Source organism: Lampetra planeri, chromosome 9 (genome assembly GCF_965212315.1).
Source record: "Lampetra planeri chromosome 9, kcLamPlan1.2.h2, whole genome shotgun sequence".
NCBI lineage: Eukaryota > Metazoa > Chordata > Hyperoartia > Petromyzontiformes > Petromyzontidae > Lampetra > Lampetra planeri.
The window spans coordinates 7,286,055-7,398,105 of record NC_136115.1 but is presented as its reverse complement, the minus strand read 5'-3'; the positions used below and the strand labels follow the sequence as shown (position 1 = coordinate 7,398,105).

The following is a 112,051-nucleotide window of genomic DNA, read 5'->3' as shown; positions in this document are numbered from 1 at the left end:
ACTGCAACTATCAAGGTGTCGTTTATTTGCTGTCTTATCTATGCTGACTAATTAGCTATGCCATTTGTACTGTCTTGTTCGTTTTGATAATTATCCCAAAGCAAAACATTATAGCAATCCCTTTGAATGAACTGAAAATATCTATTATTCAATCGTAACAATGGAATCGGGGTGAGGATGAGGTTGTGGACTGTTACGTGCAGTTATAGGTTACGTATTTACATGCAGTTAACTTTGCGAAACGTTCTGTCATTTGATTACATGAGCAACTTCAACCAGAAGCTTACACCTAGGCGACTTGCGGGGGAAGTGGAGGGGCTTTCATCCAGCAGTGGATTGACCACGGCTGAACACGATGCAGCTCGCATTCCTGGGATGCCGACACAGTCCTTGACAAGTCACGCCGTCAATCGGTGTCCAGTCATTCGCAATCCACTGCTGGATGACTGCTATGCCTTTACACATTGCCTCAGACGTGACACATTGAATATTAATTCCACCCCTGAGCTATGATGCCTCACTCGTAAACACGTTCTGATGTAATCGCATAGCTCGAGTTTTCGAGGATGTTCCGTTTTGAACTTAAGAAGCTTCTGGGCAGCGTTCTTGAGCTGCAATGTTTGCAGTTGTAATGATGGTTCAAGTTCATTTATTAGGTATAGCCCTGTGAGCCATTCGGCTCTTGAATAGGGTGCAACCGCAACAAACAAAAACATGAACAAGAAAACATCTTAAAGTGACTTATGTGACTAAGTGCAAACAGAAAATCCAAGAAAAGACAGCAAAATATTGCAGAAAAAGCACCGTAAACCAACACTGTGCAAAAATCCCAGTGGGATGCAAGTCAAACAACAACAACCACAAGACAACTTAGATTAAGGCCATCAGTCTAACTTTGTACTACAACAAACATGGCCAGACCAAAAAACGTATCGAAATTCACCTAAATAAAGCCATAAAAGCAAGCCACGGTAGCAGAGTGGAGCTGTTGTGCACTGGTTAGCGCACTGCGATCTAAACTCCGCGACCGGAGTAGGATTCTTGGCCATGGATGATGTAATTGAAGAGAATTGTCTGAGCTATTCCTACACAACCCCATTCACTAACCAGCACTGACCAGCATGGTGAAGTATGGTCACTCGTGTCCCATGACCGACATGGCGTGGAGAGGGCCTTCATCCAGCAGTGAATTGTAGATTAGGATTACAACTTTATATCTAAACTGTGCAGTAATCTAATAACCATTTACAGTATGCAAAACAGCACAAATGTGAATTACAAAATCGATGTCTCAAGCCATTGTTTGGCACTTCCCCACTACCATGCAAAAGACGATGATGACATAGTAACTAGTGTTTGTAAAAGCTCATGACATTCGAGAAGGGCTAGAGAACCTATATTTAGCACATGTCCGTGTTTACGCTTTTTGCGAGAAACATCTCCGAACAAAAACATACAGGAACTCCTCTTCTTACGAACGAGTTAGATTCCAGAGATAAGCCACTTGTAGATTCCAAACATGCTGTAGGGCATGGAGACTAACCACGGGGAATGGCTTCAAAAGTTGTATAATCTGTAGATGCCACTGGTTCTTCGTGTTCTGTAGATGTAGATGCCATCACCGCCATCTATTGTGCGGTGGTTGAACGTATGACTGTCTGAACAGGCAACTGGACATTCCGGGTTTGTTCGTATTTCTGTAAGTTTGTAAGTGGAATGTTCGGAAGTAGAGGAGTCCCTGTATATCCTTAAGAGGTCCGGTGATGTAGCCCGGTGACTGATAGAGAATATAGTATTGTCATCCGTAGGACAAATATACCAAGTTTGCAGTCGATACCACATTGGGAAGTGGGTTAAAATTGAGTTACAAGATTTGAGGATACAACAACAGAGTTAAAAGAAGGCGTGTAAATAAATAAAGTTTACAGCGGCCACTGCTCCCCCATTCACCAGCGCGTTCGAGAACATGCGGGGGGGGGCGATGGGGGGGGGTAGAGGGGGGTGCGATGGGGGGGGTAGAGGGGGGGGTGCGATGGGGGGGGTAGAGGGGGGGGGGCGATGGGGGGGGTAGAGGGGGGGGGGCGATGGGGGGGGGTAGAGGGGGGGGGGCGATGGGGGGGGGTAGAGGGGGGGGGGCGATGGGGGGGGGTAGAGGGGGGGGGCGATGGGGGGGGTAGAGGGGGGTGCGATGGGGGGGGGGTAGAGGGGGGGCGATGGGGGGGTAGAGGGGGGGGCGATGGGGGGGTAGAGGGGGGGGCGATGCGGGGGGGTAGAGGGGGGGAGCGATGGGGGGGGGTAGAGGGGGGGAGCGATGGGGGGGGGTAGAGGGGGGGCGATGGGGGGGGTAGAGGGGGGGCGATGGGGGGCGGTAGAGGGGGGGCGGTAGAGGGGGGGCGATGGGGGGGGGTAGAGGGGGGGCGATGGGGGGGGTAGAGGGGGGGCGATGGGGGCGGTAGAGGGGGGGCGATGGGGGGGGTAGAGGGGGGGCGATGGGGGGGGTAGAGGGGGGGCGATGGGGGGGGGTAGAGGGGGGGCGATGGGGGGGGGTAGAGGGCGGGCGATGGGGGGGGGGTAGAGGGCGGGCGATGGGGGGGGGTAGAGGGGGGGCGATGGGGGGGGGTAGAGGGGGGGCGATGGGGGGGGGGGGTAGAGGGGGGGCGATGGGGGGGTGTAGAGGGGGGGCGATGGGGTGGGTAGAGGGGGGGCGATGGGGGGGTAGAGGGGGGGCGATGGGGGGGTAGGGGGGGGCGATGGGGGGGGGTAGAGGGGGGGCGATGGGGGGGGTAGAGGGGGGGCGATGGGGGGGGTAGAGGGGGGGCGATGGGGGGGGTAGAGGGGGGGCGATGGGGGGGGTAGAGGGGGGGCGATGGGGGGCGGTAGAGGGGGGGCGATGGGGGGCGGTAGAGGGGGGGCGATGGGGGGCGGTAGAGGGGGGGCGATGGGGGGCGGTAGAGGGGGGGCGATGGGGGGCGGTAGAGGGGGGGCGATGGGGGGCGGTAGAGGGGGGGCGATGGGGGGCGGTAGAGGGGGGGCGATGGGGGGCGGTAGAGGGGGGGCGATGGGGGGCGGTAGAGGGGGGGCGATGGGGGGCGGTAGAGGGGGGGCGATGGGGGGCGGTAGAGGGGGGGCGATGGGGGGCGGTAGAGGGGGGGCGATGGGGGGCGGTAGAGGGGGGGCGATGGGGGGCGGTAGAGGGGGGGCGATGGGGGGCGGTAGAGGGGGGGCGATGGGGGGCGGTAGAGGGGGGGCGATGGGGGGCGGTAGAGGGGGGGCGATGGGGGGCGGTAGAGGGGGGGCGATGGGGGGCGGTAGAGGGGGGGCGATGGGGGGCGGTAGAGGGGGGGCGATGGGGGGCGGTAGAGGGGGGGCGATGGGGGGCGGTAGAGGGGGGGCGATGGGGGGCGGTAGAGGGGGGGCGATGGGGGGCGGTAGAGGGGGGGCGATGGGGGGCGGTAGAGGGGGGGGCGATGGGGGGCGGTAGAGGGGGGGCGATGGGGGGCGGTAGAGGGGGGGCGATGGGGGGCGGTAGAGGGGGGGCGATGGGGGGCGGTAGAGGGGGGGCGATGGGGGGCGGTAGAGGGGGGGCGATGGGGGGCGGTAGAGGGGGGGCGATGGGGGGCGGTAGAGGGGGGGCGATGGGGGGCGGTAGAGGGGGGGCGATGGGGGGCGGTAGAGGGGGGGCGATGGGGGGCGGTAGAGGGGGGGCGATGGGGGGCGGTAGAGGGGGGGCGATGGGGGGCGGTAGAGGGGGGGCGATGGGGGGCGGTAGAGGGGGGGCGATGGGGGGCGGTAGAGGGGGGGCGATGGGGGGCGGTAGAGGGGGGGCGATGGGGGGCGGTAGAGGGGGGGCGATGGGGGGCGGTAGAGGGGGGGCGATGGGGGGCGGTAGAGGGGGGGCGATGGGGGGCGGTAGAGGGGGGGCGATGGGGGGCGGTAGAGGGGGGGCGATGGGGGGCGGTAGAGGGGGGGCGATGGGGGGCGGTAGAGGGGGGGCGATGGGGGGCGGTAGAGGGGGGGCGATGGGGGGCGGTAGAGGGGGGGCGATGGGGGGCGGTAGAGGGGGGGCGATGGGGGGCGGTAGAGGGGGGGCGATGGGGGGCGGTAGAGGGGGGGCGATGGGGGGCGGTAGAGGGGGGGCGATGGGGGGCGGTAGAGGGGGGGCGATGGGGGGCGGTAGAGGGGGGGCGATGGGGGGCGGTAGAGGGGGGGCGATGGGGGGCGGTAGAGGGGGGGCGATGGGGGGCGGTAGAGGGGGGGCGATGGGGGGCGGTAGAGGGGGGGCGATGGGGGGCGGTAGAGGGGGGGCGATGGGGGGCGGTAGAGGGGGGGCGATGGGGGGCGGTAGAGGGGGGGCGATGGGGGGCGGGAGTAGGGCGGGGGCGATGGGGGGCGGGAGTAGGGCGGGGGCGATGGGGGGCGGGAGTAGGGCGGGGGCGATGGGGGGCGGTAGAGGGGGGGCGATGGGGGGCGGTAGAGGGGGGGCGATGGGGGGCGGTAGAGGGGGGGCGATGGGGGGCGGTAGAGGGGGGGCGATGGGGGGCGGTAGAGGGGGGGCGATGGGGGGCGGTAGAGGGGGGGCGATGGGGGGGAGGCGATGGGGGGAGGCGATGGGGGGGGGGGCGATGGAGAGGGGGGTAGAGGGGGAGACGAGCGGGGGGAGGGTAACTCCGCCCACCCCTCCAACACCGGACATTCACTACTGACGATGGTTTAACATCACCACGGCGCCTGTGCCAGGCCAGGTGCACTCCAAGCCTCTCACTCTCACACAACACAGCGACGCGTGACGTCACGCCGCCGCTTTCCCGTAACGCCACAAAACAAAAAACACACATGACGTCATCGCGCCGCTCGTGACGTCATCGCCCTCTTCCTCACCGCCCCTAACCCCGCCCCCTAGCCAATCGCGGCGTGAAACGTCTAAAGCGTGCGCGCGTCCCCGCGTCTCAGCCGCTGCTTCTCGAAGGAGGAGGAGACGGAGACGGCGGTGATAGCGGAGATAGCGGAGCGAGCGGCGACAGCATCTTCAGTGGCTACGGGGGGAGGTGGTGGTGGTGGCTACCGCGCTCGGTCACTCGCTCTGCTCTGCCCCGACCGACTTGGCCAACACCGCCGCTAAGCTGCTGCATGCGGCTGCTGAGAGAGCGGCACAGAGCACCGACGGACGGACGGGTAAGTGGCATTGGGGGTGGGGTGGTGGTGGTGGGAACGCCTCGACACGGCAGAGCTGAGCCGGACAACCGAGCCCGCAGCTGGTTACATCCCGACACGGACCAGACACCACCTGCACCACCTCCTCGTGATGGTGGAGAGTGGCGCTTTTCTGGGTATTCGGGGCGAAACGGACTCGCTGCTGGTCTCGCTGATGATGATGATGGAGCTCTCGGTTATTGTTTCACTTCTTGCTCTCGGTGTTTGCCCGTGGTCTTACGGCTTGGTCTTCTTACCTCGTAGTTCTTGTGATCTTGAGACTGACCTCTTGACCTCACATCTGGGTCTTCTCTCCATGGTCTTTGTGGCTTATCCCTCTGGAGGCCAAGTTGTATTGAACACCGTTTAAACAAATAATGATACTCTGTTAGTTTGTTATGTTAAAGAAGTCGAAATAAAATAAGGAAAGTCCTCTAAAAATATATATATTGCTGTGGTTTTCCCACCTGATGATGATTGCTTGTGTTGCAATCGAAACGTCGTGATTTATTAGAATTTCTACCTACGTGACTTTACCGAAAGATCCAGAGAGTATGGATTCCTGCAGTCACGAAAGCTTCAAATCAAGATTAAAGTCCTCTCGGTTTATTTTATTCCACACGGCCAATCGGTCCTCTTCCTGATCCCCGTCACCACTTTAGCTCCCTTGCCCTACCTGGTGTCACTGGATGTCACTTCTGGTCTCTTGGTGCCAGTCCTGGGCCCCCTCAATCCCTCTTCTGATCTCTTCTCGCTGTGACCTGCTTGAAGCTTCCCCCTCCTATTTCTTCCCACGCCGACTTCGTGTGCTGTAAGCTGACGGGTGAATGGTGTTGTGTTGGTACTGTGTATCCCTGGCTGCAGTATTATGCATAGCAGTTGTATTGTTGTTATCATTGTACTGCAGTGTGTGTATGTGGGGTTAGAAGTGTCTTTTTATTATGGAGAGACTGGTCCGTAGCAATGGGAAAGTCCAACACCCCAGGTTATAGTGTGTGTGTTCCCTACACAGTTACAATGGAGAATAAAACACTGCTTTTTGTATTATTCTAGACTTGAAGTTTTCGTGACTGCAAGGATCCATACTCTTGGTTCTTTCGGTAAAGTCACGCTTGTGTTGCGCCCGAAACGTCGTGTTTTGTTTTATTTTATTTGTATTTTCCCTGCCTACATGACTTTACCGAAAGAACTAAGAGTATGCTTTTTGTATTGTTACTACAGTATAATTACTGTATCTTGTTTGGGAAAGTGTGGAGCACCGGTCCACACTTTACCCAACAACTCCAAGCCAGTTAACTTGCGCCAGAGGCAATGTTGGTGTTTCTTGCCTGTTTGTTTTAAAACTGCCCTGTTTTGAAATTGAGTTCATGCATTCTAACTTTTGATTATTTTTTTACTTGGAATCAAATTTGGCATTTAGATTTCGAGGTTTGTTTTGGTCTAATTCTAATAGCAAAGTAATAATCAGTTTTTTTTATTTAAAAAATTATATATTCGCCAAATAAACACATTTAATACTTCTTTGTGGGTGTCTTTATACGGCGACATCCTATATCCTCATGGTACATCAGTCAAACGCATCCATCTGTTCCTCTATTTACTTGGTAAAATGGACAAATTACACTTCAACCATTTCTTGATTTGTAGCAATGGGGAGATGGGGTGGTGTGACTCAGGAGATGTATGTGGCATCGGGGCAGCTGCAGCGCTCTGTTTTTTTCGAAAGTTGATTGGTAATTTACGTGGTGGATTTACAAAAGATCACTCCTGTAAATTGGATGTTAAAGACCATTCATTTGACTGTCATTGTGCTCCAGAGTCATGGTTCAGTTGGCAAAATTGGATTTGACTCCTAAATAATTATGCCTATGAAGTAAATGTTTCCCAGTTCTTCCCTATTAAAGAGGTTATGGCATCCAACAGGTTCTCTCCTGCTTTAATACAGAAAATTTAATGAATCAGGACTGCAAAGCCCATTACTGGATATATTTGATGATGGACCATAATAACTACTCTGTGAAAATGAAGCTTCTATTTAAAAAAAATGGTACTTTGCTGTGGAATTTCATCATCGTGAAGAGAAAAAACGGTTTACAAAAATAGAACGGCTACATTGAAATTATGCTAAATAAATAGCAACATTCAAAGCCGAGTTGAACAATGAGACGTCGTTTTACCAAGTTATTCACAGTGACATTGGAAGATGTTTATTTCATTGGGTTTAAAAAATGACGGCGTAAACTGTTATTAAACGGCTACAAGGAATTGTTGAAAAAAAATATAAGCCTACAAAGTGTGTCTCATGATGAATGCAAGAAAAATGTATTCTTTGTTTTCTAAACGAGTGTTTGTTGGATCGGGGCCAAGGGGATGAAATGAAGAGGCAGGAGAAAGAAGGTTTGCCTGCTTTTGGAATACTGAAGTTAATAATGAAAAGCAAAAAACTAAGTTTGTACACCAACAAAGAAAATGCAGCAAAGGTTGAACGTGTATATATGGGGTTGCTGGCTTGGAATCACACTTGAGACGAAAGTAAGAACATGGATAAGACAACATATATTGGTTAGAGACATTGACATTTACTGTTATTAAAAATGGACTGGAGCAGGATAATCCACGATAAGATTTTATGACTCCTGGTTGAGGCTAATGGCAGTGGTTGTGAAGGGAACATACCCGTGAGGCCGTCCACCGAGGAGATGGACCAGGATCTTGATGGATTATTGCATGAGAGGTGGTGGTGGCTTGTGGAGGCCTTTTTCCAGCAGTGGATAGATTATGGCTGATGATGATAAATGAGAGTGACTAGAGCCTGAAAGCTTGGTGTTGAATGCTTACGTGTGCCTCGTGGTTAATTTATACTGTTTTTAATGTACAGTTCTCATACATTGCTTCACGTTTATTTTATAGATATTAGCTGTCTGTTTATAGTATATACTATGGTAGTGATTAAATGTACTCTCAAATTAGCATACATTTTTTTATTCTGGAAATAAACTTGGGTATAGATTTGCTCTCACACTTTAATTAGCCACAACATTATGGTTGTAGAATTATCAAGTTAAACAGCTTTGTTATGTACGCAGTATATTTCCAACATTTTTATGTATTTATCATAACACATGTTATTGCCCAGCATAATCATACTGTGCGTGTATTTCATTAAAGTCTGATGTCTTCATTTTTGTTGGCTACGTACAGTGCAAAAGAAGTTTAACATACATACAATATCTATCTGTTAGGATTTATTTCCATGACTTTGATCTTTAGCCACCTTAATTGAATCAGAAGCATCCTGTACCTTCCACCATTTATTGAAAGTACCCTTTCAATGGAATCGTATTGGTAAGGAAAGTTCTGGAAAGATGAGCTGACATCACTGCCTTGGCCAGTCATCACATACTTTACTGCGAAAGCTGCACTTTTATCCGGTGCTGCTTACATTATAAAAGCTTTGTATAAGTATGTTAACTCCAATACAGAGGTGTACCTCAAAGCCTTTCATTTTAAGAACGTTGGTGTGCATTATATTTGTGTGTGTAGATATCACCATTATTTTGGGGAGTGGCGGCATAGTGGTTAGCGCACTGCTTTGAAACTGGCCACCCGAGTTCAATTTCTGCTCACGGTCAACACTACTGACGATTATTTGTACCAGTCCTGGGCCTCGCTTAGGTTGACTGCGCCGCTAACATCAATTGTCCCAAAAGTCTGTTAAGGTTATACAGGGATCTTTGTCTCTTTTATTATTGCTATAAGGTTTCTATACAACTGTGCAATGTCAGCTGATAACACCGCGGAATCTTTTTCCCTCTGCTGTCATTCCACCTGATGGCTCATGTCACTTGGTGACATTTCCTTTGCAGGATGGAACACGCTGTCTGTTGGTTTTTAATGCTTTAAGCGACTCACTGTAATATTGCCGAGGACAAAAAGAGCTCTATTCCCTATGTATTGAAAGCTGCCATGAGAATGTGAATAGGTGCTGGTCATAGTTTGAACCATTCTAATATATGTGTTGGTATGAGTGAAAGCATATATTTTTTCTCCACCTTATAAATTAATTGTTACTGTTAGATTTTAAGCTTCATTGTCTTTTTTCTATCCAAATTATGCTATAATCTATTTTCATGAAAACCTGTGTGTGGTACAGCATACCCATTTCAGTGAAACCACAACCCGCTGGGCTATAAGGCTTCTAGGAGATGGCACGGCTGTAAGTGGGTTGTGATACCATCTGTACGGAATTGTCTGTTATCTGCCTCATGTGCGATTTATTTCTGATTATTCAATTCACCTTACACGGGAAAACCATTTCATACAATTTAAATTTTCATTCTTTTCAATGCAGGATCCTCCTGAATTAGAATCTTGAGGCTAAGGGAGGCTTTCTTGAATAGAAATTGTCATTGTTATTCATACTCTTCTTTACACATTTGTATTTATGAAGTATCTAAATACACCTGCATCTTGCGTTGGATGAGTAATTTTTTATTGTGCTTACATAGCCATGTGATAAATAAGCTGCTGCAAACATAGAAAACCGTATATACCATCTCATTGCAGTGGTCCAGTGTTCAATACTTATTTTCATACATATTCTATTCACACTTATCTACATTTCTTTCATAACTTTCTGAACTTCATGGATTTCTTTGTCCTGTAATATATCTCACTTCTGATCTGAAGCAAAACTTTTGGTATGACGAATACAGATAGGTGCTTTCTTCGGAGTTGTTCACTGCTAGACATTCAAATTGGAGAAAATAAGTTGTATGTGCTTTTCCCAAATGTGGAGGCTCTTGTCTTTCATGCAACTGGTCACGTGAAACATGTATGGTAGCATTTTCTTGACAACTAAAAGCACTGGACTGTATCTCACATTCTGGTCGAGCTGTGAACTCGATGCCTGCAGGATTTATATGCATCCACTTCACCCTAATTACCACGTTGCAAGCCAAGAGCTATATGAAACGAGGCAACGCAACAAGTTCTTCACTTCTCAGTCGAGTATTTTATTTATAACCAGGTAAGAGCCCCCATGTCAGGTAGATGTATTCACCAACCCACACTGACCAGGAGGGTGAGGTGAGGTCACATGTCTATCTGCCAATGGTAATGCAGCCTGAAACACGACCCTCGGTCACTCGCAACGAATTTCATCAAACGTGGTGATGGTGGCACAGCAGGTAGACGTAGGAGTACAGGATATTAATAAACACAATACGAACAGAGTGACTTGATTTGACCATTGCATACAAGGCACACACATGATGTCTACGGAATTAAACCGTGTCGAACTGGAGACAGAATAAAATTAAGATTTGGGGAATAGTTTTACAAAGTTAATAATCGTGACACTATGTTAAATCGCTTATGACGGTACAATCACCCTGACTAGCCAACATCAGACACATGGCTGGGTTGAAAGCTTGATGCAAAACACTTGGTCTTCCTTGATTCTTCTTCTGAAATAACCTGTGTAACAAAAAAAGAATTTGTTCTTGGGTAGTAAGTGTTATTTCCTAATTGCTTATGCCTCAAAAGTACAGAAAATGGCTATTATTCCCCACAAACTTTGCTTTTGTGACAGGACAGTGATATTTTGAAATTTATCTATTTTCAATGAGAAAATGTGTGCATTTGTGTCTTTCGTTCACATTAAGTCATGGTCACAAAAGCAAAGTTTGTGGGGAATAATAGCTTTTTTCTATACGTTTTAGGCATAAGCAATTGAAACATAACACTTGGTACCCAGGAACAAAAATTGTGTTACATAGTGTTATTTATACATTCGGTGTTAGGCTAATGGGAAGTTGTCAGCAGTTCTGCTGAGGGCTGCATTGAGGCACACATTTGGCGATTAAAATGTAATTGTTCACAATGTCTGCACTTAAATGCAAGTATAGGGGAGCAAGATGAGTGTCCTCAAAGGAGACCGAACATGCCCAAGAGGTTGAATGATGAGATCGGTTCATGTGCAGGAGTGAGATGTGGAATGTGGCATCCCAGGATGTCCACATCATGCCTTTCAGGCAGCAGTGGATAGATCATGACCAATGATGGTGATGACGAAGAAACATTGTGAAAATGTCATCACGCTTCCTTAACTACTCCAGTCTTTCTGATGGCAGATCGAACAGCTGCACTTAAGACATGTGGGCAGTGCAATGTATTGACAGCACTTAGTCTCCTGCATTACATGGGACATGTCAAGATGCTGTCACCACCAGTGGTGGCTATTGCACGTCATGTCCCAGCCCCCCATTGGTCTTATTGTCTCTGTCTTTACAAGCTATGCTTTTGGAGTTACAACTTGGCATGAGCTGTGGACGCTGTACAAGCACCGATTATGTTCTGAAGCGGAATTTTGTTCTTGGATACGTTTCCAATCTCATCAGTCTGCAGCTGACACCATTACATTGTATTACGATGCATGCAGTTGCACCATCAATATGCCAGTGACCATAACCTTGTATATTAACATATTTTCCAGCCTGGAATTGTAAGTAAATTCTTAGAATGGAATACGATTCTTAATAGGCTAGTGGGTACAGGTGGAATCCTGGCCAACTGGGCTGTGTGGAACCTGACATGCTCTTCAGGCAAGGAAGGGCGAAATATTAACTACCTCGCCTGCTATATAGGAGGCCGTGGTTTCGATCCCAACCCTGACACCTGTTATATTTGGAGTTTGCATGTTCTCCCTGTGGTCACGTGTATTTTTCTTCAGGTTCATCGGTTTTTCTCTGCACTTTGAGAAATGTGTGAATAGTATTTGGCTTCTATACAGTTGCAAATGATAAGCCACTTCTTTGAGCTATCATGTGTGTTCAGGTCACTTCTGAAAAAGAGCTATATAGCTCAGTGGGCGTTACCTGGTAAAATAACAAAATACATTTAAATCGTTTACTTTAAGAGGGACTCCTGGAGCTTGACCACCAGCTTGGTGGAATCACCATTGAAGCAGATGGGCTGACGCCTATGTCATACATTTCAATAGCAATTCTGGTCAATAGAGGGTAGCTGGTATCGACCCAGATTCTAGCAATTCGGCACGTGTATATACAATTCAGTACTAGACAATTCCTGTAATATTTTATTTTGGTGATGGCCATGTTCAAATATTAAATCTGTTTAATTTAATTGGGGTTTTGACAAGGATTCTTCTTTGGTGGATGTGTCCATTGGAATCGGATTCTTTTGTAATTCTGTTCAAATAGTTAAGCTACGGCTGTACTTAGCTGGTTGATACTGGCTTGAATTATTATTATTCCATTCTTAGATATAAATCCAGTTTAGGAATGGTGAGAATTACCCAGCTGTAATGTGCATAATAAAATGTGATTGTTATACAAAGTGAATAATTGATGTTTATAAACTTTCATTCATCCAATGACATCCACAAACATCGGGAGGGAAGTATCTCATTAAACCCAAATAACCGCAATGTTATAGACATTTGTGGTGGGATTATTAACATTGGCTGTGATGATGCCTTCATGTACAATTATGATAATGATGGTAATAACGATTTATCTTGATATAGCGCCCTATGTTCTGGGGCATCTTTGTGCGCGTCACATCATCTCACCAATCTTGAACTTTATCGTAAAAAAAAATCTGTCCACGCACTTTATATTTAAATAGCATATTTACAGAAATAATATATTAAAACAGCATAATTTTTAAAGAAACATGTATAGCAGTGTAATGTCATATAAAAAAAACAATAAAATTACAGGCTGGAACAGCACTCCCACCCTTACCATTATTTCTTATGGCAGAATTACTCCTGCTTAACACGAATTTGCTTAATGTGGCAATTTTCAGGCACGCAACCCCCGCATTGAGCGGGGACTTGCTTACAAGACCTCATCTAAACACATTTGAAAGGGCACCTCTAGAGGCAGCTGTCCCTATGGGCACAATCTGACTCGGTTTCCTGGCCTGCAAAACGGCATTAGTCTGCCAGTAGGGGGTAGGGGGTGATGATCTGTTTGTATGATTCCAATTGAGTAATTTGTGGGTCATATTTGAATCTGGAAAATGTTGGACTCTGACGTGACACACAATGGCCTACTTTTGCGGATTACGTCGGGGAATCTTTAACGTCCACTGTAAAGCAGACGGTGCGTTTTAATATCGTGGCTATTAAATCCGCATTAATACTCAGGCCTGTCACTTGATTTGAACCGTAAACCTCTGCACGGAGCAACAAACACGCGACTGCTAGGCCAGGTCCGTGCACCTAAATGCATAATGTCAGAAAAAAGGAGAAAAACCCTATTATTATATTTTGGTACTGGCAAAGGAGGTCTAATGATATAAATGTATTGTGTTTTTAAAGGTTTTATTTTCATCGCATAATAATGCTGCCATGGTTCTGATACCCATTCACATTGAGTGCAGCTGTGCAGCTGTGCATATCAATATCAGGGTAATGCATGCAAAAGGTGCAGCGTGACTTCCGTTAACTCCTGCCTCCTTGACGTTGACTGGAGAAAAACAATCACTTTCCTTGGCTATTTGCTCAAAATTGTATTGCGAGGTATTCGGACCATGTCCTTGTAATGGAAAGCGGGGAGTTTTTATGCCATCGTTAATGCACCTTGCTAATGTGAAGCTTCTTTGTGAGAATAAACACGTAGGCTTAGAAAAACTAAGCCTACGTGTTTTAAAAAAAAAACGATTTGCAATTATTTTTCGAAGGATGAGAAGAGAAGCACATTAATCGTTTGCACACCTGGAAAGTTCAAAAGCTATATACTTGTAGAATTTGACTTATGTCTACTGACATTTTTGGATAATGACTAATGGGCTGGATTACCCAAAGAAGTGCCATTGCCAGAAACACAAGTACCCTATTCGGTTTACTGAGATATATTTTGACAGTTTAACTTACAATTGCCTTCATTCATGAGTTCGTGTATAGGCTTGATCTGCCAGTGCAGCCGAAATCATTTTCGTATCGACTCTGTAATAACTTGGTGTCCTGAAATGCTGGGGCTTTCTCCTCTCTGGCCAGCTGGATCGATTGGTGTCCCTGTGTGATGGAGTGGGATGGGAGTTAGGCTTCCTAGCCTGGGGCCAGGCACTGCTCGGGCACATTTTTTGCTCACCGAATGCGCTGTCAGCAAACGGGATCAAAATGTACAAGGGTTTCATTTTCATTCATTCACGATCCTACATAGAACCATCCCCAGTGTTTGCAGAGTGGAGTTGTGTGTGGTTCATGCGTGCTGGTATTTATTTAAGCTTTAACATCAAACATGGCACTGACAACCGTAGTAATTCTTACCAAAACAATAAGACCTACTGTAACGCTACACTGTTAATGCCAACAGAAAGACTAAACATGACCTTGGCAGTGGGGATAACTCAAATACAACGCCAAGCATTTAATGTAATTCCTAACGTGTGTTTATGTATTGAGTACATAAACGATACTTTGTTCAATTACTTTATAGCATTATTGGGTGTAAGGAATCCATAAGTACTGAAACTCAATAGTTTTATAAGTATGTTTCACAAATATTAATAGAGCTTTGTGGGTTGTGACCTGCTATTTTTTCAACTAAAAACCGATTGTATGCAAAGGGAAGCCGCACGAGGTTACAGCTTAATCATTCCGCTTACAGCTGCATTTATAATAAGCACATCCACATGATTTTACAGGGGGGAGGTCATCGTAATGTAATTATTATACTGTGAAATCACATTTGTCACATAGATCATTACTCAATTTAATTAGATCATAACACTCCCAAGATACCTAGAAAGTCTCCATTCTATAGTATGTCTAACACTACAGCAAGAGGAATATTTGAGTTTGTGAAATTTTTGGTATTACACGTTGCAATCATTGCCCCCTACTGGCAGACTAATGCCCACTTGCAGGCCAGTGCTAAGTCACCTCGCGCCACACGGGACAGCTGTCACTGGGAGTGCCATTCGCATGTTTGAGATGAGATGCAATGTCAGGCGCTTTTAGTTGCTGAAGCATTTAAGTAACCATATAATGTAAACGTTTTTTTAAATGATGAAGACAAACAATCTGGCTAGTTTACACACGCGGCCATTTTAACGCATGCAAGGTTTGGTGATAACAATGGGTTAAACTTATGTTTTTGCATGGATGCCAACCGTGTAAAGATTTCCTTTTACACGCGGTTTGTTTAAGTGAGGTCATATACCCTCATTTCCAGGAATTGGTTGTTATTAAAAAAACTATACTTGGAATTTATTTTATATTAGTGTTGCACTATTCCATTCAAGCATCGTTTTTTGTTTGCCAGCGTTTTTATTTTATTGTAAAACTGTTTCGTGCTTATTAAACATGGTGCTTAAACTGTCCACAAACCTCATAGGTGTATCTCAACATTAAATCCCCTGTACATGTTTTAAGGGGCTTTTGGTAAAGCCACATAGATAGAAAAATAATAAAAATATCACGACGTTTCGACCGCAACACAAGCAATAGACACAGAGGAACATGGACTTAACTGCACATGAAAAGACGAATGCTTGTGTTGCGATCGAAACGTCGTGATGTTTTTATTATTTTTTTATCTACGTGGCTTTACCGAAAGACCCATAGAATATGTATTCCTGCAGTCACGAAAGCTTTGAGTCAAGATTTCTCCTGTATATGCTTCGGAAGAATGTGACTATGCTATGCATACGACAGTGAATGCTTCAGCTCTATCAAAACAGCTTTAAAATCGATTTATCTTGATAAAAGCAGTGTTATGTAAGTGCAGGGAGATTTTCCTGCCCATCACAGTGACTATTTTACAAAACACTAAAATATATACTTAACCTGCAACCAAGTTGAAAGATAATAGTTAACACCTGGCTTGCACAGGGGAACCCTAGGGGTTGGTGCCAGTGGGTAGATGCCGATACGCGTTGCCATGGTGTGCATTCGCCCACTTGACTCGGGCAATGGCGACAGCCATGAGGTTTGTTTTCTTTAACCCACTGGCGCTGTTGCGCGTTCCCCAACAGGCGCAGGCGAGAGACCGCGGAGCGCGATGCTGTGTTGGGGGAACACGTCGTTCGGGCAGCTGGGCCTCGGCGGCATCGACGAGGAGATCGTCAAAGAGCCGCGCCGCTGCACCTTCTTCGCGGGCAGCAGCGGCGGCCGTGCCGCAGGTCTCCGGGCGGTCGCCTGCGGCCGGAGGCACACGCTCTTCCTCATGGAGGACGCCACCGTCTACAGCTGCGGCTGCAACGACCTGGGCCAGCTGGGGCACGACAAGACTCGCAAGAAGCTCGGTGAGCCCCAAGGGGCTTTTGAGAGCTCTTTGTTGAAGCCACCAGTTGGTTGGCGTATGTGCCATTGGTGTCAGGGTTTTACAAGTTCCGCTTTCACGAGTCTTTGTCTTTGATGCCAATAGCACATTTTTTTACGTGACCATAATTGCGTGAGCAAAACAACAACAAAACTTAAAATGTTTTGGGCAGTAGAGGCAGTGGTGATGCAGTGGTTGGCATCCTCTGCTCTAAACCCGGCGACCTCGGTTTGATACGCGGTCACGGCTAACATCAGTGGCGACTGATATGCGATCCTGACCTTACCCCCCCCCCCACTTTACCAACTGACCAGCTGGGTGAAATATGGTAATACGGTTTCTCATAATCATCCATCCGTGGACTATAAATTTGTATTATTATAGATCTACATTGCTACTCAAGAATCGGCAAATTTTGTCTATGATATGAGAGAGTTTGTTAGATTCAATATGATAATGTGTTTTAATGTCATAAGTGCAAGTTGGGGAATTACTTAAAACCGCTGAACTATAACAATGCTCCCCAATGCTAACCTCCCTCCGGGAAATGGATGCCGTTTCGTTGGTAATGATATGTTTTTTTATTATAAAGCATTGTAAGCACCCTGGTGTTCCAAACTGGTCTATGGAACCGTGAACACATTTTCTCACAGTTTATTTTTCTAAGTCAAACCTCTCATGAAGGGGGGTATATCATTGTTATTGTTTTATTTGGCATTAGTATAATCTATTTACATTTTCCATCCACTCCTCGCGAGTTATTTATTCATCCGGCAATATTTAATCCGTCATGTGGCGTTCATCCTTCTATCTTCATTGTTCATAATCATCAGTGGTCCTTGAATAAATGTGGATTTAAACAACACAGTCCCATATTTATCATTAGAAACCCATTGGTTTGGTTTAAACTGCTGAGTATTTCTAGACATGTTTCCGAAATATGTCTGGATCCATAATTTTTCCTGTCTGCTTTGAATATATATATATTTACGACACAACAAATCTGACAACAGTACAATTCGCATAATTTTGGTAACCAAATTTACGTGGAATATATCTACAGCGTGTGAAGCACTGGCTCCGTAAGTGAACTTTAAATAGCGTGTGAGCAGTGCAAATGACACACTCTGTTCAATGTGCAATGTAAGCAGACTAAGTCTTCCCTGCGTGTGAGCACGTGAGGTACAGCCAATACATGAATGTGTGTTGTACCGAGCCACAAATCATTGGGTTAACCGATATTGACATGGCCGTTGTGCACACTCTTTGAGCATGAAAATGCACGCCAGCACTCTCTGCATCATGTTGCAACGATTAAAATGTGGCTCGTCGTATTTGTATCTCGCAGTAGTTGTGCCTGAATATGCTTATGTGAACTTAATAAGGCGCAACTATAATGACACTGCTGCAAAATACCTATTTAGGGCATGTAGTCTTTTTAATTCCATGTTTATTGAAAAAAATGCATTCTAATCTTGGTTGAATTCCAGGAAATTGGAAAATAGAGAATCTGAGTTCTCTGAATATTAATGGTGGTTGCTTTTCATCATCAGCTCGTGCCGAATACAAATCAGCAAACCAGTGTCTCCAAAGGCTGTGAAATGCATGTTGTTTATTTACAAACTATGTCATACTCACTGTATATTGACCTATTTTTAGGTTTTATGCGTGGCTCTCCAACACACCGGCGTGCTGTACTAGTGACGAATTGGCATGTTCTGTTTACGTGACAACCCTTACGAGTTGGCTGTGTCGGGAAGTGGCGGGTTTAACGACACATTTATATATTTACGCGATCAAAACCAAAAAACCTCTTATGGATGATATTGGTTGCGAAAGTCTACATGTTAAACTATAAACAGTGTTTAAAAGTATGCAGTATCCAGTATAAGTTACCATAACTTAGCATTAGGTTTGCTCAGTCCACAGCATTACAACAAAGGGTATGCACAGTATCACTTCGGCAAGTCTGTTCTGTCAGCAGGAGCGATAGTGAAACCCCTTTTGTCTAAAAAATGTTAATTCTCTTGCTCATCGTCCAAATATTACACTGCTGCTGCACATCCCATGTCTGTCTGTTGTCACTGACAAATCAGATTTCCAGTGACGATCCGTCATTGCTAAAGGTTATCTTCCTGGCCTCCGCTCGCCTCCCCCCACCACGATTGGTTGAATTCGAAATTTTCACCGAATGCTGGACCAATCGACCCACTCGGTTTTGGCCACCGGGGCAAGTGGCGCGAACAACTCAAACGTGAAGTGGTTCATGTAATGAAGTGGTGCATGTAAGTGGAAAATGTAAACGTTTGAATTGAGGCTTCCGAATTTTTGTCCGCCGTCATCAAGTGTGCGGTTCACGATGAGTGTTTGTGTGTAGTGTGTGTCTCTTGAGTGGTTGAGTGTCTGGTGGGTGTCATCTGGTGAGTGAGTTTGCGAGCATTTGGTTAGTGTCAGGTGATTTTTTGACTTCTTTTATTTAGTTACATAGGTAAGGAACTGGGTGAAACAAAGGAAGTTGCGCACTACTTTGCGCTGCACACAACTTGACGTGTGGGTTTCTTGTATAATGGTGAGAAAAATTGCCCTCCACGTACGGCTGACTCCACGTGTAGGTGCAGCCGTAGTAGGTCTGTGTGTCTGCAGGTTTGTGCATGCAAGCACTCACAAGTTACCTAATGCAATAAACTTTCAGTGCTTCATAATCACTCGGACAATGGCTTGTCTCCGTAACAGCCAAAACACATTTGTCATAAGTGTTACGCATGCATGAATTAATTCACGGGTGAAAAAAACAAACCCAAAACGCAAACTCGGGATGCTTTTTGTTTTTGCTTGGGTTGCCTGTTTATTTCTAGCTAGTAATCTATTGTGTGTTTCTATACCCACGTCGTTGAATGCCAAAAAGTGATTAATTGAGGTAATGATTTTAGAAAAGGTACTCTGTAACATTAAAAAGCACGAGATTACTTTAGTTTGTGTTAGGCTCCTGAGGTCATGTTTCATAAGATGCGTAGCACAATAATTTCCTTAAATTTGATTTTGTTTTCATAATTTGGGAAGATTAATCAATACATTGTCATAATGCAACAATTTATTAACTAAAAACATGACCACTAAAAGAAGGAAATGTACGTTTCTGTAAATTTTAGCTCCATCCACTTTTGGCAAAATAAGTAGTGCGTAGTCCGTTATTGTACAAATAAGCAATACGATCCCAATAGATTTATTGTCTGAAGTGAAACTGCAGTGTAATTTAGTATCGTAAGAGTCGAGTGAATTTCAATAACACTCCATCTAGAGCAGATCCACATCGCAGCATTACAACAGATACCTATTTTCAATACAAGTTGTACGAAATAAATACGTACTGTAGTCTGAGCTCCTTCAACAGAGGAATCGCAAAACTACACAAATCCTCTCTCTCATGGCTATCAGACGTCGACATTGGCGTTTATCTCCTGAGCGTATTTGCCATGCGCAATAATCGTTAGACTCGCTCCTGTTTTTATTACAAGTTTAATTGGTTTTTGATTGTTGGATTCCAGTGTGGGGAAGAAAGAAAATTACCGCGGGTTTTGCCCTTGTACCTTTTTAACCGAGCAACGCGTTCCCATTCTATTATCTAAACTTCTCATGTCCATGCATGTATCTCCTTTTCTCCAGCTCTTATCTTTTTTACAATGTACTGTACATATCTTCTTATTCGTATTTGTAAGGTGGCTTCATTAATGAATTTTTTTTAGATACTTGGAATTGGCAGAGCAGTAATTGATAAAATTATTGTCTTGTTCGTATTTATTTATGGGTTTTTTTACATCTTGGCACAAAACAAATTTGTTATCAAGATTGTAGAACATCCCCACCCACTGTCGTATATAGAACAATTATTTTACAACTGCATTCCTTTATATTCTTGGTTCTTTCGGTAAAGTCACGTAGAAGGGAAATAATAAAATAATAAAAATAAAACATAATAAAATGACGCTGTCTTTCCGACAGCTCTGTTTCTTCACCTGAGGACGGCTGCTTGCGTTGTGGCCAAAACGTCGTGAGAATTTCATTTTATTATGTTTTATTTTTATTATTTCCCTTCTACGTGACGTTACCGAAAGAACCAAGAATATGAATCCCTGCAGTCACGAAAGCTTTAAATCGACAATTGCATTCCTTTAATTGTGTGGTCCTGTGTACAGTCTGCACTGTTCAGGAATTGACTTTTCCAGGAAACTCATCAAAATTCGGGAGTCAAAAGGCCATGGTTGGGAGCCTTTTCTAGTGTTAATGCCAGGGTCAAGGCTGGTGCCTCTAACCCAAGCCCTGGGACCGAGGCCACACCCCCGAGGCGGAGGTCAGGCACGGGAGCTGAGAACATGTCCAAGCTGGTCTCAAGGCCCAGGACTGAGCTCGAGGACCGAAGACTGCTTACCAGTTTATTTATTTATTAACCAAGTGCACGCCGGGCTGTGTTTCCCTGAAGCTGACAGTAGCGCGCTCTAACACGTACGTCTGTGTCTGCGCGTGTGCGACTACAGAACAGGTGAGTTCCTTGGACACTCAGACCATTGTGGCGGTGGCGTGCGGAGACTCTCACACGCTCGCCCTCAACGACAAGGGACAGCTCTTTGCCTGGGGCCAGGCATCCGAGGGCCAGCTCGGTCTGCCAGGAACGGACGAGATAGTGCGTGTGCCCAGGTGGGTACGAGCCTCCTGCCTTGCGCTTACAAGTGAGAGCTGGGAACTGATGTTGGTACTTTCATGAGGACACTCGCTTGTAAGGACATTGAGTGATGAAAAGCAATTTGTCCATTTGGCTCGTCAATGGATAGGATTGTTCAGACTAGTCTGTTTGCTTAAGAAGATCTCATCATCTTCCAATTACCAAGATGTTTTTAATAAACTACGTTTTATCATACGTAAAGTGCCGTGAGATGCCTTGGTATGAAAGTCGCTTTATGAAAAATAAACTATTATTATCAACAATGACTTTATTTTTTGCTCTTTCCTTTAAATTCATGATCATACATTTTTCACTGGCAAGGTAGGTTGTTTATGCATCAAGCATAGCAAGCTTACGCCATGACACGGTGCACATGTGAAGAATACCTCTACGGGCTCTGAGACGTCCACTTTACATCGGATAGCTCCACTTGAAGATGTGCTTCAGCTTTATTTTGCAATCTTTGTTTAAATTAAGGCCTCTCTGTGTGCCAGTATAATCTCTGCTGGCCACCAGTCACCTTTGTGTTCCTCAATTACTGTACTTGAAACTGTAGAACATTATATTGTGGATTAGATTCAGTCGTTATTCTCATTTACTGTGTTGCAGGCATGTGAAGACATTAGCAGAGGTACCAATTGTGCAGGTAGCCTGCGGACACCATCACTCGCTGGCGCTCGCAAAAGGTACATTTGCAAAGGCACCTAATCTTTACACTTCAAGGTTTACTTACGCTTAGGTTAAGTTACCAATTAGATCATAACTGTGACATGCTGGGAAGTATAAGCAGGAATAACCCTGGGCTTAATCCCCACACAGTTTTTTCAAAGCGCCGTGATGCCAGCACTAAACTCCTAAAATGCATGTCAAGTTGGGCATGGTCAAAATACAGTGGAATTTCTTTCATCTGCAGGTTACAAAACCACATATAAACAGTAGGAAAAACTTACACAAAAAAATCTCAGGGATGAAATTAAGAATAATATTTTACATGGGACCTTTATCAACACAGCATGCAGAGGAAGGTGTGCTGGCTTTACTGAGAATGTTAAGCTGGTAGAGATTCGATTTTTAGCAACGCCAATCTGACCACTTTAGAATGCACTTTGTCAATGTAGATTCCAGAGCGTGACTCCTCTCTCTGAGCTTTAGCAATGCTGTGGAGAAAGAAAAAAAACCCACATTCTTTTGGATAAATCGTGATTCATAAATAATCATGCAATTTTTTGTTATTCATCAGAATTGTTATCATACATATATACTGTTTTTTTAAAGTCTTACATTGATTTAATAATATTGTTTACTGGCCTATGTGAAATAGTAAGCTTTCAGCTCGGGTAAGTAGAGTCATTATTTTCAGGTAGACTGTTTCTTAAGTGAATCTGGGATGCTACTTGCAAGCAAAATGTACAACCTGAATTCATGTGAACCTCTGTTTCTGACATGCCCAGATGTTCCAACTGTTTTCTTTGTTAATGTGTTCAGAAAAACAAAACATTAGGGGGCCACCTTTGCTGCCCTGGAGCTTCAAACGCTTGGCTTACACAAATACGTTTACAGAGACTCGGACATGTATCTGAGGTCTATTCACGAATGCACTTGCATGATACGAGGGCACAGAATAGTTGTTTAAATCGGTGCTGTGGAATAAATGCATTTTAATGAGACAGCATACAGCATGATTTCACATTTTAAATGCCATATTGCTGTTCTGTTCATGTACATGCTGTTCCTATGTAGCCTTAACATGTCTGTAATTGATCTGTTGTACCAAATATTCACTCCAAGGTCTTGGCTTTTGTCATTTTTATTATTATCCATGCAAATGTGACATCACAACACATGCTATTTGCAATAATAGGGCTCGTTAAATGATTATAAAGGAGATGAGTTGCTCATCACACAAAGCTATCATATTAATGTTTGCCAGCATAATGGCTGCATTCTCTGTATTTATATAAGCAACATCCACTGAGTATTATACATTTGCATACACTGGAACACAGTGAGTCATTCGTACAGATAATACCATAGGTGCTTTACTTTACCCCCCAACCCACAAATTAATAGACTGAACGTTCTATTCACAAGACACTAGCACTCTCTTAAGAATGTTCCAGCACTACATTATACACACGTGGTTGGTAAATTGGGGGCTCATTCCAGTTAAAGAACAGCTGACCTTGGACTCGAGAGTGAGCTACAGGATGTCCCTTTGCCACGCAGACATTTCTGTATTAGCCGCCACGACATTAACTGAGCTTCCAAAGTCAGAGATAATTCAGCCTATTTATGTGCACGGCCGAATCGTATACTTTTATATATTTTTCATTCTTCGACTACCAGACTCGTGTTAATAACACTGTGTAACACGTTTTTTTGTTACTGGGTAGTAAGTGTTCATTTCTAATTGCTTATGCCTCAAAAGTACAGAAAATGGCTATTATTCCCCACAAACTTTGCTTTTGTGACCAGGACAGTGATATTTTGAAATTGACCTATTTTCAATGAGAAAACACGCAAATTTGTGTCTTTTCGGTAACATAAAGTCAGAAATAAACAACAAGAATTTAAATTTACATGTATTTATACTAAACTAATACAAAAATGACGACAAAAGATTTAGACAACAAGGCGCACTACCACAGGCGGGACTGGCCACAGCAGGACCGAGTTCTCTATGGGGAGGAACAACTTCAAGTGGGAGCCACTGGTGGACCCCCGGAAGGTGCTGATGCCCCCACTGCACATCAAATTGGGCCTTGTGAAACAATTTGTCAGAGCTGTAGATTAGGAGTCAGCAGCCTTCAAGTACCTTCAAGACTTCTTCTCTAAGCTGTCTGAGGCAAAGGTCAAAGCCGGTGTCTTCGTCGGACCACAGATAAAGAAGATCCTGGAGTGCAATGAATTCCCCAAGAAGCTCACGAGTAAGGAGAAAGCGGCTTGGAACGGCTTTTGTCGCAGTGGTCCGTGGCTTCCTGGGCAATTACAAGGGCAAAAACTATGTGGAGCTGGTTGAGACTGGTGAAGAACTACGGCACAATGGGCTATAGGATGTCCCTCGATATCCATATCCTTGATGCTCATCTTGATACATTCAAGGAGAACATGGGAGCGTACTCGTACAAGCAAGGCGAGCGCTTCTACTAAGATATACTGGACTTTGAATGCCGTTACCAAGGACAGTATAACGAGAACATGATGGGAGACTACATTTGGGGGCTGATTCGTGAAATTTATTTACAGTATAATTGTAAATCTCGAAAAACTACTCGCTTATAAATATTTTGTAGTAATTTTTGTATTACTTTAGTATAAATGCATGTTAATTTTGATTCATATGGTTTTTTTTCTGACTCTGAACTAAAAGACACACATTTGCCCGTGTTCTCATTGAAGATAGATACATTTCAAAATATCACTGTCCTGGTTATAAAAGCAAAGTTTGTGGGGAATAATAGCCATTTTCTGTACTTTTGAGGCATAAGCAATTACAAGATAACACTTACTACCCAGTAACAAAAATTGTGTTACATAGTGTAATCAAGAGAGAATTTAAACCCGTTGACCAGATTACAAATCGACATGTCGACTTGTAGGTTCAACCTGTTGGCCTGGAAAAAAAACCACAATTGCTTTTTGAAATTGTTAGGAAAATAATTCACAATTCTGTTGATTGTGTGTGGCCATGCTTAACCTTGGTCTCAGCTTGGGCTTCGTTATTAGGATGAATAACCTCCTCTGCTTGGGAAATGTAAATGAACACGACTCCTGTACTTGCGCATTACAGCAGTGATGTACGCTGTACCACTGGGGTGTTACATTTGATATAAGTGGCACTCTGTAAATGTGAATTAAAATGACAACTGTGTTAAAACAACAAAACTCAAATTTGATGTGAAATTTTGCTATAACACTTTGCAACGATGTAGAGATTATAGACCATATCTGGGAAGATTTTGTTTTTAAACATTCTTTTGTTTAACTTCCTGTGTCAGGTGAAACTCTAGGGCCCTACTACAAGCAACGTTTTTGGTGTTCCCTTTTTTAGCGGCTGCACGTTTTGTTATTCTGCAGCTGACTTGCCTGGTAATACGGCTCATTACTCCAAATGGAAACAAATGAGCATATATGTAGACTGATTTATTCTAATATGTGTATTGTGCTGACGTGGCTGTGCAGTACATGTGGCCAAAACACATGCGTGGTTTGATATAAAGCCGCCGTATTTAACCATCAGTGGCCATTAGTGGCCATTCAAAAAGGCAACAATTTATCGACTTAAGGAATGCCACATGTATTGCATTGTTGACACTTGGGCCATCCGTTCTTATTATAATGTATGTAGAACACTGTCTTGTGTTGCCCCGAATGTGTCAAAATACTCTGACAAGGGTGGCTGGCTGACAAGGAGAGTTACCTCCCTTCACATTGAGTTCAGTTTAATTGTAGACAGATGCCAAGTGAAACGGCACAAATTGCCTGCGCCTCTTATGTTATTCGGGGCGAAAAAAATACATCAAAGCAAAGGTGACTTTAAAGTAATATGTTTCATTTTTACAGACTTGCCATAATGAGCCCGATTCCCATATGTTAGGGTACTTGATAGGCATTGTTATAATGAGGCCGTATGTTATCCTGACAACACTTTATCTTTACCTCTTAATTTACAAGGCTAAACTATTTTTATTTTACCAGGTAAGGCCCACTGAGCTGTATAGCTCTTTTTCAGAAGCGACCTGGCCACAAATGATAACTCAACGAAGTGGCGTATCACATGGAAATTTATAGCAGTCAAATACTCTTAAATGCATGATTCAAAATGTGGAGGGAAAAACCGGAGGACCCGGAGAAAAATCCACACGACCACAGGGAGAACATGCAAATTCCAAATATGCCAGTGTCAAGGTCACGATCGAACTCACGACCTCCTGTATACCAGGCAAGGTAGTTAACATCTCCCCACCGTGGCGAGTTATCTACATAATTGCATTTTATTGGTAGCCAGTACTCCAATGGTATTTGTTTTTACTCTTTAACTCCGACGGTTACAGGTCTATTTTTTTATCGCCGGTCACCTTATGCGAAATCGATTTTTTGACCATTGCCTGCCATCAGTGAACTCGGTCTGAAATGAGCAGTCATTTGACATTTTGCTTTTATAGCTTGTAAACTTCAAGAAGCCTATAATAAGCACACTTGACAATGGTAGGCCATTATGTATCATCATTAACATATCATTAGCAATAAGGCCCTTTTAAATGTATGATACACTTGAAGAGATAAGTCTATAAATTGATAAAATTTCGTAATAAATTTAGCAATAACATTTCTTGTCAGATGCTTGTTTGCTTCATCATCCTTACTTCCCCTTTAATTAAGGGGTGAGCAATCTCGCAGCTAAATATGCACATCTCCTAAGACTGACACATTGTGCTGTAAAATCTAGACATCTGACTAGGCTTATACTGTGCAAGTGAATTTAATCACGTCTTATCTTTTTTATCGCACTAAATCTCTTTTAAATTAACTCGACTAAGGAACATCGCCACATGATTGTGGTTCATTGTGACATTGAAACAGTGAAAACAATACAGTAACCTGCCCTTTGCAGGCGCACCTGTGTGTCGGAGCGGACGTGGTGGCAATGTGTGATATCGCTCGGCATCGTTTAAGACTTGACGTCTGCTTGGTTGTGTGGTGGGGGGTGGGGTACAGATGGTCGCCTCTTCACGTGGGGCAGCAACCGCTATGGGCAGCTCGGCGTGGGCAGCTTCGGGGGCAGCCAGCGGACTGCGCAGCTCGTGCACACCCTACAGGGTGTGCCGCTGGCGCGCCTGGCCGCCGGCAAGGCCCACAGCCTGGCGCTCACTTGCTCCGGCGCCGTCTTCGCCTGGGGACGAAACAACTTCGGGCAGCTGGGTCTCAGCGATGAGATCGGTGGGTGGCAGCGCTTGTCGCGGGTTCTGCTTCGTGGGGTTGGCTAAAGGGAAATCGGTTCGTGTGCGGCTGCTAGGCGGATTGTTATTACTTGGCGGAATCAGCGGAGGTGGTGGCGGTGGCTTTGGGGATGTCTTCATTCAGCAGTCGGTTTACCATGGATAATTATGGTGGTGACACATTCATATGTCTATGAAACTATGTAAAACCTCACCGGTTAATTCAGAATGTCAACAGTTTGTCACTGACAGAGAGGGAAGAACAATCTTGAAATTTCAGCCAACTGGCCTTTAAAATGTTACGGTGTAAAATATGACACAAAATGTAAAAGTATAGCCCCTCAGTGACTATTAGGAGCCCGTTTTTCTAATCTGTTATACACTGTGCATTATCTGAAAGCAATATTACACTTATACAGGATACCTACAGACTGAAAGCAGCAGAACACTTATTTATATAGGATAACTACAGACTATTGTTTTCCATTTAATAATTGTGGTAATGTAGCTTCACTGAGCTGAGTTAAAAAAATTAAAGTACAATCTATTTTTTCTTATTGTGTTCAATGCAGTGAAGTCACATATAATCAGTGACTGCTTGACACTAATTGTGTTGATATTTTTTGTGACACTAGCGTAGTACAATATATGGCTATTTGGGAAATTTTAAGACATTTTTTATTATTTTTCTTATGCGGCAAAGGAAAGTGGCACAGCACTTCAGCATTGGTTTTTGACCAAACCAACCCATTGTATGCACCATTTTGGCTGTAATAGGCGCTTGCTAAAAACAGTTGCACCAGTCTGTGAATTCTTATGGGGATGTGTCTGTCTGTATGTGCACATTGCAGACAAGTGCTACCCTGCTCTACTGAAGTCCCTCCGCACACAGAAAGTTGTTTATATCTGCTGTGGAGAGGACCATACCGCTATTCTTACTAAGGTATGCTAAGCGTATATAGCCCAATGGCATAAGTGTTGACAATCACAGACGAGCCCTGATTTCTCCATCTGAGTGGAGACAACCGCACTCCTCAAGGCCATGATTAAAGTTGTTGTTTGAAGAAGGGTGTAGCGACCTACCCTTTTTGCCAGGAATCCAGGCTGTCTACTGAGACGATGCTTCCATCGAGAGATTGATTTTCCAGAAGATGCATCCGAAATATTCAAAATGCCGAGCCGAGCTTGTAGAAGATGTCTTTTGAGGGCATCTGTGAAGGCTGGCACCATGTGATAGGAAAGATTTTCAGAAGACTGGAGAATCTCCTGCCATCTGTGAGGGTCGGTGTGTTGGTGGACCACCGACCGTATTTATATATCGTGAATTCTTTCACGTGTAACTTTCACAGCGTTAGAGCAGCAGATGCACAAGAAAACATTTACTTGGCAATGTTCTGTGAGTGGACGTCAGCCCACATAGCCATCTGTGTCACAAGGTGAATATATCACCAGTTTTGCACCCCATTAAGAAGTATGCTGGTGATGGGTTATGGTGCAATTGGGTAGTCAGTATAGATGTCTATTTGTGGAATGAATATTGTCAGCATAAAGTCATGCAAGGGAAATGGCCTTGCAAGTTGACACTAAAGAATCGTAGTCAATGTAATTTCAAAAGGGCTCTCAATCATTGCATTGGTCTTCTTCATTCTGTTGAAGGGAAATCTGATTCGGACAATATATTTAAACTTTAACTCGGATATCCGTTTAAAGTTAAATGATTTGTAAATAACTCCTTAATGCTATGATAGCGGGTTAGCTCAGGTAATGGTGATCTGGCTGAAACCATCAAACTTGCTCCACTGAATATCCTGGTTTTGATCCGACTGCATAGGTTTTGTGGTTGTGCGATGCAGCTCCCTAGGTGAATCACATTGCAGAACCACCGGGTTTTAATCTTGGGAAACATCTTGATGGTGCTGGTTAAATAATATAAAAAAAACATTCACTGTGGGATCCACTTAGTCTCCAATCAAGTCGCAGATTTCCACATTTTGGTATCTTGTGTTGTTGGTGCTTATGCATATCAAGTGGCCCTGTAGAAATCTGTTAAAACCCAGGCAGCATGCTCTGCATTCTGCACGGAAGAACAGTGTTGCGTGTTTAATAACTAACTTTTATTTGATACGATTTGAATTGATGGAGTCTTTATTAACATTGGCACATGGCCAAGGCTTTTTATACGGACGTTCTCGTGGATTTTTTAAATGTTAGGTTGGAGTGTTTTTTGAGTGGGTTTTAAGATTGACTGTTTTGTAAGTGTGTGGGCATGAAAAAGTAATCTACTGATGTTTACTGTGTTGAGCCTGTGTCTGCCTATAAGCAATGAATGTATTGAGTCAAGGAAGAGCAGCTAGCAGCAGACCATTGCATGTGGATCTGGGACACTTGTCTAAATATCCATTTTAAAATTGATTAGTAGACGTTAAGCAGGTAGCCACAGCATTGCATAGTGACCTGATTTTGAACTGGGTAAATATTACACCAAAACTGTCTAAGATACTTATTCTTGGTTCTTTCGGTAAAGTCACGTAGAAGGGAAATAATAAAATAATATAAATATAAAACAATAAAAATTCTCACGACGTTTCGACTGCAACACAAGGAATCATCATCAGGTGTGAAATCCACAGCAAGAAAATTTTCTTGCTGTGGATTCCACACCTGATGATGATTGCAATCATGATGATGATTGCTTCTGTTGCAGTCGAAACGTCGTGAGAATTTTTATTGTTTTATATTTATATTATTTTATTATTTCCCTTCTACGTGACTTTACCGAAAGAACCAAGAATATGAATCCCTGCAGTCACGAAAGCTTTAAATAAAAATTTGTCTAAGATCCTCCCTATGTTATTGCTTTTCCGACACTAATCGCAGTGTTAAGGATTCATATTCATGAATCCCTTCAGTCATGAAAGCTTTAAGTTGAAGTGTTAATGATGTTTATATTCATCTGCAACCATGCACAATTTGATGTAATTTTCCTTCGTCATTGTGTTCAAGCCCAATACATTTTCAGAAGCCATAAGACAGAAGCAGCACGAGGTGCATGATCACATCGGATCACAGCGGAGTTTAGTCAAACCTCAATCTCAACGCTGGTTCAGTGAGCATTAATAGTAACTGAAATCATCACCTGTCATGAGTTGAATGGGTAAACGTCTGCTCTGCACCTGTATTTAATTATCGTTGTCCCTTGCATGCAAGGACGTTTTTTAAAAATATAAATTGTGGGGCTAAAATGCATGAAGACAAAAAAATTATTTCACGAATTCATAATGAATAGATAGAGAGAAAAAATGTCCACATGCAAGCACAAACTTGATAATAATACAAACATGAATGCCAGTATCTTCCAACATAAATTGGCAGCAGCCTCTATCTTTATGATTGACACCTCGTGACCTTCCATGTAGAACGATTTCAAATCAAAACGTCAACAAGTAGCACTTAATGTTGTGCTTTCTATCGTCTCTGTTCACGTGCCTGGAGTCGCACGCGTGTGAATGCATGCACAGGTGAATTTAATTGGCGTGTATTCACGTACGATTGATTGCACGCGTTAACAATACATGCGCGCTGTGCCGCGGGCAGGAGGGCGGGGTGTTCACGTTTGGCGCGGGCGGCTATGGGCAGCTGGGCCACAACTCCACCAACCACGAGGTCAACCCACGCAAGGTGTTTGAGCTCATGGGCAGCATCGTCACGCAGATTGCGTGCGGCAGGTACGGGGCGGCTGCTGTGCTCTCTCTCCACTCTCGTTATATGATGGCTGCTCGACTCCCTGCTGCTGTTGAGTGTAGAGTAAAAGGGGGATGAGGGAGTGAGAGAGCTGGTGTAAGTTCTGCTTCACACTTGATCTCATTCCTGACGGTGCTGGTAAAGGGTTTTTGACAACTTCTGCAGAGCAGATGGTGTCCCTTTGTGGAAGTCCCACAGGATCACTGAACTGTTGACCCCATGGAACATGGCCTGATTGTGTGTGCGTTACCAACTGAGATATCAGCTGTTCAGTAAATTAGTATAACATTAATCACCGAGGGATTAATCAGAGGGCAGTGCTGTATTAAAAGTACACCGTCTACTGCCTCCCAAGTAAAACTAAATTATAGGATATTAATGAAAATATCAGTCGTATATTAAATGTGTGTGTGCTTGCATTAAAAATATAGACCATCTTTGCTAACTTATGTACATTTATCAATGTCCCAGTAAACATGCAAAGTTGGACCAACATTGGTCCAATGTTCCATGTTTACTGGGGTTGTAGGAGGGCTGTAAAGCGACAAAATATTGTATTCAAGCTTAAGTGGAGTATAGCAGTCCAATATTGCCACCAGCCTTAAAATAACAATTACATTTCTACTATTGTTAGTTTTTGAAATTAAATTTTGTAGTGGGTAATTTTCATTTATTTGATTTGGTTAAGACACCATCATGGGATGGCATATTTTTTTGTGAATGACCGTCTTTGGTCTTTTATCATACATTTATGAGACATTGACACAGCTGTCCGCAGGAACGAAAGGACAGCTGCTGGAATCACGCATTCAGTGCTGCACAGGCTACATTGCCGCATTGTTTTTTTGTTGTCATCGTCTGACGTCTGACTTGTGTGACACACGAGAGAGGCAACGATAACACCCGGCAAAGTGACGTAACGAGCTGGGCACTGTGCTGGCAGGCAGCACACGCTGGCGTTCGTGCCATCCTCGGGGAGGATCTACTCCTTCGGCCTGGGAGGGAATGGTCAGCTGGGAACAGGCTCCACCAGCAATCGCAAGAGCCCGTTCACGGTGCAGGGCGCCTGGATGCCACACAACGGGCCTTGCCCCTCCAACGTTGGTATGGGCTCGCAGGGCACGCACAAGTCCGCATTTCACTTCATCCCAGAGCTTCCGGTTTTGTGTGCTGAACTCTCAAACTCGGGGCCAGATCCCTTTTCAGCTTGTCAGGATTGTCTCAAAGTGAGAATTGCTTAGCGGTTTCTAACGACAGGATCTGTAAGGGTAGCATGTGGCCTGTGCGTAAAAGCACCTTGAGGGGATAAGTGATGTGTTTTTATTATTCAATTGAAAAAGGATAAGCATGCCATTACCACCAATGTCTTGTTCATCTGTTTGTATTTGTTCAATGGCTGCTGTAGAGGTGAGTATGAACTCGCAGTCCAGAGTCTGAGTTCATATCTTGGAAAGGGTCAATTTTTTTTACCTAAAGCAAATAGTCCGTTTATTTCCACGCACCCATATCACCCACCTATTGATTTAGTGAATTGCCGTTATTCCAAGTCACAACTGTTCAACAACGAGTTACATTTCTAACACTGCAGTCAGTAACGGCCTCGAGTAGCTACACAGATGACAATAAGCCCTTTATGTGCAACAAGTACTAATCATAAAGGATCAATTTCTACAAATGACATCCGTTGCATGTATTGTATGTGAGATTCAGCATCAAAGTTAATCGATGAATTGATGCATTCTTTCACCCATATACAGCAGTGAGGTTGTTTTCAGTGCTTCTTTTGGGGAAAAGTGTGGGTATGTGTAATCCAAATAACATATCTGATCAGCATGGAAGATTAGGCTGACTCTCCCTGGGGATTGGGATACCACGTGTCCTGCGATGACATGACATGTATGTGCGGGATGCTGTAATGGGCACTTCATTGCTTTGCGAAAATTTTATTTTGTCTTATTTCAATTCTTAACGGCAAACATTTTTTGGACCAAAGGATACCGTTATGAATGTTTGATTTTAATAAGTTTTGATCTCCCGTGAAGTCTTGTATTAGAAGGTACTGAAACAGCAGGAGGATAATTGGCTTGTTTACCATGTTTTATTTGTTGCTTTTCGAACGAGCATTCATTATACCTTCTGCCCAGATGTCTGCCAGCTTGTTGGCATGTCATGAAATCTTTATTGTCCTCTTCTTGAAGAGTAAAAGCTCTCATCGGGAGCATTCCACATTTTTGAAAGACTTGCGTATTTTTGTTTTCAGAAAAAGAAGAGTGCTGCATTGTAAAGAGAATATTTGCCGGAGGAGATCAAAGTTTCGCGCATTACTTTCCTCCAGAGGTAACGGTAGAGCTTGTTCATGTAAATTTCAGTTCCTGAAGGGGAAACGTACAAAAGGCGATGAGAGAGTGACATAAGACGGTGTAAACATTTGCTTCATAATGAAAAACTTCATCAAAACAACAGTATTACCCATGTATTGTATTACAACTTCAACCATCATGGTTTCAGAGGTTGTTACAATGCACGGAAAGGAGAACGAAATGGAGAATGGAACGATTGAACGTTCTGTAATGACTTAAATTCAATAAACGGAAGAGTAAATCAAACACCATCCTACAAAATGGTTGGAATAAAAAACTAAATGGCGCATAAATGTCAACGTCCTTTTGCTCTATAAGGCTCTTTGGAATGTTCCCAAATCAATTTGTGAAAGTTCCATTAAATAATTGGTTAATATAGTTCCTGTGCTTAGAATTATGATTTGTTTTATTTCGTGTTTGACATCAGAAAATATCAGTTCTCTTTGGAATGAACTTGACACGTGCTCCTGTGTGGACCACTTTTGGGCCTTGTCTAAGCTAAGAACAAGGAAATAATTTGGTTTGTTTGTGATTAATTATTTGTGTACACCAGTGTATATATTGGTTTACACAAATGTACACATTGGTGTAGCTCTATTGGTATATACAAGTATGTTTATGTAATGGAGTTTGTGAGTGTGTATATACTTGCGAGTTTGTGTCTGTTGGTGTGTATGCGTTTTGTGGTATGAAGCTAATGTGGAGTGGTGTGAGAAGCTATATGTTTCGTGGTGTGAATCTATAGAATCTCAAGTAGTGTAGATTTACAGCTATTTCGGTGAATGCAATTGATTAACATTCAAGCGCTGTAACGCTTTGTTTTGCATTGGATTGCATTGAGGGGAATTCCAATCAGGCTCACTAAATCAACATGGCACGCACACGCCTTTCATGTTACAAGAGATTTCAGTGGGGGCAAACGCCATTGCTTGTGTTTTAGTTTTACACTTTCGTTTGTTCATCCAGGGAGGAAGCGTTAAGTTTCATCTTTTAAAGGAGGGTCTTGTATCATTTTTTTTGTTGTTCAGATTTTCAGCCATGTTGTGTCCCACCGATTTGTTATGTGACACCACAGTCGCATTTGAGCGGCGTTTCACTTTTTTTTCCAAACCTCGGATACTAAACTTATTATTTCGAGAATCTGGCTAAACACGCGAGCATGTTGCTTATTCAGCTCCCCCGGTGGCACGCTGCTGGTGTTGTGTGCAGGACTCTGTGGAGCCAGATGACTTCCGGCAAGCGGAGCCCCATATGCAGGTGTGTGTGCTGTCTGGCCCTCTGCTGGAGAAGTGGGCCTCTCTGCCCAGCGGACGGCTGCCATCCGACGTTGTCAAGTAAGGCCCTCTCGCGCAGTGTACGTGGAGCTGCTCGGGTTCAAATGAAATGTTTTACACAATTGTTAAAATGTACATTTGTGTTAAAGTCTGTAAGAAGTTGTTTTGTGTGAGAAAGAGAAACACGTCAACACAAATTTTAAAATGTTTTTTTTTATCATCATTGAATAGAACAGCACTACCTCTGATTTTTTTTTTACATTGGTGAACTCCATTCACACGAATTGTAATTTATTTTTATGACTAATTAGCATGTGCCAATTGCAGAGCATATTCTGTGTGGGTTTCATATGTCCGTACGTGATGTGGTGTGTAGATGAATTAATGTGGCCATGTCATCTGCAACTACAAAATCAGCAAATTTGTTTTAATCTATGTTCTACCTCTTATATATTCAAAGCAGTGTCCAAATGGCTCTCTAAGGATGAGAGGGTGGCTGTACACCTTTTGGCGTCCTCTGGTCTAACACCGTTTGAGACGAGGCTCAAAAGAAATATGTCTCTGGTGTGGACCAATCAGTTTCAAAGACATGCATGTATTATCAGTGTTTTTTGTTTGCATTCTGGCCACAAGTATTGTGGTTAATGCAGACATGATTCCTTATAAAAGGTTTCAGTTTGGTGTTTTAACATCTTAACACCTGTTTTGTTGCCAGATAAAAGGGGAAAACCTATTCTCATACGATGAGAGGGTATTTAATAGTTAATAGATTTGATTTTATGTATTTACCAATTCCTATGTGCAGAATTTCATGGTCTGTGTGCACATAAAGCAGATGTACACTTACATGTGTCTCAAGGTGCCCCTCTTGCCTTTGATTAATTGGTTTCTAGCTTTGTAGATGTCAAATATACATATTTTTTCCATGCTTATGCGACTGTATTGAGGTAATGGATGAGTTGATCGTGGGTAACAAATGACAAGACACTTTTTAAAATGCCATGCGTGGCTGTGTTCAGCACTGGGTTCAGCACTCTGGTGTGAGCGTGAGAATTGCAAGAACGTGAAGGTTTCTTTATTTAGCCCACTCACTTAGCACATTGGTGAGAGTGACACAGTCTAAATTTGTTTTTTCAAAAATATAAAATAATGAAGTGGTCGTTTATATGATGTGAACTAAATATCTTTAAAAAATTCTTGCAAGGTTTTTGCCGTGTGGGACACAAAACACTGCTTTTGTCTCATGGTGGTGATATCGCAACAGATTTAAAATTGATTCAAGCAATCTCATTTGAATGTTGACAATGTAGCCGCAGTGGCATGTACAGTCAATTGCTTGCATTGCTTCACACCAAACTGAAAGCTTGAATTTGACTGTACTGTATGCATTTACAATTCCTTGTGATTTGTCACTTACTTTCCTAAATGTAGAAATGAATACGGTGGAGGCTAAGCTGCAATCTGTCTGTTTTGTCTTGTTCTTTGATGGCCTAAAATATGAGCTGTGCACCAAACAACTGATGAATAGCTGATATATTTTTTGTGACATGACTAACCATCCCATTTGCATTCAATGTCTTGTTTTGTGCAGTGAGATAGACATGATATTCTCCTCTCCAAGCTGTATCAACGGAAGCTTCTTGGCCTATGGGTAATGTACAACAATTTTTTTAAACAGCAACAGTGTGCAAATTAAATATTGGTTGATTGGCTAGCTTAAACATGCCAGGACTCGCTGAGTAAAACATGGCTTGCCAACATATCCAGCTCAGACTCCCTCATTTGTGTTTTGGTATAGCTCATGAATGCTCAGTGTTTTAATTTGCCAATGCATAAAATTAAACTGAGCCCACCTTTAATCCCCATGATTCTCTAGAGATAACAAAGCAGCTCCAAAGGGCATTTTCACATATATGTGTGTCAGAAGTCAATTGAATTGGATAGATAATTTGCACAAAAGCTATTAAAGCTAATGCCTGTTTTAAAACTGCATCTTGTATTGAAAATTGAAAGCGTGATAGTTTCTATATATAGCGCTATATTTTTGCTGGCTATTTTCAAAGAATGTTTTCCTTGCATTGCAATTTTGCATGCGAATACATAATTAATGTAATTTATTATTAGGGTAATGTGTTTAACGTCACACCTTGTAATTCATCATTGTGCCTTTTATTTATTTACATTTTTTATATTATTGTTTTACTGTAACAGCACGTAATTAGTATCCTAATATTTACATGCACGCTGTCATCACATCGTCTGTTACATCAGCCTTTGGTTTTCGTCGGCATCTCCTGTAAAATGGTAATGTTTTCTTAATCGCCTGTCTCCTGCTTGAAAGGGATGTTGATTGATCGATCTCTGTGTGTTGGATCTTTGTTCTTGTTAAGCCGAGTAGGCGGTGATGTTCTTTTAAATTTGGCTGTGTGCATTTACACTTACGTGCGTGCGTACGTACGTGTGTGTGTGTGTGTGCTGTGGGGAGCGGTGGCCTAGCGGTTAGCGCGCTGCTTTACGAACTTAGCACCCTGGGTTCGATTCCCGCTCATGGTCGACACCAGTGACGATTATCCTAACCGGTCCTGGGCCTCCCCTAAGTCGACTCGGCCTCAAATTATTACCTGGTGTCATGTGTAAACATCGCCACTGGGGAGACAAAGGTGGTCCGGCGTGGTGTTGGCCACCCATCCCCTCATCTCGTTTGCCGTGCCGGCCTTCATAGGTGCTCGCGAACTGCACTTGCCCCAGCAGCCTGTCAAGGCTATATGAGGGAAATCTTTGTCTTGTGCTGCAGATCAGACGAGCACTACAGAACGAGTGGGAAGGTGGCGGGTTTGGACATGAATGCCATGCGCCGTGCCTTCAACAAGCTCCTGCAGAGCCCATGCACGCAGGTTCTGCAGCAGGTGAGACGCCTTCTCCCTGGTGCCATCTGCTGCGGTTACATCTTCATTGTCGCCGTACATTTATTGAAATATGTGTGACCATTAATGAATCCACGTTTTGTTTTTAGTAGTTGAGCACTTTATATCGGGGATGGCCGCCGTGGCTGCACTGGTGAGCACACCAGACTTTTGATCCAGAGGTCGCCAGTTCGATTTCCCGGGGCGGCAGTTGAAATAATGGGCAACTATTCTTAGATCCATTCTGCCTCTGTCCAACCAGCAGTATGAATGGGTCCACCGCGGTTAGTTGACTAGCAGGTCACGTGTGGTGGGGTACAGTGTGGGTACTCACACCTCTTCCAAGATGGCTGAGCAGCATGGAAGAGTAGGCCAAACTCTTTCGAGCTGAGGCCCTTCTGCCAGACTGGTATGAAAGGCAAATGGCAGGGCTGCACCTTTATCTTTTCTTATTCTATATTAAGCACCTCGTAAAGTTTTGTCAGCATAGCCGTGTGGAATAAATCCATGTTGGCTTTAAACAGCCATTCATGCAAGTAGCAATATATTTCTCATTATTAAATAGTGGGTATTCTTTGAAATAGAGAATTGCTTCCCTCCATTAACATTTAATGAATTGAAAGTTAATGTGAGTAATATATTACCAACGGAACACAATGCTGGTATTAATATATAAATTCAACATGTGAAATAAGGTAATGAAGCAGCACATATTCATTTGGCTTGCGTATTCATGAAAAGCAGTTAAGAGACCGAGCTTAATTGCAATAGAATGTCATACGTTTGTTACATCTATCTTGGAAGTAGTGATACTCATGCATTTAAAACAACTTGCGCACACACGAGCTTAGAGACAGCGGTGAATGGGAGTGTAACCTTTGCAGGAAATGTTGAATGTGTTTTTGCGCTGCTTGTGTCGTAGACACCTCTTAACAGGTAGCAGCCGCATGTTGCAAAAACCTGGTAGGAGCTTCATCACCTATGCACGCATTTCTTTTGAAACCACATCAGGCCTCCCTACTGGATGAATATTTTATTAATCACAGCGTGGGAGTTGGGTAGGATACCCATGGAGAGACGTTGCATGTTCACCACTCAAAACAGATCGTCAGGTTTGCTTGGCAGGTGCTGATGTTTTTGTTTTATTCTTGTGCTTATTAATAGAAACATTCTGCCAAAAACATGTATTTGTAAACAGCTTTGAATCAGATTTGTAGCTCGAAACTATAATCAACATTATACGGTTCTCATCAAAATCAGCAGTACAGAGCCAGTGGAGGAAATTCCACATTTCTTTGGCAGTGTTCAGTTTATACATTGACCATCAACAAATGTTGATGCCAGCACAGAGTGGTACGAAGTAATCGTTCTTCCAGATTAAATTAATGTTTATGTGCCAAGAGTCAGGATAGTTGATGGGTTATTGTGCCCTCGGTATAAATTCCCTGACTCTACTATAAGAGGCTCCCTGACTCGTATTATATTCTAAATGGTTGCTTTGTCAGCAAGGCTCAAGTGAAATTCGGACCAAGAAGTGTCTAATTGTGAATAAAGCTCGGCATGTCACTTAGGAACAACGACTGCAAATGGTAATGATGTTTATTTATGAGTAGCCTATAGCCCGTCCAAGGATGGGTGTATTGCAGTTAATCTGAAATATGAAATCGAAAATAATGACCGGCTCATGATTATTAATGAGGGGGGGAGTGACGTCACCCGCTAATGATTATTAATGACGGGGGGGGGGGGTGCCTCACGTCGTCATCCGCTCATGATTATTAATGACGGGGGGGGGCTCATGTGGAGTGACGTCACGTGCGGGACACACACACATTCTTGGCTTATATTAGTATAATGATGATAAATGCTTGTTTGGGCAGTGTACTTATAATCATTAACATTAAGATGCGCTACAATGTCACCATTTAGAGAGATTTTCTTATTTACCACATAGCTACTTGCAGACAACGGATCATGAAACCATATTGGATAATATTCCCACACGAGACGAGAAAACAACTTATGCTATCCTTTCAGAAGAGCTCTTACAACAACGACAGGGATAAACTCCCTCCAGCTGGAAAAAAATGAGTGGCTTACTCTTTGTCCACTCGTGGTCTAATGATTCATCCACCCCAGCAATTTGTGGTTCCCGAATGTGATTTGTTTCAAAACAGATTCCTTTGTTAACATCATGGTTAATATAGCAACCATGAGTAGCTGAGTGGATGCAAGGGGTCATGTGAGCCCAATGCATACAATGTTTAGTAATAATAATACTATGTATTTTTACACAGCCAATTTTATGCATGGATACATGAACTTAGGAATTGATCTTGAGGTGTGCCGAGCTGGCACTATTGAGAAGCTCTGTTCGAATCCCTGGTTAAGGCATCAATGTTTAAAGGGGGTTCACGTATCCAGAGAGTTGGTAGTCTTGGCCGGTCACCATTAACTGCACGCAAAAAAAAACGTAATTTAAAATGAGATTTTTCACTTAATTTAGCTAAATTACAGCCCTGAGAATAAACATATTGGTTTGACATCTCGTAGAAGAGTGTGTGTGTTAATGCTCCTACTTTATCAAGAACTGAAGGCCACGTTGCGGACTTTTCAGACACCCTCTGAAACTCTCTTCTGTAACATGGTGTTCATGCCCTGCAAGATTTCTGAATGCTTTCTTAATTTCAAGAAATGAAACATTGCACAATAAAAAAACATTTTGGGAAATCAAAACCAAATATATTGTTGAATTGTGCAATTTGTGCCGTTATACTCCTAATGTCCACACTCTTGGCCTTTAACTGTGTTACAGTTGGATCAGAGGTGGATGGAAAACAAATAAACTAGAACAGAGGATTGTGTGTTTACTCTACAGGTGTATGTGGGAGATACTGAGCATTTCATAGACGGAAAGGATGAACAACTCAAAAGTTTCGAAAATAACATGGCAACATTGTTAGAAGTAATCAGAAAAAGAAAACTGATTGGTTGGAGACATGTGCAGGATGGAGGAGAGCAGATGAGCAGAGGTCAGCGACCATGGGAAGGCATATAAAGCCAGATGGTGCTGATGATACTGTAAGTGAACCGTTCTTCAAGTGTCAGCCCTAGAATAATTAATGCAACAACTGTAGAATTTAGCGGAAGGAAGGAAAATGTGATGGTAAGGTGTGGTGACAGCAGCGCCGTTTACCGCCATGACCCCTGGCATAGTATGGAGAAGCGCAAATATTTTATGCGTATGAATGTTTTTTTTGTACTGTCATTGGAGACTGGGCTGAATCTGTGAAGATCTCGACATAATACAACCGTGATTTGACATCCGGCAGCCTTTGGGCCTTAAATCCAGAATCTCAGCGGTGCTTGCTCACCGTCTAACTCGGGAATTGGCCTCCTGAGCCACTCGGCAATCCGAGCAAAGGTTGATTCTCTTTGATGTAACATGGAGCAATGCTAATGCCTGCAGATGGCAGCCAGCCTGGAGAAGAACCTGATCCCCCAGCTGAGCACGGCCCCTCCGGACGTGGAGGCCATGCGGCTCTACCTGGTGCTGCCCGAGTTCCCGCTGATGCATGACGAGCGTAACTTCTCCACGCTCGCCATCTCCTTCGCCATGGCCATTACCAAGCTGGGCCCCACGCCCGCCAAGGTGCTCGGTGAGTCTGCCTCGCCTCACCTCGCCGGCCTTGCCTGCCCTTCCACCTGGATGGGGGGGGCCCTCTCCATAAAACGTGTAGGGTCTGTGGGGATTATTTTACTGTACTTGAACATGCTGGTTCATCTGGGTTGGTAAATGCGGGGAGTATATACACGAAAGCATAGACGTACAGTACGACTATGTATATGATTCAAGAGCCGAATGGCTCACAGGGCTATACCAAATAAATGAAACTGAAACTGATATTATCTGCACTGCCCATAACGTAGCTTTTGACTAAAGTACTTGGAATGCAGCCGATCTCGTAAAATCTCGGAAGCTAAGCAAAGTTGGGCCTACATATGTCTTAGATGGGTGACCACATTGCCTAACCGTTGTTTCAGGTGCGATGTATAGTGATGAGCCTTTTAAACCATGAGCAAGTCTTGCATGGCTTTGGATATTCTGCTTTGTGGTTTCACATAGCCATGAAGCCCATATTTCATCAGATGTCAGCAGTCCCGGGCCTATGTGCATTGCCACCTTATCCTCCTGTCCTTCAATGTTGTGGGATATTACATGAATGTGTGTGATTTTATTTCTCCTCATTGTGTTTGGTCATTTGCTTTAAGCATGCTTTGTGGGCTCCTGTTAATTGTAATATAATCTGACACCCATTATTTTCAATTTGACCAAGTTAATAAACATTTATATATGACCAAATTCTGCAAAGTAGTGCTCATTATTTGCAATTTCAAGGTAATAACCAACTTAAAAGCACCACTATGCCACAGTCACTAGACAATCAAAGAAAACAGTATAGCTATTATTGTTAGAAACAATTATCTACAGCACGTCTGGCATAACGGCGCCGCTATTTAAATTCCTACAAGCACCGCCAATCGTGACATGGATAATGGATGGTAGCAGCCGGTAAGACCCCCACGAACGCGAGGGCAGGACTCACTCATGTGTCTGGACATCTGTGAAAGAGAACTCTGTAGCTCATGGGATTCCTCCAGAATAAATAAACATTCCAATTCCGATTGTGTCTGCGTGCGCTGCCGATGCAGAGAACTGGTGGAGCATGCTGACGCCACCCTTCTTCCTCAAGCTGGTGGAGCTCTACAAGGCCGTGGTGGTGTTCCTCCTCAAGCTGCACAAGATGGGCGTTCCTCCTGCCGAAGAGCCAATCTTCCAGGCCTCGCTGCGCTCCGCCCTCGTCGTTCTGCAGATCCTGCACCGGGTGAGGAACGCCTGCCCTGTGGGCAGCGCGAGAGAGGCCGGGGCGGCCATTCTTTGGCAGTTGGTGTCAGCTGAAGCAGCTTCTCTCCATTTCCGAGTTCGCTGACCGACAAATGAACCTTATGGCGGGACCCCGGGGTCCCATAAGCCTCCGGCTATCGCATAAACTGCGTTGCGACATCATTTTATGTCTGAAGGCGAATGATACAGCAATCTATTTCTCTCGATGAGCTCTAGACGGTGCGCTAATCAAAGTTTTAAAGTTTTGTTTCTGTTGCGCATTCGTCCTCGCTGTGCTTGGATGACATGACAACAGAATTATCCGCGCCAGGTGGGTCGCGGCGTTTATGTGCGCGGTGGGACGGAGTCGCCAAAAATAAATTAATTAATTGCGATTTTGACTTCCGTTTATTCGGGACCCCGGGGTCCCGCCGTAAGGTTCAAATGCTCAAAGCAGCTTTAGCGAAACGTCGTCGTATATATGTTGATGTTTAATTCAGTCATGAGAAGTCTTTTAGCCACCGGTGAGGAGGAGCTTCATTGGTCAGAATTTCCTCAACACATCGGAACTTATAATGGTATCTTTATGAACGTCACAATCTTGTTTGGGGGGTGGAGGGTTAATTACAATAAATTTGGCCTAACTGTAACACAAATATGGATCCTAGTATTTCGCTATGAAAAGCTACGATTTCAGTTTGCATTTATCTAGTACTTTACGAAGCATCTATATTTTCTGTTGCGAGGTTGCCCGACATGCATTTAAGCATCCTTAAATAAAAAACAAGAATTCCGGGGAGAGAATGCACCCAGAGTGTACATGCATTGAGGGGATGGAGTGATGAAATCCGCTCATGTGCAGATGCAATGTGAATGATTAGATCCAGGGAGTATGAGAGATGGCGATGGCTTGGGGAGACCTTCATCCAGCATGATTTACTACATCCTCGTTGTCGAGTATATGCAGATTATGAGCGTCTTTGCAGCAATCCAGTTACCTCACTTATACGTACAGTGCCTTGATGACACCCTTTCTTCCTCAAGCTGGCCGTCGCTCTACAAGGCTCTGCCATATGGGAGTGACTTTAATATCTAAAAGTGGTGCACTCCTGAGTTCCAATTTATGAGTTTGTTATGAACAAAAATTATCTGTATGCAATATTATATTGGTATAAATAGCATCACAGTTTACGTCAGGCTTGCAAGAGAATACAATTAAGAATGTCATCATGTGGCTTGTTTAAACCACGTGACTTAATACTTACACCGATTACTCGCGCTAATAACCTCCGTCTATTTAACATGGTAAGAGGACGTAGGCGCAAATGCATGGCGTTCACTGTGGCAGGCCAACACACGGACGTCGGTGATCCAGTACGACAAGTTTTACATCGGGGAGATCTGCGATCTGGTGGACATCAGGAGAGACTACATCGCGTGGATACAGCAGCAGGCCTACAGAGTGGTAAGGTTGCTACAGGACACCGCCGCTCGCATCCCTCACAGCGGGGGGCCCATTTCACTCCATTGTTTCAGCTGTTACGTTCAACTTGACCCTCACGGTGTACTTGATCGGCATGTGGTCATTCACCTGTCACTGCAGTTCTATGAATTTTTCGGTCACAATTTCATAAAATAATTAACTTTGTCTAGTGTGTATAACTCCATTTTGTATTGTTTCTCATTAGTTTTATTTTGCTTGTACAGTTTTTGTTTATCACGTTATCCTCAAGTAGCATTGTATATAGTTTTAATGAATCCTAAATAATCGCTTCTTGTTCACATGAAACAATGCTTGCCTCATGAACGAAAGCATCAGTTTTAATTGATGCATTGCTACATGCCTAGTACTTGACCTAATAAATATGTTCACTGTTTACCATAACTGCTTATGACAAATATTGACTTAATCTACGAATTGTCAGCATCATCATCAACTAATGATACTCAAAAGTGTGCAATTCAGGTTAATAAAATACATGCTAAGAAATGTGGAAAGGATGAGGGTACGGAAAAGGAAGTGGGATGGCATTCACGTGGGACAAGGAACAGTGCGTGAAATGGAGGTGGCACTCGAGTGCAGAGCTCAGCAGCGAGCGGGTGGTGGCAGCAGTTTCAGTGCGGCTCACAGCAGCAGACAGCGGGAATGAAGTGGCAGGCAAGTGCAGGGCACGGTGCAGAGAAGGTGGATACAGGAGGACAATGCCGGGCTGCAGCTCTGCATGGGCAGCAGGTGAATTCAGATGGTAGCAGGTAGAAGTTGAGCCAAAGCCCGCAGCAATAGTTGCACTGGTGGGAAAAAAAACCCGTTATGCATTCTTAGGCTATTTGGTTTTACTCAGTTTTTCTGTGCCTGTTGAGAATATATTTTTTTTCATCACGATGGAAATTTTCCAATATTTAACTCACGTATGTAAGTTTGTAATATAACCTTAGCAGCTCTTGAAAGTATTTATTGGCCAACATAATAGGTTTTATTTTCCTCCACATACAGTACTGTGTTTTTTGACTCGTCAAATCCTTTGTACGCTTTCTCTTTCGAGCTTCAGATAACCGATTTGTTGTCTTGGGAAGCCGGCTTGGTGCGTGGCACGCCGAGGTTAAAACTCCACACTGGATTAACCCATCAGCCTAGCCCAGGAATTCCGAGATTTCTGCAAAAAAACATCTCTCAACTGGTGCAATGCAAAAAAAAGTCTTTAAATAATGTAAACCACATTGCAAACAATGGATTTGTATAAGAAGACGTCAGTCTGCACAATGATTGACCGCTTCCTTATGCCATGTCCTTCAATTTCTTAATAAAAAAATGTGATGTAGGTTGTTGGTTCTGAAGGACTTCAGCGCACTTGAAATGTTTTTCATAAGTGTATATCCATTCATGTTGCTATCGACAACTGGTTAAAATGTCCAATTAAAATATCTGGTGCTAGCTATTATTTACGATCAACACTGACATTCTTCTCAACTAAACCATGTAATTATTGTGTCATTTTTAATTGAGATCAAGAGAAAAGATATATTAATCCAAAAACATCACTTTGCTGGCTATACCTCAGATCAACAATCTTGTTTTCACCGTGGCTCTGATTGGTTTGTCGATTCTTGACTGCTCCTGCTGGTGACTGCTGTTGAATGTTAACCACTAAACAGCTGCATGTGAATCGGGTTGCTGAAATGCTGCTTGCAGTAATCTATAAAACGTGCTGTCTACCTAATTGTTGATCTAACTGTTTGTTTCCCCTTCCACGTGACGGTGTCTTGCTTGCACTGTTTCTAACAGGATGTTAACTCTGCGATGGCAGAGGTAAGTCCTTCCTAGTTTAACGTCCTGGTTGTTGCTCACCAGTTCAGCAAAACCCCCTTATCTTATGAGCCCAATATTAAATAGCTCCGAACCCATTGGTACATATTAAGGCCCTTACCGCTTTCTCTTGTTTAAATAATAGGTGTGGTCCAATGGTGTTCCAGACTATAATTTCCCAGGTGTACTGTTGTTAATTGACTGCTGTAGCTGAGGTAAGCAATGGCCAGGCCTTTCTGTAAGGCCTTACGAACATGAGTGGAACACGAGATGACATCCTAATGCTCATTACCTACGAGGTTGCGCGCGCACGTACAGTCTTGTGAATGCCTGCCGATTAATGTGGCTGGAAGCATGTTGGCTCATGAACGTATTGGTTGGTTAGATTTTTTTTGTTCTGTTCATTTAAAAAGCATTTAAGTTTTTGTTTTCTTCTGATGGGGGAAATGGTCAAGGGATGAATTGTAGTTTGCACCCAAGGAATAACCAGCACTTATTTGGTCTCGACAGCAGTGAAACCATGAAAAGTGAGTTGGTAGCTGCAAGGATTAAATAACTTTTCTTGTTTTATGACCTTTGACTTGGATTGTGCAAACATACCAATTGGATATCATGTTTTCTTCTCCCAGATAATGGACAATTTATGCTTCTTAGGATATGTGCTGGTTTACAGTGGCCACACAATAATAATAAAATAGATCATTGTTTGCTACTCAATAATTAAAACAACTCTACTTGTAGCTTGGGCGTACTGCCATCCGTTGCCTCTGTCCTATGCCCTCCTATCTGTACGTAAGGTTCAGCTACATCGTTCTTAAATGCTGCACTCTTAATTTGCAAGAAGTGGCTGGCTCGCCTACTCGTCTTTTTGACTTTTCGCTGACTTTTAGAACCAATCCTCGCACAAGCTCTGCTTAGAGTAGAACATGGTGCACGAAATGTGTGGTAAGGATTATTGAGACAGAAGCCATGTGGGTAATTAAATTCTGCAATCCATCCACATTGGATTCCCCTGCCTGAATCCAACACAATAATTAGTTTGTCGTATTTTTAGTCATCATCATCATCATCAGCAGCCATGGTCATTCCACTGATGGATGTCGGCGCCCACACTATGCAAATCTCACACGGTCCCATGATGCCACAATCCTATCTCCCCTACTGCACATGAGCTTCTTGCTATGCTCATTGCTACATCTCTGTGGTGGTCCTCTTTGGCCATGTTATTCTGATCCATACGTGATTTATCCTCGCGTGCATTTCATCATTTGTTTCACACGGGATGCTAAGCTATTGTTTATAATCAGTCTAAATTCCAGCTTCCATACGATAATTTTCACATCAACTCTTTCTTTTGCCTGTAATTAAGTTTCTCCCCTTGTTGGTGATGGTCAAGTGTAACTTGTATCACATCACACTTCCCTGACTGGGATTTTCCTGAGAGAATTAAGTCAATTTAATGTCTTCATTTCGACTCCCCATCCATTTTGTAGACTTTTCTTTTTTAAAAGGGCATATCATCTTAATGTCTTTGCTGGCTGCAAACTCTTCTCTCTCATTGCTCAGTCATATGCCATGTGCACTCACCAGTCATCCTCTTATCTCTGTGCCTTGTACAGACCTTTGTGTTGAAGTGTCCCGTTATGATGGTGTATTTTTGGCCTCATTTGAAACTTGGTTATAGTTTTCATGCAATTGGTCTTTTGCTATTTCCTCATGGTTTTAGGTTGGGTGCATATATACTTTTCGCTTGTAGTGTTTCAAGAGCCCTTCATGTTAGCTGGACAGCTGCATTTCAAGCACCCTTTCATCTCAAAAACTCTACTCTTTTTAAATATCTCACCTGTAAATGTATTCAGAAGTTTGTAAAAAAAAGAAATTATCACTTTCCAGCTAAAGCTAAAGAGTTCATGCAGTACCTCTGTCTCTATGTTCGTCCATTTTTTTTTCCTCATTAAGGCGGGGAGAGCATGATGGCAACTGTCGAAAAGATGATCCAATATGAACACGGCCAACATGTTCATTTGTGTTGCGATGCGGGACTTACCCGATTTGAAAAGCGGATCAAATAATGAAAGGTGGGGGGGGGGGTCTAAAATTTTGAAAAAAACAGCACGAAAAGATGTAACGTCAGTACTGTGACTGCTGGCCAATGAATGCCCTCCTGGGTTGACCACTATACAAGCCATGAACATACTGCTTCCTGCACGCCTGATGCGTGTGCTCCCGTTCTCATTGCGAATGTATTACTTCCAAGGACAAAGCATCTTGAAAGTGTTATGGTATCCTTATGTATGCATGACGTTTTGTACTTTGTTTACTTGGTCATTTAAAATGTTTATTGCTTTTTTTGTAAAGGCCAGTTGGTAAGCAATGTTAATCAAACTCCCTAGGAGAGGCAAGAGACAGTCACTGAATGAATCGTGAGGCATCTTGGGTTCAGGGTGATCCCTGCCAGCGTGATACCCTTCTTCTACTCAAGTGATTTTCAAAAAGGGATACTGTTCTTTGACGAGGGTGACGTGTGTAGTACTGCGGCAAAAGGGATAGAAGCCAAAGACAAAAGCAGATGTTTATATATGACGGGGTTATAGGTTAGCATCTCTCCAGCTGCTTGTGCCCACCAGGTTAGGTTTGAGGTGTTTTGTCTGCTGCATAGCACATTGAATTACACCATGCCTGGCTGTCGCACTGACCACTGCACAGCATTGCTGTAGTATCACGAGTCCATAAAATACCAATCTATGAATGATCTACATTGCCCTGATGTGAAGCTCCTGCTGGTCTGCTCCAGAGGATGCTGTACCTGGCTGTGTGACTGCAGTGGTGCTGACCAGCTAGCTGAATGGCATTGCTGTAGCACACACGTGTTCATCTCAAGTTTTGCAGTGCGTGGCTGTTGAGTTGTGCTGCCCTGCAACTTGTAACGCCCGTGTTGATGTCGGCCCACGTGCAGGAGGTGCCGGTGACGCTGTGCAGCTTCCCGTTTGTGTTCGACGCACAGGCCAAGACCACGCTTCTGCAGACAGATGCCATCCTGCAGATGCAGGTTTGTCTACGCCCTGAGAACTCGCACTGCACGCTTTACACGTGTGCTCCACTCCAGCCTGGCTTGCGTGTATGTATGTTGAACCTCTTGTGCACCGTACGTAGCCAACCGTGTTAATTGGAGGTCGTGTACACAGCATGGCGCTACTTGTAAATGTTACCGGCCCTTTTGTCGGTCCACTGCTGGGTGAGGGCTTCCCCACGCTGTGTGGGTCGTCGGGGTTATTTGGCCATACTGTACTTCCATACGCTGGCCCGTGTGGGCTGGTGAAGGTGGGGAGCATAAAAGTACAGTGCACCTATTGAGTTTTTTTTTATGCACTGCCCTCTGTTGGCGGTTGCCTGTCTATGCACTATCCAGCCTCAAGCTTACGACATCTGATGAGATCGGGCACATTCTGGGTGATTTGAACGTAGGCACAGACATGTTGCTATATGCCTGGAGTCTTTGGGATTCGTGAGATGGAACCACCATGTTGCGAGGCACCCGTCTGTAAGGTAACGAGGATTAGGAGGCAGCGCAGTGACGTAGATTTCACTCCTCTCTTGGCATTTGCCTGGAGATGTGGATTCACATCCATAGAAAAATACGTTCATAAATACCCAAGGATGTAGCCTAATATTTTTTGCAAGGTTCTCCCAAAACAGACTTGAGATTTGGTTATTTGTGTAAATAATTATTTGTTTACTTTATTCTGTATCACTCTGTCGGCATTCACATTGGTAGATGCCATATATATAGAGCACTTGACACTTATTGTGTCCGCACAGTAATTGAGAACGCTCCATGTTCTTGTCTATGTTTGTGCAGCCATCTGTAAAATGGATATGCACACTTCAGTTATTTAATATGGTGATGTTCTTTACCACTCGTTTGATATCTGTATTGGAGTGGTCAGTAAGGTCATCACAGATATGTGAAGCTTTTAACATGCATGCAGCATATAGCTGTTTCCCGACAGGAGTGAGAGATATATTGGTATTTATGGGGAAATTTAAACCAATCTTGTCACAGTTACTCATGGCAGGTACCTTTTGATTAGTTGCTCACGATCATGATTTCATTCTTCATATGTTTATGACATAAAAATTATAGGAATTGGACATTTATTGAATAAATGGTTTAAGTTTTGTTTTTATAAAGTTCCACAGTTTCTCATGTTTGTCTTGAAGAAACATCAGTTAATTTAACAAATCCTTACACACATTAAACAAGTAACTTGCGAATCGGCCTACTCTTTTTGTGGGTCACTGGTTTGTCATTAGGGATACACAATAATGTCGAAGCTCTTTCAGTAGGGGCCCCTGTTCTAGCCTTTCTCATCTACGTCTACCTGTGCCTTAGCTTGTGCACGCTTCTTCACCGGCTTGACTGCGAAATTACCTGCCTCACTTTCCAACCAATCACATTGCAGGGTGGTGTGGCTCCCTTTTACGTTGACGTATAGCTGCCACAGTCACTAGCCCACTTATTAATATCTTTCAACTTAAACTACCAGGTATGGCGCACTGAATTATGTAGCTCTTTTTCAGAAGTGACCCAGCCATAAATGATAGCTCCATGAAGCAGCTTACCATGTAGAAATTTATAGCAGCCAAATACTCAAAACGCATGTTTCTAAATGTGGAGGAGAAAAAAACAGAGAACCCAAGGAAAAATCTACGTGACCACAGGGAGAACACGCAGACTCTAAATATACAGGCATCAAGGTCAGGATCGAGCCCACGACCTCCTGTATACCGAGCGAGGTAGCTAACATCCCTCCAACTGTGGCGCCTTCCCACCCCCCCCCCCCGTTTGCGCCTGCTTCTCACCAATGCACACCTACGTTGTGATTTTTTTTCTCACTCTCATCTACTCCCCCCCCCCCATCTCCGTGCTTGCAGGTCGCCGTGGATGAGGCGACACGCCGCAACTTCTCCAGCATGTTCATGCCCATCGACCCCGAGAACCCCTGCCTGGTGCTCATGGTGCGCAGGGACAACATCGTGGGCGACACGCTGGAGATGCTTCGCAAGCAGGCGAAGAACCTTGACTTCAAGAAGCCTCTGAAGGTTAGCGGCACATTCCTTGGGTGACCACTCAGAGCGCGGTCTGTCCGCGTCTTCATCATTATCGTTGTTGTCATCACCATCGTAATGATGTTCACCTTCCTCCCCCCCCCCTCCCTCCAGGTGATCTTCTATGGGGAGGATGCCGTGGATGCGGGAGGAGTGAGGAAGGAGTTCTTCCTACTCATCATGAAGGACCTCCTGGACCCCAAGTATGGGCTCTTCAAGTACTATGAGGAGTCGCGACTCATCTGGTTCTCACAGCAGGTGCGCTCGCAACTACGGCACCGGGCAGAAATGTTTCCCAATTCTCTTCGCATCCAAATCTTGCTATCCCCATCGTGTCAGAGGTCATGCCCTCCTGTCAGGTTATAAAACAACATGCCATTTTTAAATACTTTATATTAAGTTTGCTTGCTTGCTTAGGACCGTGCAAATCTTTCGGTCGTTTTTTAACCCATTTCCCGTGATCCAATCGAGCTGACATGTTCCACACAGACTCGTTGTGCGTGACAATATATGTTCGTGAAAATTTTTTCCTAAATTTTACACTTTTTAGGACAAAAATATATTTAATTACCAATTGCAGCCATCTCAAGCCAGAGGACGAGAGGACTCTAGCCGCCACGCATATAAAGGATTTATAGTGAAAAACTTTGTTTTTACGGGTTATACCTGTTTACAATACTGTATGGTTAAGGCTTCCCCTAGCTTGCAAAATTTAATCACGTGCTTCCGCTTGCGATCTCATACCCCCACATGTGACGTTTTCCTCTGCATGTCCAGTCTTTTTTTTAGCTCGCTATTTTTTTACACGATTAAAACTTGCATCCTGCGTGGCTTTCTGTTGAGAAATAATCCAGTTGAACGGCCAGCAGAGCAAGGGAAGATCGGTCAGCAGCGACTCCAATAAGCAATGCAGAGCTCACTGTCTTTGCTGGTTCCTTGGTTCTGCTGTATTTTCATATCCCCCCCCCGAGCAATCATGACCTTCACTTGAGTGTGGCCCCAACTGCTGCCGATTTTGGCTGTTTCTAAATTGGCTGCCTTGCCCCATACTTACCTCCCCTGATGGGTACTGAGGCTGCTACAAGTACTGTCGGGTGCCATTCACCCATGTGATGCCCATTTTACCAACAAAATGACTATCCATGGCCGAGCCCAGCTCGCTCGCTCGCTCGTCGTTCGCGTCACGGTAGTCAGGATATTCTTCTGTGTTTTCTCACGCGTCTCTCGCCGCTCTTCAGGTCGTCACACGTACGCGCGCACGCATCTGTCAATACTTAATCGCACAACCCGCCGCCTCGTTTGTCCGTCCTCTGTGGTGCAGACGTTTGAGGACAGCAACCTGTTCAACTTAATTGGCCTTATCTGTGGCCTGGCCATCTACAACTCCACCATTGTGGACCTCAACTTTCCACTGGCACTCTACAAAAAGCTGCTCAAGGTGGAGCCCACGCTGGAAGACCTCAAGGAGCTCATGCCCGACGTGGGCAGGTGGGGCTGCCCCAACCCCCCAGGGCACATTGACGTGGCACAATTTGTATCAGGCCGGCATGTGACAGCATCATTCATATCACCTGGCTGGCACATTCGCATGGTAGTATTCACATCACCGGGCTGGTACATTGGAACTAATATTGAGCACATGCATCTTTTATGGTTTCACCATACTTTTTTTATTAAAGATAACACGAATAATTTCTTATCAGATCTTTTTTTTTATGCCCAAATTGAATTTGACCAACATCCCAAACATGATCCTCCTTTAAAAAGTTTTGAAACGTTAAGACTTTCCATGGTAAAGGACTTTACGGCATTACATATTTTCAGTTACATAAATGTGAAACTAAGAGCAATTTTCCCCTTAGTTGTAATGAGAGCCTCTGGCAGCCGTGATGTGTGTGGCTGTATAACATGTATGTATGCATGTTGAACTTCTATCACACCGTGCCTAGCCACAAGCATGCTAATCAGAGGTGCGGGGGAAGGACAACAAAACATACCTTCCACTGGCACTCCCACAAGAAGCTGCTTAGGTGTGAGCAACGGCTGATGGCCTTTTGTGTTGTCGTGTGCTTGCTCACAGGAGTCTGCAGCAACTCCTAGACTACCCCGACGATGACGTCGAGGAAACCTTCTGCCTCAACTTCACGGTGAGTGCATCCTCTCCGTCAGCCCCCCACACCGATGCGAGGGCTACAGCGTTTGAGCATCAAGTCCATCGAGGGGCTGTTGCGCCCCGCACCCCAATTGCTGTTAAAGGTGTGCAGGAATTAATAAATAGGTGGCTGGGGGGACAACAGGTCGACTTGGACAGTCTCAGAGCGATGAGTCTGGGTTGCCAGTCACCCATGATTTAGGTTATCTTGTTTTGTCTTACTGGAGCATCGATGACTAAGACCATGCTCGGTGAAGATGAAACCGCAACCCTGTGTACTGTATGGTATATGTGTATATCTAATACTGTGAATGAATTAGTGTGGTAGTGTATCTGTATATTATTGTCCAGAAGAACAAATCTAAAGTTTGTATGTCCTATATAATATTTATGTCAATCGACTAACATTTGAGAGTAACTAAAATGTCATGCTACGTATATTATGTTACATGCAATATAACACATTCTAGTCTTCTCTTCCTTCGTATGGAATTTTTGGGGATTGCAACAGATTACAAACTGATGTCGACATTTGCTATTCATTCGGCTGCTTCACAAGTAGCCACGTGGTTTTGTTTCGGATCGCCGTTGAATGATTCAATTGGGCAGTCGTTCACGAGATGTTGCGCGGTCTGAGATGTCGCACCACAGTCGCAAACTGGATATCGTTATTCATAATCAACGATTTTTGGGTTTAGATCGCGTTATTTATAAATGTGTCGTAACCCTCCACCACCCGACACGGCCAATCAGTAAAAAAAGTGTCACGTTGACAAAAGACAAATAGTTCACTGCTTTAGCCCACCGGTGTGTTGAAGCGTGAAACCACAACATTTACAATTTGAGTACGACATTTCGCTGGTAATTGCATCCAGCATCATCGGGCAATTCGCCAGAATGGTGAGGCTCTGCTGTGTCTCCCGTTCTTATATAGAGCAGCAGCAGGGTGACGTCATCATTAACTCATCAGGTGCAAAGATTTGAGGGGGGGGGGTTATTGTAATTATATACTTGATTAGTAATAAGGCTATTGTTACGATGCGAGTTGTAGATTAGTAATCATTTGGAATGTGTTCTATTGTGATTATGCTACATTAATAATCAGTTAGTGCTTGTTTCCCTTATAAGGAATTGTAATGCATCTTATTTAAGCATCATCACCCAGCTCAGAAATCCTCTCTAATCAAGACGCTCATACATCGGGCTAAAACAGTGTCAGATGATGAAAGTCTAGTGAGAGAGATTAAACATGTTAAAGAAGCACTAAGACAGAATGGCTACAATAATGCTCAAATTAACAGAGCACTAAATGCCAAATCACGATCGCAAAGCAACACTGCTGAAAGCGATCAGATTATTAAAACAATAAAAATACCATTTATCTCAGGAGTAACTGACAAATTAGCCCGTGTTTTGCAAAAGCAAAACATTACAGTAAGATTTGGTACAGTACACAAAATTCAACAACTAGTAACGTGCACTAAAGACGAATTACCTAAATTATCAACAGAAGGTGTATATCGGATTAATTGTGTATGTGGCAGATGCTATATTGGACAGACAGGGCGTAACGTTAGTGTAAGACTAAAAGAACACCAGAGAAATATTAAACTATCGCAAACACAACTGTCGGCAGTGGCAGAACATGCTTGCCAACAGGGACACTCAATTGATTTTGACAACGTTGAAGTGTTGTGTAAAACTAGTTACTACTGGCAAAGACTAATTAGAGAATCCATTGAGATTGAGAGAAACAGAAATAACTTTAATCGCTCAGACAGCTACAGGCTTAGTGTGGCCTGGAAGCGTATTATTAAATAAGATGCATTACAATTCCTTATAAGGGAAACAAGCACTAACTGATTATTAATGTAGCATAATCACAATAGAACACATTCCAAATGATTACTAATCTACAACTCGCATCGTAACAATAGCCTTATTACTAATCAAGTATATAATTACAATAACCCCCCCCCCTCAAATCTTTGCACCTGATGAGTTAATGATGACGTCACCCTGCTGCTGCTCTATATAAGAACGGGAGACACAGCAGAGCCTCACCATTCTGGCGAATTGCCCGATGATGCTGGATGCAATTACCAGCGAAACGTCGTACTCAAATTGTAAATGTTGTGGTTTCACGCTTCAACACACCGGTGGGCTAAAGCAGTGAACTATTTGTCTTTTGTCAACGTGACACTTTTTTTACTGATTGGCCGTGTCGGGTGGTGGAGGGTTGCGGCACATTTATAAATAACGCGATCTAAACCCAAAAATCGTTGATTATGAACAATATTGGTCGCGAAAGCCTACGTGTTAAACTGGATATCGTTAATTTTTTATTCGTGGAGAAAGTGTCCCCACATCTTCCATGGAGTCTCCGGATCCAATTTAAGGAGGACCAGATCTTCCTCAGTAGGTCAGATCCTGGTTAGAGAATTGTGGGATCGCTGACGATGGTTTTCTGTAGCAGGTTGGTGTTTGCCCAGGCTTCCCTCCATCGTGCTTCGGTGGTCTTGTCGTCCTCATGGAGATTCTTTGCATATTGCCAGAGGTTGTCTGGGTTTGAGCCTGTGTGGTGGTGGCATTGAGATGCTCCTTGTTTATTGGATGGCTTTGATTTCTGATGGCCTGGACTCACTTTGTCTGCTCCAGCACGGAGTATATTCCACTCGGTAACCCCATAGCATATGTGTAGCAGGCCGCTTTGAGCACAAACTTTTACACATTCTTGTGCATTTCATTCTATGTTATCACGTAACATGCGAAATAATGTAGCATGCTTTTTTCCTATTACATTTTATATATTTTAGCATTTTATATACATTTTACTTATATATTTTAACTAGCCAATCGAGTCCGGCTAAGTACATATTCTGGGTAGCCGGGGTCCTGTGAGTCAGGGTTTTCCTGGATGTGTTCATCAGGATCTGGCTCAAAGCAATTCTCAAGCTGATCTGGAGAAGTACAGAACATTTGAAACCATTTTTTGTTTCAACAGGTAAAAATATATTTAGACATTTCCAGATGTTTTCAAGCAGGAGGTTATTCATTTTAAAGGTACTCGATTGAACATTTTGCTCATTGGCAGTAATTCACGTATGTGTTGCTGTGACAGGTGGCCTTTGAGAACTTCGGAGCGATGGAAGTAAAGGAACTGGTGCCTGGAGGGTCGGACATGGTGGTGAACAATGCCAACAGGTCTGTACAGTCACTGCACTGCCATGACAACGTGTTTATGGAAACGTTTGGGCAACGTCTTCAAAACGTTTTACTCTGCACCCTGCACATTAACAGCATCGCGCGTTTTCAGTTGCGCTTCTGCGGCCGTCTGGAACGCTTTCCTTCCGATAATTGGAAGCCACTGGAGCTGTGCACTTGCAAATCCTAGATTGAAAATGAATTTCTTTCGAAGTGCTTTTTGTGTTTAGTTTGTTGTCCTTCCCCCGCACCTCTGATTAGCACGCTTGGCTACGTACAGTGCAAAAGAAGTTCAACATACATACAATCTATGGCGGGGCCCATTACCAAATCACTTAGAATTTTCCCGACCTCATGAGATCTCGGAAACCGTGCAGTTGAGTGGCTCGCACTTAGATGGTGGAGACTGATGGGGAATGTCAGGTGTGTCGGTTTGAGCTGCAAAGTGGTTCAGGAGATAGCAGTAGAGCAGTTTATTCTTGAATCAATCGGTGTGAAGCTTTGTTACTCTTTCATGTACTTGCTATCTCTGGTTTCCTCCCATTTATGGAATTGACAAGATTCCAGTGTAGAATTCACCTGGATAGGGCGAATGAAGGGCATTACAATTATTACGACTAAACGTTTATTCTTACGGTGAGCCTCGCCCCCAAGCTTTGTCAGGAACTAATTTCAGGTGCAGACAGCACCAAAATGCAAGAGTGAGAAAAAAACATATACAACGAAATGATTAAAACGCGAAAAGTAGAAACAAAACAGAGTTAAAAATTATAATGATTGTGCTGCCAAGGGCAAAGACCTGTGCCATCTCAAATTCTGGGCTGTTGACAGAGCTGAGCCTACAGCTGGAGACTGACACCAGGGATAATACCTACTGACCTACCCAGTGATTACGGCTCATATTGACAGACGACGATTTGAAACATAATTGAATCGTCCATCAACAGGGGTGTATTTAGCAGGCGAATGGCTCTGAGCCTGACACAGTTGCAGCTTATACAGCGAGTATATCTTCTCCATAGTTGTTTGTGTCGGTGAGATTAATTTAGCTGTGTAATCCCAGAGACGGGAATGATGCCACATACACTCTCTATTTAGCTAATTTAGAGACACAGATTGCTCAGGTAACACGGTGTAACCGCGACCGTCTGACTCGCTGGTGGATGAGAAATGCTTATATGACAGGTTGGTATGTTGAATTCAGAGTGCGGATTGTTAAACGCTTTCCTGTTGATCGTGTGGACGTGTCGCATCGCAGGCAGGACTTTGTGAACGCCTATGTCGACTACATTTTTAACAAGTCGGTGCAGCAGCTGTTCGAGGCGTTCCACACGGGCTTTCACAAGGTGTGCGGCGGCAAGGTGCTGCAGCTCTTCCAGCCGAGCGAGCTCATGGCTATGGTGATCGGCAACACCGACTACGACTGGGCTGAGCTGGAAAAGGTCGGAGCGTTTGACTTTGTGAATTCCACTTTCAGTGCTCAAAACAAATATAGATGTAGCAGTGTGTATGTATGTTGACCTTCTTTCGCACCATACGTAGCCAACTCTGCTAATTGGAGGTGCATCAGAGGCCATGACGCACAAGGATTATATTCAGATGGTTATCACCAGTGGTTGCCACCAGTAACACGTTTAGAATGATTGACATAGTCCTGTCTAGCCAATGAAAACAGGCTTAAGTGTGTTTGTTGAGAAATTTGTCCACAGAGTGCGTAACCTTTGCAGTCATGTGACCTGTCAGTGGTGTGTTTGGACATTACAATCTCAGTTTCCCACAATGAGTGCAGATGAGATTTCTTTAGCTTTAGGCAACTGATATATTTTTTACAGTTAAAATATACGCGACAGCCATTACCAATTGCTGTCAATGATTGTCCTAAACCTGCTGCTGTGTATCACGGCTTTAAATGGATATTTTTTTGTATTGGTCGTAGTCCAGTTACCAATAAGTGTAATAATCAAACTACACGCGTTCGTCAGCAGTGAATGGAAGATCTTCTTTCGGATTGTGCTCGATTTAAATCTGCAATTGAATTTTAACCTCTTTAATACTACGACATCCAGTTCTCATTTACAGCATTTCTGGAGGTGGCTCACACCAACATTTACATAAATACAGAATGTACTGTGTACACAAGTGTTTTATATTCGTAACAACGCCCCCCCCGCCCTCGTCTATTGTTCAGAACACGGAATATAAGGGCGAGTACTGGGCTGGGCACCCCACAATCAAATCCTTTTGGGAGGTGTTCCATGACCTGGACCTGGAGCTCAAGAAGAAGTTTCTCTGTACGTATTTGTGGTCCTTTTTTCCATCCAAAAGCTAATTCTAAGGGTATATTGAGAATGTTGATGCAACACGATCCATGTGTTTTAGTGGTAAACATTTTGGACAATCACTCTGTCATAGCAAATATTATGAATGCCCCTACATCATAGCCAGGGAGATGATCTTCATAGTAGGAGATATCTTCGTAGCAATGATCATCTATCTATTGCCTAAAATATCACCTGTTGTATTTGGTCCCATTTATTTACGGATGTGTCGTTTTTTTATATGCCTGGTTTGATTCCTGCTCTTGTTTATGGCTTGCAGTGTTCCTGACTGGAAGCGATCGCATTCCCATCCTCGGTATGAAGAGCCTCAAGATTGTGATTCAGCCGACAGGTGGTGGGGAGCAGTTTCTACCCGTGGCTCACACCTGTTTTAATCTTCTGGACTTGCCCAAGTTCTCCGGCAAAGCGCAGCTCAGGGAAAAACTACTTCAGTCCATCACGCATTACCAGGGATTCAGCCTGGCGTAAGCACGGACAGACGCACTGGACCCTGTGGAGACTATTTTGAGTCTTTAATGTTGTGCAATTCTCAAGCGAGATGTGCAGTTGAGCCTGAGGATACCAGGTTTAAAAGAACAAGAGCTCAAACGCAGTTACTGAATGTGATTCAGCTTAGCCTAACAAACGACTAAACGTGCTAACCTCAAGAACTCTACAACGTGTTCTTGCCAAAACAAATCCAATGTCAAGTCTGTGCTGTCTGCAAGGTTTGGAACAGTATTGCTTTGTCTAGCCAGCACCATACGCTGAAGCTTAGATCGAATTCGGGAGACAAGAGGCAATTCAATAGACCTCATGCTTGCAGACGCCATGTGCGTGTAGTCTCGATGTTGTGGCTGTTTCAAGGTGAATTTGAAATGATTTGGAGAAAAGCATATTTGGAGTTAACGTGTGTGTACCTCCTGAACCGCAGCAGCAAAGCGGCACCAGCGCAAGGTTTATTGTGGACTGCAGCGAGCCACGGCTGTCGTGTTGTAATTAAGCATTTTACCAGCTGTACTTGATTGATGCCAGTTAATTTTATGCAGTTCCCACAAATATAACAATGTCTGCAGCTCTTCATAATACTCGCCCCTCTAGCCCTGGTTCCTGTTCGCATGTATTGATTGTATGTGCATGCAAGTGACTGCCAGCCTTAACGTCAAGCTATGAGCAAGAAGTCGCAGCATAACGTTAGCTTCCCCTTCTTCCGGTTGCATACCAGTATACCCACATGTACGTCATTGTGTTATGTTCCACCCCCACGCTATGAATTGCATTGAATTAGCCCCCCCTTCTGGAAATGTACAAGTATGAGCAGCCAAGGTCATCCTAATGTGCACACATTTGGGATATTTTCTTTGTCTCACGTAAGCTCTTGTACTTAAAACACAATGCTGTTGCACTGCATATCACTGTGCTTGGGATGTGGTTCACTTTTATGAAGCATTCCCCAAAAATAGAAGTTCACTTATAGAGAGGGGCCTGACAGCCAAATGGCGACATAGCAAATTGGGATTCTTTAAGGGCAATGCAGGGCTTGTGGATTAAATTACCATCCATCTAAACTGATTGTAAGCTTTAATTCCTGAACATGCTGCAACTGTTAATGTAATATTAGATTAATGGCTATTTTGGTCACGTAGTTATGTTCGGGTTACCCCAGGCATCAGTCTCTTAAGCTTTTCTCATAAGTAAGCAATAACCACAAATAAGTGCACATTTATAAGACTGCAACATGACAGGTCACTGCGTTTTAAACATATGCACACAGAATGTAATTTGGACTGGTTGACTGCTTTCAAATTGGACAAGCATTTGACCAGTTACCTTAATTACTGTATGAAAATGTGCCCTAACATACAAAAGATTTAACCAAACACTATGTGCTATGCGTAGTTGAGAATAGTGCCTTCAGTGAAGGGGCAATGCAAGCTTCACATTGGCTGGGTTTTAACCTTAAGGTGAATATTCATGTATGCATAACACACCCTATAGCTGAATCTGTAGAGCATACTAACAAAACTTAATTTGCTATGAACTGCATATTCTGCTGAATAAAATAACCATGATACTGTAACTGATCAAAGGTTTATCTATAGATTGCAATGTACATGGCTGACATCATTCCTCTGATATAATTCTGTGAACAGGAGCTATGGTTAAACACTTATTTTCCTAATCTTGCTGTGGTTCGTACCATTGTTCAATCGAGATGTTGTTGCCCTATAAATGGCTCCGATGGGCACCACCTTGCTTAACTTTTCTAGTGTTAAAATAGGATTGTGTATATGGTGTGCATGTCCGAACCTAACAAGCATTCGCTATTTCATTTCAACGATTCCATTGCATTTGTTTCAATACAAGCTTCTACAGTATTCTTGGAATACAAACCGATCATGGTGTTTTTGGTCAGCCAGTTTCAAAGTACTGTGATGAATGGAATTGAATAAAAGTAGTTAATTTATTTTCCTGCTAGTGTTAGTTTTCTGATTTAAGGACTTCCTGCTTGTAGTGTATCTTTAAAATATTGTACAATTGTAAATTGTTTACAGCTCAAACAATCTATTTAGCAACTATTGGTCATACTGCAACATTACCATCTTACTTCATTTAAGTTTAAAGATACTTAATGTAAAGGTTTTTTAAAATAAATGTTAAATTTTTTGAAACGCCAATAATAATGTGGTCATCTTGTCATTAAGTTTATTGTTAGATTTCCAAGAAAACACATTCCTGCGGAGGGAGCTGATAGGAACGTTGGGTTGCTCAGTCAATGGCGGCGTGGTGTATTCCGCAAATATGCCCGACTTTGAGGGCGGGCACAAGCCGGCGTGAGTCGGTTAAACGTTGAGTTTTATAAGGGCACCACGAGGTGACCAGCCTCTCCTCACCCAGCCTCTCCACCCAGCCCCTCCACCCCTCTGCACGATGGACAATATCCCCTGTGGGCTGGTGTAACCAAGAGGTTCCTACCAGTATCAGTATTTTACTTGACAGTATATTGTTGAACTGTTAAGACTGCATGTGTGAAACGCCAGTTTGACCTGAACAAGAAACCAACTCTGTGGAAATGTACAATGCAGCAAATGCTTTGCCTACTGTTCTTGTGGTGGCAATCCAACAGGAGCCACAGCTGTGGGATGTTTAACACCTCCCTGAACACAATCCAAAATGAACCGGTCCTCAAAAAAACCACTAAGAGCCACAAAAGGAGAGTGACATTACATTTGTTTTTAATTCACGTCACAGTGACAAAACATACATCCGTTTTAAGTGTACACCAACACTAGCGGCAATCGCTGTGGAGGGCACCACGCCAAAATAGGGACGGCCCATGAAATTGAGGCGGTGACCAACGCGAGAGTAGATTGTGTGGGGGGACGCAGAAGTTTTCAGTGCGGCAGCTCGTGGGGAACGAGCTTGTAGGAGGCACCACAAGAAGGGCAGCGCTGGCAGTCACCCTTGTGCAGCCAGAACCACACCACAGCTGTGTTGTCCTCCTCACCTGCAGAAACACAGGCCATGCCAAACACCCACATTAAAGTGCTTGGAAAAATTGCACAAAAGACTTGACAATGTCGCCCTAACTTAATTATTCCAATGAAACAGAAACGTTCAATTACTTTATCTGTTTGTAATGAAAGCACCATTTAATAACTATCTGAAGCTTGGCGACTACCTTAGCATGGCAGTTTAAAGTGTGCCTACATGGCAAGAGATCCATTTGTGTTCACCAGTGATGTATGATTTACTATCCTAGTTGATTCAATTATGCCAGGAATCAAGACATAATCTTGCCTAGGGGAACCAAATGGACCCAAAGCTGTGCTATTTTGCATGCCATATCGATGTGTTACAAGAGGTTTAAAAAAATGCACAGTCGGGCATTCATAGCCAAGTTAAACCGACCTCAAACCGGGAATGGGTAGCTCCATTCTTGGCATCTTTCCCACATTCATTCAACTACTCTTAATTGACAAATACACAATGGAGGTTTCCATGCAGCTATATGATTACAGACGAAGTAAAACAAACTGCGGCATCCATTTTAAACCCTGAACTGACAATGGCTGTACAGACACTAATTGTAATTTTGGTATTACAAGAAATGTGTACATTTTATAGCCTTAAAACTCACAGATGCAGCCGATCAGCCGCTTTTCACCAATGGACGGCACAATGTGTGGGTCTTCCTTGGTTCCTGCGTAAGTCTTGGGTGGCTCAATGCTCCAGGGGTCCTGTATTGCAAGCAGCCATCATTGCTCAAGTGTTTGTGGGGTGATTAAAGAATGCAACATCTAAAAGGTTTATAGCAATTTCTTGCACACACCAGGGTGTCCATTTTTAAAGATACATTTTTGCACAGTTAATAGCCAGTATGACAACATGCTATAAATATATTGCTCATACTAAAACTAGCATTGTTGAACTGCTATAAGCGCAAGATGACATCACATTTAGCAGATTGTCACAGCTGCCGAATACAATTTTAAATTAGTTTTTGCCTAATATTAATAAATGAGCATGTAAAATTATTATCTCTAAACTTAAGATGACAAATCAGCTTATTAATTTAGCTTAATTTTTTTGTGTAATGTCGAAAATTGTATTAAGTGATTAAAATTGGGTGTAAGCTACAATGCAATGGTGCTATATGGTTACTTACAGTGCCTTTTTTCTTAGCCTCCATGGTCAACCTCTCCAAGCCCGTGGCCTGTTCTTCATCAGTGGGGATGCCACCTATGGTGAAATGAGCAACACGAGTTAATCTCTGCTGCTTACTGTAATTCGCCACATGCTTCATCAGTCTAAGTTTCATTCATGGATAGTAAAAAAAACTGCAAGTCACCTTGGTAATGCACAAGCAGCAGCCAGCATGGAAATATTAGGTCGACTGCAACCATGCTCTCGTTTTCTCTCAATTATCAGTTTCTTCATATTTTAGACCAATTATGCCCCAACCGAGCCAATGACCAAAACACTTTCATTTTACCAGTAAGACCCACTGAGCTATACATCTTTTTCTTTACCCAGAGAAAAATCCACACGACCACGGAGAGAACACAGACTCTAAATATACAGGTGACAGGTTCGGGATGAAATGCACGACCTCCATACCAGGGGAGGTAGTTAACATCTCGCCACCGTGGAGACGCACAATAATCTGCAACGCGCTCGATCGTTTCAGATCTCAGTATTTGGATCGGTGACCACCATGCATATAACATGTCAATAGGCTGCAGAATTGTAGTGGAGAGGGTAGTTGCACTATCTCGTCCGTGCTCCCCAGCTTCAACAACCATCACTGACTAGTGTGGTTGAATATTAACAAATAAACCCCAAGACGTCCACGGCAGTCGAGTTATCTCTATCCAGCAGTAGATTGACATGTCTGTGAATACCCTAACCGAAGCCATTCATTACAATAGCATTTAATGTGCCAGTGGCAGTACAAGCACAAACCAAAAATACACATCACCTTGAGCAGCTGCCAGAAACATTGCTCCAATACTGTATATTATAATACAGTGCCAAAAACGAGGATATGATGTACATCTACAGCCCATCATGCAATGGCATTTCCATTGCAGATTTCTTGCTCAAGCCACTTATGGTGGAAGGACCTCCACTACTCGACTTTTCCACGCTGGCCGGAAATCATGAAAGGGATAGGAGTACCCACACTTTACCCCACCACCCGCATATCGATTGGTGTTACTCATCTATATTGCTGGATAGCAGGAGGCTGAGTCGGCGGGAGGCGGTGATCTGGGATTTAATAAATTTGCCCCATTTGTTTGAACTTCCGCGCCGGGTGATCGAATCCGAACCGGCGACCTCTAGATCGCAAGTGCAGTAAGCCCATACTGGATTGCCAACTATGAACCACCGTGGTGGCGACTGCAGCAAGCAAGCAAGCATCCCTGCTACCATTGTAATGTGTGGGCACTTGAACAACAATGTTCAGCTTCATTTCCTTGTCTGCGCAGACGATGACCGCGCGCGCTCACTGCGGCACAGAAGATGGAGGGCGGCGGCGGCGATGTCTCGGCGTGCACCGTGTGCGGATATATTCACACCACGTTTCAAACACACTTTAGCATTGCCGTCACCAAACACTATCGAATACGTGTATAAAGAAAAATGGCAGGCGGCCGAAGGGTAACGTGGACTATCACTGCCATGCAACGTGGTCACATCCCGTGCATGTCAACCCCTTGTCAGTGCCATACCTTATTACAGACCAATTCAGACATTATTGGTCACCCCGTGCCCTTATAAATCCCAACGTTCATCCTACAAAGTCCCATCACAAGGGAGAAACACAAACACAAAGACTGTGACCTGCAAACTTAATTTCCCTTACAAGAATACGGGGTAAATCGAATGGGTTGACATGTTTTTATTTTATTTTTTACCAGGTGGCTTATGACGTGGAGCAGCCAAATACTCTCGACTCGCTTGACACGCCTTCCACTGTACCGAATGTGTACGTACGTTGTGAATGTTGAACTTTTTTCGCACCGTACGTAGCCAACCGTGCTCATCGGAGGTGGAGTGATAGAAAACAAATATTACTGGAGCGGTGGCGCCGCGATTAGGGCACTGCGGTCATCAGTGGCACGTGGCACATGGAACGACCTTCCATACATCAACTTACTACCCGCATTGACCGGCGTGGTGAAGTATGGTCAAACTCATATAACCATCAGCAGGGGCTTGGCTCGGGATTGAAAATTGACAAAACGAATTGATAGAATGGATAAATTGATGTATGATAACTGATAAATGTTATAATACTGGGTAATATATAGCTGGTCGTTCACGATAAATTACAAATACGGAGACATAAACAATGAGTAATAGCCACCATCCATGGTGATTCCACTTCTGGTTGAGGGTCTTCCTGGCAATCGACGACACTTTCACAATAAATACCTATTACCGACTCGTAATTGAATACAAAACAACACAAAGTGACAACGGCGCGCTACCAAGTGTCCCACTAAACCTTTCTCAGTCAAATAAAACCCAACCGCGCTGTTACCCCGCTCACAATGCAGGGGGCCAACATCACTCAGAGGTCACCTCCCCGTACAGAGGGCCCAGTCGCTCAGGGCCTCTCTCTCTCTCCTCCCTGCACGGCCAGCAAGCCTCGCTCCCCCAAGCAACAACCACGAGCTCGGCGAACCCACAGCTAACCCTGCCCCAGTTGACGTAGGGGGGGAAAGATCTCCAATGTGCGAGACCGAGCAGACTCCGACACTCTGAGCGCCAATGTCCTTGGCGCGGCCTAGCGCCGCAGGCCAAAGCCCGCGTCCTCGCCCCGCGTCCTCCACACATCGCACCAACCTCCGCTCGCCATGGCTCGCATCGCCGGTCTCACGCTCCCGACGGCCGCGACACGACGGCCGGCGTTGAGGGACGCTCGTAGAAGCAGCCTGGAGGCCATGGCGAGGTTTCGTCGGCACGGTGCTGTGTGTGTGGAGTCGTTCTCCTCCTCGACGTCTTCCTCTGCTGCTGCGTCCGCACCGTGTGGGGGGGGGTCACCACAGCGAGTGACGCGCGAGGGCGGGGGGGGGAGGAGTCTCTGCAGCACGTGACGCAGAACCCGCCATCTTAGGTAGGGAGGGCACACCCCCCCGTGTATCGATGCGCGGGAGCGGCCTAGCGGGCCCGAGGCTCCCCCTCCCCCCCCCGGGACCCCACCTCCCTACGTAAGATGGCGGCGGCTGTGGTGTACGTGCAGACATCTGGCAAATTTAGGAAGAGGAGGGGAGGAATGTGACGTCACGTCCGGCATGCACGAGGTACAGGTCGCGGGAAGGGACGATTTTCGCGTCACTCGATTATTTAAAAAAATGCGAAGCGAAGTTTTGAAGAAAAAAAACTACCCACGATATTTTTTTTTCACTTTAAAAAAAATACTAAAATTACGAAACTAATTTTAACCACTTCTGTGCAGGGTTCTTTAATGCCATTGATACGCCGACCGAATAATGCACTTGTGGAAGACTCTCGTTAGAGTCGAGGACATAGCTAGCTTGGGTGACCTTTCCCCCGTCACAGAGGTGACCCCAACAAATAACGAGCAGCGCTGTGCAAGGGTAAACTCTTTACTTGTGCTGCTCGCTGGGTTATATTAGCTGGACTTCGCAGTTGCACCGGTGGATTTTACATGCGCGATAGCCCGACGGCTATAAGCGCAGTGTTGGTGGGGGACGAATGCGATGTTACTGTAGTGGTGGTAGTGGCACAAACTCAATAGTGGGGTGCGGTGCCCTGGGCAAATCCCACTGTGTGGACCTCCCCCGACGCCTTCAAGCTAAATCAGAAGTATTACATCGAACAACGTGATGTGGAAGCGCTGGGCCCTTACCTCCCCCCAAAGCGCGGGGCCGGGGACGGTCGCCCTGATGCGCCGTACTCTAGGGACGTCTCTGGCTGTACTGTGCCATGCTGCCAAATCTCTGCTGCCTACCTTCAATACGCAGTGACCAGCGTGGTGAAGTATGGTCAAAAAAACTACCCACCGCATGATATAGGCAGGCCCGCATCCAGCAGTGGATTTACGAATATAAACTTTTTTTTCAAAGGCCACTGCTCATTTTAAGCGGTGCCGTAGCCACATATGAAGTGGCGTATATCTGGGAAGTTATAGGAGCCAAATAATGTTCATGGAAATATCGGAGGACCCAGAAAAAAATCAACTCGACCACGGGGAGAGAGAGAACACGCGAATTCCAAACGCGCAGGCATCGTTAGGGTTGAGATCGAATCCACGACCTCCTGCACACTAGGCGAGGGAGACAACATCTCACCGCCAAAGGCTGTACATTTGTGTTATTGGTAGATATACTGTACTGCACTTTGTCAACAATTAGAAATACCGGCAGAAATCCAAAGAAAACACAAACCACGAATAAACTCTTAAATCCCAAATTAAAAGTGGTGTCAGTAATAATCAGTGGCCCTTTGAAAGGAATGGTTTCAAACGAATGGCAGAAAAACTCGCCAGATGTTTGGAAAAACAAAACATCCGAGTCAGATTTGGCACGGTACATAAAATACAGACATGAATATCTGGTAAAAAAAAATATGTATTACTGAAGCTATCAACAGAAGGTGTGTATTGGATTAACTGCACTTGTGGCAAATGCTATGTTGGGCAAACAGGACGAATGATCAGCACGAGACTAAAAGAACACCAAAGAAATATTAAATACTCCCAAATACAACTATCAGCAGTAGCAGAACACGCGTGCCAACAAGGACACTCTAATTGATTTTGATCATGTTGAAGTTCTGTGCTAAACTAGCTACTACTAGCCAAGACTAATTAGAGAATCCATCGAAATTGAAAGAAATAAAAATAATTTTAACCATTCAGATAGCTACCGACTTAGTGCTGCGTGGAAGCGAATCATCAAATAATACATTGTTTAAATGCATGCCAATACAGGCCACCATACCTCAATAGGGTTACTGTTGGTATGGCTATTTTCATACACACAATGGACAGGAAGAACAAGATCAATGAGCTCGCATAATGCACATGTGTGATGCCACGGCCGCGGAGAAACTCTGCAAGCGCAGCGACTCCCCCCTGGCACCTACACTGAGCACACACGCAGCGCACACACATAGTGTCCTGGCGGGAGGTTGTCTGGCACATCGGGTTTTAATCCGAAGGGCCCCTAGAGGGAGAGTCCCACGGTTTCCCGGTGCCAGGAGATTGGCCGACCCTCGCATTGCGGTGCCCATAAATTGGCATAAAATTGTATGGGCGCAGAAAGAAAAGGTTCACTGGGCCAACCGCAATAAGTTATTCACGACATTGGGAGAGGCTGAGCGTGGAATATTAGGCAAGAAGGGCAGACCAGGAGGTCAGAATTAGTGAACATGGGAGAACAATGGTTGAGCGGCGCAGTATGGCACAAGGTCCAAGTGAGCGGTAATCAGAGGTAGGCGCACGATTGGCCCGCGGCACTCCATGTAGAGGGGCAAGTGGGAAAACGGCGCAGATCAGCGCACGATTGGCTGCGTGGTACAATGCCACCCCGGGCCTTTGAAGTGAGGGGATTAGGCCTTGGTAGGGAAGGTCCAAGGCAGCGACGGCGCAGGTAAGTGCACGATTGGCTGCGTGGTGCGACGTCACCCTGGGTTTTTGAAGTTTAAGGAATAAAAAGAGTCGCCCTGGACGATTTTCGAGCTCTTGTCTTCAACCTCTGGGCTTGTCAAGACCTACTCCCTGCCGTCCTGCCTCCTCGAGCCGTTCGCAGTATTCATGTGATGCCAGCGAGTGCTGCTACGAGGCAGTGATAGGTAAAGTTCTCTCTCGTCCTTCTCTCTCCGACTCTTACAGCGTCCGTGCGATGTCGTGAGTACAGCTTTGAAGTACGTGGTAGGACGTCTGAGTGACTGGGTACGTAGGCAGAGTTAGGCTAGGCTCTTCTCACGAAATATTCCCCCAGGTTGTGGGTATTTGCGCCGTGAATAAAAAGTAGCACAGAGCATCGTGTCGTGTCTGTGATTTGTGTGTGTGGAGCGACGCGTTGCGAGAGGAGTGAACGCAGAGCCGCAGCGTGTGCGCGCGTGTTAGGACATAATCACACGCAGGTGCGACTTGTTCATGCCGCCGCGCTAGCTGCAGTGTGTGCACGTGTGAAGAGGAAATCACTCGTCGGTGTGGACGCTAGTGTGCCGCTGCGTGCTATGTTAGCGTTAGCTGTGGTGGGCGCGTGCGTTAGGAGATAATCGCCCGCAGGTGCAAGAACATTCGCGCCCCTTTGTTAACAATAGCTGTGGTTCATCTTCTTGGTTCTTTCAGTAAAGTCACGTAGAATGTAAATAATAAAATAATAAAAATGAAACATAATAAAATCATTCTCACGACGTTTCGGCCACAACGCAAGCAGCCGTCCTCAGGTGGAGAACCGGTCTGTCGAGGATTATTTTATTATTTCCATTCTACGTGACTTTACCGAAAGAACCAAGAAGATGAATCCCTGCAGTCACGAAAGCTTTAAATCGAAATTTTATTGTTTTATTTTTATTATTTTATTATTTCCATTCTACGTGACTTTACCGAAAGAACCAAGAAGATGAATCCCTGCAGTCACGAAAGCTTTAAATCGAAATTTAATAGCTGTGGTGTGCAACGGAGGCGCGTTAAGGGAATCGCTCGCAGGGGTAAGTGCGAGCGTGCCGCTGTGTGCTGTGTTAGCGCTAGCTGTGGTATGCGCGGGTGTGTGGGTTAACTCTGTGCGGCTGTGAGCCAGCAATTTAGCTACGTCCCTCAAAGAGGGCACTAGCGTGGGGGGGCTGATCACCCAGTCAGCGGGGGGCATGGCAGGAGTCGATCGACGCGGTGGAGGAGGAAGTGGAGGGGGCGGACGTCGTGCCCCATCTGCCCAGCGAGGGTGGTGGGGTGGACATCGGCCCCCACACATGCATAATGTTGACTCAAGAGTGCAGAAGTGTGGTCACCACATCTACGCCTCTATATAAGGAACGAAACAGGTGGACTTCTCCACAAATCTGGCTGTCGCCTGATGAAGCTAGTTGTAATTACTGGAGAAATGTCGTACTCAGATTGTAAATGGTGTGGCTTGGCTCTCCAACACACCGGTGTGCTGTACTAGTGACGAATTGGCATATTTTTGTTTACGTGACAACCCTTACTAGTTGGCTGTGGCGGGTGGTGGCGTGTTTAACAACACATTTATATATTTACACTATCAAACCCAAAACACCTCTATTAGGGATTAATTGTATTTGGATCTTTATATGAAAAAATAAATGCATTTGTATAGACCTGTGCCCACTCCCAACAGTGTTTGGGGAAGTTCTGGATTCTGCAGCTGAACTTCCCGAATAAAAAGTGATTGATGACTCTTCCAATTATTGGTTCGATAAGTCGACTCATGGGATAACATAAAATTGGGGGGAAATGCTCAATTCTGTTTCCACGTGTGCTGCTGGACGGGCGGTCATTGGTGGGGCTGTTAGGGGGTTTCAGGAAACAGGACATAGGCAGTACCAATTTTACATTGGCCTCAGTAATTTATCAATTACAGTGTTCAGTCAATGATACTTAGTTGACTAATCGTTTCAGACCTACATTTAAGCCGCATGCATCTCTGTCTTGGAAAAAAAAAGACATTGAGTGATCCACCATGCTTCATGGTCCTTGACCAGCATATAACTCACACCTGTTGTCTCTTGTCTGGTGGCTATGGCTTTGACTGTCTCTTGAGAATGTAATTATGATTGTGGAACAGGGGGTTTCTCATTGCAGCCGGCGTCTTATTTTTTAAGAAGGCTAAACTGACTCTTTTTTCTCCAGTAAGAGGATTCAAAGGGTTTTGGGCCATCCTTAGTTCTGGCAGAAGAAGACCTTTTCAGAAAATTGGTGTATGAAGTACTTTGACTTTGCAGGTATAACGCTGAGGTGATTAAGATTCAATTTCTGACCTATCTTAGTGTGCAACCATCATTTTATGGAGACCTTTTTTCTACAGACGTGGAAAGCACCGAGAGTATACTTCATACGAAACATGGGCACTTTATTACATTCGGGTACTCTATATAGCAGCAGGTCAATTTAGTAAAACATCTGTTTCACCTTTGTTGAACAGGCAGTTTTAATGTATTAGTCAAAATAGGCCACGCGTTATGCACAGGTGTACAACGGTCCAAATGTGTAGAGAGGGACATAGTAAGAGATTAGAGACACAAATGAAGGTGGGGCAAGACCATGGAGGGATTTTAAGACGAGAATGAGAAATGTAAATATACAGTGATAGTAAAGAGTGAGTCAGTGGAGTTGTAAAAGTAAAGCAGAAGTTTGGGAATTGTGGGGGGAGGTTAAAATGATCTGGGCTGAGGCATTTTGTATCTGTTCGAGAGGCAAGGGCAGGAAGACCAAGAAGAAGAGAGTTGCAATTGTCAAAGTAAGTGAAAATGAGGGAGTGAATCAGGAGTTTAGCAGCAGATCGTGAGATGAAGGGACGGATTTTGCAAATATTGTATCGGTGAAAGCGGCAAGTAGAGGTAGTGGCAGATATATGTTTGGGGAGAGAGGAGTTGAAGATGACCCCGAGGTTGCGAGCAGATGAGACAGGAGTGAGGGAAAACGGAGGGAATGAGATGGTAGGACAGAGTGGAAGGGAACAGGGAGAGGGAAAAAAAGGATTTCAGTTTAAGAAGGATTGAGAGAAAGGTAGTGGCGTGGCATCCAGGACTGGACAGTGATTAAGCAGTCGGAAATGTGGGAAGCAAGGTCAGAGGTACAGGAGGCAAAGAAAATCTTGACTGTCGTCAGTGAATAGGTGATGGGGAAAGTTAAATGAAGAAATTACAGCTTCCAGAGGTGAGATATCGAGCGAGAATAGGAAGGGTCCTAAGACAGACCATCGGGGAACCCCAACAGTGACGGGGAGTGAGGGGGCGTCGTTGAGTCGTTGAAAACAGAGGAAGTGCGTGAAGAGGGATGAGACTGGAGCCAGGAGAGGGTTGTACTGGAGATACCGAGATGGGAGAGGGTGGAAAGGAGTGTGCGGTGAGCAACTGTGTCGAAGGCTAAGGATAGCATTAAGGAGAATGAGGATTGAAGAGAGGCCATTGGAGCACGACACATTTTGAATAGTAAAGGTTGGCCTTGTGCTGGAATGGCAAGATTCTGGTCTATTCATTGCCAACATATGTATACTCCTGCAATGTTCCTTCTCATGGACATTGGAATTAAGCCGGACAGATTATAACAGTAGAGGTGATAAGATAATTATGAGTGGTGAGAGAAAACCATTAATATACAGGAAGCCATTTTAATTTTAAACATTTCAACAGTGCCATGTATAAATCTAGATGAAAATCCATCCAAATTCCAAGGCATTTGTGGAAAATATAATTTTCACAAAAACCACATAGATTAATGTAAATACGTTTGAAAGGGATGTCAGATTATAAAATGAAAGATTGCATCAAGTGGTAGCTTTGAATATATATTCGTTCTTGTTACATATTATAACGGTATAACTGTAACTAGATACATTTGTTGACCCCTATTCACCAAATCAATGCCTATAAACAAGTATCTCATCACTTCCTATTTTTACATAGTCCAATATTTAAACCTTTTACGCGACATTTTCTTTATTTTCCATAAAAACTTAATATAAAACAAAGACATACACATTTTTACATTTGATAATTTTTCACGTCCCCCCCCCCCCCAAACAATAATGTATTCCAAATAATTTTCAATGGGATTTACAGTCACGTTCTATATATATTCTTGCAAAAACAAAATAATCCAGCAGAGAAAGTTAGATTTTTTTCCCCAAAAACTAAAAACTAGATTCGTGTTTAAACAAAGTTACCCACCACCCTGTGTTCCCACATCTACGCAACCCACCTTCACCAATCTCTATTAGGGGGGGGGGGGTTCATTCGGCAGAGGATTTACAAAGGGCTTGTGCATGTGCCCGGTGAATAACACCCTAACTCGATTACATACTTATCCAACGCTCCTATATGTTTGCCCTTCTACGCCACGTTTACACTTGCTGCATTTGCCTGTTATTCATTGTAACTCTTGCTGTGTACATGTGACATCACCGAATGGGTAGGCGGAGAAAGCCATCCTGGCCCTTGGCCAATGGGTCACGGATTCCCACGTTCCCACCCACTCTGTGTTTTGCGGGTGAATGTCGCTCCTCCCAACCGGAGAAGAGACTCCTTGTCTCTCTCTCCCCTCCCCCCAATTACCCCGCACGCAGCACATAAACTGTGGTGCCACAACCGCCTCGCATCCATTCGCGTCGCTGCTCTTGGCTCCTAGGTGTGGCAGGGAATAAAAAAATCATGGACAACGCTTCCCTGGACGCCATCCTAAGTGGTGCCGAGGACGTTGGGGAAGACTACTACAGCCTTCTGGGTTGCGACGAGCTTTCTTCGGTGAGTGCATCTCTGCAATTGCACCGTGCATGACAGTCCTTAATCTCTCACCACCACCCCTAAACTCTGCCCACCCCACCACCACACTCAGTGTGTCTGCGCAACCTGTGGCTCATGCTCGATGCTATTTCGTGCAGCTAGCCCTCATTTGCTCTGCAATTTTAAATTGCTCTCGACCGTACGGTCTCTGGTAAGGGTTTAGATAAGATGACATATGATCGGCGATATCCTTTAAATGATGGGGAGAGATGGATCATGTGCATTTAGGTGGCAAACTGACCAGACGGACAAAAATAAAAGAGATTAACCCGTACCACAAGGGGTGTGCGAACTTTATGGGAGTGGTCACTGATAAAAAAAAAACATTACATTCATACATTTCCAAATGACAAAATAGCAATAAAACGTAGGTAATACTGTCAATCAAAAGCAGTGATGAGTTTGTGATTTGTTTTCAATGTCTAGTGGATCTTCGACTGTAATGTATCATTGGACATGTTTTGTACAATACATGACAATCCAAAAATACAAAATGCTACTACATCCTTTACATTCTAACAAAGAAAAAATACGATCGAATTATAACAGACGCCAATATTATCCAACCTCCATATGTAGATCAGGAATACCAATATGGTTAAATGAACCACAATAATTCGTAATACTCACAACAACGTTGATGTTAGCCGTGCCCAGAAATGGAACTGAGGTGGATAGATTCACGGACCTCCAATATCTGCCCGAACAGAATCCCACCGTCTGCCCTAAGAATTTTCCGCTTGGTCGCCCAACTTTTGAAGACCATAACAATCCATGTCTCGGTAGCCGATCCACCAGCACAACCATTTTTTCTTGATCATATCCAAAATACTTGCCATGTTTCTCTTGCAATCTTTTGGATCGCTTTTTCTGTCTTGCCACGAAATTCGTAGCAGAAAAAATTTCTGCCTGGAATAGGTGGAAGCCAATTCTGCAAAAACCAAAAAACTCATCAGACAATCAGTAGCCGAGGAAGTGCCGATGTGAATCCCGAGCGCGTGCTTACATGGTCGAGGGGCAGTGCATTTGCTGCTTGTTGCAGATGTTCGCAGTTTGCACCCAGCGGCCACCCTGGTTAATACTGCGGATGTATTAATAAAAAAATACGCGCTGTCGGCACTTCCTCGGCTACTGATTGGCTGATGAGTTTTTTTTTTTTGCAGAATTGTCTTGTTTCACAGTGCAAATTAAAGACCGGGTGGTTTGTTTGAGTAATAGGTAGGCCAGCATGCTGTCGTTGAGGTCCAAATTTGAAAATGTTCTGCAAATTACCCAATTACCTGATTGGGTATAACAACATAACAACATTGACCCCGTATTGCCAAATTATTTCGGTCTGTGAAATATAGTGCCTATGTGATAGCCTTGTGCTATAAGAATGGTGCGAATACCTAATGTATTATAAACACGCTTTATCAGTAGGCGAGCTTAACCAGGCCAACCAATAAGGCTCTGGTCGGTGGATTGACAATGGGTAAGTTATTTTAATGCTCAGGATCAAAGGAAGAAAAGGCTGCTAAAACAACACACCTGGGTAATAGCAACAACTAGATTGCTAATTCAAGCTGCTTACAATGAAATCTTGTTTACTATAATAAATTGTAATAATTTACAGTGCTTTTGACAATGCACTGCTGAATTAAGACGTCTTCTCGCCGTGCAAGTCATGGGGGTTGTTTAACCATACTTTACCACACTACTCAGTTGGAGTTTATGCATGTGGGGATCCAAAATTGTTTCAGATATCATCTTCCACTTGATTGACTTTTTTCCATGGTCAGGAATCAAGCTCAGATCGCCAGGCAAGGAGCGCAGTGCTACCTGCCATCTTCCCTCCACCTGCCTTCACCAACACATGACTTAAGCCAGGAACTTATTAGGCTACACGGGGAATTGTTGTATGCTTGTATATGGTTTTGAAATGGGATCGAAAGTTTAAGAGATGTAAATACCTGCTCTAAAGTTTCCATACAGACAAAATGGAAAGCCCTGTCAAGCCACGTGCCCAGCTCATGATTTACGCAATTTTTCAAGTGTTGGCTTTGCCCCTAACCCAGCTCACTGTTTGGACCATTCCGCAATCGTGCACGTGCGGTGGCGGAACGGTTCCTTGTTTGTACGGAATTGGTCGGAAGTGAAGTGCAAAGTGAAACCCTTGCAATGTGGCGTGAAATCGGGTTGTCATTCCACTAAAAAGTAGTGGAATCGTGGCCAAAATAGCTATGTGAATCAGGCCCTAGGTCATTCATAAAGAATACATTTTTTTGTAGAAGTGTCTTAGCCAAATATCTAAATATAACTACAAGATGGGCATGCACCATGAATCAGCAGCGGTTAGTGCACTGCATTATGAACCTGGTGACCTCCGTTTCATCCTCCCAAACCCCCCCCTATAACCGAGAGGTGCAGTGAGGAACCCCATCAGCCAGCAGCTGATTGACAAAGGGGTGTAAATTGTTATTTAAAGGTGGGGAACAACCCAATCTCTGTCACATGCACACATCACAGCATCGTTCGTTGCCGTCATAGCTACTGTGTCGAACGCCCCTCCTGTTAAGCGGCCATTGACCCAGTTGTAGAACTCATGACTGAGGTCAGAGGGTGTTTTGCACGCATCACAATGTTTCGGATATACTTGTTCTTAACTTGACACACATAGCATCGTCTTTAATTCCCCCATGCTATTTTGAGAATCCTGTGACATGCAGGATTAGCATACTTTCGAGTTGGAACACCTAAATAGCCTGGATGTGCTTAATCTTAAGGCTTACAAAAAGAAGAATTGAAGCAAAATGGGCATAACTTGATGTAAAAAAAGACATGGGACAGGTCGAATGAATTAGATATAGAAAATGTTTATTGTGCTCCTCTTTGCCGTGTGTGGGGGGAGGGATTTGGTTTGCAATTCATTCCTCTATGCCTAATGACGTGGACAAACATTGGCAAAGCATAATGAAATAAACCATGAGGTAATCAGCTAAATTGGAGTGTAGCACACGCGGCTCTCTGCATTATGCGGTGTACGTACGCAATGCATGGACACTTTCTCTCCCCCCTCAACCAGTATATATACGGGGTAGTATCCCTTGGAATCTCTCATTTACTTGATTACAGCAAGCGTGCTGTGACGGTTCCACCTGAAGACGGAAGCTTGTGTTGCCTCCGAAACGTCGTGATTTTTATTTTTATTTTACTTTTATTAATTTAGATTTTTTACCTACGTGACTTTACCGAAAAAAACCTAAGAATATGGAGACTTTCTCTGCCTAAAGGTGGGGAGCATTTTCCGAAATAAAGCCATCCTGGGGAGAACCATGTGAGGGGACTTAACCACCTGATACATTCATAAAGCTGGGTACAATAAGCAAAAGAAACAAAGTTGATTTGTAACAAGACCAGTGATGTGTTTCTAATATCCTCATCAACACTTGTGGGCAGTGGTAATGCCTCCCTCTGCACACAGAGCACATATTCCATCTCGACTTGAAGCAATCCTATTGATGCCCATTATTTTAGGAGTCCACCCTTAATATGGAAGGATGTGCAGGAATCATGAGCCGTGTAGGAACCGGAAATGAATTAGAGTGCTTGTGTGTTATAGGGTATCATAGGCGGGGAGTTGTAGTGCAGTGGTTAAGCTCACAACTAACATCAGTGACTAAGTTAACCGGACATGGGTCAGACTCATATCACCTCGCCAGTGCACTGCTCTACCACCTGTAGACCTAAGCACTTAGCAGTTAAAGTCCCATGCAATCACAAGACTAAGTTTGTTGTTTTGTCCCCAATGAGATTAATCCATGCAATTATCAGTGATGACCAATGTAAAATAAGATATATATTTTTTGCTTGTTTTCGACATGGGTAAATAATGTCTCGTTTATCATTTTGTCCTCCAAGCGCATTATGACTTTAAATAAAATAATGAAATGATATGCTAGCCAAAGTGCTTATTGCACAACAAGCTGTGGATAATGCAGGCTCTTTGCTGTTAGTTTGATTCCCATCCACTGCTGATATCAGTGGCGAGTGATATCTGACCCGGTCGTGGGCCCATCCTTCACCAACCCACAAGGACTAGCTTGGTCAAGTATGGGTCAAACAAGCCTGCTAACCAACATGGGAATGTATCAAACAGCATTGTATTGACAAAGGCCTGTCATTAATAATTTTTAGTTATTCTATACTGGTCTCATACAAACAGCCACGGGATGTTGTAAAAGGACCTTTGCTTGCAAGCTCCAAACTAAAAGTTAAAGCCGTCGTTTCAGCCATTCTGCTTTCATCAGCCTTTTTACGTGCTCGATCCCCAGAAACACTGCACATGGTGACAACCTATGCTTGGGTGCTGCAGCCATCATGATGCCCACCGGCCACCACTGAAACAATTATTACGCTCCATAGTTTGATTCCCGCTGACATCCACTGATTCCCATGCGGCATTATAGTTGAGAAGCTGTATGCTGTATACATTGAAACTGATCTTATTTGACATACATATTACCTACTATAATCACCCAGAAATGTCTGTCCGTCCCGTGCGTGACGTCACTCCACATGAGGCCCACCACCCTAATTAATATTCATGAGTGGGTGGTTTTTTACGCCAACGCAGAGGAATTAAATAGCTTATTACGCAAAGTCGCTTCAAATATGACGTTTCTTTACAGAAAGTGACGGTAAAAAAGAAATCTACGCAGCACAGTGCTACAACCGTGCGTGACGTCACTGCAAAAGAGTCCCCACCCCCTTCATTAATATTCATGCCCGCGTGGAAATTTACACGAACGCACAAGAAGGTCGCGCACTCCACATGCCGTACCCCTCGCCTAATTAATAATCATGAGCAGGTGGCGTCACTCCACATGCTGCACCCCTCCACAATAACCATGAGCGGGTGACGTCACTCCACATGCTGCACCCCTCCACAATAACCATGAGGGGGTGACGTCACTCCACATGCCGCACCCCTCCACAATAACCATGATGGGGTGACGTCACTCCACATGGCACCCCTCCACAATAACCATGAGGGGGTGACGTCACTCCACATGCCGCACCCCTCCCCAATAACCATTAGCGGGTGACGTCACTTCACATGGGGCAACCCCCCTCATTAATAATCATGAGCTGAACAATTTTTCTTTTGAATATTTCAGACTTACTGCAATATACACCCGTCCTCGGACGGGCAAAAAAGCTCGTACTTATTATCCAGCCTGCCTCTTATCCGCGCCCTTAAAACATCTGCAAGGCAATGACTGTATTTCTATTGTCCGAGGCTTCACGTGGATAAGAGCCAGAGGGACCCTGAAGCGGTTACAAATTGATCCTATTCATGTTTATTTGCACTTTGACACTCGGATAAATGGATAAATATGTACATATCATTATCAGTCATGGTCAACCTAACGTTGGGTGAAGGCCTCTCCAAGGTTTCACTATGTACCCTGGTCCTGTGACGTAACAATCCACCCAGCTGAGCCGATGCCATCACTCCATCTAACTGCTCGACATCCTGTCGGATGCATTCCATCCCTTCGCTGCCACGGATAATCGCATGCCCCTTTGTCACAGCAAATCAGAGGGGTTCAGTCGTCGATTCGAAAGACCCTGTGATAAGACGTCATCATTTTCAATGGGCCGTCTGCCAGTTTCATGGCGGAAATCTTAAATTAAAAAATCTCCTACAAAGACTAAATAATAAATATTAATAATAAATGTCTTCATGCAGCCGTGATTTCTTAGATCTAGTTTGCAAGGCATGAAATGAATGAAACTCTATGTTCTCATTAGGTGAAATAAAGGAGCATCAAGCGAAACGTTTTACAACAAGCAGACAATTTGCTAAGGTCTCGTCATTTACCAGACTGCAAAGCACCGACACAAGCAGAGCGTGGTTTAGAGCATTAGTCCTCAATGTGTCGTGTCTATATTACAGTATTTACCCACCGTAAGAGCGTTAACTCACACTCACAACGTCAAATTTTTAATTCTCTACAGAACGTGAGCTAGAAGTGCATTAGTGCCATCAGTAATCTCTTTTGTGTATAGAGCAGAATGGTAATTTATGATTTTATCAAATTACAAAGAGGACTGCCGAGTTAAACTGGGCACAACAGTTGCAGGTGGATGTAAAACTCATGTTGCAGCTCACTGAATGATGCAAAATCAATTACCGCATCAAGCAGGGGAACGGTTAGGGATAGGGCATTTAACGCAGCAGCTCCTGCCTGTGTGTGTGTTTGCCTTAAGTGATTCATTTATGCTGGTGCTCTGGTACCAGCATTTGCGTCACAAGTGTGTTTTCCATCTTTGACCAGCACTGTTTGCTGGGTTTTTATACTCTTTCTATTGTAAGTTAATTGCAGCACGTAATATATTGCTGCCCGGAAGCACGCTGCTTTAGTCTGTAGGCTTAACGTTGTGGAAACGAGCATAGTGACGTACTGGCACTGCAGGACAAAATGGAAGTATTGCAATTTGTTTTTTGTTAGATGGTTTTCAAAACACGACAGTGATGATGAATGCCAGTCTGTATACATTAGCATTGACCTTCTGAAGTGTTATGTAACTTCATTAGGCATTTTTAATGACCTTGTTAAGTTTCCCAATGACTGCAGTTTTCAAGCGACGTATAAACACTGGCTTAATGAAATTTCAAACAGGCCTTTTTGTTTGGAACGTCTGCCTGCACAACACAAAAACACTACACAACACCGCTGCATTCATTATCGCTAACTAGACAAATTAAGTCCATTATTCTCAATTTTAGAGCCTCAAAACAACTTGGTCGGTTGTTCTGGTGGGGCATGGGGAGTGAGGGAGGGATAGTGTTCACTAGATTCTTTTCTGGCTTTGATTCAGCCACTTTACCCAGAGAGGCCACTCAGGTCAACTGATCCCATTGTCACGACAGTTTTTATTTCTACTATTACAAATATAAGCGTTATGTCTGCCCTGAAAAACCTGTGGCCACTGAGTCTTGTGGATGATGGAACCTTTATTTAGTATGCAAGTAATGATGCATAAGTTCCTTGATGGCAATCTATTCTCACACTCACAATACTGTGCATGCAATCGTACTGCGGATGTGAAAAATCATTATTTGTAATATGGAAATGATGTGAAAAGTTTTGATTTAAAGCTTTCGTGACTGCAGGGATTCATATTATTGGTTCTTTCGGTAAAGTCATGTAGAAGGGAAATAATAAAATAATATAAATATAACACATTTTATTATTATTTTATTATTTCGACTTTACCGAAAGAACCAAGGATATGAAAAGTATCTAGGCTAATGTTACATTAAGGAACTTAAGAGGCAACAAATTTGTACGAATGAGATATAAATAAAAAACCATACAAATAACAAAAAATATATTCAAATTGTGATCCTAAATCGCAAAATTATATCGAATCGCTGTGAAGGGTTGGGGGAGCGGGAATTATTATAATGCACCAACTTTAATCTTGATTTGAAGTTTTCGTAACTACAGGAATCCATACTCTTTGGTTCTTTCGGTAAAGTCACGTAGGTAGAAATAAAATAAAATAAATCACGACGTTTTGAACGCAACACAAGCGCCCGTCTGTGTTGCGTTCGAAACGTCGTGATTTTTTTTTCTACCTACGTGACTTTACTGAAAGAACCAAAGAGTATGCACCAACTTTATGAAGAGCTATTGACCAATATTGTATATGTACAGTATTTAATGTCTAGTATAATAAGGAAATGGGTGGTCTACAAAAACTATTGAGGACAAGTTTGTAAAAAACAATTTACAGATTCTCCTCAGACTTAATTTCTTAATATAATGACCGGCAAGAAAATGCTTATGCCCTATTAAAACAAAAGCACATTCACTATATAAAATTTTTCAATGACTCATTCTGAAATAATTTTGACCGCTCGTCATACATTTGCAACGACTGCAGCTCTGCCATGTGGCCTTGTTATGTTGACCGTGTATTTCCACAGAGCATCTGATGTTTACGCCAGCCCTGGTATGAGGTTACATTGTCCATAGCTTGTCCTCGACTCTTCAGTCCCAATCTGAAATAATTCAAAGTGACCCATATGTAAATACATATTACTAACGCCCACCCCTTTGAAACAAAAAATATTTACAATAACAATACATGTCCAGAGGTCAGCAAATATTTATTGACCCTGCATAGCCTTGGAGTGGAGGGGTAGGACCAATGTTCAGTGTACTGCCCTTGTCGTTGACTGTGACCAAATATGACACTGCTGCCTATTAACTCGGTGTCCCGATTTGACTCCTGACCACAGCTAATACCAGTGGTGAGTGATAACCCACCCAGTCACTGCGCCCTCATGAACCCACTGACAAGTGTATGAAGTAAGGTCAAACAACCCCCATTACTCACATGGCATGGATGGACAAATGCCCGAAAATGGTTGTGTATTATGAACTCCCGTGCAGCGCCCCACTGATCAGATGCGAATTAGCCACGCTGTTTGTGCTCGGCGCTGGGTGGTGTGTGCATACAGACGGAGCAGATTTCGGCAGAGTTCAAGTGCCAAGCCCTTAAGTGCCACCCAGACAAACACCCCAGCGACGCCTCTGCAGGTAACGCGCATTGCCTTTGTGAGAGCATTAATGCATGAACGCAACAGGGATTTGCACAGCATTAAAGTGTGATTTTTTTCTTTACATAGCATCTACGTGTGTCTGCGTCTCAAGACGCTGTGCAGAAATGGACGTATTCATTGTTTAGTGAGAAAGGGGCAGCCAGTCACATCCAGAGGAGAAGAGCAAGGTCTTGAGCATGGACTGGAACAGGGGGAGGCAGTCGACAGCACAAGTGGCTAATCTATCTGTGCACTCTACAGAGACTAATGTTACAGTGTGCAAGACAACATTATTTGTAATTTTAATGACAATTTTTGGGCATTTACTTATATGCTTACAGTTAAGAACTGAACATTATGCTTATTACTAGAATGGTGACTCAGAGGTCAGAGCGTTGAGCTGGCACCACTGATATTCTTGGTTTAGATCCAGGCATCCGCCTGTTCCTTGATTGTCCAAGCCCATCCACTATTGACTGCACGAAAAAAAAAGTATTTCGTTATAGTTTGCTTTTGCAATTAATTTGGCCAAATTCCAGCTCTGAGAATCAAATATCAGTTTGAGTGTCACGTGATGACTATTACTTTCATATGCGGTGCGAGTGGGTAAGTGTTTCCATCTACTATGATATCCGCTTCTCTAACACAAAGGATTGCGTGTGCTCTGCGAGAGATCCGTTTGCATAACTGTGTCTCTTGACACGACGCTGAGAGCATTAACGGGTTAAAATTGGGGTGAAATGACAAAAGCCGTTTTTATCCTAATGCTAGAATGAAAGAGTATCTAATCTTCTTACCGGTGTCCACTCTGTCTTGTTGGCCCATTATAGGGCAATCAAAATAATATTGGTAAACTGGCAGCAGAGCACAGGAAGCACTACCATTGCATTTCACATTTATAATAATCTGTCCGTACAGGAATCGCGATGTCAAATAAAACCAGCAACTTCTGGATTGTGAATTCCAGTATGCTAACCATATACACACCATGGCAGCATGCGATTTGGTATATATGTAAACATAAAATAATAAATACTCAAGAGTAAATACAGAAATGCTGAATGTGCAATATTATTATTATACAACTCCTATTGTAAACAGCGGTCATGCGCATGTTGGACTCACTGTAATTAATTGAGTTTGATTTAAAAAAATAAGCTTCAAAATAAGTCGACTGTAACATTCTAGGATTAAGATCTCATTCTCAAAATATTTTGACTCCCCATAACTTATACTGTATACATTCAGTGAATATAATCTTAACTAATTACAGACAGCAAAACATCAATGTGGCAAATGCCTAAATTCTCAGTGGTGGAGAACACATGGAAGCTTATGTTGGGCGGCTCGGAGAGTAGTGAAGCTGGAATTTTGGCGGGCGATGCTATCTGATATTTGCAGTGCCGGCCCGAGCCTCTTGGGGGCCCTAAGCAGAATTTGATTTGGGGGCCCCCCTCCCACCATCATTTATTCATTCATTCATTAATTCATTTATATCACTTGGGGGCCCCAAGCAGCCGCTTAGTTCGCTTATGCCTCGGGCCGGCCCTGGATATTTGGTATTGTTTTCATATCCTGAACTGACGCAAGATATATATATTTCTCTGGTGCACTCTCAGTGGGTGGCATTCAAACCTGGTGTGGCTTTTGCGTAAATGCCTGTCTGACTGGGCCGTCTGACTTGAGTTTTCGTCCTGAGTGACGTCACAACTATTCATTCAGAGATCGTAGCATCTGACAGCACTTTGTGACTTAAATGGGACTCTGGGTTCAAAAGTGTTTGGATTTCGACTTCTAACATTGAATATTTTAGAGAAATGATAGCGTGAAATTGATAATTCAAGGATGTGGTGAACATGAAAATCCACATGAAAGGATTTTTGACATTGCTGTTTGCACATTTTTTTACGGAAGCATTTCTATAATGGGTATTTTTCATTTTCTGACAAAGTCTAATATCGTGAAATATCAAATGCAGTACAATTCTTGTAACTCGATATCTCATTCCGAAATTAAATAAGTGATATAACGTACACATGTTATGTATATAATAAAAAAAATATATCTACGTATTTCAGACAAAATGAAAGATAATTATTTTTCCAGGAAAGGGATAATTTGTAAATGGCAGACTTTTTAAAGCGCTCTGGATAAGAATGTTCAAATTGCCACTGCTAATGTCAATAATGAGCGAATTATTCAATTCAATCTGCTCCTGTACTTTAGTCAGACACAACAAAGTATATGGTGACACCACACTTGCTTCGCTTTTACCATTCTCTGTCAACTGTGTGTAGAATCAAAATCATTTCATTTGAGTCTCAATCAGTTTCCAGACATATTTCGAGTGTTTCTCTAAAAAAAAAAGAAACGGACTGCAGCTGTGAACGTTTCAACCGAATCAATATTGTTCAATTTAAAAGGCACACTTTCTCTGAATGAAGGTCGTCAATTTTAAACGCGGCAATTTTCCAGTAGAAATTGTGGACTTCTATTGAGTAGCCACTTATTAACAGTTGGTGATATAGGCCGCTCTATTCAATAACAGAGAAACATGGCTCATTGGAAACAGGGGGTGTATACAATTTCACACTTGCGAACCTAAACCCCATCTCTGGTTGGATTTGTTATTTATTTATAAAATGTTATATCTACAGGTTTATTGCTAGCATGAGTCACTGCTATGGCATTTGTAGCAGAGTGTCCCTGCCTTCAAGAGGATGTTATACTGCAGGTTTCATGTTTGTGTCTTAATACTTAAAACTCCATGGATGTTTGCAATGCTTGTACCGTATCCAGTACTGTTAACACTTTATACTAGTAATCATTTCACATCGTCATCATCAGCCATGTCCAATCCACTGCTGGATGAAGGCCTCCGAAAGCTGTCATCATCTCTTGTGATCCTAGCACCTGCACTCGAGCTGATTTCATCGCTACTCCAACATTTTTCAAGACCACCAGACAAAATCGCTTTGAGCAACATGACCCGCCAACGCCGTTTAATGCTTATCAACGATTTGAATTATGTCATTAACCTGTAAATACTGTGTACTGTAATCCATGAATCACTGCATGCGCACATACATTTAATTTGAGTAGGTTCTTGCGCGTTCGAATATATATTTAAGGTCATCATGACACATCTAATCATTGATTGAAGCACACTCGGAAACAGCACAATCTCTGCAACTGAATACATTTTGAAGTCACGTGCCAGTGCACCACAATACAACGTGCATCACGTCTTATACGAAGCTTTTGACAAGACAATCGCTGTGTGGAGGCTGCACCTCGATTGGTCTTGATTTTTCAACTTCAATTTAAGCACATACTCTTTGATATTTCGGTAAAGTCACGTAGGTGAGAACAAAATCAAAAATTAAAACAACTCAATTAAATCAAGACGTTTCGGAAGCAACACAAGCCTCCGTCATCAGGTGTGACTGCTCCAGCAAAATTACTGTAGCGTATAAAGCGAGCTATTTAGAAACAGAGGCTTGTGTTGCTTCCGAAACGTCGTGATTTAATTTAGTTGTTCTCATTTTTATTTTGTTTTCACCTACGTGATTTTACCGAAAAAAACCAAAGAGTATGGATCCTTGCAGTCACGAAAATTTCAAATCTAGAATGCAATTTAAGCAGCTTTATTATCCATGTCCTTCAAGACTACTATTGTATTTAATTACAGTCATTATTCCTCTGACACATTCTGTAGCCTTGCCACGATTATATTGTTTTATTTAATCACTGTCTTCTAAAAAAATTCTACCAGGAAAACAAACGAGCAGGCCACGACACAAAGACCGTACTTCATATCTTGTCGCTGTTATGTAACAGATGGCTTATTATGTTGATTCTGCATAACTCTTTGTCATGACTTTCTAATTTGAGTGTTTTCTGATTTTTAAGATTTCTTAGAAATACATTTTCAACGACTTAATTTAACTATAAGTTTATGTGTTAGCAAAATAAGCTTAACAGTACTGTATACATCTCTTAACACTAGAGCACATTTGGAGCATACATTTGCCAGATTTATTTTAAAAGCTTGTAAAAGCCCGTTAAATATAGTCACGTGTTTTTGTCGTCACGACAGCACCGCATTCATTTTGATATCGGTGACTAAGTTCCTGATACCTTGTTATTTTGGGTTACAATGTAACCATGGATACCATGAACCAAAATATGTCTGTCACTCAGCACATATCATTTCCGCTTCCACAGCGATCCCACTGACAGGTTTTATTTTTTATGAATGGGCAATATTCCTATCGGGCAAAGTACATTGGGATTTGACATTTTAAGCTTAGTTTCCACCCACTCACTATCTCAAAAATCCCACAATGCGGAGCTGGCTGCGTGGCTTGGAGGGCTTAATTCGCACATCAGTGTAATGAGCCTGTTGCCACTCGGTGAGACAACAGGTTGATGCTCACAACCCAGTCTGCATTTAAAGATTGGTAGTTTCACTTAATCCACACAGTTTTGAGATCCATTGTTTTGTGAACATTTGGAGAGAGGGAAGAATCACTTATTTGGCTGAAGAGTGGTTGTAAAAAAGATTACTTAGATATAAAAACAATTACGTGATATGGTGCTCTGGTACAACAGCCACATTTGTATTAGTATTTTTAAATATACATAAAGAAAGGTAATACATGAACTGTTCAACAAATCTGCTGAGCACACTCAATCCATAATGTTTGACACAACCCTTCTGTTTTGTTCTGAGTGGGGAAAGAGCAGCCACAGAATGAAAAGGTCTACGGCCTGCAAAAGCCTGCGGGGAGTGCAGCAGATACGTCTCTGTAACCTTTTCATCATTTATGCTCTTCGTCAGTGACTCATGCAACCCCCCCACCACCACCCCCCAGTCCAACATACAGGTCTGCCGCAAGCAGAGACAACGCAGTCATACGCCACACGGTGATGAATCATCGTCATGCACAAGCTAGGTTTGCAAGTGTCACGGGAGACCGCTCGTCAACCTGGCTGGTGAACGTGGATCTGGCCCATTACCATTGAAGTCTCGGTTTACAGTGTGCACTCAACAGGAATTAAATTGGCTATCCAACTCACATATTTTACCTGGATAATCCCTTGAGATGGAATATCTCATTTGCAAGGGTCTCCAGGGTACCAAGTGACATATTACAAACACGTAACACGATACAGGCATTTTAAAATCTAGAATATATGCAACATACAATGTCGAAAACATGATTATACAATGCCAAATAAATGTAGAGAGTATAAATGTATGTGTTTCTTAAATATACGTATTTATTTACTGTATATGTAAATATAATGCCACTTCTGCTTTGCACTTATAAAAAAACAAGGAGCACAAGCGACAATTTTCTTACGGTATGAATGACGTTAAACGTGGTCATATGGAAGGTGTCTAAAATGTCACCACTGCATGCATGAATGAAACAGTTTTCGAAAATTAGGTGAAGGCCTATTGAGACTGCAAAGACTTATTACAGACTGGTGTAGAAACGCTGAATTTTTTTTCCGCCGTTTAAACCAAGTCACCGCAATGATAGTGTGGAAACAAAACATATGAAATGTTTACGTACTGTATTGCATCTTTTTAATCAGTAGGCCTCATGAAACTGATTCACTTAAATTGCATCTGAGAAAGGTTTAGATTCTCCATCAAATTAATTTTTAGCTATGCATTGTTTCGTGCGAATTTTTTTTAATTTAGACTGAGTAATTTTACATGTTAAATAATTTAGCCATGTAAAAATTATTACTGTGTCGTTAGAAAGAGCACAATCACAATTAAACCGATTTGGACAATCAGCTTCTCTTCTGCAAGACCCCACACCATTCAAGACTGCAAAAAACAAACATCGCACTCGGCATAACAAACATGTGTCATACTGAAGTTGTGGATATTCGGCGTGCATTCTGGACGATTCAAATCATTGTCAGTGGAGCAGTGACGCAATGCTCTACACACTGAGCCATGAACACGACATCATGAGCTTCATTCCTCATTCACAGCTCGATTCAATGGCGAATTATACCCAAGCCAGTACTGCCTCCTGCCACCCTCGCCTTACCAACCTCCACTGACCAGTGCGGTGAAGTATGGTCAAACAACCCACAAGACCGACGCAGCCCAGGGAGGTTCATCCAGCGGTGGATCAACAGCCGTAAACTAGTATTACATACAGTATTGTGAATTCCTGAAATGTGTATTGCCATGTTTTTTTTAGAAAACATCGTTCAGTAACGTGATCTTCACATATGCATTTGCAATCGTCACCTCAGCTTTGCCTATCAATGGGCTCATGTAGCTGGAATTAATCTGCTGGAGGAATCTATTTCTTGGTACAGGCAATGCGAATAACAGTAGATTACATCGTGTGGCCAGTCTCTGCGTAGGTGGATGGATAAAGGATATTATTGTGTGTGATTTTATAACTTGGATCCATGCCGAATAGCTACACATGGCTATATTTGAAGAGCATTTAAACAAATTATTACAAACGTTGAATGTGACTGATAGAGAGGCACATCTGCAGATTGCATTAGCTATGCATTCACATGGATGGGCTGGAAAAAAAGTTACAGCAGCACAGATTGCATACAATATATGATTATACCATTCTAGATTTGAAGCTTTCGTGACTGGAAGGATTCATATTCTTAGTTTTTTTTTTCGGTTTTTTTTTTTTCGGTAAAAGTCACGTAGGTAAAAAAATTAAATTTATTAAAGTAAAATAAAAATAAAATAAAAATCACGACGTTTCGGAGGCAACACAAGCCTCCGTCTTCAGGTGGAACCGTCACAGCACGATAGCTGACTTTACCGAAAAAGAACCTAAGAATATGATTCTACCAGTTTAATACATATGCAGAGATGGATGTACTGCATACATACATACATGTAACACAAACACAATAGACGTCAAGTTGTTACTAAGCTTTGTCAATCCACTTGCTGGATAAAGGCCCCCGCTATCCACCGTGTCATGTTGGTTGCTTGGCCTAACATCGCCACGTCGGTCAGTGAGGAAAGGAAGAGGGACACCCAGCACTAGTTCAGATGTCACTCACCACCGATGTCACTCACAATCAATGCCACTTGCAACCGATGCCACTCACAATCAATGCCACTTGAAACCGATGCCACTCACAACCGATGCCAATCACAACCAATGTCACTCACAATCAATGCCACGCGCCACCAATGCTCCTGATGCCACTCGCCACCGATGTCAGCTGTTGCCAGGAGTTGAACTCCGTTTGAAGACTATGATTCTGAGATTCACAATCTTTATTCAGACTGGAGGAATCCGATGAGATATGAAGCTGTTTTTCACGGGGTCAGAAATTCACAACAAAAATACAAAAAGCCGATAGGAGTGCAAAGTATAGGAAAGGCAAGCAAGTCACGAATAAATAAAAATTAATCAGAAGTACAAATTGCTCATTTATACCAATTCCTGCAGATTTTTCAACAATAAATGCAAGCTTGGGCAAATGCAGCAAAACAACAACAGTCCCAGACCACAGCAAGACAACACAGAGTTCATAGTGCATTGTGTTACACATTCCTGCGGAGGGAGCTGGTAGGAACGTTGGGTTACTCGGTCAATGGCCAGGGTCAACGGCGGCGTGGTGTATTCCGCAAATATGGCCGACTTTGAGGGCGGGCACAAGCCGGTGTGAGTAGGTTAAACGTTAAGTTTTATAAGGGCACCACGGGGTGACCAGCCCCTCCCCACCCAGCCCCACCCCTCCCACCCCCCACTCAGCCCCACCCACTCCACCCAGCCCCTCCCCACCCAGCCCCTCCCCTCCCCACCCAGCCCCTCCCTGCACGACGGACACAATAATCCCCTGTGGGCTGGTGTAACCAGGAGGTTCGTACCAGTGCCACTGCTACAGCCTTTACAGTTTGTATATTTGCACAAATTCTAGAATATATTCAGCATAGTGGTTGGAAGATGCATTTTCTTTTTTTTACAATTTGTCTAAAATTAGCTACACATTGTACATTTTTAACACACACAGTATTATAATGTTACGTTATATGTAATACTGAGATATGTATGACCAAGGTAAGAGCTAATTTGAGACTAATTGCATTTTTATGCACCATATGTTGTTCTTGTTTTGTGCACCACGGATCTCCTTTGCAAGCTAGCTGGTAACTGGCTAACCGGAATTTTCCGTGTAACAGTTAAACATTTAATTGAACTGCACTGATTGTTGTTAATAACCCCAAATCAACAAGTATCCAGCATTCAACATGTGTGGTAAGCATAGTGCATGCTACGGCAAATGCTTCGGCACCTCCGAATATCACGGTTGGCTACGTAGGGTGCAAAAGAAGTTCAATATACATACATCAATAGGAGATAAACCAAAGGCAGTCACTACATGCTAAGTGGCGAGTGTCATGTATGTCATTATGCGTCACCACATGTACAGTGCTGTGAAGCCAGATGGTGATGGCTATGCTTTTGAAATTATTATCCTTTTCACCCACCCAACAGCACACAAAGGCAATATTTAAATCCCGATATCAGGTCTGTTTGAAAGCAGATTTAATGTCACCGCGTGGGAATAAAAGTGCCTCGTGTTGGCAGTGAATCATCCTCTCTTCGGTAAACTTTGCAGTGCACTTGCATATGCGAAATGGAATGAAAAACACGGGGTAACTGCATTATCCTCTCGGTGGGTTGCTAATCTCTACACGTGTGTAAGCAAATGCTCTTCGGCATTGCACTGGCTAGGAAATGTACTGAAATCTTGCATGTCTAACTTTCCGATATGAACCATGCAGGGCATTTGAATTCCAAAAACCCTCTGAAGAGTTTGGTAGGTGAATGGCCATTGATATTGCATTGGGCTGTTTAGGTCGCATTGCATTATTGGCTGCATTAGGTGGGACAATGTTACGTTGTTTTACTCCCATTATGTCCACTGTAGCAGGGCAAGATATTGGAATTATCAAGCAGCACACTTAGAATATCAATGTTCCACATCTAATAAGCCGAGACGACATTGACATTAGTCGTCTCTTTTAACTGGGGAAAACAGTAACTGAAATTAGTACGGAGAGCTATCTCACAAAAGGACCAACATCGTCCAAATAGGTTTCAATACAAAATGTCTGGGTCATGGTTTTCGAGGAAATGTTGGTAATGTGGGTTTAAGTATTAATCAGGCACACCAGTAGCGACTGCTGAAGCTGGCCGGGTCTTCCTATAGGTCTACTCAGCCCAAAAATGAGTTCCTCGAACATTGTATTCAACATCCATACTCGGAATATAAAATGGCGAAGCGTGCATGGCACTGGCCTCACCTCCCCCCCACATGCTGTGCCAGCCTTAATAAATGTTCGCTAATATCACCATCACTACAACCAGGGACATTGTATGACAACCGTTGCCGGCAAAAGTCACTGTACATTGTTGCGGCACCATTTCCTGTTGTCAAACATTTAGTTACCCACAAATCTGATCGCTGGAGCCATCAAAATGGGCATCTTGATTGGAAACTCCCGATCACATAGGTCACACGACTACAAAATGTTATGCACTCCCTTCATCATAGCTCTCAGCTCTTGATTTTGTTGGCTCGATGGAATTCCATCCCACTATAACAATGTCACAGCCAGTTGCCATAGTTGCTCATCGTAAAAGGTGTTGAAATGGACTATAACCGGACGATCTGATCACTTATCAGATTCTGCCGATTGGTTCAATCACTCGACGAATCTGAAAATATAGAAATAGTTGGATAAACGTCTCACCTGTGCCCACATGTGCCACTGGATGGAAGGTAATGGGCTGGGATTGGTGGCGTCATCAGGAACTGCATCATGTGGGGCCTGGCTTGTAAGGTGCCTGAGTAATCGAATAACATAGTGGATTGCATTTTTTACTCGATCGATTCAACACATTCCTGCGGAGGGAGCTGGTAGGAACGTTGGGTTGCTCGGTCAATGGCCAGGGTCAACGGCGGCATGGTGTATTCCGCAAATATGCCCAACTGTGAGGGCAGGCACAAGCCGGCGTGAGTAGGTTAAACGTTGAGTTTTATAAGGGCACCACGGGGTGACCAGCCCCTCCCCACCCAGCCCCACCCCTCCCACCCCCCACCCAGCCCCTCCCCACCCTCCCAACCCAGCTCCTCCCCATCCCCTCTCCACCCAGCCCCACCCTTCCCATTTTTGGATGCACGACGGACGGACACAATAATCCCCTGTGAGCTGGTGGAACCAGGAGGTTCCTACCAGTAAAAATGGCATGTTGCATGGTGGCTTTGAGGACCCTCGACTTTGCCAACCGTCGTGCGGCTGCGTGTGCCGTGCCCCCTGCAGCGGAGCACTTCAAGAAGCTGCTGCGAGCCAAGGAGGTGCTGACGGACAGCGAGACGCGGGGCCGCTACGACAAGTGGCGCCGCAGCGGCCTCGCCATTCCCTTCGAACAGTGGAACGCGCTGAGCAGCTCCGTGCAGACGGTGAGGCCCAGGCACGGGCGGGTTAACATTCCTTGCAGCAAGAATGTGTAGGTTTCCACGGTTGTGCTGTATGGGCGCCAGGGTGGCGGGATGTTAAATACTTCACCTGGTATACAGGTGGTGGGTTCAATCCAGACCCCGACTCTTGTATATTCCGAGTTTAAATGCTCTCCCCGTGGTCGTGTTGATTTTTCTCCGGGTCCTTCGGTTTTTCTCTCCACATCGCAGAAACATGCGTTTAGAGGATTTGGCCGCTATACATTTCCGTATAAGCCACTTCGTTATTTGTGGCCAGGTCACTTCTGAAAACGAGCTATATTGCTCAGTGGGCTTTACCTGGTAAAATAAAAACAAGTTTAGTTCTCGTTCTCCAATGTGTTCCATGTGTTGTTCAGCACAATTCCTTACGATCCAGATACTAAAGAAGTTCCCAGCATGTGGAAACATACAAACATCGTGCCGAATAACTATTGGTTCTTACTCTTAGGTTTTTTGGGTAATGTCACGTAGGTAAAAATATATTATAAAAATAATAGAAATAATAATAGAATCAAAATAATAAAGCATGTATTATTTCTATTATTTATTTTTACCTAAGTGACTTTACCGAAAAAACCTAAGAGTATGAATCCTTGCAGTCACGAAAGCTTCAAATCTAGAATTAACTATTGGTTCCAACCAGCCTGATGCTGCTGGTTGTAACCAATAGCAAAAAAGTCCACACCCAATTGTTAAATGTGACATTGCAGTTACAATTATGATCAACTAAACGTACACCCTCAGCATGTATACACACTAATAAAAAAATCTGTTGGCAGAGATGGGCAGTATCTAACATACATGTAATTTAAAGTTTCATTCAATTGTTATGTGAATCTGAATTACACCTGGCATGGTTAAATGGCAATATTAAAATTACAGTACTCCCCTAATTTGAATGTGTTTTGCCAATCTCTGCCGTGGCTGTTGCCGATGGATCCAAACGACAATTGACATTTCCCTTGAATTCACCCCGTCCACGTGCACGCAGTCCAAAGACAAACATCCCCCGTATAGCCTTAACAGACTGTTGGGGCAAATGCTGCAAGTGAGCACCTATGAAGGCCAGCACGGTACACGAGTGGGTTAGTGGCCAGTACCATGCCCTACTGCCTTTGTCTCCCTAGCGGTGATGTTTACACACCGCACCAGGTACTCATTTGAGGGGGAGGCCCATGACCAATTCAGATAATCGTCACTGGTGTTGGCCGTGAGCGTGAATCAAACCCGAGTCGCCAGGTTCGTAGCGCGTCACGCTAACCGCAGCGCCACCGCTCACCCACAGTCCATGCACTGGGCCACGCGCAACAAGAAGGAGCCCATGTTGGAGGACGCTGGCACCAACGCCACGGGTGGCCGCGGGGCCGACGAGGCCCTGGGGGCTCGTAGCAAGGAGGACGCGGCGCGAGAGGGAGACTCCCCCGACGGCTCGCTACCCAAGAGCCCCACCTCACCCGGTACCAAGCCACCTGTTTCTATTCTCCTTGAACATCATTCGAAATAAAATGTCTTTATTTTCCCATTTCTTTCATTTCACACTCTCCTCATTCCTCTTTGCTCCCTGTAACCTATTTTATTTCCCATGTTATTCTCTGCATCTCTCTTGGTTTTCACAACTGGGCTGTTTTTGCTCATTCATACTGTACCCACATTTTTATTGTGATTATTGGCAATTTTCATTGTTTTTTGGTTTTCTTCCCTTGTGCATTGTTACCTCACACGTGTCACCGTTTACTATCCATCAGTCTAAATTTCTGTTCCTCTGACTTTTTACTTTTCAATCCCATGCTTTTAATCTTCAATTGCATTTCACCTTTTGCTCCCCCTCCCCCCATTCTTTGTTTTTTGGTTGCTACCCGCTCTGAGCATCCAAACCTTACAAGAGTGCGGGTAAGAACCGTAACTGGGGTGACCTGCAGTCCCATGCGCCCTCATTTCTCGACTAAACGATTTATGCAGTACACGTCCCAGTCCAGCCTCTTGTGTTTGGATATTTTTTTTCATCCAGTTACCCATTTTTTCAGAGGATCCGAGTCTGCAAAATTTTGCAAACAAATAAGGGGGGAGTTATTTTCTTCGAAAAGAAAACTCCACTTATTCAAAACGAATTCCCTGCCACTTAAATTGTGGTTAAGAGGAGTGCGGCTTGCAGGGTCTTCTCACGACGTGGTGTGCATCCTTCCACAGGTTCCCAGGAGACATCCTACTGGCGTAACAGCTTCAGCTGGTCATCCGACGCTCCGTCAGAGCTGCTGAGAAAGTTTAGAAACTACGAGATATGACGGCCTTCCGAGGAAAACGATGCAACGTGACAGTGAACATACCCGACTCCATGGCGAGCGTTATAGAAAGTTAAGAAAAAGCAGGCATTTGTGAACGGTCCAGTCGATCAATAAAGTGAGAGAATGTGCAGCATGCGGGTCCCTCACAATGCAATGAATGCAGTGTAGGCCCAATTGCTGCTATAATAAAGTGAAGGTCAACTGGGCACAAGTCACAAATCGCAACTTCAGTTCATGGCCATCGTCCTCAAAGCTGCAGTGTAGAAAATGTGTGCTGTACATTAGTGATTTTGCTTGTGGATACAAACATAAATGTTTAATTGCAAAGAGATGAACTGTTATTGTGAACGTGTGCAAATGATTGGTAGTGTGCTTTCACATTGTTGGCATAAAACTTCGCAATCTAAGTAATTGTTGCATTTAATGGCCAATGTTCCTTCAAAGTTTGTACTAATGATAAAATTATTAATGGACACAACTCCGTAAAAGAAACTGATAAAACACAAATTTGAGAATAATTTCTGACTGCAAAATATGTTTAAAGCTTTGAGGTTGCTAGTAGCAGGCATATTTTATCCAGCTGAAATTAAAAAAAATATTGTTCCTAAGATGTCACATTATTCATAAGCTATACATAAAAATTTTTTTAAACTAAATTACATTACATAAAAGGGATACCAATATATTGTAACCTATCAAAATTAATACAAGGGGTTAATTTATAATAGCTCAAATTCAACTGACAGATAATTCAATAGGCAGTTTAAAGCTGTCGGTATATTCATTGTCAAATAACCCAAGCTGGTTAAGAGGGATCCATTTGTAAAATGTGTTTAAGGCAAAATGAAATGGAGAGAAAAATGTAACAAAATTTGGCTTTAAAGACTTTTTTGGGCTTTGTTAATACCATGTTGTAAAATTCCAATGTGAAAATGTACCAGTGTTGAGATTGTCAGCAAGTGTGGTGTGTACTGTGCATTCGTGCACTTCATCTGCATAATAAAAATGGTGATTGCAGGCGTTTGTGTCAGTCGTGAGATTGTGCATACGAGAGCAACTATGACAAAGCATAAGCACTGTTCGTGTGAATACGAACACCCGATTATAACACAAACTTAAAAACCAAATATATCTTTGCAACAGAATGCTATACGAAACCAGTAATGATCCCTTCCGCGGGATATCCAATGTATGCAGACTTTAAAAATAATAGGTGCCCTACGGAACCTAAACTATGGCAAGGAATGCAATTGTCACATTACCAGTGACAAGCATTAGCCGTATAAAATGAACCTTGCGACCGTAGTAATGCCAAATAAAACTTGTATTTGCCTTTTATATGAACAAAATGCAGTCTACACAAAGTATGCCGATGCTCAAGTAGCTCATGTTAAAAGTAAACAAAGCATGCATGTTATCTTTTTGCGAACGTATCAAAAAGCTTCACGAAAATGAGATACAATGGTACTTGTTGCATTTTGTTTGTACAGCAATTCCTCGTTTAACGCGGTAGATGCGTTCCTAAGCCGCGTGAAGCGAAAAAGTAATATTTAAAAAAACTTTTAGAAAAACACGTTTTTATGAAATGTACCATACTAGTAATGGAAGAACTCCACGACTCCAGGAATTGGCCCCGAAGCTTGCCATAACGTAAGGGACTGTGGGCAATTACAGCCAACGTCAGTTGAGCGTGGACAATTAGACCCAAGCCGAAAGATAACATATAAAAATGTTTCAAAATATTTTTTTATGATAGAATATAGTATTGTCATCAGTATGACATAAGTATACCAAGTTTGCAGTAGATACCACATTGGGAAGTGGGTAAAAATTGAGTTGCAAGATTTGAGGATACAGATTTCATAAAAAGCGTGTAATAATAAAAACGTGTTAGGCAAGAACCATTTCCCCATCCAACGAATATAACGTAAAGGTTTGGCGAGACACGTACGCAGTTAGATGGCGGGAGACACCAAAGGGTATGCCGCCGCGTTACTCTTAGGGGCCGTCCATAAATTACGTCACGCACCGAGGAGGGGGGTCAGACATTTGTGACGATGTGTGACGAGGGGGGGGGGGGGTGACAAATGTGACGTCACTTCAAAATGCCCAACTTTAAATAAATATGGACAACACGTTCTTCTTAGACTTTTTAATGTTTTCTCCTACAACATCAGAGTGCAGCGCCACATTAAATATGCACTACAATGACAATAGTTTAAAGCGATTTGAAGCATGTTTTATTTTCTAAATGGAAATATGGTTTTGGGGGGGGGGCAGAGCTTTGTGACGTCATATTTGAGGGGGGGGGGGTCTGACTTTTTGTGACGAGGGGGGGGGGGTCAAAAATCGTCCAAAATCGCGTGACGTCATTTATGGATGGCCCCTTATGGCAAGCTCGGGTATCTGGCAACTCAACAGACGGGAAGAGAATTTCATACGTTTGTGTTATCCAGCAACACACGCTGCTGGACTACCGGTGTGCGCCACCACCTGCAGCGCGATTGACGAACGTAAGTTTTACATTGTGCACCACTGCCAATGCAGCATCACCAAATTCTACAGGGAGGAACAACAGGTTCCACACTGCCCACCAGGGATTATTTGTCTGTTATGCGTATTTGCCTGTCGTGCACGAATGCGCCGTCCAACCAAGTTCCTACCTGCCCACTCCGAAGGAACGCGTTTTGTTTAATCCGATAACGGACGTTTACACACGGTTATCATTGCTATTCATTACAAGCAAAGATGTTGTTACAACGGAAATATAACACGACAGAGGAACGTTTTTTAATCGTGCATATTACCTTCCACGACTTTGGATTGAAAACAACAAAAGCAGAAAACTGCACAAAGCATGACAACACGCATGCTTGGAAGTATTATCATTAAAGTGTTCACGTATGGATAAGACATGCGTATTGACACACGGTATTTATTTTTAAACAAATAAAAGTAAGCTTGGGCAGGACACATTGCTACAAATGGACCAGCAAAACGGGTGACAGAATAACAGTCCTAGGAGAGAAGATGCCTCGATTGTGGGATCGTGAGGGATGATGGTAATGTCACAAGGCCATCATCCAGCAGGAGACAGCTTACAACTGATAATGACTACAGCAAAAACAAGATAAAATTGTAATGTGCGTCAATTTAAAACATTCACGTCTTGATGTGTTACGGGATGCTATTAGCATAAATGACGCTATATAAAATGAAGGTTATTTTTAAATGCACGACTCGATTGAGGCATAGGGAGCATAGGGCCCAGTGCAAACAATTAAATGTTTCAATGCTTTTCAGACCATCCAACCCTGTGGCTTGAAAGTGTAATTCCAGTGCTGGCTCGGTATCCAAAGATGAAAAATGTAAACTTAAGTGACCTTTTGTTCATTGCAAATTATAATTATTTGAAATCTGCATTACAAACAACATTTATGCACAAGGTTACAATATGATAATTGGTTTACCCTTCTATCTGGAAACAAAACTGACACCTTTTTTACAAGGATTCATGTTTGCAAGACCACAATACCCGCAGTCATAATGCAAACAAAAAACATACCTCTGATAATGTATGCACTGTGCATACATTATCAGAGTTATGTTTTTTGTGCATACATTATCAGTTATGTTTTTTGTTTGCATTATGACTGCAAGTATTGTGGTCTATGCAAACATGACTCTTTGTAAAAAAGGTGTCAGTTTTTTCTTCTTGGTTCTTTCGGTAAAGTCACGTAGAAGGGAAGTAATAAAATAATAAAAATAAAACATAATAAAATAATTATCCCGACGTTTCGGCCACAACGCAAGCAGCCGTCCTCAGGTGGAGAACAGGTCCGTCAAGTAGACAGAGTCTGAATGGCACGCTCCAGGCTTGGAGCGACTATTTATGCTGGGATGGAGGAGCGAAGAGCGTCTTGACAAAATAATTTGCATATCAAGAGGAATTTAGCATATGTATGGGAAATGCAGATATGCGACTAGCACTACTTGTGAAATGCGTAGGTTTGGCGAGGGGTTTAAAGTCATTATGCCCATGCATTATGCAGGATTAGCAGCATCAAAGGGAGGGAGTAAGGTCAGAATTAATAAAGGGTTGCGTACGATGACAATGTTGAGGAGCTAAATGCCAATGTCGAGGTCTGCTCGCCACGAGAGGGCTTTTTGAAAGATACTCTTTGGTTTGTTCGATAAAGTCACATAGGTAAAAAAATAAAAAATCACGACGTTTCGGAGGCAACACAAGCTTCGATCTTCAGACGGAAGCTTGCCTACGTGACTTACCGAAAAACCCAAAGAGTATGGACCCTTGCAGTCACGAAAACTTCTAATCTACAACTTTTGGAAAGCGTTTGTGTAGTTTTGCTATTCCTTTGTTGCAGGAGCTCCAACTAATGTACAATGGTATACACAGTTTGTGTTGCATGGCCATTCGCACTGAGATTTGTCTTTGTTTTTAAATTCATGAGAGATGTGCTCATCTGCGTGTTGTGCTGATGCAGTTTATGGTACACCAGTGTCTTCAAGGAATATCAAAGCCCTGAGAGAGGGGGTGTGACGTTTGGGTTTCGAACGAGGCGTTTATTCTGGATGTCAACATTGTTCCACTCTTGTTGGCCAGCATTCTTCCAGATCTGAGTGAGATTTCTAGGATTCTAATAGCGCGATCCCAGAAGGGGGATCGAGACACACGAGCCGGTGATGTACATTGTCGAGGACAACACTGATCACAGGTCAGTCAATAAAGAATCAGCGGTAGACGGTTGGTGGTGGCAGTTTGGGGTTTGAAATGGCAAAAACTTAAAACATTTCTTAAATTAGCCCATTGTTTAAAATAAACCTGCTATTTTAACTCCCCCCCCCCCACCTTTTTAAAGCCAATTAGACAAAAAATTCCACACTTAAAATCGTAAATTTAACAACAACGACCGTGCAAAATCATAGAATTATTCGTGAACAAAAAAACAAACATCTATTATTTTTCTACCTACGTGACTTTACCGAAAGAACCAAAGAGTATGGATTTCTGCAGTCACAAAAGATTAAAATGGAAGAGATGTACGGGTAAGATATGCATGGGTGAAAAAAGGGTATAATCAGTAATACGACTACGATTACAAATAAAGCTCGTCTCTTTGGCCAGCCACTTTTTTGTTGCGTGGAATTACAGGAAGAAGAGTTTGTCACACAGGCCTGGATCTGGATCGCTGTGCAAATTCTCCCCAACCAACGAAGCCAACTTGTGGGCATACTGGCACGGAGCTGGCACACGGACAGTGCCAGACCAGTTGTAGTACAGGTGAGTCATCTTGTACGTTAGCCTGAGGTGAGAATTGGGGTAGGGACGGAGGGGGGGGGAAAGAGGTGATAAACAGTTCTTTATTACACCACAACACCATATCATCTAACCCGTAACACATCCACTCTGATCATTTAACAGAGCTGTTGTGTTCTACAGATGTTCACAAATCCTGACTTTTTCACATGCGGTCATTAATTTTTAACCTTGCATACAACATTTGCTTACAATAAAAAATTCTCTCCAATGTTTGAAGCAGTTTGTGCTTTTTGTCTGGTGAAACTATTTTGCGCATAACAAAACTGGCATATTTTTCTACGTTTCACAGACCACCCCCACCTCTGAATGTGGTCTGCGCCAAGCATGAGGCTGTTGAAGATCACCACGTAGTGCGTGGGGGAAACCGTGCCCTGACGCACGTGTTGCGACACCAGGAAGAAGTCAAGCCTTTAGAAACACGCACGCAGCAGGCGCACACCCTTAACAAAATATAAAGTTGATTTTTCATATGCACAGGATACAGCGAAGTGTAACACAGTACAATGATAATGCTTACTTGCACGCTCTCCCAAACAGTGCAGCAGCTATATAAAAAAAGACAATAAAATAAGAAAATCAGAAAAAATAAATTTCGATTTAAAGCTTTCGTGACTGCAGGGATTCATCTTCTTGGTTCTTTCGGTAAAGTCACGTAGAAGGGAAGTAATAAAATAATAAAAATAAAACATAATAAAACAATTCTCACGACGTTTCGGCTACAACGCAAGCAGCCGTCTTCAGGTGAATAATGAGGAGGATCGAGACACACGAGCCTCATTATTCACCTGAAGACGGCTGCTTGCGTTGTAGCCGAAACGTCGTGAGAATTGTTTTATTATGTTTTATTTTTATTATTTTATTACTTCCCTTGTACGTGACTTTACCGAAAGAACCAAGAAGACAGAAAAAATAACTGTATATAAAATGGTGAGAAATAGAAAGACTTATTCACAGCAAGTATTATTTACACAGAAGTTCTTGCAAATTACTCGACATACTGCCTTTGAACAAATGCCTGGCGACGTGCACCCAAACTTGTCAGATCTTGGAAGCCGTACAGGTTTTTTGAGCCTGTCCAGGCCTTTGGATAGGCAACCACAAAACCTTCATCTGACAGTCAATTGACAAATGGCTATACATGTATTCGACAGGAAGCAGCCTCTCACTTACCAGGTGCAAAAGTAGATTTTTTCTTACTCAGATTTCCACGATTTCTAAACATGCACAGTTTAACTTTAAGTCAATTTATTTCGTCTTTAATGGTTGGATGGGAAAAACCAAACCCATAATTCGTGTAAATACCAAATAGTTGGAGACCATTGCAAGCACCGAATATAGAAAGGTTTACTCGTGAGGCCCTTTCACGAGGGAATTTTTATGACTTGAATAATCATATAAGAACCTCCAAAAACACTAAATTTATCACTTCATTTATACAAAAGGAATCTGGTTTGGTGGCACTATAGCCCAGCACCAGATTAATAAATCAAAGGCCATGTGCTCAAGTCCCAGAGTTTAAATGATCCAATTGTACACATACCTAGGCAACTACTACACCTCGGTCCCCATTAAGTGGCTGGATATGTGACAATGTACGCGTGATGAAGAAGCAGACTCTCAGAGGGGTGCGGGGTGCTGTTGCTTGCCATAACAAGCCATGCTCACCACTCTTGGCTGGTGGCGACAGTGTCCAGCACGCTGCCCGGAGGCGCGTTCTCCATGGCGCCGTTGTTGTTCAAGAAAATGTTGGTGTTGATCCGCTTCTGCACCACAACCACCAGCATCTTGGGCTGGTACGACAGGTCAAAGGTCCTGAAGCCGTTAGTCAGCTGCATCACCTCGAAGTCACGCACGATTGCCAGCTGGCTGTCAGACACGCCGTCGCGGTACATGATGATCTTCTCCGGGAGGGAGTGGTTTAGCTGTGCAGAGAAAAGGCCAGTTAATGGCAAGTGGCAGGATAGGAAACATTACATACAGGTAGGCATGTGATGACACATCGATTCAATTCTAGTCAATTCTATATTTAAGACTGATTGAGAACCTAAGAAGTGACCATTTATGATTTATGTTATAGGCTAAAAAGGAATAGTCCTGCAATTACTTTCTTACGGCGGAAGGGGCTTTTACTAGAGGGAGCTGTATGCGAAAGCCAAGGACCCTTTTAAGTCAAGGCCAGGCAAGGCTGGATCCTCTAGGCTGAGGCCAGGGTCAAGGCTGGTGCTTCTAAGCCAAATCCTTTGACCGAGGCCACAACTCTTGAGGCCAAGGCCACAACTCTTGAGGCCAAGGCCACAACTCTTGAGGCCAAGGCCACAACTCTTGAGGCCAAGGCCACAACTCTAGAGGCCAAGGCCACAACTCTTGAGGCCAAGGCCACAACTCTTGAGGCCAAGGCCACAACTCTAGAGGCCAAGGCCACAACTCTTGAGGCCAAGGCCACAACTCTTGAGGCCAAGGCCAATCATGAGAGCCGAGAAAGTGTCCAAGCTGGCCTCAAGGCCGAGGACTGCTCGAGATGACCCCAGAGAGGAGATGAGTGCAATCAGAGACCTACACCGGACATGGGAGTTGAGAGAGCTGTAGAGACATGATTAAATTAGCTGAGATCAAAGTGAAATAAACAAGACAAAAATTCCCGTGGAGGCAAGAAATACATATTGTTTAAATATAGGGAGGTTATGATGCTATGTAACAACATAATGTCTGTACTTGCAACATACGATGTCAAGCTGCCTCCCAGCACACTCATTTTATTAAGTGAGGCACCGTAAAATATAGATTAAGAACCATATTATATAAATAAGAACAAAGAATATAATGAATTGGTATAAGGCGGCCCCCCTCCACCAAGCAGTGTGCCACTGGGAAAAGAGTTTGCATGTTCAGATGAGCATACCTCGTAGTATTTCTTAATGGCCGAGGTCATGCACAGATTGAGTCCATCCACCAGCTCCTGGGCCGTCGACTGTCGCACGACGCGCGAGTACCAGCGGCTCACGGATCTGTATCGACAATGCAGGAGCCCAATCAATCCTAATCCACCAAAGAGAAGGATTTTCAGGCTGTCGGGCAAACACTGTTAAGCGAGCACCAATACAGGGCGACACAACGCACGACGGGGTAGCGTGAGCAGCAACATGTCTGGCAGACTTTTTTCTCCCAATGGTGATGTTTACATACCGCATTAGATAGTTATTGAAGGTCGAGATGATCAAGGTGTAGGGCTTAAGACCAGTTCTGACATTCACCCTTTGTTAGCATAACCAGTGCCACCAACCCAGGTAGCTCTGACCAGACAACATTGCATGAATATTCAACTGCAAACCCAAGTACGGTTGTGGTTTTAGCATGTTAAATACACAAATGTTTTGCAAACCATTCAGTTATTTTACACACAACCTTTCGCAACATACACAAACTCGGGTCAACCTATCAATGCTGGCGTGAGATTGATGCGACTGTCTATGCATGTCAATACATGTCGAAGGCGATTCATGGGGGAGCAGTAGTGTCATGGTTAGCGCACTGCGTTATGATCCCAGCAACCCGAGTTTAATTCTCGCCAAAAATCAATAACAGTGGCGAATATTTGAACCAGTCTTGGGCCTCCCCTAGGTCAACTCCGCCTCAAATGAGTGCCTCGTGCGGTGTTTAAAACATCACCGCTACGGAGACAAAGGCGGCCGATCATGTTGTTGGCCACCTCGCCTCGTGTGCCGTGCCGTCTTTCATAGGTGCTCGCTAACAGCACTTGCCCCAACAGTCTGCTGAAGCTTTAATGGGGGATCTTTGTCTTTGTTAAGGTGATTAACCACTGGAGTCAAAGTAAATGCCACGTGGCACATAAGACACCAACCTGTTCATGCTGGCCACAAAGCCAACCACAGATTGCTTTCCGAGCACCACGTTGTGGAAAACATCAACTCCAACCACCATGATGTTTTTCTGGACACAGAAAGTCATGAATAACTGAACAAGAATGTAACGCTTCATATCTTTGGATCTACGAAGCATAACGAGCTGAAATTTTCTACACAGACTCGCCTCGCTTGACAATTCAAGATTTCATTAAAAAAACAGTCCAGGTCCCATCCATTGTTGTCCTTTTCGTGTTTTTAACTAAATTTGAATAAGTCGTTTTTACATTTTACCCCCCTTCTTGAAATCACGAATGGTCAAGCCCACCTACGACGACAAACTTCTGGTCCAATCACAGTGGCTGTTGCTGGCCAGCCTATGACCAATGTGAAAGGAGCGCTTTTATCGCTGCTCGTCATGGCGACGGAGCAGCCGCTGTGCTTCCCCTTTCCTTAGCGCGAGAGCAACAAGGACACAAAGTTTGGTTACAAACAAGCTTTTCAATGCACACTCTTATATTTGCACTCAAAAGTAGAATATACATTCGTTTGACCCAATAATTATTCAAATTTGATGTGCTAAATAAAAGTTGGTGGCTTCTTTTCAATGTTTAATTTTCTTTAAGAGTGTTTTTTCTACCTTTGAGTGCTAATAAAAGTGTATTAATTGAAAAACTTGTTTTTTAAAATCTAATTGTTGTCACCCGAGCCTGAGTGCCAACCAGCAGAACCTCTGATTTTACTGTATTAAGCAGAATTTCATTTCGTGCAAAGACACGTGCGCACACCGCTGGCACGCAATCTTCGAGGTTACCGAGGCTCTCCATATCGAACTGACTTCACACTGCAGTATACAATTGTGTCTTATCAGCATATTGATGGAATTTGATGTGATGCGATGAGATGACATCGGCGTTCGGAGAGACATATGTTGAAAACAGGAATGGCCTGAAGATGGACCCGTGGTACGCGAACTGTACATGTACTAATTTAGTTACACACATGCATAAACACTCAAGAGTGGTTCGGAATGTATTCCAAGTCTACACACAATCACCCATGAACTTACAAGTAACATGTGTGCCCAATTACTTTTGCACCGTTTGCTAGACTGTTTTAGAAAAGCAGAAAACGTAGACATCCATTCCAGAATAACAATTTGTGAATGTAAAAAGGTCAATTAAGTTTCTTCTAGGCTGTACAAAATGTCACCAGTTAAAGCCATCTGTTGACAATACCACACGGGCGCTTACCAGCGGGATGTCAAGAATCCACAGCTCCCCTCCCAACTTGCAGTTCATCTGCAGCACCACTTTCTGAGCCACGCTGCGCATTCTTTTCTGCTGGCTAATTGTGCGCGTCTGCACAACCTGCACAGGAACCACAGTAGAGGGAGAAACACGCTTACACGGGGGGAGGGGAGTGGTGGGGAGAGGCTGTGTGGAGTTGTTATCCCAATGCACTGCGTACCTAAATGACCAGAGTTCAATTGCCAGCCACGGTTAGCAACAATGGCGAGCAATATCTGAAATGGTCCTGGACCCCACCTTCACCAACCCATACTGGCCAGCATGCCAAGGCATGGTCAAACATACCTCGCGTATGACCAATTGTTGTGAGAAGGCCTTCATCAAGCAGGGGATTGACAATAATGTTTTTATTATTTATGATACACACCAAATCTCATTGCTGTCATTCCCTAGGCAGTGCCGATGCCTTGACTGTTTACAACTCGAATCACAATCCACGTATTCATGTGATGATAATTATGATGCTGCATTGACACTTTATTACCAGAGTCTTTAATCAGAAAAACAAAAGGCACTGGGTAGGTTATGAGGGTTGTCAGACAGCACACATCTTACTACATTTGTATTTGCAATTCTTATTTTGGACTGTCAAACACACAACATAAGATATCATAAATATAACCACGTCGCAACAAAACCCATTATGGTATTATGACATGGTTATATGGGTTTTTAGCTCCATCTTCTGGCCACATACATTTTGCAGCACTATACATTGATCGAATCATTGCCATCAAATAAGCACTCCTGAATGAACTGCCGAAAATAAATTCGGAATCAATAAATAGTTAATGTCTATCAAGTGCAATGCATGAAACATTGGTAAATCTTATTATTGTTGAATAATGCCAGACATTGTGTGGTTGTTGGATAGATATTTTTAAGTTGGATATCTTCACACTTGCTTTGGTTATGTGGAAAGGTAACTATTCATATCGTTGGTCAAGCAATAGGTAATCAAGGCAATTGCGTGGAATAGTTTTGAATCCTAATGCTGGTCCTCTTAGGATTTTTGCCAAGTTGCTGTAGCTTGGCTGTTCAAGCCTTAGGTTTCGGTGTAAATGCCAAAGAATTTTGAAAGAGGTCTTGTGGGGTTGGTGCATCTGGTTGCGGAGATATCATTATACAGAGAAACACAAGTGGCACATAACTGGAGAACTACATTTTATTTTCCCCTTAAGCGAGAAATAAAAACATTATAACGATCATTTGGACGAAGAAACAAGTTGCCGTTTTGATTAACAATGCCTAATGTGCAGTGGGTAAAGCAATTACTTCAATGCTGTTAACAGCTGGAAAATGTAAATAAGTGACACTACAAACGTTTACCTCCTTACAATAGCATTCACTTTGTTTGACAAATCCAATGATTGCTTTAGGTGTGACAAAGTCTGCCATGTGTGTACCTGCGATGGCACCGCCAGCTCCACACAGCAGACTTGCTTCACAGTACTATAGCGGTCGTCCCGCAATGTGGGAAAGATGCACATGATCATCTGCACCTGCACGTCGCCCACAGCCAGCAGCAGCACCATCAATTAACGACAAAGGTGATTAATGCTCATACCACGGGCATCAGGGTGTGGCACACATACTTTTGAAACCAAAACCCTGGTGGCAATTAAGGCATTTCTCTCAAGTCCGCCGCCCATCACTTACGCCCTGGGAGTAGCTGTAGTTCTTGCGGATGCAGTCGACGTAGGTCTTGGTCTGATCGTTCGGCATCTCTATTATGTTGGGGAATTGGTTTACGAGGCCCATCGGAGGCCCCACGCTGCACATCATGTTCACAAACTCGCGCACGAGAAACGAGTCCCGCTGCGTGCAGAGCACCTGCCAGTTCTTCATCGCCACCTGTGCATCCACATTGTGCGTAAAAAGCGTACACCGGGCACAAGGCTAAACCGTCAATCCACTCGTGGGGGGAAATAAGTCTTCTGTTTTACTTTGCATTTGTCAATTATTCATCAATAGGGAACGGGGTCCCTAAAGCCAAACAGACGTGCGAATGAAGGAAAACTAAGCGTATGGCTTCGATGTTTTTTCGGTTTGTTGTACCGCACGTTGTTCGGTATTTCACTCCCATGTGCTCATAATCACAGGATTATATAGGAGCTGCTGGATTCAGTTCCTTGAAGAATCAGAATCAGAATATTTATTTATACTACAGGAATCCCATGAGCTATGACGCTCTCTTTCACATGTGCGCAGTAATTTTCACAGATGACCAGTAGAAGCTCTCACTTAGCGATGAGCAAAACGTAGGACATTGTGCTGAACAACACAGTACAATAAACCAGCAAACACATCAGAGAGTGTACAGACAACTGAAAAAACCTATTCATTTCTCGTAGTTTAGCAATGTCCTAAATATGGCCATGCTGCTAACACACTGGGCTATCACTTGGAATGTCATAATACATTAACAGATGACTGAACGACTTGAGATGGAATGAAAGTCAGTTATCCCACTAAACAAATCCGTAAGCACATATTCAAGACACAAAGTCACAAACTCGAGCCCAAGGAGGCAGTGACTCACGGCCGTGATGCAGGGGGCGTTGACAATATGGCGCGTCCAATCAGCTTCAGGCGAAACCGCAAAAGCCTTGGACTGCAGTCGAATCATCTCGGGCGGGAGTTGGCGGCCACTCAACTGAAATGGTAAAGGAAAGTCGTTTGCGAGTCCGATACCGGCTATGAAAACACGCGCGAACAATAATTTCACTCGGTTTGGTGCACCTAGCACTCAAGCGCATTGCTAAGTATACAATACATTTCATAGGCAAGCATTTACATTTGTGTTTTATAGGTTTTTGGATGGTGTTAAGTCTTGGTGGTGGTAACTGCTTGGTAAAAATCCCAAGCACTGTGGTAATAATCAATAGGCTCCGAACACCGGCAAAGACTGAGCACATTTTTTTGTATGCAATAAACATGAGATTTTATTTTATAAACAGAACTGGTAGCTCCACTCACAAGTATGGAGAGAAATGACAGATTACCTTATAAATGTCACTGTCCAATTGCAGGCCCCAGTTTGATAGCTCCTGCTGGGCTTCAGGATTATTCTCCACAGTGCTGATGAACTCCATGAGAGAATTGTGTCTCAAGGATGGCCCAAGGCGCATGTGCTCAGATATTGCCTGCAATGGGAAGCACAATTAGTGTACATGTACAAAACATTCATGGAACTTGCTCAATAGTCATCGTGATCGACGCCATTAACAGCATCAACATTTGCCGGCGCTTCCTTTTGCTAAATTCCATAGTTTTTACCAAATATTACATTACTTTGTTTAGAAATGCTTTTTGCGTTTAGTTTGACATCCTTCCCCAGCACCTCCGAATAGCACTGTTCGAAAGAAGTTCAAACATACACACATGGCAACATGTTTGCAACGCATAATACAACATGAGAGTAATTCAATATGAAACTTAAACACATTCCTGCGGAGGGAGCTGGTAGGAACGTTGGGTTGCTCGGTCAACGGCCAGCGTCAACGGCGGCATGGTGTATTCCGTAAATATGGCCGACTGTGAGGGTGGGCACAAGCCGGCGTGAGTAGGTTAAACGTTGAGTTTTATAAGGGCACCATGGGGTGACCAGCCCCTCCCCACCCAGCCCCACCCTCTACCCAGCCCCACCCTCCCCACCCCCTCCCGAGCGTCACGTGATCACAACTGATATACGAGTGCTTTGATATACGAGTGTGCTTTGGATTACAAACACGTTTCCGGAACGAATTATGCTCGCAATCCATGGTTTTACTGTATCTGGTTAAGTTGAGTAATCAAACTGATAATATGTACTCAATTACATAATTTAAAAGTTCAGCTCTAGTGTTACTTTTTATGGTACTCGACAAGGACACACACCATTTGAGCAACTGAACTGTCTTGGATTATTGAAAGAGCTCCTCCAAAACATATCCCAAGCAACAACAATGTGAATATTTCCTCCTCGCCTCATCCGAAATCAACCTCCAAAAACAACCTTTGGCTGGAGGAAAAGCTTTAACTTGTCCACCGCTTCTGTCGCCATCATAATAACCAAGCTAATGACACGATTGTAAAGACGATCAAATACAAATCATATTAGTAGTGGTGTTGCTATTAGGGGCTGAGTGTATATGTCACGCGCCAGGTGACGTTACTCAGAAGGTAAAATTATCGCTAATTAAACATTGTACACCCAATAACAACCACAAGTTTGAAAGTGTTGCTGAATCCATGTATCATGATCAAGCCAAGCCCAAGTGTCATGTACAAGATTGGTATGAGACTGTGCAACATGCTACCTTCATCATGCTGAAGTCTGACCTCATCAAGTCGGTGATGCCAGTCATATAGGCGAGCTCTGGGATGAGGCAAATGGTCTGAATCGCCACCTGCAAAGTCAATCGACACAAGCCCTGTTAACGGTCAGTACAATCTTAATTCCTGATTAATTAGCACTCACGCCTAGTGCTATTGGGTTATAAAAAAACACCAGGCAAAATAAACAGAGCACCAGACTTGTAATTCACAATACATTGCCATCATAATGTACCTGTAATTTCAACTGACCAAGTTTGCATAGCACTGCGAGTTTAGCATGATTTAAGGAATAAGGATCTCTAGTTACACAAAAGCATTAAAGAGAATAAAATAAAAGACTTAACCTGATCATCTGCCCGATTCCTTTGCTTTGCTCGATGCAAGAGCAGTGGCTGCCCAAGGTCATCTATTGTAATTTCGTACTGAGTCCTGGGAAAAAAAAGAGACGAGACTGGTAAAATGTAATGTGTCCTGGTTGAAAACAGCAGATACAGCTGAAAGTGAAAAGCCATATTTACACCTCTTGTGTGTCATCCTCCATTAGGTTGATTATAATTATTTTATAGTGTTCATCATAGAATTGCATTTTAACACGTAGGCTTTCGCGAACAATATTATTCATAATAAACGTTTTTGGGTTAGATCGCGTTATTTATAAATGTGTCGTAACCCTCTACCACCCGACACGGCCAATCAGCAAAAAAGTGTCACGTTGACAAAAGACAAATAGTTCACTACTTTAGCCCACCGGTGTGTTGAAGAGTGAAACCACAACATCTCAAAACCCTGCAGCAAAACGCTTGTTAACCAGAGTCCAGCTAGCCGGATTCCGCGCTTCATTCTATTCAGGAATCCCCCCGCTTTAAGTTGCCACGTTGTGTGTTGTTTCGCATACAAGTGCAATGTTTCGCATACGAGTTATTTTAAAAACAAAACAAATTTGCCCTTACTTGTAGTACTCAACAAAAGACATGGTGTTCCCAGCCGAATTGAGGAAGGTACTCTTGGGTGTCTTGTCCCAGGCGATGTCATCGATGCGGTAGGTGCGATTGTTGTACCGCGTGATGACCACTTGGCCCACCAAGGCCTTGGTGCACTCCTCCTGAAAGTTGGCGCCGCTGTGGCAGCTCTCGTACAGATGGGTCCTGTTAGCGGACATGCCACGATGCACGTTGACGAGTGGGAGAGACATAATAAGAAGAGGACATGGGGGGAGAAGGGGGTGGGATGCTAAACCATAAGACTGAATACATTTAAACTCTGTAAAATAATTGAGAAAGAAATAAGAAAATAAATTGCAGAACACCACAAAAATCATTGGAAAATGTAATGGCCAGCAATTGGCAAAATAAATTCCGCAAAAGACAGGTTGAAAATTTTCAATTCACAAATGATAGCCGCTTACTTAGAAGATGGAACCATAAAACGGCGGATGTTATTTTTATTTAGTGGAGGAATTTATGTTGACTTTGATAGCACAATAATGCATATAGCCAAGGAAATTAACCATTATTCTTCAGATGAAGAGGTGTCACAGTTGAAAAAGAAAAGCAAGAGATTTTAAATGTAAATCTCTTGGACCAGATAGTTTTAACTGTGGTCATCAAAGTAGTCTGGGTCCCATTGTTGGAACAACAGCAATAACATACATATTTGTTAAATGTTACACCATCATGGAAATATAAAAAAAAAATCTTCTAAAAAATTATGGTAAAAAAAACTTATACTACAGATGCATTAGCCGCTCATTGCAACTATATAACTGTTCATATAGATAATTGGGAATTGAATAAAGTGAAATTTAGAATCCAACAAATCACAGGAGAAAAGTTTACGAAAGGTTTCTCTACCAGACCAAACACTATCATGTTGAACAAAAACCAATTCATTTTAATGCCACTGTGTGCCTAGCCTTTGTAGGCTACACAGATTGCAAAAATGTTTTACATGTTGGAGGGACACAATTGGAAAACATATCAGAGAATAAATATATACCTAGGGCAGTTATTACAGGCAGCCCGGGATCAAAATGATAGCGCACATGAGCAGCAGCAGCGGCACAGGGCCGCCCAACTTCATGCTACACTCACATGACCTCCAGCACACTGTCCATGCGCAGAACTCGATGGGACACATCGAGCATCAGCATCAATCCACCGTCTTTCTTTTGCACAGCAACGATGTAGCCAGGCCAAATATGAATCCTATGGGTAACGCAAAAGCACCGTTTACATGGCGTAGGTCATCCAGGTGAAGAAAAATAAGAATGCAGATGGAGGCGAGTTTTTAGTAAAACGTTTGAACGCATGAACACGAGTAAGCATTATTAAATAAAATAGCAGAATAGTAAGCACTCTAGCAGCATTAGGAATCACATCTAAATGATATCATCAATACTTTAGTTTCACTG

At 43.6% G+C, this 112,051-nt stretch overlaps 4 protein-coding genes across 4 annotated transcripts in view; 2 read left to right on the top strand and 2 right to left on the bottom strand.

Annotated features, from left to right (window-relative positions):
• Positions 1-4,890: 4,890 nt before the first annotated feature.
• Positions 4,891-61,071, top strand: HERC4 (HECT and RLD domain containing E3 ubiquitin protein ligase 4). Its single transcript, XM_078597558.1, has 24 exons — positions 4,891-5,172; positions 16,201-16,470; positions 21,020-21,179; positions 21,814-21,890; positions 26,923-27,144; positions 27,995-28,086; positions 30,738-30,868; positions 31,828-31,988; positions 33,145-33,221; positions 34,454-34,578; positions 36,110-36,169; positions 37,313-37,424; positions 40,891-41,080; positions 42,135-42,307; positions 43,655-43,771; positions 48,567-48,659; positions 50,546-50,713; positions 50,834-50,977; positions 52,041-52,207; positions 52,800-52,866; positions 55,993-56,075; positions 57,334-57,517; positions 58,264-58,366; positions 58,674-61,071. The coding sequence occupies exons 2-24, from the start codon at positions 16,227-16,229 to the stop codon at positions 58,880-58,882; spliced, it is 3,159 nt and encodes a 1,052-aa protein (XP_078453684.1). The 5' UTR covers positions 4,891-5,172; positions 16,201-16,226; the 3' UTR covers positions 58,883-61,071.
• Positions 61,072-61,607: 536 nt separating this feature from the next.
• On the bottom strand, positions 61,608-66,017 carry COX5B (cytochrome c oxidase subunit 5B). The gene is made up of 4 exons (XM_078597569.1): positions 65,750-66,017; positions 63,063-63,136; positions 62,535-62,634; positions 61,608-61,901 (listed from the first exon to the last, which is right to left on the bottom strand). Exons 1-4 carry the CDS (start codon positions 65,847-65,849, stop codon positions 61,789-61,791), a joined length of 387 nt encoding a protein of 128 aa, XP_078453695.1. The 5' UTR covers positions 65,850-66,017; the 3' UTR covers positions 61,608-61,788.
• Positions 66,018-73,156: 7,139 nt separating this feature from the next.
• Positions 73,157-95,827, top strand: DNAJC12 (DnaJ heat shock protein family (Hsp40) member C12). Its single transcript, XM_078597557.1, has 5 exons — positions 73,157-73,357; positions 81,915-81,993; positions 92,350-92,489; positions 93,814-93,985; positions 94,716-95,827. Exons 1-5 carry the CDS (start codon positions 73,265-73,267, stop codon positions 94,808-94,810), a joined length of 579 nt encoding a protein of 192 aa, XP_078453683.1. The 5' UTR covers positions 73,157-73,264; the 3' UTR covers positions 94,811-95,827.
• Positions 95,828-97,578: 1,751 nt separating this feature from the next.
• The window catches only part of LOC144720646 (piwi-like protein 2), a 25,756-nt gene continuing 11,283 nt past the window's right edge, over positions 97,579-112,051 (bottom strand). The window contains exons 13-26 of the mRNA XM_078597555.1: positions 111,732-111,845; positions 110,592-110,786; positions 109,986-110,070; positions 109,623-109,712; positions 108,327-108,467; positions 107,864-107,977; positions 106,981-107,175; positions 106,728-106,823; positions 105,265-105,381; positions 104,011-104,099; positions 103,051-103,156; positions 101,817-102,073; positions 100,452-100,559; positions 97,579-100,134 (exon numbers count right to left, since the gene is read on the bottom strand). Of these exons, the coding sequence (XP_078453681.1) occupies positions 99,978-100,134; positions 100,452-100,559; positions 101,817-102,073; positions 103,051-103,156; positions 104,011-104,099; positions 105,265-105,381; positions 106,728-106,823; positions 106,981-107,175; positions 107,864-107,977; positions 108,327-108,467; positions 109,623-109,712; positions 109,986-110,070; positions 110,592-110,786; positions 111,732-111,845 (1,864 nt within the window). The 3' untranslated portion in view covers positions 97,579-99,977. The remainder of the gene's footprint in view (positions 100,135-100,451; positions 100,560-101,816; positions 102,074-103,050; positions 103,157-104,010; positions 104,100-105,264; positions 105,382-106,727; positions 106,824-106,980; positions 107,176-107,863; positions 107,978-108,326; positions 108,468-109,622; positions 109,713-109,985; positions 110,071-110,591; positions 110,787-111,731; positions 111,846-112,051) is intronic.

Coding starts and splice junctions, on each gene's coding strand:
- DNAJC12 (XM_078597557.1), top strand. CDS start 73,265: ATGGACAACGCTTCCCTGGACGCCATCCTAAGTGGTGCCGAGGACGTT. Junction 81,994..92,349: donor CCCCAGCGACGCCTCTGCAG/GTAACGCGCATT, acceptor TGCCCCCTGCAG/CGGAGCACTTCAAGAAGCTG. Junction 93,986..94,715: donor CAAGAGCCCCACCTCACCCG/GTACCAAGCCAC, acceptor ATCCTTCCACAG/GTTCCCAGGAGACATCCTAC.
- HERC4 (XM_078597558.1), top strand. CDS start 16,227: ATGCTGTGTTGGGGGAACACGTCGTTCGGGCAGCTGGGCCTCGGCGGC. Junction 21,180..21,813: donor GAGATAGTGCGTGTGCCCAG/GTGGGTACGAGC, acceptor ACTGTGTTGCAG/GCATGTGAAGACATTAGCAG. Junction 33,222..34,453: donor CGCATTACTTTCCTCCAGAG/GTAACGGTAGAG, acceptor TGTTGTGTGCAG/GACTCTGTGGAGCCAGATGA.
- COX5B (XM_078597569.1), bottom strand. CDS start 65,849: ATGGCCTCCAGGCTGCTTCTACGAGCGTCCCTCAACGCCGGCCGTCGT. Junction 62,635..63,062: donor AGGCTAAGAAAAAAGGCACT/GTAAGTAACCAT, acceptor CTTGCAATACAG/GACCCCTGGAGCATTGAGCC. Junction 61,902..62,534: donor GCGGCTGATCGGCTGCATCT/GTGAGTTTTAAG, acceptor GTGTTTCTGCAG/GTGAGGAGGACAACACAGCT.